The sequence below is a fragment of the Hyla sarda genome, chromosome 7, assembly GCF_029499605.1.
Source record: "Hyla sarda isolate aHylSar1 chromosome 7, aHylSar1.hap1, whole genome shotgun sequence".
NCBI classification, from domain to species: domain Eukaryota; kingdom Metazoa; phylum Chordata; class Amphibia; order Anura; family Hylidae; genus Hyla; species Hyla sarda.
The window spans coordinates 208,406,634-208,517,080 of record NC_079195.1 but is presented as its reverse complement, the minus strand read 5'-3'; the positions used below and the strand labels follow the sequence as shown (position 1 = coordinate 208,517,080).

General features: G+C 43.8%; 3 protein-coding genes across 3 annotated transcripts in view; 1 reads left to right on the top strand and 2 right to left on the bottom strand.

The window, feature by feature from the left end:
- The window catches only part of TAL1 (TAL bHLH transcription factor 1, erythroid differentiation factor), a 20,992-nt gene extending 18,353 nt beyond the window's left edge, over positions 1–2,639 (bottom strand). Inside the window, exon 1 of the mRNA XM_056530145.1 lies at positions 2,537–2,639. The gene's annotated coding sequence lies outside the window, so the exon portion shown is untranslated. The remainder of the gene's footprint in view (positions 1–2,536) is intronic.
- A 31,845-nt stretch (positions 2,640–34,484) lies between these two features.
- STIL (STIL centriolar assembly protein) lies at positions 34,485–71,861 on the bottom strand. The gene is made up of 17 exons (XM_056532486.1): positions 71,502–71,861; positions 67,644–67,729; positions 67,116–67,223; positions 65,455–65,567; positions 63,021–63,205; positions 60,059–60,303; positions 57,959–58,042; positions 54,364–54,450; positions 53,454–53,601; positions 53,266–53,375; positions 52,112–52,226; positions 48,737–49,696; positions 42,063–42,216; positions 39,387–39,612; positions 38,971–39,076; positions 36,731–36,969; positions 34,485–35,315 (listed from the first exon to the last, which is right to left on the bottom strand). The coding sequence occupies exons 2-17, from the start codon at positions 67,724–67,726 to the stop codon at positions 34,508–34,510; spliced, it is 3,771 nt and encodes a 1,256-aa protein (XP_056388461.1). The 5' UTR covers positions 67,727–67,729; positions 71,502–71,861; the 3' UTR covers positions 34,485–34,507.
- Positions 71,862–79,055: 7,194 nt separating this feature from the next.
- CMPK1 (cytidine/uridine monophosphate kinase 1) lies at positions 79,056–101,615 on the top strand. Its single transcript, XM_056530144.1, has 6 exons — positions 79,056–79,276; positions 87,230–87,376; positions 94,711–94,863; positions 97,584–97,660; positions 97,995–98,091; positions 101,329–101,615. The coding sequence occupies exons 1-6, from the start codon at positions 79,058–79,060 to the stop codon at positions 101,368–101,370; spliced, it is 735 nt and encodes a 244-aa protein (XP_056386119.1). The 5' UTR covers positions 79,056–79,057; the 3' UTR covers positions 101,371–101,615.
- The last annotated feature ends 8,832 nt before the right edge of the window (positions 101,616–110,447 follow it).

The following is a 110,447-nucleotide window of genomic DNA, read 5'->3' as shown; positions in this document are numbered from 1 at the left end:
TACCTCAGTACACAGCGCTGTATTGCCAGCTACAACAACCACCTACATATATACAATCACAATGGCTAATAATACTACCTCAGTACACAGCGCTACACTGCCAAATACAACAATCACCTCTATACATACAACACATAACAATGAATAATTATTATAATAATACCTCAGTACACAGCGCTGTACTGCCAGCTACAACCACCACCTCTAGATAGATAGATAGATAGATAGATATATATATATATATATATATATATATATATATATATATATATATAACTGGCTAATAATACTACCTCAGTACACAGCGCTATTCTGCCACATACAACAATCACCTCTATACATACAACACATTGGTTTATACCTCAGTACACAGCACAGTGCATACTACTGCCAGCTACAACAATCACCCCTATAAATATAACACATAACTATGGATATTTATAATAATACTACCTCAGTACACAGCGCTATGCCAGATAGAACCAACACCTCTAGAGATATATATATATATATATATATATATATATATATATATATATATATATATATATATAATACTACCTCAGTACACAGCACTGTGTATACTACCGCCAGCTACAACACTTACCTTTGCAAATATAACACAATAACAATGGATAATATTAATACTACCTCGAAATACAGCGCAGTGCCTTCTGCTGCCAACTACAACAATCATTATAACAATATGTGTAATACTACTAAACCAGTACACAGTCCAATCCCTACTACAACAACCACTTCTATACAGATAACATAGTAACAAAGGATAATAATAATAATAATAATACAGAACACTTCAGCTACAACATTTCATCTCTGCAATAATAACATCATGTACATACTGATATACCAGAACACAGCCCAGGGCTATTACAACAATCTATGGAAATAACATGGGCACAATGTGTAGTAGCAAAAAATAAAAATAAAAAATAATAATAATAACAATACTCTTACTGTTAAATCATTAATAATAACATTATGTGTAAAAGTCCTATACTAGTACACAGTCCAATGCCTACTACAACAATATAATACAATCTCATGTATAAATATAACATCATTATTTTGAAAATACATCAGTACACAGCCGAGTGCCCTCTGCAACAATCATATCTATAAATATAATAAAAATGCAATAATAATAATATTAATAATACATCAGTACAAAGCGCTGTGCCTACTGCTGCCAGCCAGTAACACTGTAATAATAATTAATAACAATAATAATAATACATCAGATTACAGCATGTGCCGCTATAACGCTGCCACAATTCTACAATCCCCATCAATGATAATAATATTAATAACAATATCCCCTCAGTGTACAGCGCTGCGCCTACCGCCACCCGCTATAACACCATCAACAATTACATCGTGATAAGGAATAACGAATAGTAATGTATAGGGAGTAATTATACAACAATAACATAATATTAGCAACGTCAAAATACAACAAAGCATTATATATATCAGGTGGGGCATAAATAATATAACTACATATAAATTAATCGGTTTACTATTTATTTAAAAATCATAGACGACGTATTTTAGCCTTTTTTAACACATATTTATAGTAAATGAAAAGTATTTATTTGTAAATAGAAGTGATACATAAACAATATTATCAGGGATGGGGAAATGATTTTCCTAAAAATGTATCAAAATAAAGTAAATAAAAGAATCCAGTTGTGTAACATAATGTGATACAATGTATCAGTGGTTGGAGCCGACGCCGCTCCGGGTGATGGATCAGGATTTTGTCTGACGATACAATCATTAGATGAATCAACAATTAAATCGTCTCCCGCCCCCAATATTATAGGTGATGAGGGGGGGGGGGGGGGGGGGGGCAATTTACAAAGAACAAGAAGAGCTGTAAATAACGCATAGGACGATGCTGCTGTGTGGGAATTGACACCTACAGCCCAGTACATACATGTAGCTATATACTGTACATACGTGTAGCTATATACTGTACATACGTGTAGCTATATACTGTACATACATGTAGCTTTATACTGTACATACATGTAGCTATATACTGTACATACATGTGGCTATATACTATACATACATGTAGCTATATACTGTACATACATGTAGCTATATACTGTACATACATGTAGCTATATACTGTTCATACATGTAGCTATATACTGTACATACATGTAGCTATATACTGTACATACATGTAGCTATATACTGTACATACGTGTAGCTATATACTGTACATACGTGTAGCTATATACTGTACATACATGTAGCTATATACATACATGTGCGGCAGACAATGCCCCCCCTCCAGATCAGCGCCCTAATATTACCCCCCATACCTGTCAGCCCCCCCATGTTACTCCCTGCACCCCCATCATGTCATTATTCCATTATGGTTTGCAATTAGCAGGATAAGGTGCAATCACCCCCATCATCCAATAAAGAACAATACCCCCCCCCCCTCCCCCAATCTATGGGGTGACCCCTACACCCGCTTGCTCCTCCAGCATGGACTCACCTCCTGCCTTCCAGGAGTAGCAGTGAGTGTGGGCGCCATGTTGTGGCCTGTCCCCGCTGCAGTGTGGGGTGTAGTGAGGGGAGTAGCCGGGTGGTGCTGGCTGTGCAGTCGTTTCCTATTTAGTATGGAGAGAGGAACACTAGAGCAATGTGTCCAGGAGAGATAAGACCTGGCAGCAGCGGCCAGCCTGCCCTGATAAGCCCCCAGCCCATTATTTATCACATCACTCATTATTATTATTATTATTATTAATATTATTATGTGGCCATTTTATCCAGGGAAGGAGGGGAATATACTGAAGGAGGAGATAGATATATATGTATATATAATAAGGGTGTGTGTGTGTGTGTGTGTGTGTATATATATATATATATATATATATATATATATATATATATATATATGTGGAGAGGATTCAGGATAGAGCGATCACTATGCAGCAGGACACACTGCTGATACTTACCTCCATATTATTATTATTATTATTATTAATATTATTATGTGGCCATTTTATCCAGGGAAGGAGGGGAATATACTGAAGGAGGAGATAGATATATATGTATATATAATAAGGGTGTGTGTAAATATATATATATATATATATATATATATATATATGGGGAGGATTCAGGATAGAGTGATCACTATGCAGCAGGACACACTGCTGATACTTACCTCCATATTATTATTATTATTATTAATATTATTATGTGGCCATTTTATCCAGGGAAGTAGGGGAATATACTGAAGGAGGAGATAATTATATATGTATATATAATAAGGGTGTGTGTATTTATATAAATAAAAAAATAAATAAAAAATATATATATATCTATGGGGAGGATTCAGGATAGAGTGATCACTATGCAGCAGGACACACCTCCATATTATTATTATTATTATTATTATTATTATTATTATTATTATTATTATGTGGCCATTTTACCCAGGGAGGGAGGGGAATATACTGAAGGACGATATGTATATGTGTGTGTGTGTATATATATATATATATATATATATATATATATATATATATATATATTTATGTGTGTGCATATATATATATATATATATATATATATATATATATAAATATATATGGAGAGGATTCAGGATAGGGGATCGCTATGCAGAAGGACACACTGCTGATACTAACCTCCGTATAGTAATATTAATAATAATTATTATTACTAATAAAAATATTATTATTATTTTGTTTAGGTTTTTAATATAGAAACACCCAGCCACCCCCCCAAACAGATACCCTATACAGCAACCATATATATGTAGATTTAAATGTGTATGTATATGAGTGTATATATGGCTATAGACCAGTGTTTCCCAAACAGGGTGCATCCAGCTGTTGCAAAACTACAACTCCCAGCATGCCCGGACAGCCTTTGGCTGTCCGGGTATGCTGGGAGTTGGAGTTTTGCAACCATTGGAGGCACACTGGTTGGGAATCACTGATATATGGAGAGGATTTAGGATAGGGGGGGGTCACCATGCTGCAGGACACTGCTGATAGTTACCTCCATATTATTATTATTATTATTATTATGGTTTAGGTATGGTTTATATAGGAACACCCAGCCACCCACAAACATCTACACTATACAGCAACCATATATATGTAGATTTATGTATGTATGTGAGTGTATATATGGCTACAGACTATAACAGGTGGAGGTTCACTCCTCATCTTCTTAATGGAGAGAAAAGAAGAAGAGCTCAGAAAAAAAAATGGCTACAGGTAAAAGATGGTAAATTTACTTCACTGAAACAATAACAACTGCAGTCCTCCTGAAATACTATAGAGGAACTGAGCTAAGCAAAACTGCTCTACAGTACCCAAATAACAGCACAATGCAATACCCAAACAATACCATAATACATTGCCCAAATAACAGGACAATGCAGTACCCAAACAATACCATCATACAGTACCCAAATAACAGCACAATGCAATACCCAAACAATACCATCATACAGTACCCAAATAACAGGACAATGCAATACCCAAACAATACCATCATACAGGATCCAAATAACAGTACAATGCAGTACCCAAACAATACCATCATACAGTGCCCAAATAACAGGACAATGCAGTACCCAAACAATACCATCATACAGGATCCAAATAACAGTACAATGCTGTACCCAAACAATACCATCATACAGTGCCCAAATATCAATATAATACAGTACCCAAACAATACTATAATACAGTATCCAAATAACAGCACAATGCAGTACCCAAACAATACCATCATACAGTACCCAAATAACAGGACAATGCAGTACCCAAACAATACCATCATACAGTACCCAAATAACAGGACAATGCAAAACCCAAACAACACCATCATACAGTGCCCAAATAACAGCACAATGCAATACCCAAACAATACCATCATACAGTACCTAAATAACAGGACAATGCAGTACCCAAACAATACCATCATACAGTACCCAAATAACAGTGCAATGCAGTACCCAAACAATACCATCATACAGTACCCAAATAACAGGACAATGCAATACCCAAACAATACCATCATACAGTACCCAAATAACAGCACAATGCAATACCCAAACAATACCATCATACAGTACCCAAATAACAGGACAATGCAATACCCAAACAATACCATCATACAGTACCCAAATAACAGCACAATGCAATACCCAAACAATACCATCATACAGTACCCAAATAACAGCACAATGCAATACCCAAACAATACCATCATACAGTACCCAAATAACAGGACAATGCAATACCCAAACAATACCATCATACAGTACCCAAATAACAGGACAATGCAATACCCAAACAATACCATCATACAGTACCCAAATAACAGCACAATGCAATACCCAAACAATACCATCATACAGTACCCAAATAACAGCACAATGCAAAACCCAAACAATACCATCATACAGTACCCAAATAACAGGACAATGCAGTACCCAAACAATACCATCATACAGTACCCAAAATAACAAGACAATGCAGTACCCAAACAATACCATCATACAGTACCCAAATAACAGTACAATGCAGTACCCAAACAATACCATCATACAGTATCCAAATAACAGTACAATGCTGTACCCAAACAATACCATCATACAGTGCCCAAATATCAATATAATACAGTACCCAAACAATACTATAATACAGTATCCAAATAACAGCACAATGCAGTACCCAAACAATACCATCATACAGTACCCAAATAACAGGACAATGCAGTACCCAAACAATACCATCATACAGTGCCCAAATAACAGGACAATGCAGTACCCAAACAATACCATCATAAAGTATCCAAATAACAGGACAATGCAGTACCCAAACAATACCATCATACAGTATCCAAATAACAGTATAATGCAGTACCCAAACAATACCATCATACAGTACCCAAAATAACAGGACAATGCAGTACCCTAACAATACCATCATACAGTATCCAAATAACAGGACAATGCAGTACCCAAACAACACCATCATACAGTACCCAAATAACAGGACAATGCAAAACCCAAACAATACCATCATACAGTACCCAAATAACAGGACAATGCAGTAACCAAACAACACCATCATACAGTACCCAAATAACAGGACAATGCAAAACCCAAACAACACCATCATACAGTGCCCAAATAAAAGGACAATGCAGTACCCAAACAATACCATCAAACAGTACCGAAATAACAGGACAATGCAATACCCAAACAATACCATAATACATTGCCCAAATAACAGGACAATGCAGTACCCAAACAATACCATCATACAGCACCCAAATAACAGGACAATGCAATACCCAAACAATACCATAATACATTGCCCAAATAACAGGACAATGCAATACCCAAACAATACCATCATACAGGATCCAAATAACAGTACAATGCAGTACCCAAACAATACCATCATACAGTGCCCAAATAACAGGACAATGCAGTACCCAAACAATACCATCATACAGGATCCAAATAACAGTACAATGCTGTACCCAAACAATACCATCATACAGTGCCCAAATATCAATATAATACAGTACCCAAACAATACTATAATACAGTATCCAAATAACAGCACAATGCAGTACCCAAACAATACCATCATACAGTACCCAAATAACAGGACAATGCAGTACCCAAACAATACCATCATAAAGTATCCAAATAACAGGACAATGCAGTACCCAAACAATACCATCATACAGTATCCAAATAACAGTATAATGCAGTACCCAAACAATACCATCATACAGTACCCAAAATAACAGGACAATGCAGTACCCAAACAATACCATCATACAGTATCCAAATAACAGGATAATGCAGTACCCAAACAATACCATCATACAGTACCCAAATAACAGGACAATGCAAAAACCAAACAATACCATCATACAGTACCCAAATAACAGGACAATGCAGTAACCAAACAACACCATCATACAGTACCCAAATAACAGGACAATGCAAAACCCAAACAACACCATCATACAGTGCCCAAATAAAAGGACAATGCAGTACCCAAACAATACCATCAAACAGTACCGAAATAACAGGACAATGCAATACCCAAACAATACCATAATACATTGCCCAAATAACAGGACAATGCAGTACCCAAACAATACCATCATACAGCACCCAAATAACAGGACAATGCAATACCCAAACAATACCATAATACATTGCCCAAATAACAGGACAATGCAATACCCAAACAATACCATCATACAGGATCCAAATAACAGTACAATGCAGTACCCAAACCATACCATCATACAGTGCCCAAATAACAGGACAATGCAGTACCCAAACAATACCATCATACAGGATCCAAATAACAGTACAATGCTGTACCCAAACAATACCATCATACAGTGCCCAAATATCAATATAATACAGTACCCAAACAATACTATAATACAGTATCCAAATAACAGCACAATGCAGTACCCAAACAATACCATCATACAGTACCCAAATAACAGGACAATGCAGTACCCAAACAATACCATCATAAAGTATCCAAATAACAGGACAATGCAGTACCCAAACAATACCATCATACAGTATCCAAATAACAGTATAATGCAGTACACAAACAATACCATCATACAGTACCCAAAATAACAGGACAATGCAGTACCCAAACAATACCATCATACAGTATCCAAATAACAGGATAATGCAGTACCCAAACAATACCATCATACAGTACCCAAATAACAGGACAATGCAGTACCCAAACAATACCATCATACAGTATCCAAATAACAGGACAATGGAGTACCCAAACAATACCATCATACAGTACCCAAATAACAGTACAATGCAGTACCCAACAATTCCATCATACAGTATCCAAATAACAGGACAATGCAATACCCAAACAATACCATAATACATTGCCCAAATAACAGGACAATGCAGTACCCAAACAATACCATCATACAGTGCCAAAATAACAGTACAATGCAGTACCCAAACAATACCATCATACAGTATCCAAATAACAGGACAATGCAGTACCCAAACAATACCATCATACAGTACCCAAGTAACAAGATAATGCAGTACCCAAACAATACCATCATACAGGATCCAAATAACAGTACAATGCTGTACCCAAACAATACCATCATACAGTGCCCAAATATCAATATAATACAGTACCCAAACAATACTATAATATAGTATCCAAATAACAGCACAATGCTATACTCAAACAATACCATCATACAGTATCCAAATAACAGGACAGTACAGTACCCAAACAATACCATCATAAAGTACCCAAATAACAGGACAATGCTATACTCAAACAATACCATCATTACTCAAACAATACCATCATACAGTATCCAAATAACAGGACAATGCAGTACCCAAACAATACCATCATACAGTGCCCAAATAACAGGACAATGCAGTACCCAAACAATACCATCATACAGTGCCCAAATAACAGGACAATGCAGTACCCAAACAATACCATCATACAGTGCCCAAATAACAGGACAGTGCAGTACCCAAACAATACCATCATACAGTGCCCAAATAACAGGACAATACAGTACCCAAACAATACCATCATACAGTGCCCAAATAACAGCACAATGCTATACCCAAACAATACCATCATACAGTATCCAAATAACAGGACAGTGCAGTACCCAAACATTACCATCATACAGTACCAAAAATAACAGCACAATGCAATACCCTAACAATACCATCATACAGTTTCCAAATAACAGGACAATGCAGTACCCAAACATTACCATCATACAGTACCCAAATAACAGGACAATGCAGTACCCAAACAATACCATCATACAGTACCCAAATAACAGGACAATGCAGTACCCAAACAATACCATCATACAGTATTCAAATAACAGGACAATGCAGTACCCAAACAATACCATCATACAGTACCCAAATAACAGTACAATGCAGTACCCGAACAATACCATCATACAGTGCCCAAATAACAGGACAATGCAGTACCTAAACAATACCATCATACAGCACCCAAATAACAGGACAATGCAATACCCAAACAATACCATCATACAGTACCCAAATAACAGGACAATGCAATACCCAAACAATACCATCATACAGTATCCAAATAACAGGACAATGCAGTACCCCAACAATACCATCATACAGTACCCAAATAACAGGACAATGCAGTACCTAAACAATACCATCATACAGTACCCAAACAATGCATCACATACTATCCAAATAACAGTACAATGGAGTACCCAAACAATACCATCATACAGTACCCAAACATTACCATCTTACAGTACCCAAATAACAGGACAATGAAGTACCCAACAATACCATCATATAGTACCCAAATAACAGGACAATGCTGTACCCAAACAATACATCACATACTATCCAAATAACAGGACAATGCAGTACCCCAACAATACCATCATACACTATCCAAATAACAGGACAATGCAGTACCCAAACAATACCATCATACAGTGCCCAAATAACAGGACAATGCAGTACCCAAACAATACCATCATACAGTATCCAAATAACAGGACAATGCAGTACCCCAACAATACCATCATACACTATCCAAATAAAAGGACAATGCAGTACCCAAACAATGCCATAATAAAGTGCCCAAATAACAGTACAATGCAGTACCCAAACAATGCCATCTTATTGTGCCCAAATAATAGAACCATGCTGTACCTAATTAATAGGGCAATACTGTGTTCATGTAACAGTACTATGCGGCATTCAAACAATACCCCCTATGTGGTCCCCATGTGGCAGAACCATGCAGTTCCTAAAAATACCAGAATACAGTGTCATTGAAAAGAAGCATACAGTACCCAAACTATATAACCATACAGTACCCAAGTAATAGTAACCGCCCTTGTTGGGAAACTCTGCTATAGTTTATGATCCAGGGAAGTCATAATGCAGGATAATGATCATTGTTTGGGCAGGAACTCAACAATGGAGAATACAGGGGATTAACCATGACGTTGCTGGGTATAAGGATCTGGAAATTTAGGAATATAACTTTAGGACAATGCAGAACAGTACTTTGAATATATGGTGATGGCCATCATGTACATACACATACAACTGTGTACAGTCATAATTCAGGGCTACACAGGAGCTGATCTGGTTGATCCTAAGGCTTGGTTCACACATAGTATTTGGTCAGAAATGGGTTTGAAACACAGAAAAAGATGAAAAACTTTCCATTATAGTTTTTTCTCTGTGTCTGTCTGCTAAAAATACTAATCGAAATACTGTGTGTAAATCAAGTTAAAGGTTCCTATACATTGGCAGCTTATAGAGGACTGATTAAAGGAGAATTCAGGTAAAAATAAACGTATTCCCCCATTCCATGTTCCATTGTCCTCAGTGTACAGAGCCCTGCTTGTCCTCGGTGAACAGAGCCCTGCTCGAAATACTGTGTGTAAATCAAGTTAAAGGTTCCTATACATTGGCAGCTTATAGAGGACTGATTAAAGGAGAATTCAGGTAAAAATAAACGTATTCCCCTATTCCATGTTCCATTGTCCTCAGTGTACAGAGCCCTGCTTGTCCTCGGTGAACAGAGCCCTGCTTGTCCTCAGTGTACAGAGCCCTGCTTGTCCTCGGTGTACAGAGTCCTGCTTGTCCTCGGTATACAGAGCCCTGCTTGTCCTCGGTGTAAAGAGCCCTGCTTCTCCTCGGTGTACAGAGCCCTGCTTGTCCTCAGTGTACAGAGCCCTGCTTCTCCTCAGTGTACAGAGCCTCGCTTGTCCTCGGTGTACAGAGCCCTGCTTGTCCTAAGTGTACAGATCCCTGCTTGTCCTCAGTGTACAGAGCCCTGCTTGTCCTCAGTGTACAGAGCCCTGCTTGTCCTCGGTGAACAGAGCCCTGCTTGTCCTCAGTGTACAGAGCCCTGTTTGTCCTCGGTGTACAGAGTCCTGCTTGTCCTCGGTATACAGAGCCCTGCTTGTCCTCAGTGTACAGAGTCCTGCTTGTCCTCGGTATACAGAGCCCTGCTTGTCCTCGGTGTAAAGAGCCCTGCTTCTCCTCGGTGTACAGAGCCCTGCTTGTCCTCAGTGTACAGAGCCCTGCTTCTCCTCAGTGTACAGAGCCTCGCTTGTCCTCGGTGTACAGAGCCCTGCTTGTCCTAAGTGTACAGATCCCTGCTTGTCCTCAGTGTACAGAGCCCTGCTTGTCCTCAGTGTACAGAGCCCTGCTTGTCCTCGGTGAACAGAGCCCTGCTTGTCCTCAGTGTACAGAGCCCTGTTTGTCCTCGGTGTACAGAGTCCTGCTTGTCCTCGGTATACAGAGCCCTGCTTGTCCTCGGTGTAAAGAGCCCTGCTTCTCCTCGGTGTACAGAGCCCTGCTTGTCCTCAGTGTACAGAGCCCTGCTTCTCCTCGGTGTACAGAGCCTTGCTTGTCCTCGGTGTACAGAGCCCTGCTTGTCCTCAGTGTACAGAGCCCTGCTTGTCCTCGGTGTACAGAGCCCTGCTTGCCTCGGTGTACAGAGCCCTGCTTGTCCTCAGTGTACAGAGCCCTGCTTGTCCTCGGTGTACAGAGCCCAGCTTGTCCCCGGTGTACAGAGCCCTGCTTGTCCTCTGTGTACAGAGCCCTGCTTGTCCTCGGTGTACAGAGTCCTGCTTGTCCTCAGTGTACAGAGCCCTGCTTGTCCTCGGTGTACAGAGCCCTGCTCGTCCTCGGTGTACAGAGCCCTGCTTGTCCTCAGTGTACAGAACCCTGCTTATTCTCAGTGTACAGAGCCCTGTTTGTCCCCAGTGTACAGAGCCCTGCTTGTCCTCAGTGTACAGAGCCCTGCTTGTCCTCGGTCTATAGAGCCCTGCTTGCCTCGGTGTACAGAGCCCTGCTTGTCCTCAGTGTACAGAGCCCTGCTTGTCCTCGGTGTACAGAGCCCAGCTTGTCCTCAGTGTACAGAGCCCTGCTTGTCCTCGGTGTACAGAGCCCTGCTTGCCTCGGTGTATAGAGCCCTGCTTGTCCTCGGTGTACAGAGCCCTGCTTGTCCTCGGTGTACAGAGCCCTGCTTGTCCTCAGTGTACAGAGCCCTGCTTGTCCTCAGTGTACAGAGCCCTGCTTGTCCACCCTGACTTACTGTATTTGGTCTCCTTACAGAGACACACAGGCACTAGTTGCAGGGACAAAAATATACACACTGTATATTACAAATATACATATAACTTAAATTTCTAAGGACAGGTACATGACAGGTACACTAATGCTAATGACAGGTACACTTTAACCAGTTGCCGTCTTAGGACAAGCAAGCTAGTCCTGAAATGGCAACCAGTGTAGGGCACGGGCTCCTGACTCGAGCCTGCGTCATACCGGCTATTAATCCTTTAGAACGATGCTCTCAAAGCTAACAGCTGTGTCTAAAGGGACCTTTAAGCACTACCTGGTGGTCCAGTTCGGTAGTCGGAGGGCTTACCTCTCATCCTGTGTTTTCTGCGGAACTGAGATTGATAAAGCCTGGCTGGACCAGGCTTTATCAATCGAGCACAGAGCATACAGATCAATTTAGTTTTATGGAACTACATTGATCTGTTTGAGAAATCTAATGATTCCTCCTAAAAGTCCCCTAAGGGATTAATAAAGTGTAAAAAAAAAAGTTGAATAAAAGTTTAAAAGACACCCATTAACCCCTTCCATATTAAAAGTTTGAATCACCCCCCTTTTCCCAAATTCCATATAAAAAATATGGAAAAACAATAAAAATAAACATATGTGGTATTGCCGAATGCGCAACTGTCCAATCTATAAAAATATATTATTAATTAAACTGCAGTCAATGTCATTTACGTAAAAAAATACCAAAAAGTCCAAAATTACATATTTTGGGTCACTTTGTATACCCTAAAAAATGTTATAAAAAGCGATCATAAAGTCTCATCAAAACATAAATGGTACCAATAAAAACTAAAGATCATGGCGCAAAAAATAGTTATAGGGGTTAGAAGATGACAATTTTAAACATACTTATTTTGGTGCATGTAGTTATCATTTTTTTTTAGGTACAAAATACAACCTATATAAATTAGGTATCTTTGAAACCGTATGGACCTACAGAATAAAGCTATGGTGCCATTTTCACCGAAAAGTGCACTACGTAGAATTGGAAGCCCCCCAAAATTATAAAATGGCGTTTTATTTTTTATTTTTGCCCCACAAATATTCTTTTTCTGGTTTCGTAGTAGATTTTGTGGTGAAATGATTGTTGTCATTACAAAGTAAAAATTGGTGGCGCAAAAACCAAGCCCTCATATGGGTCTGTAGGTGGAAAACTGAAAGCGTTATGATTTTTAGAAGGTGAGGAGGAAAAACGAAAGGCCAAAAATTAAAAAATGGCCAGCTCCTTAACCTGCATACGCCCTGCATCCCCGATCCTTAAGGACTCAGGGCGTACCTGTATGCCCATGCCCAGTTTAACGGGTTTAAACCATTCTCACTGGCGGAGAACGGGTTAAACCCAGTGGGTCCAGGTTGCTGCGGGCAGCCAGGACCCACGGCTAATGCCGGGCATGACCGATTGGGCCGATGCCTAACATTAACACTTAAGACGCTGCGATCAAGGTTGATCACGGCGTCTGAATTGAAAGTTAAAGAATCCTGGCAGCTCAGCGGAGCTGATCGGGACTATTGTGACAAAATCACGATGTCTCGATCAGCTTACCGGATGACGGGAGGGTCCTCACCTGCCTCTCAGTTGTCCAATCGCGATCTACTGCTCCATGCCTGCGCAGCAGGCTAGAGCAGCAGATCGCCGATTACACTGATCAGTGCTTTGCAATGGCATAACACTGATCAGTGTATGCAGTCAGAAGATTGCATGTTTTAGCCCCCTATGGAGGCTAAAAAAAAAGTGCCAATTTATTTATATAAGAGTTCATTAACCCCTTCCCTATTCAAAGTTTAAATCACCCCTCTTTTCCCATTTTTAAAATAAAATAATAAAGAATAAAAATAATCATATGTGGTACGGCCGCGTGCTTAAATGTCCGAACTATTAAAATATTAGGTTAGCTAAACCGCATGGTCGATGGCGTGCACGTAAAAAATAGTGTTGCTTACGAATATTCGCAATGCGAATTTTATTCGCGCATATCGCATATTCGCGGATTCGCGAATATTCGCGAATATTCGCAAATATAGCACTATTCGTAATTACGAATATTCTTTTATTATTATTTTTTTTATTTAATTTTTCTATTTTTATTTTTTCACAGTAAACATCACAGTGATCATCCCTCTCTGCTTCCAGCTTGTGTGGTGTAAAGAAGGTTCTAATACTACTGTGTGAGACTGGCGTGCGAATTTTCGCATATGCTAATTTTGGTTTATGTCCATTTTCGCATACGCGAATGAGATTCATGTTAATTTTCGCAGTTGCTAATTTCCGCACATGCGAATGTTTGTTTAATCTAATCATAGTTTATGCTAATTTTCGCATATACGAAATTAAGTTTATGGTAATTTACGCATTTGCAATGTTTCGCATATAAGAATTTTTGTTCCCGCTTATTTTCGTGTTTGTGAACTTTAACATATGCGCACTTTTGCTAAATTCGCATATTTTTGCTAAATGCGCTAAATTCGCATATTCGTAATATTTGCGTTTCATTTTGGCATATAAAAAAAAATTTGTATTTTACGAAAATTAGCATACATCATAATTAACATAAGCAAACACATTCGCATATGCGAATATAAAAATATAGCAGTAATATTCACATATGCGAACATTAACAAATGCGAAAATGCCATGCACAAAAATACGCATATGCGAAAAAATATTAGTCGTGAATATTACCTAAAACAATATTCGTATATGCGAAAATTGGCATAAACCATAATTAGCGTAAACAAACAATTCGCATACACGAAAATTTACACACAAAAATTAACAGACCAAAATTCGCATATGCGAAAATTAGCAAATGCTGAAAAATTTCCATAAACCAAAATTCGCACACCAGTCCCGCACAGTAGTATTAGAGCCTTCTTTACACCACACAAGCTGGAAGCAGAAAGGGATGATCACTGTGATGTGTACTGTGAAAAAAAATAAAATAAAAATTTGTAATTACGAATAAATAGTACTATATTCGCGAATTCGCGAATATGCGATATTCGCGAATACAATTCGTATTGCAAATATACGCGAGCAACACTAGTTTAGAAGCAAATCCCCGTAGCAAACCTCTTCTACTCTGTGCAGTTCCCGAGACAAGCAGAGATGTCAGCAGAGAGCACTGTTGCCAGACAAAAAACAACAACTCAACTTCAGCAGCTGATATGTATTGAAAGGATTAAGATTTTTTAATAGAAGTAATTTAAAAATCTGTTTGACGTTCTGGAGCCAGTTGATAAAAAAAAAAAAAAAAAGTTTTTTCCTGGAATACTCCTTTAAGTAACTGCTCCGCTGGGATGGCAAACAAGAGCATTCTGCCCCAAAAAAGTGGAACTTTCTCTATTATTGGCTTCCTTATGACAGCGATTCCATCAATACAGACAAGGACATTCCGCAGAGCAATAGAAAGGTGCCACTTGTGGTATGTGCGGAGGATGTAAGCGATGCCATGAGGTGTTAAATGTCTTGTATCTTTGGCTGCAAAGCAGGAAGAAGTCCAGGAAACAGGAAAGACATGAGAGCTTGGGGTTTAGTTGAGTCTGCTGTGAAGGTTCAGGCTCCAAAAACCAGGATCTTCTTTATTTCCTTCTTATGGCTGACCCCTATAATCCTTCTGTAGTGCAAAGGTTCAATGAATGTGGTGGCTAAGATTTCAAAACAGTGTTTCCCAACCAGTGTGCCTCCAGCTGTTGCAACACTACAACTCCCAGCGCGCCCGGACAGCCGAAGGCTGTCCGGGCACGCTGGGAGTTGTAGTTTTGCAACAGCTGGAGGCATTCTGGTTGGGAACCCCTGATGTAGTGCATATTAATTTATTCATTCAAATTGGAACTCCTGTAATACCAAATTTTTCCAGCAGTGGCCGCTGCAGTAGGAATATGTTCCCTGGGTTGCTCTTTAAGCCCATTTGGACCTTAAGAACTCAGACAATTTTATTTTTACGTTTTCGTTTTTTCCTCCTCCCCTTCAAAAAATCATAACTCTTTTATATTTTCATTCACAGACTAGTATGAGGGCTTGTTTTTTGCGTGACCAGTTGTCCGTTGTAATGCCATCACTCACTTTATCATAAAATGTATGGCGCAACCCAAAAAATACTATTTGTGTGGGGAAATGAAAAAGAAAACCGCAATTTAGCATATTTTGGAAGGTTTTGTTTTCATGCCGTACAATTTACGGTAAAAATGACATGTGTATTTTATTCTCTGGGTCAATACGATTAAAATGATACCCATGATAATATACTTTTCTATTACTGTTGCGCTTAAAAAAAATCGCAAACTTTTTAACCAAATTAGTGCGTTTAAAATCCCCCTATTTTGAAGACCTATAACTTTTTCATTTTTCCATATAAGAGGCGTTATGAGGGCTCATTTTTTTGCGCCGTGATCTGTACTTTTTATTAATACCATATTTGCTTACACAAAACTTTTATTACATTTTTTATAAATTTTTTGGGGAATAAAATGGTATAAAAAAAAGCTGCTATTTTGGACTTTTTTAATTTTTTTACGTTCACGCTGTTCACCGTATGGGATCATTTACATTTTATTTTAATAGTTCGGATATTTACGCACGCGGAGATAGCAAATATGTATATAAAATAATTTTTTTTTACACTTTTTGGGGGTAAAATCGGGAAAATAGGACAATTTACGTTTTTATTTGGGGAAGGGGTTTTTCACTTTTTTTTACTTTATTTTTTAACTTTTTTTACTTTTATTTTTACACTTTAATAGTCCCCATAGGGGACTATTTAAAGCAATCATTCGATTGCTAATCCTGTTCAGTGCTATCTATAGGACATAGCACTGATCAGGGTTCTCGGTGATCTTCTGCTCTGGTCTGCGGGAAGGCAGCGGAGCCAGGTGAGGGGACCTCCGTCTGCTGTGCAGGATGATCGGATCGCCGTGGCAGCGCTGCGGGCGATCCGATCATCCTGTTAAGTGACCGTGATCCTGCAGATGCCGTGATCGGTATTGATCACGGCATCTGAGGGGTTAATGGCGGACATCCGCGGGATCACGGGTGTCCGCCATTACCGGCGGGTCCCTGGCTGCGATGCACAGCCGGGACCTGCCGCGCATGATGTCGGCATCGCTCCGATGCCTGCGGTTATGCTCAGGACGTAAATGTACGTCCTGGTGCATTAAGTACCACGTCACCAGTACATTTACGTCCTGCGTCGTTAAGGGTGCGTTCCCACCTGGTGTATACGCAGCGTATTTGGCACCGCGCAAAATTTGTGGCAGCATCGGGAAATACGCTGCGTATTCCTCACTCACTATACACACAGGGCTTTCCGGCGGCAGCCCTAGGTGTGCAGTGAGTTTTTGAGGCGGAGCCGCGCGTCACAGTCACACCGGCACACGGCTCCGCCTCCAAAACTCACTACACGCATAGGGCTGCTGCCGGAAAGCCCTGTGTGTTTAGTGATCGAGGAACATGCAGCGTATTTCCCGCTGCTGCTGCAAATTTTGCACAGCGTGAAATATGCTGCATATACACCAGGTGGGAACGCACCCTAAAGGGGTACTCCGGTAGGAATTTTTTTTTTCTTCAAATCAATTGGTTCCAGAAAGTTATAACGATTTGTAAATTACTTCTATCTAAAAAAAAAATGTAATTCTTCCAGTACTTTTCTGCTGCTGTATACTATGGAGGAAGTTGTGTAGTTCTTTCCATTCTGACCACAGTGCTCTCTGCTGACACCTCTGTCCATGTCAGGAACTGTCCAGAGCAGGAGAGGTTCACTATGGGGATTTGCTCCTACTCTGGACAGTTCCTGACATGGACAGAGGTGTCAGCAGAGAGCACTGTTGTCAGACTGGAAATAACTACACAACTTCCTCTGGGGCATTCAGCAGCTGATAAGTACTGGAAGGACTAAGATTTTTAAATATTTAACAAATCTGTATAACTTTCTGGCGCTGGTTTTCCATTAGAGTACCACTTTAAGGCCATGTTCGCACAGCAGAACTTTTGAGGCATGTCTGCCCAACAAACAGTGAGCACTGGCAGAACATGCCGGTGCTAGGACCGCTGGAAATGTGCCGTCTCCATAGACAGCAATGCCTTTCCAAGCAGATTCCACTGAAAGAATTGACATACAAATGTTTTTGCCACGAAAATCCATCTGCTCTAGGACATGTGTCGTCTCCACTGAATGAACATGTACACAGTGCAGCAGAAACTCATTGAAAACAATGGGCTCGGAAATTCCACTGCAGCAGAGTCCCATTGTCTTCAACGTGATTCTGCTGCACTGTGCACATGTTCATTCAGTGGAGACGACGCATGTCCTAGAGCAGATGGATTTTGTAGGTGCCCGATGCAGAGGGGGGGGGGGGGATTCCATCAAAACCTGTGCAGAGGAAAAGTGGAGTAGTTGCCCATAGCAACCAATCAGATCGCTTCTTTCATTTTTAAGAGGGCTTATTTTGAAAATGAAAGAAGCCATCTGATTGGTTGCTATGGGCAACTGGTCCTCTTTTCCTGTGCACAGGTTTTGATAAATCTCCCCCCATAATGTCCGCCTGCAGATTTTCCACACAGAAATTTCATGTGGAAAATCTTCAGCAAATAGGGAACGTGTGACCCTAAGGGTGATAATAATGCTAGTACAGTATAGATGGAACAAGGGGAAGAAGCCGGATTTTAATATTATTATTATTTATTTATTTATTTTAATGGCGCTCTTAGTTTCAGGGCACTATATGTGGTAGATGGTGTGATGCAAAGGGCAGATGGAATTACCCTAGGTGCAGATGGCATTAACTCCTTGTATTCGTGACGCCAGGGCGTGGTTTATCCTCAATACAGCCCGAAGCTATACCACTACGCTTCTCCTGATCAGGTCAGGATACCTCCTATATAAATCGCCATGAACAAAAGACACTGTACGCCTTGACATTTTTGTACAAACATATTATATACATTTTATTACAGCACGCCATAAACATTATAGTACACTTACACGAATACTCACTTGCACAAAGATGATAGCAGAATATCTTACTCTAACGCTATATACATATATTATTCTTTTGTTCCTAGTACTGATCCACAGTTCTGGTACACTTTAGAGTTCTTAGTAAAGAATCACGGCTAAAAGCCGGGCACATACACTTACGCAAATGGCTACAAATAAACTTCTTGACAAATTCGTCAGGCACTTCTTCTTAAACGTTGCATAACCTGTAACAACAAAAGTACTTCATAAGGAAAGTTAGTGACACATAGCAGAAATATCACTGGTAGGCTTCTTTAACGCGGAAACTTGCTATCCCAGCCTCACCTGTCGGACTGCTTCCGAGGCTGGGACATGTAACAGGGTCCGCGGGACTGTGCCCCCTCTATTGGACTCACTCGGGTGTTCCAATTCAACCGAGACAAGGTATACTCGGTAATGGTGGGGCTGATGGTGACCACCATTTGCACCGCAGCAGCTTGCGCCACTGGGGGAACAGCAGTTGGTGTATGTTGGGCCGGCCAAACCTCTTCTGCCGGAGTAGGCCGAGGCACTTCGGTTGGTGCCCGCTGGTTAGGCCAAACCTCCTCGACCACAGGAGTAGGCCTGGGCACATTCACAGACGACTGTGGTAGATACTTTGGTGCCATGATAGGCACTTTGGACATGTAGATCTCTTCCTTCTGGGCGGTACCTCTGACTTTAGGTGGCAGCAAACCAAAGGGATCTGTGTCCCAGTCGTCCGATGGGAAGTAGGCATATGGAACTTGAGTTGGATTCTTCGGACGGGTCACCGCAGCCGCCCACTCTCCTCTCATTCTCTGTAAAGGAGTATACTCCACGATCTCCCCGCTCTCTAGAGAATGCAGTGGTGGGGGGGAGATAGTCTCTCTGCACTGCCTGACGATTGACCAAGATGGTACCACTATGACGACAGTCCATGAGGGTGCCAAACCCCCACACTTTGTAAAATTTTATGACTTTGACTCTGCCACATTCCAGGGGTGGCTCTCCCTCTCGGGGATGTTCTAGCTTCCTAATGTACAGGGCCTCCAATGCTTTTGTGTCCTACTGCTGTGCTTGTCGCACCTCATATGGCAAAAGCTTCAGCCCATATCTTTCCATTCTCTGTGCCCCCAGCACCTCTACAATCTCGGCCACCTGAGCTTCTCTTCTGGCCCTCTCGTACTGGGCCAGTGGGACTGGGGGATGGGACTTCCCTGGCAGGGGAAGAAGGTGCTCCCTCATATACTGTATTAGTCCAGACTCATCACTAAACAACTACTTTGGTAAAGGTGGGGACCGGGGACGTGCTGCAGACTTCTGGGCCTGGCAGGTTTGCTCTGGGCTAGGGGTAGAGGGAGGGGTAGAGAAAGCGGCCTCAGCCAGAGTACTCACTTCTGACTCCTCGGTGTGAATTTCAGCCCTGGAACACCAGGTCTGGTGGTGAGGGGACAGCTGCACCGGTGATGACGCTCATGGAGATGGTGGCCGGGACTGGTGGCCAGTCTCCTTCGTCCTCGGGCAGCGGGACTTGGTAGCAGGCCTCTTCGGCCCCGATGGAGATCTTCGGGAGACGGTCAGCTAATTGTTGATACAGGTGCTTCGCGGCCACAGTGACTTTCTGGGCCTCCGGCGCCATCTTGGGACTCTCTGCATGTGTGCTTGCCTGTTCCGCCATGTTGCTCCATTTGCTGACTTCTGGCAAACTGGGAGGATCCGGCAGCGCTGCTCTTTTTATGCAGGGCTTTGGAAAAATGGCTGCCGGCCAGAAGTGCGTCAGCGGTGCAGCACTGACTTCCGCTCCCCCAGCAACAAGGGGCGGATCTTCTCTTCGGCATCCATAAAGCAACATGGTTTCCACACCCAGGGGCGGGACTCGGGACATTTTTGCTCGCTTTTCCGGCACATCTTTAACCCTTGCATGTACAGGCAACTATGACCACATAACATAGCTTCTGATCTGATCTTGCACATGGTGGACACAGTACCTAAACATTTCACAATGGCGTACAACAGTCTTTTCTTCACCTCCCCCTCTATTTCACAAGTTCCTCAGTTATAACACTTTTCAATGAAAAAGTCCCGTACACTTTCTGCCGCAAACTTTATTCGCATCGGCATGCGATTTTCACTGACAATACTGTACACAGTACAGACTGGGGGGAGGACTTGTCGCATAAGTCGCACACCCGTATCCTGTTTGTGACGTTAAAAGTTGTGGAGGGTGTGATGCAAAGGGCAGATGGAATTACCCTAAGGGTAGATTACATTAACCCCTTGTATTTGTGATGCCAGGGTGTGGTTTATCATCAATACCACCTGAAGGTATACTGCCGGATCCTGGGCTAGGCACGGGGGCAATAATGACTCCGACGCCAAGTTACGGACAACGGTAGCTTTACTGAGGTTAAACAGGTGATAAAGTCTATACGGTACAGCCTTAAGGGCCTTAAAGGACAACTGCAGCGGAATTACACTTATCCCCTATCCACAGGATAGGGGATAAGTGTTTGATCGCGGGGGGGGGGGTCCGACCGCTGGGACCCCCCTCGATCTCCCTAACGGGGCGCCGCCATTAGCGCCCATGGTGACGTAGCGTCGACCTAGAGGTCGACGGTGATGCCCCGTCTCCTCCCCGTCCCCATACAGTTCTATGGGGGATGCGGGGAGGCACGAATGCTGCCTCCCCGCCTCTCCCATAGAGATGTATGAAGGAGGCGTGTCGGCCGCAACGTCATGCTGCGGCTGGCACGCCCCATGCACGGGAGAGCCGTGGCCCCGTACAGGAGATCGCCGGGGGCCCCAGCGTTAGGACCCCTCGCGATCAAACACTCATCCCCTATCTTGAGGATAGGGGATAAGTGTACTGCTGCAGATGTCCTTTAAGGGCTTGCTGGGACTAGTAGAGGTGGACAATTTAGTGCAGGCCATGTTGACTAAACAGATGACTTGACTGACAAGGCTGTGACTGTGGTTACTTGCAGGTTTTAGCTTGTGGCTGCAGACTTGACTTGAGGCCTCCTATGACTCTGGACACCTAGACTCAACTGCACTGGACCTCAGCAGGAAGCAAGAGAGCTAGGAAAAGAGTGGGCTACCTCCTCCCAGGGCTTTTATAGGGGAGGCTAGTAGGGAGCCCATAGGCCACCCTTGGGTCATCTGGTCACTGATACCTCCTGGGTAACAATCACATGACAGCCTTCTTAAAGTTATAACACCTCTTTACACATTTTATAATACAACAATTGGTGAAACATATGAACATGGGGGAACAAGTGCAAGGGAGATGCAGGGGACACTGAAGGAGGCTGCCTGACAGGGCAACAAGGGTAACATCTCCCGTACTGGGCCACCACATGTACATATGATAAGGGTTACAATACATGACACAAACGCAGGTACAGTGAATGTGACGCTCAGTAAATTGCAGACTGATAGAGAGGGAGAGAGGGCCCTGCCTGTGAGGGTTTACAATCTACGGGTAGGGTCACATAGAATAGATCCGCAGCATATTCTACGCTTCGTATCTGCCGATGATGGACCCTACAGTGTGCCTCCAGCTGTGCCTGCCTGTTCGTGGCAATCCGCCGCTATGAGCAGACACACAGTGGGAGATTGATCAATACCTGTCCAGAGGAAACGTTGCTGAGTTGCCCATAGCAACCAATCAGATCGCTTCTTTCATTTCTGAAAAGGCCTCTGAAAAATGAAAGAAGCGATCTGATTGGTTGCTATGGGCAACTCAGCAACTTTTCCTCTGGACAGGTTTTGATAAATCTTCTCCACAGTGTTCTGCGAGGCACCGCGAGCAAGCGCAGTATACTCGCACATCGCAGCTGCTCTCGGCCTAGCTCCTGGAGCAAGGGGAGCGGCCGCGATGTCCACGCGTACACTGCGCTTGCGCATTGCGACCCACAGAGGCGTAGCTTGTAGCTTCTGGGTCCCGATGCAAAATCTGCAACAGGGCCCCATATGCCAATTATAATATTGGTCTCTTATAGGGAAGATGTGCTCCCCCCCCCCCCCCCCCCCCCGGCCCAGATGTGACTGCTACCTCTGCCACCTTTATAGCTACAACCCTGCTTGTGAGGCTCTGGGATTACATGAGGGACGGTATGGGGACACCAGGTCAGAGATGTTTGTGGGGGGACAGGTTATGGACGGCCTTGTGTATCATGGTGAACAGTTTAAACCAGTGGTCTCAAACGGTGGCCCTCCAGATGTTGCAAAACTTCAACTCCCTGCATGCCCAGACAGCCAACGGCTGTCTGGGCATGCTGGGAGTTGAAGTTTTGCAACATCTGGAGGGCCACAGTTTGAGACCACTGGTATAAAGGAGATCTGCAGCCATAGACACTTATCCCCTATTTGCAGGATAGGGGATAAGTGCCTGATCGCAAGGGGTCCGAATGCTGGGACCACCTGTGATCTCCTGTACGGGTATGACGCCGTGCCCAACACACCCCCTCCATGTGTCGCATTAGCGCATTAGCCATGGCAAAGCCGGATCCCCATAATGGAGATCACGGGGGTCCCAGCGGTCGGACCCCCTGCGATTAGACACTTACTGTTCTCCATTTGATCTCTGAGAGGGTTACTGTAGCAGTAAGTGTGGACTTTCTATAACATACACATGGGATATGACAGGGATATGGCCTCAGCTCCGTACACTGGACTTCCTGTGCCTTATACGCTGCACCTGCCAAAACAGGAAACTATAGGAAAGGTGATGGGTAACTTGGTACTTCCAAATCCACTTAATGCCCAGGAATCTTATCCTGTTTCCTGTTCCATAGAGGACATGGGATACGTTAATCTGCTCTAAATGAGCAACATATTCACGTGTTGGCTGCTATTATCTTTCTGATGGTTTCCACGTGTCAGTAAATTTACTGACTGACAAACACACTAATAAAGTGATTAGTAATGAGAGTCTTCTCTTAGACCTCTGGACGGTACAGGTCCTCTCTTACTCCTCCAGATCATTTCCCAACCAGCTGTTGCAAAACTACAACTCCCAGCATGCCCTAATATGTCCCACCCCCCTCTGGCCAGCCCCATCATGGTATTTCCTTGTCTGTAAGTGGTCCCAATGTTATAGCTGATTGTATAAGGGACTGCAATTTTCTTTTTAATAACTTAAAATAGAATAACTGAGGTGTTGGCTCTTGGATGAAGTTTATTCCGGGGGCCCCCGTCTGCCATTGTGCCATTTATAAAACAAGAGTTTTCTCATGTGGCAGAGGGGTCTTGGGAGTTTTTTGGGAGCCAAAGTCGGATTCTGAGGTCTAATCTAAAGGCCCATCCTCAGGATAGGTCAGTGTTTCCCAACCAAAGTGCCTCCAGCTGTTGCAAAACTAAAACTCCCATCCTTCTGCTGTCCGGGCATGCTGGAAGTTGTATTTTTGCAACAGCTCGAGACACCCTGGTTGGGAAACACTTGGATAGGGCATTAGTATTTGATTATAGAGGTCTGGATGGGCCTTGGCAGTCCTGGAATTAGTGTCTGTTTCACACTTGTTGGAATTCTTGGGATATCTATCTATCTATCTCATACTTATCTATCTTTTTTCTATCAATCAATCTATCTATCTGTGGTGGCCCAGTGTGTTGTTACCATGTACCCTTGCTGCCCTGTCAGGCAGCCTCCCTGCAGTGTCCCCTGCCCCCCCCTCCCCCCCTGCATCTGTTCTACTGTAATTGTATATTATCCCCTATGTTATGTATATAAGAATATTGTATCTTTAAGAAAGGTTAACATGTGATCATCAGTTGTCATGTGATTGTTACCCAGGAGGTATCAGTAACCAGGTGACATAAGAGTGACCAATGGGACCCCACCAGAGTCTCCCCCATAAAAGCCCTGGGAGGAGTCTCTTCTCTCTCTTAGTTCCTGAGTCTTTGCTGAGGTGCAGTCGAGCCTAAGAGTCATAGGAGCCTCAAGTCAAGTCTACAGCCACAGGTCTACAAGTCTACAAGTAATATAAAGTCCCAGCTTAGTCTGTCTCCAGTCAAGTCATGTCAGTCACTGTCATCTATTGTCAAGTCAATGTGGCCTGCACTAAATTGTCCAAAACCACCGCAAGTCCCAGCAAGCCCTTAAGGTCTCTGAAGTCACTGGTCACCTCTGTGGGCCTGGCTAAACTGTGTAGACTGTACTATCTGTCACTCAGTAAAGCTACTGTTGTCCGTAACTTGGCATCAGAGTCATTATTGCCCCCGTGCCTAGCCCAGGATCCAGCGATATACCTTCGGGTGAAATGTGAAATTGAGGATAAACCACACCCTGGTGTCACGAATACAAGGGGTTAATGCCATCTGCGCCTAGGGTAATTCCATCTGCCCTGCATCACACCCCATACCACATATCTATATCATCTATCTATCTACCTATCTTGCTATCTATCTATCGATCTCATACCTACCTATCTCAATCTCATATCTATCTTATATCTATCTATTTATCTTCTATCTATCTATCTATCTATCTCATATCTATCTATCTCATATCTATCTGTCTCATATATCTATCTATCTCATATCTATCTATCTATCTCATACCTATCTATCTATCTATCTCATATCTATCTATCTATCTATCTCATACCTATCTATCCATCAATTTTCCTCATCTCACAGAAAGCTACGTGTGCCGCAACACTGTGCACCATACACTTCCATACTGTGCAGCAGAACAGTTGAAGAAAAGCAGACATCATTGTTCTAAATTGATATAGTAAACGTACACTTGGCAGTAGATAGGTCGGTATTAGCCCCCAGCCATCCTCTCTTCTATCTCCTCCAATGACCAATCTGATATATTCAGTCCGATTGTACTTAGACCGTACATACTGTGCACCGAATGTAACCCCGGGAGCTCTCGGCTACAATTGGAGAAGTTCTTATCTACCATTTTCAGGTCATTTCGCCAAAGTCAGGAGATTAAATATAACTATTTAATGCTGGGACGCCAAAATCTTTCAATTTCTTACTATTCCTTGCTTGGGCAGCAGAGGTAAATTGGAACATGAAAAAGCCTCTTCTTGCAGCCTGACATAGCAGATCTTTCTCCAGAAAGTAATGAATAGTAATGAAGTGTGACACTCAATTATTAGGGTTTTTTTTTTTACCATAAATACTCAAAAACCTTGCAGGGTGGTTCTTGTGTGTCTGGAGCGGGAAGACAGGGAAAGTGGATGGCAGGGGTCTAAGAGGAAGGTGAAAGACATTTAAAGGGGTACTCCGGTGGAAAACTTTTTTTTGTTAAATCAACTGGTGCCAGAAAGTTAAACAGATTTGTAAATTACTTCTATTAAAAACTCTTAACCCCTTAAGGACTCAGCCCATTTGGGCCTTAAGGACGCAGACAATTTTATTTTTGCGTTTTCATTTTTTCCTCCTCGCCTTCAAAAAATCATAACTCTTTTATATTTTCATCCACAGACTAGTATGAGGGCTTGTTTTTTGCGCGACCAGTTGTCCGTTGTAATGGCATCACTCACTTTATCAGAAAATGTATGGCGCAACCAAAAAAACACTATTTGTGTGAGGAAATTAAAAAGAAAACCGCAATTTTGCTAATTTTGGAAGGTTACGTTTTCACGCTGTAAAATTTAGGGTAAAAATGACATGTGTTCTTTATTCTTTGTCAATACGATTAAAATGATGATTGCAAAAAAAAAAAAAATGATTGCAAAAAAAAATCACAAACTTTTTAACCAAATTAGTAAGTTTAAGATCCCCCTATTTTGAAGGCCTATAACTTTTTCATTTTTCTGTATAAGCGGCGGTATGAGGGATCACTTTTTTGCAGGTGATCTGTACTTTTTATTGATACTATATTTGCTTCTGTAAAACTTTTAATAAATTTTGAAAAAAATTTTTGGGGAATAAAATGTTATAAAAAAGCAGCTATTTTGGGCTTTTTTTTAATGTTTACGTTCACGCCGTTCACCGTACAGTATCATTAACATTTTGTTTTAATAGTTCAGATATTTACACACGCGGCAATACCAAATATGTATATAAAATATTTTTTTTTAACACTTTTTGGGGGTGAAATTGGGAAAATGGGACAATTTACATTTTTATTGGGGGAGGGTTTTTTTCAAATTTTTGATACTTTATTTTTTTACACTTTAATAGTCCCCATATAGGGGACTATTTATAGCACTCATTCGATTGCTAATGCTGTTCAGTGTTATGTATAGGACACAGCACTGATCAGGGTTATCGGTCATCTTCTGCTCTGGTCTGCGGGAAGGCAGATCAGAGCAGAAGACGCCGGGAAGGCAGTGGAGGGGACCTCCGTCTGCCGTGCTGGATGATAGGATCGCCGCGGCAGCGCTGCGGGCGATCCGATCCTCCATTTAAGTGACCATACCTGTATTGGTCACGGCATCTGAGGGGTTAATGGCGGACATCCGCGGGATCGCGGATGTCCACCATTACCGGCGGGTCCCTGGCTGCGATCAACAGCCGGGACCTGCCGCGCATGATCCGTGCATCGCTCCGATGCCCGTGGTTATGCTTTGGATGTAAATGTACATCCTGGTGCATTAAGTACCACCTCACCAGGATGTATATTTACGTTCTTCGTCGTTAAGGGGTTAATCCTTCCAGTACTAATTAGCTGCTGAATACTACAGAGGAAATTCTGTACTTTTTGGAACACAGAGCTCTCTGCTGACATCTCTGTCCATTTTAGGGTGCATTCCCACGTGGCGTATTTTGCTGTGTATTTGCTGCGTATTTGGTGCTGCGTATTTTCCTACCCATTGACTTCAACAGAGAAAATAAAATACGCAGCAGCAAATATGCCGTGTGGGAATGTACCCTCAAGAGTAGGAGAAAATCCCCATAGCAAACATATGCTGCTCTGGACAGTTCCTAAAATGGACAGAGGTGTCAGCAGAGAGCACTGTGGTCATCATGTCAGCACAGAGCTCTGTGTTCCAAAAAGAAAAGAATTTCCTATGTAGTATGCAGCAGCTAACAAGTACTGGAAGAATTAAGATTTTTTTAATAGAAGTCATTTACAAAAATTTTTTTTATTATTTTTTTATCAACTGGTGCCAGAACGTTAAAGTTTTCCACCAGAGTACCCCCTTCTTTAAGGGTTTGATTTTGTAGAGATTCCGACCGTACTCAAAGCTGCACGTAACATTCAGACTGTATTACAACAAAATTTAGGACAGACAATATTGACGTCACCGCAACCACATTGGGAACTGTCTTCTCAGCGCAGGGAGTGAAGCACAAGATGACGTGATAAGTGGGTTATCACTAGGATAGGGATCAGAGCCGGTTACCCAATCGCCCACCCTCGCCCCACTCATTCCACCCCTGCTGGTAATCTCTATGGTGTAATACTGTCTGCTTAGTAAGCAAACCATCTGCAAATGCCGAGTCTGTTGTGCAGGGCAGGAAAGGATAAAGCATGGTCCTTCAGCAGGACTCTCTGATGTTTAGGTTACATCCAGGAAACTATATCGGTTCCAGCCCACTTCCTCTGCCCAACAGGAAATGCTAGAGATGGAACAGACCCGGTGAAGTGATTGTTATTTTTAGATTAAAAAGTCTTTATGAGCCGACTTTCACAAGTCACTTTTTTTTTATTTAGGACTTTATTTTTATTTTTTTTCCATGGTCCATCCAGTTGCATTAAACCTCCACGCTGCTTAATGCTTTACAATGATACATGACCTTGTAGCTGACGGTAGGGGAAGTGCCTTATCTGCGCAGGGCTAGGTATTTTTAGAACAGCAAATTTAGGCTTTTTAGCAAATTTATATTTATTTCCGAACAAACTATTTAGTAGGTATTAAATCTTATTTGCATGGAAAAAATAAAAAATGACGGACGATTATAGATTCCGCTTCTTGGCCGGCGATCAAGCGGGTTTTTACGAGGCAATTAGGAACCGGCGTGGCTGCAAAATGAGATATTATAAAGAGGTTTGTGTCACTGCTGTGGATAGGGCCGATAAGGATGAAAGATCTTTACTACATCATCTGAATACACAGGGTCAGGAATAGGGAAACTGCATCTAGTTTGGGATCATGACAAAGCAATTTAGCATTGGTGACACTAAAAGGACAGTGGTATCCAAACTGTGGCCCTCCAGCTGTTGCAAAACTACAACTCCCAGCATGCCCGAACAGCCGCAGTTTTGAAACATCTGGAGGGCCAACGTTTGGAGACCACTGTCGTATAGGACAGTGTTACAAAACTACAACTCCCAGCATGCATAATTACTGGATTGCCGAGGACCATAAAGACCACAATGATCATAATTCTGACGTCCTACTTATCCCAGTGTTTCTCAACTAGGGTGCATCCGCACGGCTACAAAAATACAACTTACAGCATGCTAGGAGTTGTAGTTTTGCAACAGCTGGAGACACCCTGGTTGGGAAACACCGGGGGGGTTTACTAGCCAGCTAACATCCTAGCCCCTAAAGTTTCCCTGGGAGGCGCACTCTCCCAGGGAGATATTTTGCCATCATTAAAGGAGATCTATAGTGCAAAATAACTTACCCCCTATCCGAAGGATAGGGGATAAGTTATAGATCGCGGGGGGGTCCGAGCGCTGGGGCCCCCCGCGATCTTCGGTACAGGGCCGCGGCAATATACAGGAAAGGGGGCATTCCGTCCCCGCATGACGCGGCGGCCGACACGCCCCTCCATGAATCCCAAAGAGATACTTGGAGGGGGGGAGTGTCTGCCACGGCTTTCTGCTGGGGACGAAACTTCACTTCTGGCAGACTGCCGCGGCCCCGTCCAGGAGATCACGGGGGACCCCAGCGCTCGGACCCCCTGCGATCTATAACTTATCCCCTGTCCTTTGGATAGGGGATAAGTTACTTTGCGCTGGAGTACTCCTTTAACTACAGCTGAAGCCTGGCCATCCGTGCATGCTGGGAGTTGAAGTTTTGCAACAGCTGGAGGGCCGCAGGTTGGATACCTAATTTTTCCATTACAAGTAATGTGATCCCTTTAAAAGGGGTTCTCCGGTGCTTACACATCTTATACCCTATCAAAAAGGATAGGGGTTAAGATGCCTGATCGCGGGAGTACCGCCACTGGGGACCCCCGGGATCTTGCAGGCAGCACCCCGTTTGTAATCAGTGTCCGGAGAGTGTTCGCTCCGGGTATGATTACCGGCGACCACAAGGCCGACGGCGTGTGACGTCACGCTCAGCCCCTCAATGCAAGCCTACGGGAGGGGGCGTGATAGCTGTCACGCCCTCTCCCGTAGGCTTGCATTGAGGGGCGGAGCGTGGATAGGGGTTAAGATGTTTAAGCACCGGAGAACCCCTTTAATATGCAACTGCAGGAGACAATATTAACAGCATGCCAACATCTATTAAATAATCCATAACTGTCTTAAACAGGCACTGTCACTTTAAAAACTTTTGACATGTTGAAGGGACATTCAAAAATGTTTTGATCAGTAGGGGGTCAGACAGTGCACTCTTCCAGCTAGTTCTAGCTATTGGTAACGAAGGGAAACAAATTTACAGTGTAAGTCTATGGGACGGTCTCGGTCAGCTTTGCTTTTCTCGTACTAAGAATTAATCAGGGTCTTAACACTCAGACCCTAGCGGAGAAAAACTTTTGACATGTCTCTAGCAAAAGGCGGCAAGTATACTTTACCTCTCCTGAATGGTATGTTCGCATGCAGCGTAGAAATATGCAGTGTGTAACCAGTGTTTTAATATTCAGTTTATTCTTGTTTTAACTAACGGACCTAACAACGCAAGGAAGCTGGCAGATTACACGCTGTGGATTTTACATGTGAACTTTCATTTGCGATACCCATAGCATATACGATACGTATGCAACCTTAAAGGGGTACTCCTGTGGAAACCTTTTTTTTTTAAATCAACTGGTGCCAGAAAGTTAAACAGATTTGTAAATTACTTATATTAAAAAAATCTTAATCCTTCCAGTACTTCTTAGCGGCTGTATACTACAGAGGAAATGCTTTTCTTTTGGGATTTCTCTGATGTCACGACCACAGTGCTCTCTGCTGACCTCTGCTGTCCATTTTTGGAACTGTCCAGAGCAGGAGAAGATCCCCATAGCAAACATATGCTGCTCTGGAAAGTTCCTGAAATGGACAGCAGAGGTCAGCAGAGAGCACTGTGGTCATGACATCAGAGAAATCTAAAAAGAAAACCATTTCCTCTGTAGTATATAGCCCATAAAATGTATTGGAAGGATTAAGAATTTTTAATAGAAGTAATTTACAAATCTGTTTAACTTTCTGGCACCAGTTAATTAAAAAAATAAAAATAAAAATAAAAAAAAAGAAAGAGGTTCCACAGGAGTACCCCTTTAAAAGAGGTATCCAAGAATAGAAAATGTTAAAAAGGGGTGTTCCTGGATTAAATTTTTTTTATTTTTTATTTGACTATACTACAGGGGCTGTAAAGTTAATGTAGTTCATAAAATAGTGGCTGTACCTGTCATGTGGTCTTAATTCTGCAGCAATTTTTGCCCCTACATTTTTAAAGGGGTACTCTGGCCCTTGACATCTTATCACCTATCCATAGGATAGGTGATAAGATGTTTGATCTGCTGGGACCCCCGCAATTTCAGTGCAGCACCTGGTGTTCATTTAGAACACTGGGTGCAGATGGTGGGGGGTCATGACGTCACGACCACACCCCTTGTGACTGCAGTTTGACGTCTGTCACGACCCCTCCAGTAAACTTGCATTGAGAGGGCGTGGTGTGACATCACAAAGGGCGTGGCTGTGATGTTCCGAACGCTGGGGCAGACGAGTACCCCTTTAACAGCATACAAAATGAGGGTCGTCTCAAGTTTTCCCAGGTTGCAGTGTGGCCCAAGACATTACATCACTAGTCAGGTGTTCAGAGGGAGCATGTCTTTGCTTCAATGATTGGAAGATCATTTTACAAGAATTTGCAACACCTGGAGACACCCTGGTCAGAAAACACTGGTCTATTGAATTGAAGACAGCACAGGTGTGTTTCAATGGGTGGGGAGGCTGATGTGTGGGAGGAAGAAAAATGACCTCACACTTTCAAATTACAAATACCATGATTCCTTGTTTGTGAGAAACTCCAAAACAGGAAACTGCCAGTTGACAAAAAGCTAGCCACAGCATTATAGTAATCTAACAACATAGCCATTTAACCCCAAGAGAAGCACGGATCCTCCTAAGCATGTCCATTACTGTCTGCCAGGTACGTACTAAAATCCCCTTATGCTGGAGAACCCCTTTAACTTCTTCCCTGTCCTTAGGTTGTGTGTAGGTATTACAACTTGAATCAAATAACCCCTTTAAATACATTTGGGTAGAATTTCGGATCATAAACACAAACCATAGCATGAAAGACGCAAAGATATGAGTGATGGGTCTGTTGGGGAGATGCAACATCCAGCAAGAGCAAGGGGAAAATGTATGTGCAGATGGTATTTCCCATATATAAACTTTTTTTCTTAATAAAAATGTGCTGACCTTTATTTAAAAAATATAATATAATTTACGTAAAAATACAAAAATCTGACATAAAAAAAACAGGATTTAAATTAAAAGGATGTACATAAAAACATTGCCATTTGGATAGTTCCTCAAATTGCACACAAAAAAAAAAAAAAAAAAACAACAAAGATAAGAATAAGGCACACCAAATACAAGTGCAATACATGAGCTTGGCTCGGTAATAGCGTCACACCGTTCATAGATAACTGGAAATATTACGAGTCTGAGCGAAAGACGTAATCTGAGGGACAGGGTTTGGGGGGGGGGGGGGGGGGGGGGGTGTAGCGTTCAGCACACAGATGGAACAACCGTATCATAAAAGGACTGTGGCTTCTGTGAATTTGTTTCCACGATTCATCATTGTCTGGAGCGGTCACATATTCCGATCTATTCACAAAAACTCAACGCCTTTTAGGTGAATATCTCTGTATCCAATGACCCACAGATTTTCTGCGGGCAGAGGAATCTCCTTTTAAAGGGTTTACTCACGTACAGCACACAGGATTTGAAGCTAAAGATTTCTATTGACTGAACACAGCATGAAATCTGCAGCTTCAAATCCTGTGCATCAAGTATGTGCAGGATACCGTACATGTAAAAAAACTGGTTTCTTCCAGCAAAACCTGTCCTCAGGGTGCGTGTGGTATTGCAGCTCAGTTCCACTGAAGTGAATAGAACCAAGCTGCAATACCACACACTACCTGAAGACAGGTGTGATGCAGTTTTTTTTTTGGAAGAAATTAGCTCTGTTTTCCCATTACTGTACAACCCTTTTAAAAGGGGTTATCTAGTATTCGAAAAAACGCTGTGTTTTAATTATTGGGTTTTTCTTAATTTTTTTGCAAAAACAGCGCCACTTCTCTCCACAAGTTATGTGTAGTTCCACAGCTCAGTCCCATTCACTTAAATGAAGCCAAGCTGCAATACCAGTCACAACCCGAGGACAGGAGTGGTGCAGTTTTTTTTGCAAAAAAAAAAAAATATATATTTTTATTTAAAAAAAAAAAAAAAAAAATTATATATTATATATAATATATATATATATATATATATATATATATATATATATATATATATATATATATATATATATATATATATAAAAAAATTTCTTTTTTAATAAAATATAATATTACATCATTTTTTGTTGCAAAAACAGCACCACACCTGGTTGTGTCTGGTATTGCAGCTTGGCCCCTTGTAATGAATGGGACTTAGCTGCAGTATTACGCACAACCTGTAGACAGAAGTGACGCTGTTTTTGCAAGAAAATAAAGTTTTTTTTATATAAACACTGGACTAACCCCTTTAATGTGCTAAACCCTATCACACACCAATGTACACCCCCAAGATTAGGTTCCAGTGAAGTACTACCAACTCCTCAGACTTAGGAAACCGATGTCATACATTAGTATTCCCCAAAGAGTGGTTATCCAGCTGTTGCAAAACTACAACCCCCAGCATGCCTAGACAGCCGTAGGCTGTCAGGGCATGCTGGGGGTTGTAGTTTTGCAACAGCTGGAGAGCCACAGGATGGGACCACCATTCCCTAACCTCCATTTTTCTTCATGCCAGTCGTATTATTGAGGGAATCTGTCTTAATACACTGCAGACAAGAAAGCGTTAAAGCCACCAAATCCAAGTAAAATTATCTGGTGCAATAAAGCCGCAATGAAGAAGTGCGCTCCGGTCCTACAGGTGCTGTACTTCCATAGGAAGGAATAGTCGCAGTAACTAGTCATTCAATAGATCCAGTTTAATGGCTCAGAATAATTTCGGGAGCTGACGGAGTCTGTTGACATCCAAGATGTCTCCTGCGGAGCCGCCAGGGCCCGAGACCTTCCTAGCGGACTCCCTGGGGTTCAACAGCGGGGAAAGTCTTCCATTTTCCTTCTCTGGGTGCGCGGTGAAGTGGCCCTTTCCGGGGTTCAGCTTGGCCCTGGGGTTAATATCTTTTAAGACCTGCAGAGACGTCTCCTCAGAAGTTTGCACCCCAGGGGTGGCGACCCTCCCGGTGATCTCATTAGTTACGTTCCTTAAGGTATTCGCCTCCGCGTTGCGAGAAAATTCCCGAATGGCTCTGTCCGGGATTCTCAAGTTGGGTTTGGGGTCGGAAACAAATTCAAAACTTTCTTTCCTTAAAGACGGATCGGGGGATGCTCCCCGGCTTCTTTCCGCGAGGTCGTCGTTGCTGCCGATGCGGTCGGCCTCGTCATAATCATAGTCATCGTCGCTGCTGTCGTTGCTCTCGATCAGGTTATAACGTTTCAAGTACTTCTTAGTGGCGAAGGACATGTTGTTGAGAGAGATTACACTCAGGCCGACGAGGCTCTTCTCCGTGCTCCCTGGGAAAAGACTGTGGAGGGGAGAGGGATCCAGGGATTTGTTTTTGCCGGCGCGATTCAGGGACAGCTGCGTCAGCTGAGACTCGCTCAGATACTTCAAGGCGATGGCGTTCGCTTCCATGCTCAAGTCCACTCCGTTGGGGATGAAACCGCTTAAGCCGATATTGGTAAATGACATGTAGTTTAGTCTTGGGATGACAGCTCCTGGGTTGATGGAGGCAAGAACGCTGCAGGAAAAAAAAATAAAAAAATAAAGAAAAGAGAGCAAGGACTAGATACAATTGTTGTAAGGGGGAGTGTTCCAAACAATGAGCCTCCAGCTGTTGCAATTAGAGATGAGCGAACTTACAGTAAATTCGATTAGTCACAAACTTCTCGGCTCGGCAGTTGATGAATTATCCTGCATAAATTAGTTCAGCTTTTCGGTGGGCTGGAAAAGGTGGATACAGTCCTAGGAGACTCTTTCCTAGGAATGTATCCACCTTTTCCAGCCCACTGGAGCACCTGAAGGCTGAACTAATTTACGCAGGAAAAGTCATCAACTGCCGAGCCGAGAAGTTCGTGCCGAATCGAATTTACTGTAAGTTCGCTCATCTCTAGTTGCAATATTACAACTCCCAGCATGCCCGGACAGCCTTCAGCTGTCCGGGCATGCTGGGAGTTGTAATATTGCAACAGCTGGAGGAACACTAGAAATGTGAACATATATAATTTCTATAAAGCAATGTTTTACATCTTGAGAAATTTCTGGCACCAATTTTGAGGTGGCGTCTAGGCTTGTGCCAACCTTTTCCAATAGGGAATATAGAGATAATATCAATTAATAAAGATAGATAAGATAATATACTGTAATATAAATATAGAAAAAACAAAAACACTGTTTTACTTCCCTCCGCCTCCGTTCCTGCCCCGTTTCCCCATTCTGGCTGTGGTTGGGGCTGCGATGTTGAATAAGCAGTGGATATCAGGTGACTGCCGCAGCCAAGCAGCCGCCTAAAACAGTCAGGCTCCATACTCAGGAGAACGGAGCGCGACCACAGAGGCTGCGGCGGTCACAGGACAGCCGCTGCTCATGTAAAACCAGATCGCTGACCGTAAAAAAAAAAGGAAATAAAATCTGCTGTTGAAAAGGAGTACTGCAGTCTTAGACACTTATCCCCTTATACTCTCTCCCATAAAGGGACCCGGCATTGCAGCGGCTTTGCGTGGCTAATGCACGTGTCGTCGACCTCCATAAAGCTCTATGGGAGAAGCAGGGATGCACGAACGCAACATGGAGGGGGCTTGTCTGCCGTCGAGTCATGCTGCGGCCGAGAACCACAGCAGAGCCAGGGCCCCGTACAGGAGATCACCGGGGCCACACAAAGGGGAAAAAATAAAATAAAATTGTGTTTTTTGTAATAAGGGGACATTAAGGACTGTGGCACAAAGGGGAGATCGGGGATAGTAATGACTGACAAGGGGGGTGGGGTAATGAAAGATGAGAGGACAGTAATGACTGATCACATGACATTACTTTGACATAACGTTACATGCAGCATCCTGGCTCCTAGATTCATAAAACTTTGTCAATCACTTTTACATGAACTAGAGACTGGGACTTTCACAAACTACACACATACAGACTAAATGACGACATTACCAGGCGTTATCTGAAGAGTCCGACCTTCTCGTCTTCACGTCTGCCGTTTCTCGTTCAATGTTCACTCCTAGTGACTTGAGCTGCTTCAGCGTAGCCTTCAGTACACCGTCCTGGTCATTCTCACTGTTCCTGGGGGGCAAATACTCGCTAGACTTCTCAGAGGGAGGATCACAGGTTCTGGACTCATTTTCACCCCGATCCTCACTTGTAGAGCTCTTCAGTAAATGGTTCACCTGACTCTAGAGAGAAAACCAAGAGAGGAGGTTACAGTGATGAAATACATAGGATTAACCCCAGACTGACTTGGTTTACAATTAGACCAACACAACTTACTACATTATTGCTGGGTTTGCACATACTATTTCAGTCGGTATTTTAAAGTGAAAAATAAAAAATAAATCAGGAGTGGAACAGACAGAACAATAATGGAAAGACTTTTTTCCTTTCTATGTATTTTGAGCCCACCTCTAGCTTTGGCTATAATACTGAGCAAAGTACTACTTGTGGAGTTAACTCCTGTATTACCCATTACAAATGGATGTACATTTAAACGCCAACACCTATTTTACGGATAATAAATAAATCTATATAATATTCTATCTGTAATGGGTAATACATGGGTGTAACGGTTTATTATAAAAAAAAAATATATATAAAGTTCTATCTAGTGTGTATTCTATATAAACAGATACAAAGCAACAACAGAGTGCACTGCCATCTAGGCTCATAACACCTTGCTGTCTGCCTATGCACCCTTAACATCACCAGGAAACATATGATGTAATAGCAGAGGTTTTAGTGTTTAAATAGAGCAGTATTACACTCAAAATAAACATGTGCCTAACCACATTCAAATTGTACGGGAGGTGTTACCCCGTGCTCCTGCTGTCCTGTCAGCAGCCTCCTTCAGTGTCCCCAAGGCCGCCTGCACTTGTTTCCCCATTGTAAATATGTTTTACCATGTAAAGTGTTATAAAATGTCTTGTTGCTTTAAGAGTTATACCATGTGATGTGTCATGTGATTGTTACCCAGGAGATACCAATGACCAGGTCACCCCAAGAGTGACCTATGGGCTCCCTGCTAGTCTCCCCCATATAAGCCCTGGGTGGAGCTTCTCTCTCTTCTGCTGAGGTCCAGTGCAGTCTTGTCTAGTGTGTGTATCCAGAGTGTTGGAGACCTCAAAGTCCAGTCCTGCAGCCGCCATCAAGTCAAGTAAGATAAAGTCACAGCTTTATGAGTCCAGTCAGTCCCTGTCATCTGTCAAGTCAGCGTGGTCTACATTCAATTGTCCAGTCCTACTACAAGTCCCAGCAATCCCTTAAGGTCTCTGCATCACTGGTCACCTCCTTGGGCCCTGGCTGAACTGTATAGACTTTACCATCTGTCTACCCTCAGTAAAGCTACCGTTGTCCGTAATTTGGCGTTTGAGTCTTTATTGCCCCCGTCCCTAGCCCAGGATCCTTCAGGTGGTATCGAGGATAAACCACGCCATGGGTTAATGCCATCTGCCCTCAGGGTAACAACATCAGTCTTGCACCACACACCCAGCCACCACAAAATGTTGCCAGAGCTATATGTTACAGAATGGCAGTGGTTAAAATGTATTTATAAAAAAAAAAAAAAAAAAAAGCTCATTTATAGAAAATAAAGTTCAAAATGTTATAATATTAATGAAGTTTTATACTACTACATCAATACAAAAAAAATACCAAATAATAAATATTACATAATATTAATATGATTCCCCCCATTTGTAAATGAAAACAGATTTATTTATTTTTAAGTCTAAAGTAGTAAATGTTTGTGCGACGGAATAAAAAGAGATGGCTTAGCTTTTTGGTGTGTAAGTAGAAAAGGTCCAAAATTTGGAGCAAATAAACCATAGAAAATGGTGTACTGGCTGTCTGGGTGTAGTTTTTGCAACAGCTGTATTATAAAACATTATTGGATTATAGGGAGAGCAGAACCTATTATATTCTGCCATCCGCATCCAGGCAATTTTACTCATTAAAAGCATCTTTTTCTTTTTATTGTTATTTTTCTTTGTATACACATTCCTTTGCCATGTCTTATTTTCTTATCTGTTTTATTGTTTCTTCACTGGAACATTGTTAAAAAAAATAAAATAATAAATAAATAAATTATAAAATAATAAAAATATAAAAAAAAAGAAAATAAAAATAATTAACATAAAATATATTTTTTAAATACATTAATAGACAATAGGAGTAAAACTTACAAGTAAGTCCTTGTAAAACTTTTCTGGGGGAAGAGCAGGCAGGTCGGAATTCCCAGACGATCTGCGGTCGTATTCAGGCTGAGGGGAGACCAATTCATTCCTCGTGCTGCAGACGAAAAAAAAAAAAAAAAGAAAAAAATAAAGAAAAAAAAAAAGGGGGGGGGGGGGGAAATTACATATTTAATTAATATTAGGGTTAAAGGTGCTTGGATACAAGCGTTAAGTCAGTCGATCATACATTAGAGCAGTGTTTCTCAACCAGGCTGCCTCCAGCTGTTGCCAAACTACAACTCCCAGCATGCCCGGACAGCCTTCGGCTGTCCGGGCATGCTGGGAGTTGTAGTTTTGCAACAGCTGGAGGCACCCTGGTTGAGAAGCACTGTATTATAGAGTCTTGGAGGAGTTGAAATACTCACGGCGCTGGTGCAAGGGCAGAGTAGTCGCCGCAGTCCGTCAGCTGACTGCTTTCTGCGAAGCTATACATGTCTACAGCGTGTAAGGAGGAAGCGACGGTGGTGCGGCTCGCATCTTGCTCATTGTTCACAGTGGCGCTCAGTTCATTACAGAGGTCAAACTCATCCTGTTTGTCCATAGTCTCCTCTTCCTCAGGACATGGAGGGGTGTTCCAGAACAAGCTTGCACCTAGAAGTGTAGATGTAACACACATTGAGTAAAGTGCAATCTAAGAATTTACACTATTACGAGGCTGGTATTTTGTGTTCTACACGCCTTCTATATACTGCCATTTAAAATAGGATGAAAAAAAAAAAAATTCAAGGCTCAAAACTGGTTGCAAACAAAGTCGCAATAGGGCAAACCATGCAATTTGTTTGTGTTTTTTTATTTATTATTTTTTTTAATCAAAACAGAATGGCAAACCCACTACATGTAGACTTTGTATTAAATGGGAGAACACTTGGGCTGACTGATGTGGAAAAGGACTTGGGAATTATCAGAATTAGGGTTATTTAGTTTAGAAAAAAAGAAGGCTTAGGGGCGATAATAACTTAGTATAAATATATCAGGGGACAGTACAGAGATCTCTCCCATGATCTATTTATATCCAGGACTGTATCTATAACAAGAGGACATCCTCTACGTCTAGAGGAAAGAAGGTTTCTACACCAGCACAGATGGGGGTTCTTTACTGTAAGAGCAGTGAGACTGTGGAATTCTCTGCCTGAGGAGGTGGTCATGGTGAACGCTGTAAAAGAATTTAGAAGGGGTCTGGATGCATTTTTTGGAGAACAACAACATCGCTGGTTATGGATTCTAGATTTATAGATACAGAACGTTGATCCAGGGATTTATTCTGATGCCATATTTGGAGTCGGGAAGGAATTTTTACCTCTAGTGTGAGGGTTTTTTGCCTTCCTCTGGATCAACTCAGTAGGGACTCATTAGGAATATAGGTTGAACTTTATGGACTCTGGTCTTTTTTCAACCTTATGAACTATGTTACTAGCTAGCCTTATGCTGCCCTCTGCTGGTCACTTCACATTAATGTTTTTTTTAAAGTAGATATAGATATATATATTGCATCCCAAAGCATTTAGCAAAAATATATTCAGGAATCTGATTTGTTGTTCTGTTACGCAGAATATAGAGAGAATAGCATGTGTTTTAAGCAATAAGTATAATTTGTTCAGTCTTTGAATAATCCTTTAAGCCGTCTATGAGCCGTGTATTACACCCTATAACGCCTTCTAGGATTGGTCCACCATGCATCTCTACAGGAAAAGGAAGAGTGAGAAAACTCCCTGTATGACATGCCGTTAAGCCAGTGTTTCCCAAACAGTGTGCCTTCAGCTGTTGCAAAACTACAACTTCCAGCATGCCCAGAAAGCTAAAGGCTCTCCAGGCATGCTGGGAGTTGTAGTTTTGCAACAGCTGAAGGTACACTGGTTGAGAAACACTACTTTATACAAATTTAGTATTAGCATATCTGGACCTTACTAAAGCAGTGATTCATTCTGGTATAAAGCAGAAACCATTAATATGACCTTATTTGTGGAATCTATTGCCTCGTCTGATGTATGCACCAAAGCTGAGAGGGCACAGTGCCCTAGAAATGTATAACCCCCTGCTCAATGATATGGCAAAGTATATGGCGAGCTCCTAAACACCAAATACAAGAAAATGGAGTCACTTGCTGAAAACAAATTTATCAAAAGTAATGAAACACATTATGCTAGATTTCCTCCTTGTATATGTAGTTTATTCTACCTTTATGCTATTTAAATAAAAGTTTTTCGTTACTTTTGATATATTTATTTTTTTACAGCAAGTGACTCCATTTTCTTGTTGTATTTATTGTTTTGACAGAAGCCAAAATTGTGTCCTTATGAGTCAGTATACCAAATAATTATGTATTTAAAAGGAAATCTGTCATCAGTGTCACCTGCACTACCTGTTGGTACCGACAGGTTTGTGCAGATGACAGATTTCCTTTAAAACTGTCTAGGAAAGTGCAAAATATTTCTCTTTTCTATACAGTGGGATGCTGCTACATATGGTGTTAAAGGGGATGTCCAGGATAGGATTTTTTTTTTTTTCAAAAACTGCATCACTCCTGTCCACAGGTTGTGTGTAGTACTGCAGCTCAGTCACATTTACTTTAAAGGGGTATTCCACCCACAGACATCTTATCCCCTATCCAAATGATAGGGGATAAGATGTCTAGTTGCCGGGGTCCCGCAGTTGGGACCCCTGCAATGTCCGTGCAGAACCTGTGCCGCACATGGCATTCTAAACAGTAGAATGCTGGGTTTGGGTGGCCGGAGACATGATGCCCCACCCCCGCCGTATACATTGAGGGGGTGTGACTTCACATTTCCTGCCGCCCAAACCCAGTGTTCTAAACATACCGTTTAGAATGGCAGGTGCTGCACGGAGATCGTGGGGGTCCCAGCGATCAGACATCTTATTTCCTATCCTTTCTGTGGGCAGAGTACCCCTTTAATGGAGCTGAGCTGAAATACCAGACACAGCCTGTGGACAGGAGTTTTCTTAGATTCATATGTAATATAAATGTGACAGGCTGGTGCTGTACAAATAATGTGAATATTTGGAGACATGAATGACTTTAGTACCTGTACCAACGGCTATGCTGACGCTGTTTTTTTTGGCGGGCTCAGCTTCTTCTGTTTCAGTGGCCACCGATTCTGCCACTTTCTGTGTAGAAGACGAGGTCTGTGAGGTACTGGACTCCTTAGAATTATTCTGGGCTTCTAGAAGGCGCTGAATCTACAAAGCAAACAAGTATACCAATTTATACACATTAAAAAAACACCAGAGTCAAGTTATCAGGGTTCAATATAAAAGGAACACGAGAACTAGAAATTAATACAGTAGTCTTAACCCCCAGTCAGAAATTTAGATAATTCTCCATATTGCTGCAGGGAATTGTCCCAGGAGAGCTTCAATGGGTGGGTTGGCTGATATGAGGGAGGGAACACTTACAAACAAGGGATCCTGGGACTTGTAGTTGAAGGGAGGGAACGCCAACAGGAAATAGCCATTTCACTAAAAGAAAGCAGCAGCTTCTGGCAGGCAAGTACTGTAGTCACCTTATGGTGGATAACCCCTTAACCCATTAAGGACCCAGCCAATTTTCACTGTAGGACACGGCCATTTTTTGCACATCTGACCACTGTCACTTTAAACATTAATAACTCTGGAATGCTTTTACCTTTCATTCTGATTCAGAGATCATTTTTTTCGTGACATATTCTACTTTGTTAGTGGTAAAATTTTGTCGATGCTTGCATCATTTCTTGGTGAAAAATTCCAAAATTTGATGAAAAAAAATTGAAAATTTTGCTTTTTTTTTTTTACTTTGAAGCTCTCTGCTTATAAGGAAAATGAATATTCCAAATAAATTATATATTGATTCACATATACAATATGTCTATTTTATGTTTGCATCATAACGTTGACATATTTTTAGTTTTGGAAGACATCAGAGGGCTTCAAAGTATAGCAGCAATTTTCAAATTTTTCGCAAAATTTTCAAAATCAAAATTTTTCAGGGACCAGTTCTGTTTTGAAGTGGATTTAAAGGGCCTTCTTATTAGAAATACCCCACAAATGACCCCATTATAAAAACTGCACCCCTCAAAGTATTCAAAATGACATTCAAAAGGTTTGTTAACCCTTTATGTTTCACAGGAATAGCAGCAAATTGAAGGAGAAAATTCAAAATCTTCATTTTTTTACACTTGCATGTTCTTGTAGACCCAGTTATTGCATTTTTACAAGGGGTAAAAGGAGAGAAATCTCCCTAAAGTGTATAACCCAATTTCTCTCGAGTAAGAAAATACCTCATATGTGTATGTCAAGTGTTCGGCGGGCACAGTAGAGGGCTCAGAAGGGAAGGAGAGACAGTGGGATTTCGGAGAGTGAGTTTTTCTGAAATGGTTTTTGGGGGGGCATGTCACATTTCGGAAGCCCCTATGGTGCCAGAACAGCACAAAACAAAAAAAAAAACAAAAAACACATGGCATACTGTTTTGGAAACTACTCCCCTCAAGGCACGTAACAAGGGGTCCAGTGAGCCTTAACACCCCACAGGTGTTTGACGACTTTTCGTTAAAGTTGGATGTGAAAATTATTATAATTTTTTCACTAAAATGCTAGTTTTCCCTCAAATTTTTAATTTTTTACAAGGGGTAATAGGACAAAATGCCCCCCAAAATTTGAAACCCCATCTCTTCTGAGGATGGAAATACCCCATGTGTGGACGTCAAGTGCTCTGCTGGTGCACTACAATGCTCAGAAGAGAAGGAGCGCCATTGAGCTTTTGGGAAAAAAAATAGTTTGGAATGGAAGTCAGGGACCATGTGCGTTTACAAAGCCCCCCATGGTGCCAGAACAGTGGACCCCCCCCACGTGACCCTATTTTGGAAACTACACCCCTCACAGAATTTAATAAGGGGTGCAGTGAGTATTTACACCCCACTGGCGTTTGACAGATCTTTGGAACAGTGGGCTGTGCAAATGAAAAATTACATTTTTCATTTTCACGGAGCATTGTTCCAAAAATCTGCCAGAACCCTGTGGGGCGTAAATGCTCACTGCACCCCTTATTACATTATGTGAGGGGTGTAGTTTCCAAAATGGGGTCACATGTGGGTATTTATTTTTTAGCATTTATGTCAGAACCGCTGTAAAATCGGCCACCCCTGTGCAAATCACCAAATGCACATAGTGCGCTCTCACTCCTGAGCCTTGTTGTGCGCCCGCAGAGCATTTTACGCCCACATCTGGGGTATTTCTGTACTCAGTAGAAATTGCGTTACAAATTTTGGGGGTCTTTTTTTTTCCTTTTAACGCTTGTGAAAATAAAAAGTATGGGGCAACACCAGCATGTTAGTGTAAAAAAAAAAAAAAAAAAAAAAAAAAAATTACACTAACAAGCTGGTGTAGCCCCCAACTTTTCCTTTTCATAAGGGGTAAAAGGTGAAAAAGCCCCCCAAAATTTGTTGTGCAATTTCTCCCGTGTACGGAGATACCCCATATGTGGCCCTAAACTGTTCCCCTGAAATCCGAAGTGAGAGAGCGCCATGCGCATTTGAGAACTAAATTAGGGATTGCATAGGGGTGGACATAAGGGTATTCTACACCAGTGATTCCCAAACAGGGTGCCTCCAGGTGTTGCTAAATTCCCAGCATGCCTGGACAGTCAGTGGCTGTCCGGAAATGCTGGGAGTTGTTTTGCAACAGCTGGAGGCTCCGTTTTGGAAACACTGCCATACAATAAGTTTTCATTTTTATTGGGGGGGGGGGGGGCGTATATGTAGTGTTTTACTCTTTATTATGTGTTAGTGTAGTGTAGTGTTTTTCGGGTACATTCGCACTGGTGTGTTATGGCGAGTTTCCCGCTAGGAGTTTGCGATGCGGTCAAAAATTTGCCGCAGCCCAAACTTGAAGCAGGAAACTTACTGTAAACCTGCCCATGTGAATGTACCCTGTATGTTCACATGGGGGAGTAAACCTCCAGCTGTTTCAAAACTACAACTCCCAGTATGTACTGACAGACCGTGCATGCTGGGAGTTGTACTTTTGCAACAGCTGGAGACACACTGGTTGGAAAACCTTCAGTTAGGCTCTATTACCTAACTCAGTATTTTCCAGTCTGCCTCCAGCTGTTGCAAAACTACAACTCCAAGCATCTACTGATCAGCGAAGGGCATGCTGGGAGATGTAGTTATGCAATAGCTGAAGGTACGCAACTACAACTCCCAGCATGCCGAGACAGCTGATTGCTGGACATGCTGGGATTTGCAGTTTTGCAACATCTGGAGGGCTACAGTTTTAGAGAACACTGCAAGGTGATCTCCAAACTGTGGTCCTCCAGCTGTTGCAAAACTACTAATTCCAGCATGTCCAGACAGCAAACAGTTGTTTGGGCATGCTAGGAGTTGCAGTTTTGCAAGATCTGGAGGGCTAACGTTTAGGGACCACTATATAGTGGTCTCAAACTGTAGCCCACCAGCTGTTGCAAAACTACAACTCCCAGCATGCCCAAACAGCTCTCTGGGCATGCTGGGAGTTCTAGTTTTGCAACACCTGGAGACCACTGTATAATGGTCTCAAACTGTACCCTCCAGATGTTGCTAGGCAACTCACCGGCTTCCGTCGGATCCAGCCGCACGTCATCGCCGCCCACCGATCTCCGTCGCCTGCCCGGATCGGTAAGTGGATCTTCGGCACCGGTCCCCGTCGTTTCCCCGTCCTGCCCCGCCTATTGTGGGTGGGCAGGACGGAGAAAACAAAAGTTAACCCCCCCGCCCCCGATCTGCTATTGGTGGTCGCGTCTAGACCACCAATAGCAGGGATAGGAGGGGTGGCAACTCTGCCACCTCACTCCTATGCCTTCAGGGGGATCGTGGGTGTCTTAGACAACAGCGATCCCCCTTATATTCCGGGTCACAGGGTCCCTATAGACCCGTAATGACCCGGAATCGCGCAAATCGCAAGTGTGAATTCACTTGCGATTTGCCGCGATCGCCGATATGGGGGGGGGGGGGGGGGTCTGATGACCCCCCCTGGGCGTTTGCATGGGATGCCTACTGAATGATTTCAGCAGCCATCCCGCTCCGATCCCCGCCAGGTGTGCGGCGGGGGCCCGGAATTCTCCATGACGTACGAGTACGTCATGGGTCCTTAAGGGGTTAAACAAGGAAGAGGGGAAAGGCTCCTGCTGCAGTCAGTAATAGAACATCCAGACACAGGACAGCGAGTGTGTGAGATAAAATAGGATCACAGGAAACAAGGAGACTAAGGAAGTCTATATGGCCTGGATGCCTTTTATTTGTTATGCATTATTTATGTTTATTATTCTACAAACTGAAGCTCTTCTGATTCAGGCAATTTACTAGGGATGTCCCGATACAGATACTAGTATTGGGGCAGATACTAGCCATTTCCCTGGTATCGGGGACTTGTTCAATGTCCCCGATACCAAATCGGATACCCGCTGCCCCGTTCTCCCATCCGCATCATGGCGTTCCATGGAGGAGCATGGGACACACGTCACTCCACCTCCTCCACTGCGCCCAGCGTAACGCTACTAAAGGAGGCAGTGACGTGTATGTCACATGCTCCTCCATAGAACGCCTTGATGCAGACAGGAAAACGGGGCAGCAGCACCTGTCAGAGGACAGCCGCAGGTGAGCTGTCTACAAGGGTGGGGGCTGCGGTCTACAGGGGGCCGGCAACTAATGTAAAGGGGGGGGCCCTGCTGTTTACAAGGGGGGGCTTCTACTAGAGTCTCCAGGGGGGGGATGCTGTCTACAAGGGGGGCTACTAATGTCTGCAAGGGGATACTACCTAATATTAAAGACAATCTTACAGCAGAGTCACCTGCACTAACTTGAATTTATATGTAGATAGGTCAAGTGACCTGGTTTCGCTGCCAATGCAAATTCCCTGTTCTGTCCAATGGAGAAGAGAGAAATCTTGGCTCATACTACAGCAGCCGCCTCCATTGCGCACAACAAGGAACCTACACATCAGCACAGTAAGCAGCGCCAGAAACCGGGTCACCCTGGGTGTCAGATTCCCTTTAAAATAAAAGTACTCGTACTTGGTATTGGCGAGTACTAGAATTAAAGTATCGTACTCGTACTGTCCAAAAAAATAAAAAATAAATTATTTTCCCGGGACATCCCTACAATTTAAATATCTACTCAAAATTGTTATCCCAATCACCTATCTACAGTACAGGTGTTAAAGTATCTGAAGGTTGGGGGTTCCAACTGCAGGGACCCCCACCAATCAAAAGAACAGGGGGGTCCCTTGTACCAAGTAAGCGGAGCAGTAGCTGAGCATGTGTGATGTCATTTTATTTGCCATAGACAGCAAAGCTCAGCCAACTTCCCGAGTTTCAAAACTGCATGCAACTGTGCACATGCTCAACCGCAACTCCAATCACGTCAGGGGACAAGAGACCCCCCCCCCCCCTTAACCATTGTCTTGGCTTGTGCAAGACCCAGCAGCCAGTCTCTCAATAACCCAGTGTTTCCCAACCAGGGTGCCTCCAGCTGTTGCAAAACTACAACTCCCAGAATGCCCGGACAGCCAACGGCTGTCCGGGCATTCTGGGAGTTGTAGTTTTGCAACAGCTGGAGGCACCCTGGTTGGGAAACACTGCACTAATCAGATACTTATCACTGATCCTGTTGATAGATGATAACCTTGATATAACTTAACCTTGATATGGCCCCGTTTAACAAAAGCAAGTTGTGCATAAGTTTGCAGAGCCCTATGGGATACTCCAGGAGTCTCCGGGTAGAGCAGAGCACATCACATTTCCATAGCCCGGCACCCACTTTCTCCTCTACGGCATCATTTTCAACACAGTGCATTGCAAAACTACAACTCCCAGCATGCCCCAACGCTGCTCTACAAGGCTGCCGGACTTTGCCGAGTACTTCACTACGCGAGTCCAACAGCCCCATAGAGAACGAATGGAGCCCTGGTCACACACGCATGGTGGGCTTAGTTCATTCTGAGGACAATTTAGTCCCCATTCTTAGGATCGGTGGGAGTCCCAGTGGTCAGACTCTCTCTACCAGCTATTTAGCCCCTATGATGTAGATAGAGGATAACCCTTTAAAAGGAATGCCCCTTTAAAGGGGTACTCCGGCGCTTAGACATCTTATCCACTACCCAGAGGATAGGGGGGATAAGATGCCTGATCGCGGGGGTCTTGCCGCTGGGGACCCCCGTTATCTTGCACGCGGCACCCAGTTTAAAATCAGTCCCGGGAGAGTGTTCGCCCCATGTGTCACGCCCACTCCCATAGGCTTGCATTGAGGGGGGGGGGGCGGAGTGTGACGTCACACAGGGCGGAGCCTTAATGTCAACGCTCCGGCCCCGTGATCGACAGTTATCAGACCCGGAGCGAACACGTTTCGGGGGACTGATTTTAAACGGGGTGCTGTGTGCAAGATCACGGCGGTCCCCATAGGGGATAAGATGTCTAAGCGCCGGAGTACCCCTTTAAAGTGTTCCTGTCAAAAGTTTTGACAGGTATAAGACCTCCAGCGATCAGGAGAATGTGCTTGGAGAAGTACGCAGTAGTACGATTCACTTCCCCGCTCATAGCAATCTTTGTAACTTTTTTGATTGGTGGGGGTCTCAGCCCCGAGAACCTGACCAAGCAAAAAACTTTTGACACATCTGACCATATAAATGGCAATATTTAAAACCCCATCAAGAAAGAAAGTAAAAACAAATGGATAGATCAAGGTCAACTAACCTGAATTTGAAGAAGTTTCAGCTGTCTGTCCTGTTCGGCTAGGAGCTGGAAAGCTTCTGTAGACAATCCCAACATCCCATTAGCTGTAGACATTGCCGGTGGTGCACCATGCTGGCATGACCGAGGACTGCACACGTTCATCGGTAAAGAATCTCTCCTGCCCGGCGACATGACGCTCTCTACTGGTGACGAGCAACTCCCAGCTCTCGAAGTTCCACTTTGGCAACTGCTCGGATACATGGCATTGCAGCACATAGTTGGATACGGGGAAACAATATTTCCAGAAGGGTCAGATGGGCCCTCCGGGCCACAATGGTTGCCATAACCGCTCATCACTGGCCAAGAACTTGCAGAATGACATTGATGTGGGCCAATATTGTGGCAACAGACATTGGCTTGATGGCAAGGGGAATAGTTAGGAGCTTGTTTGGGCATTTCCGGAAGCTTCCTTGGTGGAAGAGGAAAAGTTACATTGGGAGTCGGAGACTGCAATAGGGGGGATTGTCTGGACAAGTGAGTGGATGGAATCATTGGCTGCTCATGGCAGCTCAGATCGAGCTCGGCTGAACCCCGGACCTGGTGAACCGACGTGTCCGGTGAACAGCCCGTGCGCGGTGTGGACAGAGAAGACGAGGACGCAGATGAAGATGTGGAATTCCTTCTAGTTTGCCCCTTTGGATTCTGATGAATATATGGTTTATCGGCTGATCTGACTTTAGACGATTTCATAGCTTGGCTCTTGGTATTTTTAAACGGCATAAGCGAAGGTTTTGCAGAAGTTTCTTTCACAAGTGGTTCATTATTATGACACGATGGGTTCAGGACCTGATTGGTGGTTTTCGGTGTTGAGGATAATGGTGGCATCTTCTTACCGCTATTATACTGGGCTCCAGGTCTTTGTTCTACGTGGCTTCCAAATACTAGAGACAGCTCCGGCACACATGGGTGGATTTTAGTAGCCTGTATTAATTATAGACACTTAGTTTTAGGTTTTTAATAGAACTTTGTACACTATGCTTACAGGTTTATAATTCAATGGCAAGATATATTTGTAAGTATAAATGTTACTCTTAAGGCAGACATAATCTGTGCCTTCATGTGTATAAAAAGGGATATAATGTGTACACTAGTGCCACCTACTGGCAAGACGATATTTCAGGACGTTAGGTCACGTTAAAAGGTTTTATCGTATTTCTTTACATTCATTTATTAAATTGCCTTAAGGTAGAGTAACAAACAGCGCATCCGCATGTGTACAATGTATGAACGTAATCAGCAACTCCATAATGGGGGCATTGGTGAGGCAGCTGCCTGGATTGGCTGAACAGAAATTTTTTATATAAAAATGTTGTGGTCAGCCAATCTATCCGCAGCACACAGGTTAATGAAAAAAAAATTATGCAAAAGTGTCTCAACAGCAACATTTTAACCAGTTCGCTTGGTTTTTCTCAAGCAAGGTGAGCTGGTTGAAATATTGCTGTTGAAAGACTTCTTTTTGCAAGGAACACCCCCCCCCCCCCCCCCTTTTGGTATTCAGATCTGGCGCAGCAGTTTCTCTTTTAATGAGCCAGACAGTCAGTCAGTGACTCCGGTCGGGTCATTCTCCAACTGTATCAGACTTTTGGCCAGGACTGAAAACTGCAGCAGACCAAAAGCCGGATAATGCAGGAAAAGGACTTGACCACAATAACTAGCTTACTGTTTGGCTCATTAAATTGAACGGGGTACGGCAGAGATAAGGCGGAAGCAACTTTTGAAATTCTCCTGCGGAATCTGACAAGCAGTGGCCGGAAACATGGTGTGTATGCACCCTTATATTGTTTTAAAGGGGGTACTCCGGTGAAAACTTTCTTTTAAATCAACTGGTGGCAGAAAGTTTAACATATTTGTAAATTACTTCTATTAAAAAAATCTTAATCCTTCCAGTACTTATTAGCTGCTGAATGCTACAGAGGAAATTCCTTTCTTTTTGGAACACTGATGACATCACGAGCACAGTGCTCTCTGCTGACATCTCTGTCCATTTTAGCAACCATGCATAGCAGATGTATGCTAAGGGAAGCATGGTGGCTCAGTGGTTAGCACTGCTGCCTTGCAGTTCTGGGAACTTTGGTTCAAATCCCACTAAGGACAACAATAAATAAAGAGTTATTATTATTATGATTATGACAACCGCAAGGTATAGACAGCCATCAAAAATTACTCCAATGCGAAACAAAATGGATTATAAGATTAAAAGCTTTAGGACCACTAGGTCTTTAGAAAAACGATTTTAGCTCCTTTTTATGAATACAACAAGATATAGTTTTCATTAATTCTATTGGTTTTATCCCTCTGTCTATTTTAAGTCATGTTTTTTCATACACTGGTGATTGGGTCACTCCTCCCCTTCCTCTTTTCACCTGTATTCACCTGACTGAGGACTCCAAAGAATCAGGAACCGGATGATGCGTCTGTGACGCGAAACCGCTCAGTCGTTCTGTTTATACGCTCCTGCTCTGGCTACCGGCTGGTAGCCGCATTCCCTCCATGCCCGGGTGTTTTTGTACATGGACTCTTCATTTTATTGTGCCATGAATAAAGCATGAATTGCATCTGAACATCTTGGTGAGTGCAGACATATCTTTCTTTCTACATTTTTTGTTATTATTATTATGAGAGAACTGTGGTCGTGATGTCATCAGAGAGCATTCCAAAAAGAAAAAAATGTTCTCTGTAGTATTCAGCAGCTAATAAGTACAGGAAGGATTAAGATTTTTTTTAATAGAAGTAATTTACAAATCTGTTTAACTTTCTGCCACCAGTTGATTTAAAAGAAAAAAAGGTTTTCACCGGAGTATCCCTTTAATGTCCAAGTTCAGTGTCTTCCAACAGAACCTATGATACAGTGACATACATTGCTTATGTTGCGCACACACAAAAATAAAAAAAAATTATTTTATCGTTTACCACACTTTCCTCTAAATATAGAAATAAAGGTATGCCAACACAATACGACAGACAGATGGGACACTTTTTTAGTCTCGGGAGGGTGCACATGTGCCTATGGCTGTGTGTTCAGCATGGGTCTCAAACTGTGGCCCTTGAGATGTTGCGAAACTTCAACTCCCAGCATGCCCGGACAGCCGTTGGCTGTCCGGGCATGCTGGGAGTTGAAGTTTTGCAACATCTGGAGGGCCACAGTTTGAGACCACTACTATACCAGCACTGAACAAGTTAACGGATGATGTGAGCAGCGCCCAACATTACTATCGTGCTCACTTTCTTCAAGAGGATAAATTGAAGTAATCAAGGTCATGAACAACCATTTCTTCTGTTTGCAAAATCTGGTATAAGCTTTTAAGATATAAATTACCGGGACATCACGATTTTTACCTGCTGTAATGATGGATGAGGACGAGGAGAAGGTCTAGGAGAAAAATCCTCATCTTCCACTCCAGAATCATGGTCACTCACGGATAATTTACAAGGAGACATATTTGGTTTGAATCTGGAATATTAGAAATAAGAATAAGAGGAGCCAGCAAATTCATTCCATGATGCAACACCTAGACACACTACTAATACTACTACTAATGATGGGTTCACACTGCAGAATTTCTGCCGGCAGCGCTAGGACAGAGCAGACTGCATTGCTGCCCCCATAGACTGCAATACATTTGTGTGGATCTTTTGGGAGATCTGCTCAGAAATACATTGCAATCTATGGGGACGGCAATGTAGTCCGCGCGGTCCTAGTGCCGCCGGCCCGATCTCGGGCAGAAATTCTGGCCAGAAATAATAATACCAAAACCACCACCACCACCACCACCAATACCACCACCACCACCACCACCACCAATACCACCACCACCACCAATACCACCACCACCACCACCAATACCACCACCACCACCAATACCACCACCACCACCAATACCACCACCACCACCAATACCACCACCACCACCACCACCAATACCACCAATACCACCAATACCACCAATACCACCACCACCACCAATACCACCACCACCACCAATACCACCAATACCACCAATACCACCAATACCACCACCACCACCAATACCACCACCACCACCAATACCACCACCACCACCAATACCACCACCACCAATACCACCACCACCACCACCACCACCAATACCACCACCACCACCACCACCACCAATACCACCACCAATACCACCACCAATACCACCACCAATACCACCACCAATACCACCACCAATACCACCACCAATACCACCACCAATACCACCACCAATACCACCACCAATACCACCACCAATACCACCACCAATACCACCACCAATACCACCACCAATACCACCACCACCACCAATACCACCACCACCACCAATACCACCACCACCACCAATACCACCACCACCAATACCACCACCACCAATACCACCACCACCACCACCACCACCAATACCACCACCAATACCACCACCAATACCACCACCACTTCTACTACTATTTCCACCACCACAAAATTAACTAATGCAAGTTAGGAAACTTACACAGTAGCTGAAATAGTCTTGGAAACTTCATTAAACAGATACGCTTCTGAATTCTGGCTCTCAGTGGAAAGCTCAAACTGGAGATGAGATTGCTTCGAAGATTCCACATTCTAAAATAGACAATTTAAAAAATAAATAAATACATGAAGACCTCTAACAGAGCTAACTCACCACATGCAGCAACTTACCTTAAAGAGATGTAATGCATCCTCACATGTCAACAACTGAAAGCCAAGGGGATCATGGCCAATGCAAGGAAGACATTCATAGAACTCCGGCTCCTTGTGGGTGAGGGAATACAGGACTATGAGGAAACTGCCAGACTCCGAAAGCACCCTACGGGGGGAAAAATATACATAAAAGATGTGTTGTGTGTATATTATGGTCCGGTACAGAATGTATAGATCATAAGATACAGAGAAAGGGATCCTGCTTCCCAGGACAGATTTCAAATACTTGGCTATTTGGTTTTATCTACCCTTCTTTTTAAGGGTGCCTGCATCCAGGACAGTACCACACTGTACTTTCCACAGTGGAAAATCCACACCAAATTGTGCAAATTGGTTGAAAATTTTAGAGCATGACATGCAAATGTTTATTAAAAAACTCCCCTAAAATAACAGACACCGAATAGGCCCCCATTCAAGTCAATGGAATCCATTAGGGCAGCATCCGTTGTACAAAGGGTCCATCTATCTCCTTTGTGTGGCCCTGAACATGACGGAGCTCAGCGGTGATGTAAACTTACACCAATGATACAGCTGAGTGTGAGCTGTATCACTAAAGGGGTACTCCGCTGCTCAGCGTTTGGATCAAACTGTTCCGAACGGTGGAGCCTGAAGCTCATGACATAGCCCCGCCCCCTCGTGACGTCACACCCCACCCCTCAAATGCAAGTCTATGGGAGGGGGCGTGACATCAGTCACGCCCCCTCCCATAGACTTGCATTGAGGGGGTGGGGCGTGATGTCACGAGGAGGCGGGGCTATGAAGTCGAGCTCCCAGCTCCAGCGTTTGGAACAGTTTGATCCAAACGCTGAGCAGCGGAGTACCCCTTTTAAGCCAAGAACAATAACTAGACTAAAGAGACATTACTCACCTTTCTTTAATAGAAGAACTGTACATATACCGCAGACAGCTGGCCCACACCTGAGGACTGTGGACGTGTGTGATGCCACTCAACCAACTGTGTAGAGAAATTATAGGAAACATTTCTTGGCAATGAGGACTGTCCAACATTCTAAAGAGCTCTTCCACAAATCATTAAAGGGGTACTCCGATTGAATTTTATTTTTTTTAAATCAACTGGTGCCAGATAGTTAAACAGATTTGTAAATTACTGCTATTTAAAAAATCTTAATCCTTCCAGTACTTATTAGCTGCTGAATACTACAGAGGAAATGGTTTTCTTTTTGGAACACAGAGCTCTCTGCTGACATCTCTGTCCATTTTAAGAACTGTCCAGAGTAGGAGAAAATCCCCATAGAAAACATAGGCTGCTCTGGAAAGTTCCTAAAATGGACAGATGTCAGCAGAGAGCACTGTGTTCCAAAAAGAAAAGAATTTCCTCTGTAGTATTCAGCAGCTAAGTAGTGCTGGAAGGATTAACATTTTTTTTTAATAGAAGTAATTTACAAATCTGTTTAACTTTCTGGCACCGGAGTACCCCTTTAACCATTGTAGCATTTCTATATTCTGGTCATGATAAAGTTGCGAATATTGTTTTATCAGATAGATTAGGAGGACCAAAATATATCAGCGAGTCACAAAACACGTCATGAACAGTTACCATAAATCTTTGGTCACTTTAATGTTTTCTTATACAAAAGAACGTTGAAAGTTATTTATCGGCGTATAACACGCACTTTTAAAACTTAAATTTAAGGCAAAAAGCCTGCCTGTGTGTTATACACCGATAAATCTTCTGGTCACTGATTTAAAGCGGCCGCAGCAGCAGTTGCTTGTTAAGTATTAGCAGCACGGCCGCAGCCACTTTAAATCAGTGACCAGCAGCGTCTCCTACCCGCTCTGGAAAACTGTCACTTGTTTTCTCCAGCACTATCCACAGGTACAGGTGGATAGTGCAGGAGACGCTGATTAAAACGAGTCCTACCTTGTCCGGATCTGCCCTACCTTTTAATCAGCGTCTCCCGCACTATCCACCAGTACCTGTGTACAGTGCGGGAGAACCTTCCCCTCCCTCATCACAGGGGTGAGGAAATTTTATAAAAAAAACTACTTGTCCACGGGACTAAAATGGAGCAAAATCTACTTGTCCCTCATGACGATCCACTTGTCCCGGCCAATTTTCGCTTTTACGTTCTAATTTTATCCTCCTCGCCCTATAATAGCCATAACTACCTACTATAAGGACACCTTTTAATTTTTCAATAACATATTCTCTGAACCAAAAAAAAAAAAAAAAAATTATAAAATAAATATAAAATATAAATTAACCCCCCGACCTACGATGGCCCCGACATATGATAAAATCGACATACGATGGCCTCTGAGGCCATCGCATGTCGATGTCAGCATAGACATACGATGCTTTTATATGTCGGGGCCATCGCATTAACTGCTATCCGACAGCGCAAAATGCTTAAGCTGCTGTCGGATAGCAGTTTAAGCATCCCTGGCAGGTTCGCTTACCTATTCCCGCTGCTCCGGGTCCACTTCGCGATCCTCCGGTGTCTTGCGCATCTTCTCCAGGGTCCAGGCCTTGCTTTACGGCGTAGTTATTACGTCACTACGCACCCCGCGCCGGCGCAGCAGCGTAATAACGACACCAGAAAGAGAGGCCCGGACCCTGCGGAAGATGCCGGAGGATCGCAAAGACGACACCGGAGCAGCGGGACAGCATCGGGAGCGTTGAGGACCTGGTCTGGAGCGGCGGGGACAGGCGAGTACAGCTTCCTATACTTTACATTGCACGGATCCCCCAACATACGATGGATTCGACAAACGATGGGTCGTTTGGAACGAATTACCATCGTATGTTGAGGGACCACTGTATATTATTTTTATATATATATATATATATATATATATATATATATATATATATATATATATATATATATATATATATATATATATATATATATATATATATATATATATATATTTTTTTTTTTTTTTTTTTTTTTTTTTTTTTTTTTGCAGATTTGGTTGTTTTCTTTTCTGCGCCATTTACCTTGTGGTCAGATAACGTTAGTTTTATACTTTAGGCGCCTGATTACAGCGATACCAGATTTGTATCGTTTACATCATGTTTTACTAATTTTGAACGTTTTCAAATTTTTTTAATTGCCATTTTTTAACCCCTGTAGCTTTTTTCCCCGCATACCAGGCTGTATGAGGGCTCATGTTTTGCGCCATAATCTGTTTTTTGTATCGGTACCATTTTGGTATTAATCTGACTTTTTAATCGCTTTTTAACTTTTTTTTTCTGGGATATTATAAAAATTGCAAATCTGTGGTTTGGTATTTTTTTTTACATTTACCGTATGGGATACATAATGTTATATTTTAATAGGTTGTACAATTACGCACAAAGCGATACCAAATATGTTTATTTTTATTATGTTTGCATGTTTTTATATAGGAAAAGGGGTTGATTTGAACTTTTCACATGGAAGGGGTTAATGCAGCGGTCTTCAAACTTTGGCCCTCCAGATGTTGCAAAAGCAGATGAGTGACATCCTCTGCCAGCTTCTCTGCTCTGCATTAGTGACGTCACTTTTCATTTCCTGTAGTCGCCGCTGAAAAGTGACATCCCTGATGCCGCGCAAGGAGCCGGGAGAGGACGTCACTCATCTGCTTCACTGACCGCAGCCCACAAGACAGCCGAAGTGCAGCCAGGTTAGGAAAGGGGAAGAGTGGTCTTCAACCTGCGGACCTCCAGATGTTGCAAAACTACAACTCCCAGCATGCCCGGACAGCAGTTGGCTGTCCGGGCATGCTGGGAGTTGTAGTTTTGCAACATCTGGAGGTCCACAGGTTGAAGACCACTCATAGGAGGAACATGATGGGGGGGGAATAAATGATGGGGGTATGATGAGACAGGGTGGGGAAAGGCACTAAATGCTTAATGTCTGTATGGCTAGTGAAGGTCTGTGCCCGTATCCGTCGCTCTGTTGAGGAAATATCTTTATTTTTAGAATATGCAAATGAGCAGTATGGGGCATGGCCGGGGCTACAATCCCAGCCTCGGGCACAGTGACGTCACTCTTCAGTGCTTAGCCCGGTTACTTAATATTCACTTCATTCCCCGCTCTTAGTGCCTACTGCACAAAACAAAAACTACAACTCCCAGCATGCCCGGGCATGCTGGGAGTTGTAACTTTGCTTTGTGCAGTAGACACTAAGACAGAGCGGGGAATGAAGTGAATATTAACAAGTCGAGCGCAGTGATTGGTTTCAATGTACAATAGTTTAAATTCTTATATATTTATGAAACTGTTTTAACTAGTGTTTCTTAAGTGTGCCTCCAGCTGTTACAAAATCACAACTCCCAGCATGCCCGGACAGCCTTTGGCTGTCTGGGCATGCTGAGAGCTGTAGTTTTGCAACATCTGGAAGCACACTGGTTGGGGGAAAAAAAATGGTCTTTAAGAAAAACAGAGTTATTCTAAAGAATTTGCCAAAAGAGCGACCCACTTGTATCAGACACATACACACTGGGAACTTACATTCCGACAAGAGGCAAGGTGTAAGCCTTGGGATCGGATTCAAGTACAAGGAGCAACTTCCTGGTTTGATCCATTGTCAAATACCTAATGAAGCGAAGACAGTAAAAGTATTACTGCAGCTTAAAAAAAAAAAAAATAATAATATATATATATATATATATATATATATATATATATATATATATATATATAATAATAATAATAATATGTACATTTATATAAAAAAAATAATATGCTCTAATCAGGCCTTCTACCCTAAAAAAAAAAAAAAATAATTATTTAATAATAATCTAATTATAAAACAACATTAAAAAATATAGAATATAAATTATAATTAAAAATATAATATAAATTATAAAATAAATAAAAATTATTTATCCACATACACACAAAAAAAAACCTCAATATCGCGTACTGCATCAAAAACTGCACCTAACTGCGCTGTGTGTAAATGGCCCTGTGAATAAATACAATTCAAGAGGTCCTCTGAAAGCGCTCACACACCCTGCATTCAATATTGTGTGACCAAGAACGTCTGGAGGAGGACAGGGGTCTGGATGGGCAGCAGAGGGGGCGCTCAGTCTGTATGCGGGCTCTTACAATGAAGCTCCTTACTTTGAATTCCAGAGAACCCGGGCCCTTTCTTTGCCTCTTGTCTAAGCCATTTCTGTACGGCTGCTCTCATCTGCATTGTTATTGTAATATTTGAGCCCTTTATGCATCCCAATTTCTTACCCAATATGACTATTGAAAGGCTTTCAATTCCGCTTCTGCCTTTGGCTAATGAGAACTCTATGTAAAAACTACATCACAACGCAACGCATGAAACCGTGATTCTACCAATCCATAAAATGTAGGGTTTGGGTTCTCGCACACAGCCTCTTATTCACAGGATCGTTAATTTTAAACGTTAATTTAAAAAGGAGAACTCCTGCGAAAATTTACTTATCCCCTAGCCACAGGATAAGGGAAAAAAGTAGCTGATCGCAGGGGATCTGACCGGTGGGACCCCTGCAAACTCCAGAAGCCCAGCTTTCTCAGTGAGGAGTGCATGTCGTATACTGGTAGACAGCAGGCGCTCCGTTCACTTCTATAGGAGCGCCGATGATGCCTGGGTCTTTTCGGTGCTCCCATAGAAGTGAATAGAATGAAAAAAAAAGAAAAAAACGGAAAAAAAAAACGAAAAAAAATACATTTGTGGACATGTTTAGTGATACCGTGGGCTGAGTGTGAGACAATTTAAGATTGATTTGTGTTCTAAAACCTGGCATATTAAATAGGCACTGTGGGGAAGATCAAAACCTGTGCAGAGGAAAAGTGGCCCATAACCAATCAGATCGCTTCTTTCATTTTTAACAAGGCCTTTGCAAATGAAATAAGAAATCCGATTGGTTGCTATGGGCAATGTTACCTTTGCACAGGTTTTGATAAATCTCCGTCTGTCTTTTGAACAAACTTTGCATAGTACAAGCAAATATAAATAACTTGGCAGTATATCAGACAAAAAAAGCTTCTTTCCCCTGTTATCAAGCTTCTTCCCCCTCCAGCTCAAATCATCTTCTCTGAAAAATCATCTCAGCTTTGTCCTGTGTCTGCAAAACAAGCAAAACCAGCCTATGGAGGGGAGGAGCTCAACCCATAAGCCCTGAGAAAACTGCAAATTAAAAATGAAGCCTCCAGAGCAGAAATCTGCTAAAATGCAATTGTTCTATAATGGCCAGAAATAGCGCTGCCCCTCGTGTACACGCACAGGGCAGCTTATCCTGAAATGTCACCGGAAATGACTATTCTCCTACAAAATGCATCTAACTTTTGTATATTCCCACCAAATATGATGATTGCTACCACCATAACTAGAGGAAACCATAACTCCCCCGCACCCACTTCTCAAAACTTTGTTTGCAAAAAAACACTTTGGTGCAGATGTTCTCAATATAAGTCACATCTTTGTTATACAAAAAAAGTGTTCGGTAAATAGAAACAAACAAGTGTTTTAAAAACACTTCACATCGGCGGTCAGGAGGACAAGTATTTGTCGAGGCACGGTGGTATCATTTGGATTTTTATTAAAGAACACTCAAAATAAAAAAAGAAGCTTACCCGCATTTGTGTGTTCCTTGAAGCTGGGCAATATTGTGACTGCTCAGGTTCCTGGCGAGGGCCGTGGGTATAATTGGGACAGGCTTTATGGGAGTACTTTCAAATGTATTCGCTACAGTGACAGCCGCCCAGCGAAGATCAAAGTGAAGATTGTCCATGTTCTCCGAGTAAGTGATATGAGCTCTCACAGTGAGCAATTTGGAGAGATCCAAGGCTTCTTTGCTGTGAAGATGACTCTGCAGACCCTTAAAACAAAAAAAATACAAGAATTCCTTTTTCATCTGCAAAACAATACAATTAAAGCCTGACGGCAGTAAATTTCCAGCTCCTTCCTCCTGCTTGACATTCAGAAAGGACTAGATCAGACTTGTACGTGAAACAGCGGAGGAAGAAGAAGAGAGGGAATCTAATGACCCTCCAGAAGACAAACAGTAGATCACAGCCATAATAAAAGAGCAAATATCACCTCAGATGTATTCAAGAGAATATTTATTGCAGTATCGGCTTATACTCCGGAACTAATCCAATGTATCAGTCCACAGGAGAGCAACAAGCGAATAAAGACTCTCAGATGAGGGATGTGTATGGGAGATACAGAAATTATGCAGAGTAGTAGTAAACGGAAGGAGGAGGACAACTTGTAGACAAACTTGTGGACAAATTGTGATTTAAGAAATGCAACATAAAAAAAATAAATAAAATAAAAAAGGAGGTATTAGGACTATTTTTTTGGACTACCGTTGAAATAGTGAAGTGATCTAGTTTGACGTTTTTTGATACAAATTAGAGATGAGCGAACTTACAGTAAATTCGATTCGTCACGAACTTTTCGGCTCGGCAGTTGATGACTTTTCCTGCGTAAAATTAGTTCAGCTTTTCGGTGCTCCCGTGGGCTGGAAAAGGTGGATACAATCCTAGGAAAGAGTCTCCTAGGACTGTATCCACCTTTTCCAGCTCACGGGAGCACCGGAAAGCTGAACTAATTTATGCAGGAAAAGTCATCAACTGCCGAGCCGAGAAGTTCGTGACGAATCGAATTTACTGTAAGTTCGCTCATCTCTAGTACAAAATGACAGGACCAAGCATCTGGTCTCCAAGGATCTTATGATTACACAGAGTAAAACAGAGGCTTTATTTAAAAGACCCATGTTTACCCTTAAAAGGGGTACTCCGCTGCTCAGCATTTGGAACACACTGTTCCGATCGTTGGAGCCGGGAGCTTGTGATATCATAGCCCTGCCCCCTCATGTCACGCCCCGCCCCCTCAATGCAAGTCTATGGGAGGGGGTGTGGCGGATGCCACGCCCCCTCCCATAGACTTGCATTGAGGGGCGGGGCATGACATCATGAGGGGGCAGGGCTATGACATCATGAGGGGGCAGGGTATGACATCACGAGCTCCTGGTGCAGAGCAGCAGAGTACCCCTTTAAAAAGGAGTATTACGGTAATTTTTTTTATTTGACTATGCTACAGAGGCTCTAAAGTTAATGTAGTTCATAATATAGTGTCCAACTGTGTTTCATGGTGGTCTCGCAATGATTTTTGCCCCAAGGTTTATTTTTTAACAGCAGACAAAATGACTGTTGCCTCAGGTTTTCCCAGGTTGCAGTGCGGCCGGAGACATTACATCACTAGTCAGGTGTTCAGGGGGAGCCTGTCTTTGCTTCAATGGGTGGGAGGAAGATCATTCTGCAAGACTGTAGTTTTGCAACAGCTGGAGATATCCTGGTCAGAAAACACTGGTCTATTGTATTAAAGGGATCACAGGTGTGTTTCAATGAGCGGGGTGGCCGATGTGTGGGAGGGAGAAAAGTGACCTCACACTTACAAACAAGGAATAATGGGATTTGTAGTGTAAGGGAACAAACAACAACCAGAAATGGCCAGTTCAAAGAAAGATAGCCTCAGCTTTATGGTAATCTCACAACATGGCCATTTAGCCCCAAGACAAGCATGGATCCTTTCTAAGCATTTCCATTACTGTCTGGCAGGTACATACTAAAGTCACCTTATGGTGGAGAACCGCTTTTATAGCAGAACAGTTCAACCAGAGTTGCAGAGTAATCAGCGGCACTAAAAAGATCCAAGAATACAACACCCAATAAGTGTATGTAGCGTTCTTCCTTACATAGCATTCTGATGTTTTGAATTACATTCTATGGTGCTCAGCTGGACAGTGTTTCAAGTATATCGAAAACATTTTAACCAGAGTTTGAGAGAAATCAGCAGCACTCACCAGCGTGTAAAAAGTTCAATATTCTTTATTCAAACCCAGTTGGAATACATAACAAGCAGTTTAAAGAGAACAGTCTGTATACAGAGGCTGTAGGTTCTCTGTATAGTGCTCGATATGTATTCCGACTGGGTTTGAATAAAGGAGCACAGGAAAAAGGAGGAGCCAGTGCTATGAGTCTTCAGGTTTATTCGAGGTATAAACAAGGAACAGGATAGTAACACATACCGAGAAGATATTGATGCGTTTCAGGTCACATAACCTTTCGTCAGACTAGCGACTAGTCTGACGAGGGTCACGTGACCTGAAACGCGTCACTATCTACCTGGTGTGCCGGTATGTGTTGCTATCCTGTTCCTTGTTTTTACCTCGAATAAACCTGAAGACTCATAGCACTGGCTCCTCCTTTTTCCTGCATTCCTCTTGTTGTCTTTGAATAAAGGAGATTGAACTTTTTACACGCTGGTGAGTGCTGCTGATTTCTCTGCAAAGCTGGTTAAAATGTTTTTGATATACTGAACACACTGTCCAGCTGAGTACCATAGAATGTAATTGAAATAATCAGTATGGGATGTAAGGCAGAACGCTACATACACTTATCGGGTGTTGTATTCTTGGATGTTGCTAATCTTTTCTTATCTATTCAATTCTCTTAAAGGCTGAACTATTCTAACCAGAACCAAACTGGCTTATAAGATGTCTACAATTTATCGACACAGCCGGCCTACCTTGAAGGAAGCTGTGAAGTCCTCAGGAGTGTGCAGCACAACGTCTCCTGTAGTTTCCTTTGGACACAAAGTGCACGGAACAGCAAAATCTCCAGGTAAGAGGGCAGATGGAACTTTTCCTAAATTGCCTGCCTTCTCGCGGCCTGGATCAAAACGATCCATCGCTAGGGTTAAGCCTTCTTCATCTAGTAGAGACAGAACAAATATTAAAAAAAGGTACAGTTATGATGAGACCCAAATGTGGACTCCATAACAGTTCTCTGCTATTCCCCGCAAATCAGTGTCTCCCAACCAGGGTGCCTTTAGCTGCGAGTTGCTGGTCGTTGTAGTTTAGCAACAGATGGGGGAACCCTGGTTGGGAAAGACTGCTTTAAATGAACACAGCCTTATTCTTGCAACTAAATAGGTCTCAAGCTGTTCAGTCGTATAAATAAAGCATACAGACTGACTTTACCATAAGCAAGCATACTCAGATCACCCAGGATAAAGTTTTAGACCTATAAGAATAATGCAGAGATCTTTGCACGTTCATTTCTTTACCCTTCCACTTTTCTTGACAATATTTGCCCTTATAACATATATTTCCCTCCCCTCCCTCTGATGCTCCCTGTGTTATACCCCCCCCCCACCCCCGATGCCCCTCGTGTCATTATATTTCTGCCCAACCCTCTCCTGTACCACATTATTTACCAAACCTCAACTCCTCTCCGATCCCCTGCTACCTGTCCTCCGGTCCCATGTGTGCTCCAGCAGGCTATGGGGCTCGGCGGCCACTGTTGTTACCGAGCCGCATCCTCGGTCCAGACAGAAGGGAGCGCGATGAGCGACGTCATTGCACGTGTCTACGCCGGGACGCTATCGTCCTGCACGGCTCGCTATAGGCTGCAGAACACAGCTGCAGCCTATAGTTTAGTTACAGGGCACTGCCCGAAACTAAATGCCCGAAGAATTCACCTGCCTGGCGCCCGGAACTGCTTGTCCCGTGCGTCGGGGGGGGGGGGGGGAATGATACAATTTCCACATCCCTGATATATTAAAATTTAAAAAAATAAAAAAAGGTTGCCTATGTGGATTATGCATAATGTGCATAAATGTCAGACACACACAGATACCGAACAAAGTCACACGTTTCAGGTGTTGCCACACCCAAAACGCATGTTGTCTATGTTCTCTATCCGTGTCTCTGGTTTTTATGCACATTATGAGATTTTTTTGCATTTTCCACACAGGCAACCTCCATCACCTATCGTGCTGTTGATATCAGGTTGGGTTGAGCTGATTTACATTTCTTGCCTATTAATTGAATACCGGTTGAGCAGTGAAATATACATGTATATGGTTTATTTACCTATGGACAACATATGCAATGAACATAAAAGCGAAGTTTTGCAAGGTGATTTAACAACTTGCCGACTGCCTGTAGACTTTAAAACATCTTTAACTATGCACAGCCATTCTAAAACTGCCTTGTAAAGGATGAAAGTGGCACAGAGATTATGCAGCTGCTAGAGCAGGCAGCAGACGGTCAGTGACAGCCGGGCTCTCTAGAGCAGCGTTTCCCAACCAGGGTGCCTCCAGCTGTTGCCAAACTACAACTCCCAGCATGCCCAGACAGCATTTGGCTCCAAACATGAAATAAAATATATAGAAATATGTAAAAACCAAAATTTTACTGCATGCTTTAAATAGGCACTGTCACCAACTTTATTTTTTGATATGTTGTAGTACTTATGTACTACAACATATCTCTAATATACTTTTATTATTTTTTTTTTTTTTTTTTTTTTTTTAATTAAAATAGTTTAATTTACATTTGAAAACCGGCCACTAGGGGTCTCCCTCCTAGTGGCCGGCTGCAGCCTGGCGTGACGTCACGCCTGAAAAAGGACCGATGCAGCCAGGCATCGGTCCTTTTTCATTCAGCCTGCGCTCGCTCCCTGGCCACTGGCTGGGAGGCCACTCCTCCCGCACATCGCCGCCGCTGTCCCTGCACGTCCGCTGCCGGACTCTGCAGTAAGTGTCAGGGCAAGCTGGGGGTTGTAGTGATGGAGGCACCCTGTGTAGATGAACTAAGGGCGGAAGTCCCCCCCAGCAGGCATCAGTGACGTGGTGCCTGCTGGGGAAGTCTGCCTGGTAGTGAGCACACTGCCAGGCAGACAAAAGGCATTTTAAATATAGTAAAAAAAAATAAAAGCAGGGAGGGGGTTAGGGATAGATTGGCAATAGGCAGGGACAGAGAAAAAAAAAAAAAATAGGATGGTGGGAGCTACCCTTTAAATGAAAAAAAATTGAATAAAAAATGGACACTAAAATTTTTTACATTTTCTCCCAATAAAAAAAAAAAAAAAAATTAAAAATAAAGGCTGATGCGTTTGTCAGGAAGGTGTATAACAAGTGGTTAAATAAAAAAAATGAATATAAAGTGCACACAAACCATCATCCACAGAAAAAGAGCCAAGTAGGATACAGGAGAACAATTTCCTCTCTGTTTTGGCATGACGATAAGACAGCCGCAAAGCTTTTTCAGACAGCAGCAGGCGAGGATTTCTAGAATATCAAAGAGAAGGTAAATAACTTTACTGCACAGAATAGAAAAGTGCTGGGAGCATATTGCTGACTCTCAGAAAGGCAGGCACTTTCAATTCAGCCATATTTAGGGTCCGTTCACATGTGAGTATTTTGCTGCAGATTTTCCGCATCAGATTTGGTGAACCACTGAGTTCAACAGGTAGCAAAACAAGCTGCAGAAAAAAATCTGCAAGGGAAGAACATTTACGTCCTGCGTCATTAAGGGGGTTAATTTATATTATTTATAGCAATCATTTGATTGCTAATACCGTTCTGTACTATGTATAGCGCATAGCACTGATCAGTATTATCGGTCATCTTCTGCTCGATCTCAAACCAGAGCAGAAGACCCCTGGAGACGGACAGAGGCAGGTGAAAGGACCCCCATCCGCCATTACGGATGATCGGATCCCCCGTGGCAGCGCTGCGGGCGATCCGATCATCCATTTAAAGTTCCGTACTGCCCCAGATGCTGTGATCTGTACTGATCACGGTATCTGAGGGGGTTAATGGCGGACATCTGCGCGATCGCAAATGTCCGCCATGATAGCAGCCGGGACCTGCCACGCATGATGCGAACACTGGTCCGGAGCGTAAATGTCTGTCATGATGCGTTAAGTACCACAGCACCATGACGTACATTTACATCCATTGTCGCTAAGGGGTTAAAGGGATATGGCTGGGGCTGCAATGGGAAAAAAAAACAACATATACTTCCCTACCTTACCGTCTCGGGGATCCCCATGACATCTTCCCCGCTGAATGCTCTGGCTGCTACATCAAAAACAGTTGTGTCTTGACAGTGACAACCGGCTCAGCCAATCACAGCTGCTGGGCGGTTCCACCTCAGACGGCGACTGTGAGTGGACCTCCACTGCTAAAACAAGTAGAAGCCAAAACGTTCAGGGGGAGTAATCGGAAAAATTACAGGGGGACCCCCGAGGTAATCAGTATGTTTTTTTTCCCTACTTTGTAGTCCCAGCAAAATACATGAAATTCTAGTATCCACAATACCCCTTTAAATATAGCTGCTTTTATAGCCTTAAAAGGGGTACTCCGCTGCCTCAGTGTTCTGAACATTTTGTTCCCAACGCTGGGTGTTGTGACATCACGGCCACGCCCCTCGTGATGTCACACCACACACCCTCAATGCAAGTCTACGGGAGGGGGCGTGGCGTATGCCACGCCCCCTCCCATAGACATGCATTGAGAGGGCAAGGTCACAACCCCCGCCACCTGCACGTAGCCCACTGCTGGGACCCCCGCGATCAGACATTTATACCCTAATCTTGATAGGGGATAAGATGTCTAGGGGCGGAGTACCTCAAAGTGATAAATCTGGCAAGAAAGGCAGCAATATGAAGGTGGATTCAGGATACTGAACTTCAGGAAAGCTGTTATGGCAGCCATATTTCGGGAAAACCAAGTCAAAGCTATAACAAGTCAGCATTAAAATAATACAGAAAACACACATCGTGAGAATAACCCCCACTGCAGCTTTAATTGGAAATATGATAACATAACTACCTGTAATAGCTGAAATGTAATCCTATGGGATCTCCCATGGGGGTGGAATCCCAAAGCACAGTTTTAGATGGAGGGAAATGAATTGGGAGCATCCGAGCAGACATATTCCTAAAGACAAAGAGATTAAAAGTAAAAAGCAAGACCATCCCAAAAGACAGGTCCGGATTCACTTTGCCATACTAACAAAAAATGTGCAAATAGGGGGAAAAAAAATAAATAAAATAAAGCTGAATGTGCTGCAGTGCTCAAACACCTGAACAGATGTGGGGGAGGGACAACAAGTAACTGGATCTGTCTGTGTCTTGCACATACAATAATATATATAGATAGATAATCTATCTATCTCGCAGTGTTCCCCAACCAAGGTGCCTCCAGCAGTTGCAAAACTACAACCCCCAGCAAGCCCAGACAGCCTTTGGCTGTCTGGGCATGCTGGGAGTTGTAGTTTTGCAACTGCTGGAGGCACCCTGGTTGGGGAACACTACTACGAATGGTAGAGACTGGTCAAAAGAGGATAAGAAGTTTTACCTTATATTAATCTGATTCTCACAGGCCATGGGTTTTGCATCCTTATGGTACTGCACGCTCTTCAGACTCATTTTTGTGCTCATATCCTAGGAACAGAATCAAGTTATTATTAACATAGCAGCGCAGATCCAAGCAAGTTTCAAAGGGTGTTCCTGGCTTGAGTTAAACTGCGCTAAAATTTATTTATAAAAAAAAAATAAAAATAAAAATAAAATAAAAAAAAGCGCTACCACTGTAATAGTAAATACTTTTGATGACTTTTCATCTGAAGGAGTTTTGCTAAAATAAATTTACATTTTTTGAGCAAAACAAAAAAAAATAAATAAATAAACCATGTGTGACAAAGCAATGATAAATTCCCCTAATTACTTCGAACAGGGTTCTGTGCCGCTGGAGGGAAATTACTCAACATACGCCAAATATACGTTTGATGAGTGTCCCTCTACGTCTCTAACTGTATTGAAAAATGTACTCGGCTCAGCACAAGCATATTGTAAAAACACATATAGGGTGCAGTAAACATTTCTATTCACACAATACTCAGCGACACGAGCAATACCGTGGCACACAGACGTCAGGACGTGGTCTCATTTGCGCTAGAAGGAAAAAAAAAAACGTAGGTGTGAACCGAGCCCAAGTCTGTCGTGTGCTGCATGTGCTCATTAGTCCTCTGTGCATATAGGTAATAAACCTCCTCTGTTCCATACAAAACAAGATTATGGGGCGTTAACTCTATGATGACCCACGGTGATGGCGGGACCACGGGGTGTAGGTGGATGGGGCAGATAGCATTAACCCCCGGGGCAAGGTGGTATTAACCCCTAATGTTCGTGACGCCAGAGTGGTTTTTGGGTACCGGAACCACCCAAACGGTATCTCCGCTATCCCAATAGCTAGGTAGTGAAAGGAAAATCCACAACCAGGTTATGGTTTAACGGAGGCTTTATTGAGGTCAGATAGGTGTTATTATCTTCACAGCTCAGCCAGAATCCCAGAGAGGTGGCCAGGAACACAGAATGACCTCGCAGCTTGCTGGGACCAATTATACTTGTAATAGAATTGACATGAGGCTTGACTGGACTGTAGATAGTCGGGATCGACCGATTGTCGGTTTGGCCGATATTATCGGCCAAGATTCACGATTTTGGACATTATTGGTATCGGCAATTACCTTGCCGATATGCCGATAATGCCCCGCCTCCCATTGCCTCCCCCATCCCCGTTTTTTTTAAATTACCTGTTCCCAGGGTCCCCACTACTTCTGGCTCCTGCGACGTCCTGAGCGCTGCGCAATGACGAGTGACGTCCTCAACGCGCCGTCAACGTCAGTGCGCACAGTGACAGCTCAGGACGCCGCCGGAGCCAGAAGTAGCGCGGACCCCGAGAACAGGTCATTATAAAATCGGGGATGGGGGAGGCAATGGGGCAGCGGCGGCGGTCTCTGGCCCCGCAAAAGCCGCTGCAGTTTATTGATTTAAAGCGCCCGATTAAATAATTGATCTGCGGGGCCGGGGGGGGGGGGGGGGGGAATAGATAATTTATAGTGATATTCCGGTATAAGTTATCGGTTATCGGACTGAAAGGTCGCAGATTATCCTTATCGGCCCTAAAAAAATTTAATAAATCGATATCGGTCGATCCCTAGTAGATAGTGACAGCAGACATAGACTTGACTTACTGGAAGTGACTGTAGATTTGAGGCCTTCCAGGTGCTGGACACTAGCACTGAGATCTCTGGTCTCCACTGTTCCTCAGCAAGAGTGATAGTACAATTGCCAAAAGAGCCAATAAAGGGGGGCTGTACTAGAAGCCCATAGGTCAAGCTGCGGGTCATGTGTTAACCTGGTGCCCCCTGAATAACATGTGATAACAAACATAACATGTGACATTTCACAGGTCCTTTAGACATTTACTGGAGTCCTCCAAAGGTCCTTTATACTGACTATAATCCTATTACATTAAATAACAGTATAATATCAACAGGGGAGACACTGCAGGAGAGCCCCAGGTCACCGAGGGACACAACCTGACAGGGCCTAAGTGTAGTGAAGGACTTTATACTGTACTGGGACATTACAACTCCTTTGCAAACCACGACTGTTCTAGTCCGTCAGGGTGCATTCTGCTTCATACTGGCTGACCCCCAGTGGATTTCAGTAGAAGGGGGTCTTAGCCAATAACTGCGGTGCTACTGGAGATTATTATTATTAACCATTTAGATCCTACTGTCAAAGTTGACAGTGAGATCTAAATGCATGTTACAGTCATGGTGGGTGGTGCAGAGGTTGTGGCTGGAACTTTTAGACAATGTTCACACGATGGCATTTCCATGTGGAATTCCACACGAATATTCCTTTGCAGCAGAGTCCCATTGTTTTTAAGGGGATTCTAATGCACTGTGCACACAGTGGAATTATCGGGAAAATCCGATTCCTATTCTTTCTGCAAAGTCCACACGGAAATACATTGCTCTCTACAAAAAGGCACATTTCCAATAAGTCCCAGCATATTCTGCCATCGCTCGGCTGTCGGGGAAACATCCGCACAGAAATTTTCTGTGCAGACATTCGCTTGTATGTACATAGCCTTACGTGAGCCTCTTCTATTGATAGATCCTGTCTGTGGCAGACTACGAATAGAGCACAGATTTCATGGATCAATACAGTACATAGATCACTGATACAGATTAATGCAGGACCTAACGATGGCTTATATATTTGCCCTACAAGGACTAATAAAGAAGGGTTAAAAAAAAAAAAAATTATACATATATTTATATATTATCCCCTTGCATCATCCAATTTTACCCATTTTTTAAATGAAGTTTAAAACATAAAGCATGTTTAATATTGCGGTAATGTCCGAACTACTAAAATATTACATTTACAAAACTGCACGATGAACAGTTTAAAAACTTGAAAAAAAATTATAATAGCAATTAAAAAAAATTTATTTAAAACTTTTTAAGCCGTTTTGGAGCATGATATGGAAAAATGAAGGAGGTCATTACAAAAGTACAAATGGTCCTGCAAAGAAACACAAACAAACCCTCATATAGGTCTGTAGATTGAAAACTGAACACTACGGAATAAATAGGAGCAAAAAAATGCAAAAACATCAATTATCTTCATCATTAAGGGATTTATTGGCTGAAAATAATCTACCAAATATATTGGGTCCATGGTAAAATAAGATTCATTTTTATTTTTTTCCCTTTAAACAATGGGAGTTAAATGGCCCCCATATGTTTATACGATGACATTTCGGAGGTATGATGGGAACTCCTCACTCAACATACGCCAAATTTAAGTGTGCGGTGTCCATATACGTTTCTAACTATTGAAGACAGTACACAACTCCACTTTCCATAAAAAAAATAAAAATTAAAAATAAAATTTTTAAACACACACACACACACACACACACACCACATACACAGTGCAGTGAACTACAGTACAGGGGACACAGCCGCAGACATCTGGACTTATTCTGCTCGCTGCATTCACCTGAGCGTACATGTAACGAACCCCTTCGGTTGCACGCAAACAAAATTACAGCACAAAATATAAAAATAAATGGACCAATACATTTGTTGGGGTCGAAGTATATCATGATCACATGGTCCCCTATATTTTCAGTAAGCATTGGTACAGCCCAGTAACCTAAATCAGTTATAGTAGGGAGAAGACCACTGTATGTTTTTCTATGGGGGTGCTCTAGAAAACACAAACCTGTACAATACACATAAAACTGAGTATTTTATAATTATAGTGATATATACATAGAAAACCCTCAACATTTTCTATCCGGTCGGAATAAAACCTTCATTCCCACTAGTAAATGGCCGAGCGGACTCACCTGGGGCACAGCATTGATGCAGTCACCTGTCTGCCCGTTGTTCCGCTCATTCACCACACCTCGGTGCAGACCTGGGCGGCAGGAGTGGCGGCAGCTCCCCAGGGAGGAGTTTTCCGTGATAAACAATGACAGTTACCGGCCCCTCACACCGCACACATACCAGCCGCAACTACGAAGATGGCGCCAGGCAGTCCCCAGGGCCCGGGACACCGCTCCTTCCTCTAAACCAATCAGAAGCGAGACGTGAAGCTATCTCAGCCAATCAGCGCCGCCGCCGAGCGAGCGTTCAGCCAATCCCAGAGATCTAATTCAAACAAGCAAACGGCACCAAAGAGGAAGGGATGATTCTGCGCATGCGTCTTAGTAAAACTTGTCGTTGCGCGTTGACAGTGGAGTCTGGTTACCTAGCAACGGGAAGACGCTTGATACAATGTATTTGCTATTCTGTCAATCAAAAGTTACAAGCGATCGTGGGCATTGCAGAACATTCCATCGCGTTCTGCGCTCATTTGTTCCGTTCTATTAATGCAGAGAGACTATTAGTGAATGATGGGCCCATTGTGACTTCTATAAATGCCGATAATCATAAAATTGGCTATATTGCTATCGTGGGGGGTCAACTGCTCACTGTATGACAGTGTTTCCCAACCAGCCTTCAGCTGTTGCAAAACTACAACTCCCAGCATGCCCAGACAGCCAAAGGCTGGGATATCAAATATGTTTTCTTTATTTATTTAAAAAAATAAATAAATGATGTTTATATATATATATATATATACACACACACATACAGTGGTCCCTCAATATATGATATTAATTGGTTCCAGGAGAACCATCATATGTTGAAACCATCATATGTCGAGTACATATGTCTATGTAAAAATAGTAATTGGTTCTGGGGCCTCGGAACTATTGTATGTTGAATACATATCTCTATGGGAAACTGCTAATTGGTTCTGGGATGACCATTGTATGTGGAGTGTATGGGGAGTGTTTAACAAACCAGGGTGCCTCCAGCTGTTGCACAACTTCAACTCCCAGCATGCATGTACAGCCATTGACTGTCTGGGCATGCTGGGAGTTATAGTTTTGCAACAGCTGGAGGCACACTGATAGGGACACATTGATGTATGGGGTGTATAGTGTGTATATGTATTGTATGTGATGTGTGACATCGCATACAGTACTGTACAGTTCTTTAAGTACATTCAGGGGGGGACAGAATGTCCTCCATTACCATCCTGCCGACTACAGCTCTATAGGAAAGGAAGGGGAGGGCAGCCAGCAGCTCATTGGATGCCTGCAGCAAGATGCTGCAGGCTATTGGCTATGGCTGCTCTAGGGGGGGGAGGGCAGGGCTTACACGGAGCTCACAGTGGAAGCCTGTATGAGTTAGCAGGACAGCATGTGAGTAACAGGAGGCAGAGCGGGGCACACGGGGCACATTATACAACTATCTGTCATTTGCTGAAGTTGTCATCAGCGCTGTCAGATAGCTGTTTGTACGATGGCCCCGACACAAAGCAGCATCATATGTCGAGGCTGCCTTCAACATACGATGGGCTCTGAGAAGCCATCATATGTTGAAATGATCATATGTCGGGGCCATCATAAGTCGAGGGATCACTGTGTATATATATATATATATATATATATATATAATAATAATTATTATAATTTTTTTTTTTTGCTAAATGGCAAAAGGGAGGGATTTCAATTTTTATTAGTGAAGGGGCTTTTATAAAAATTTTTTTTACACTTTTTAAGTTCCCATAGAGGAATATTATATGTAATCAGTGGATTGTATTTACTGTACAATGCCATGCTACTGCATAGCATTGTACAGTGAAATCAGCGCTCTCCTGATACATTCTTCCTCCAGCAGACCGTATTAGGGGAGCGACAATCAGGCGGGATGGAGGTGAGGAGGTGAGTAGGAGACCCCCCAACTGACATTTTAGCTTATCCGATCCCTGCAATCGTGCTGAAGGAGTATGAAGAGTACCACATATTCACAGGCACCTGTCTTTTCTTCCTTATGATGATGTGATCGGCATTGATCACAGCATCTAAAAGGTTAATGGTGGACATAGTTATCTGTCACTGAGAGCAGCTCTCTCTCACATCACTGGTAGCAGCCGTCATTACGCAGGTTGCGTAGGAAGATTGGGGGAGATTTATCAATACCTGTGCAGAGTAAAGGTTGCCCAGTTGTCCATAGCAACCAATCAGATTGCTTCTTTCATTTTTCAAAGGCCTTGTTAAAAATGAAAGAAGAAATCTGATTGTTTGCTATGGGCAACTGCACCACTCTTCCTCTACACTGGTTTTGATGAATCTCCCCCATTGTGTTTCTTGCTCTACACTTCCAGTTGGTGAGCAAGAGTTGTCACTTGGGTGCAGTCTGCACCACCATAACAACGCCACTGGGCATTGGGAAGTGGGTCACATTACTGCTTCTTATGGGAGCCCTCTGGTTCTGTATGTGGCAATATTTAATGGTAATATGCAAAGGATTTCCTTGGCGTAAACCATAAATACCCCATAATCTGTTGACAGCTATTGGGGAAACAGTGGTGGAGATGTCCATTACCCTATTACAGGTCTCCACTTTTACCCAAATTACTTCTGCTCATGTGAACATCCAAGACATTTACTGTTCTTACAAAGAATATTCAGAAATTGTATACACGGTAATACATTTATATACTCTCATCACTCATATCACTCCCTTTATGAGCAGAAGTAATTTGGGTATACTGAAGAAGTGTCATGGGTGCCTTTCCTCATTACAACACCACCGCATGGGACTGGTACTAGCATTAGTCTACTTTCAGCATTCTACTACCATGCCAGAGGTAAACAGAACTGGTTTGCTGGGTATATTTAAACAAATTATTTGTTTTTATCTGTGTCAATAATTCTCCATTCCTCTGGGGTTCTTCGGTTAAGACAAAGGTGCTTCTTCAGGTATATAAAATGTTAAACTCTGGTATGTGATGGAGACGTATGACGGAATAAAGTTTGTACGGGTCCAGACACGGATCCCCTCACTGATACAAGAGGGGGCAGTACTTTTGCACCACCATGATCCTCTAGGCAGAAAAACCTGAAAAATGACTCACGCAGAAGAGTTGGAAAAAGCAGGGAGGACGTCTGAGTCATCACTTGTCATACGCCCTGATGATGAACCGTCTATAAATAGTTGTCTGTCACTTTTTCTGACCATTTTGCACCTAAGAGACGACTCAGTGAATGTTTTAGTATTTGTATTTTAACTGTATATAAAAGTGTATATTTTTGTATGATATTTTGTGGTGCTGTGTGGTTGTTTTGCCCTGCTGTATTAGGCTATGTTCACACTGCGGAATTCTCGCGGAATTCCACGAGCGGAACTCCGCGAGCAGAATTCCGCGCTGTGAACTTAACATTAGTGTGAATGGGTCTCCGCGAGACCCGTTCACACTACGGAATTTCCGCGGCGGACAATTCCGCCGCTGAAACTGTTCCGCACAAAGAAAGAACATGTTCATTCTTTGCGCGGATTCCGCGAGCACTGCATAGCCGTCAATGGTGACGGCTCAGTGCCCCGCGGCCCTAGTGCCGAAGTCACTACGGCGGCGGCTGCCAGGCGGAATCTCCGCAAACGGGGCCGCTGCATTTACACCTCGTTTTTTACATACGGGTGCCGGATCCGGCTGGGGGAGGGGAAAACCGGGCGCTTCCGTACCCCGGCCGAATCAGCCCGTGACTCCATTTACTTTAATGAGCCGACCGGAGTTAAACAGTGACTCCGGTCGGCTCAGTTTTGACCCGTATCCAGTTTTGGACCGGACCTAAAACCGTAGTATGCCGTAGAAACCACATACAGGTCAAAACTGAGCTGACTGGAGTCACCGTTTAACTCCGGTCGGCTCATTAAAGTAAATGGAGTCACGGGCTGATCCGACTGGGCTACGGTAGCGCCCGGTTTTCCCCTCCCCCAGCCGGATCGGGCACCCGTATGTAAAAAACGTGGTGTGAATGCAGCCTAACAGGTACTGGATACCATGGGCCACAGTACCCAGCAGCACCACCACCATGTTGTAATGTGGCATTTGGCAACTGGCATGAATGCCTCCTGGGCTGCCAACTACAGGGAAGATACGGCTATGGACATATGTTCTGGAGACTTCAAGTACTGGCAGAGGAACTTGAGGGAAGATGTTGTTCTGCTCCACAATCAAGCCAGGGGAAGAAGCATTGTGATTTGTTATAAGGCAGGGATCTTGGTGGTAATGGCATATGGAATGGTCCCAAACATTTCTCAGCCCCTATGTCTCTTCTGCAGGGGGCAAGCTGAGAAGGCGCTGGTGTGCTATAGACTGGGAGATTTAGTGAAGTCCTGTGTGAAGCAGATCAGGAGAGTGACCTATGCAGTCAGGGCGACCGTTCGCAGGAGAAGTAGTGCTGCTTTGATGGGCAGGGCCTGGACATGACAGTGTGACCTGCCACTAAAGCAGTGTAGGCAGAAAATGTGTGTACCTAGCTCTAGAGAGTCTGCTGGAGCTTTGTAACAAGGTCTATAAAAGAGAAGAAAAAAAGATACTCAACTGCCCTGATCTTTCATCAAATTCGTCTCAATTGTCCTTGTTCCCGGCTAAGCAATGCAGGAAGTTTCTGAGAAGGATCACTTTTTGTGTATACAAAACCAGGGACTGTGGACCTTTGAGACAGAAGTGGCGGGGGATCAAGGCAGATGAGTATCAACCCTGTCCCTGCTTGATTGACTGTCACCTGAAAGCCATACCCTGTTTCTAAATCTCATTCCTGCACTTTTTTAACATATAAATTGTGTGCAGGTTGAGAAATTTGAGAACAGGGCTTGGCTTCCTGTTGACTCTGTCATTCTTGATGGTGCAGGGATGGAAAAGAGAGCGAGGAGTTGTTCCAGCCCTCAGCACTTTAAAGGGGTTGTGCACTGCCCTGCAGTTCGGAGCTCCGCTCACAGCGTCCGGAAGTTCATTACTCCGAACGCTGTGTGCGGGCTTCCGTGTTCGCAGCCGCCGGGCGTGACGTTACGCCCGCCCCCTTGTGACGTCACGCCCGCCCCCTCAACGAAAGTCTATAGGAAGGGGAGTCGCGACCGATGTCACGCCCCCTTCCCATAGACTTTGGTAGAGGGGGCGGGCATGACGTCACGAGGGGGCGGGCGAGATATCACGAAGGGGCGGTTGCGAACACGGAAGCCCGCACACAGAGTTCAGAGTAATGAACTTCCGGACGCTGTGAGCGGAGCTCCGAAAGGCAGGGCAGCGCACAACCCCTTTAAGGTATTGCGAGTGCCTCTCTGACACTTCGCATCAGAGAATAAAAGCATTTCCTATCTTATGTAACACAAATATATGGCTGAGCATTCTTCTTTTCCATACATCTACAAGAGGCTATACGTAAGACTGGGATTAAAAAAAATAATAATTTGTGGGATTTTTTTCACCTGAAAAACTGCAGTTTTTGCGTCTTTTTTCTGGTGTTCTCATTTGTGTGAAAATGCCAATTTTTTTTAATGCAGGGCGCCCAACCCATGGAATGTAAGAAGGTAAGTAATGATGCTCTGCATCTGGCTGTATAGAATAGCTCAGCAGCACTAGTTAACTCTTTCCTTGCTGGGCCGGCACATAGCACTCAGCCCAGTAAAGGGTTACAGTAAAGCAGTGACCAATACGGATCACAGTTTTTTTGTATATTCTTGCTGGCCAGGAGATATACGGTGTATACCTCCTGCCCAGCGTGAGCTGTATAGATGCTAGTAGCTGGGACAGTATACAGCGCTGTGCTATGCAGCGCTGGCCACTGTACGGCCAGAGGAGGTAAGTAGTCATGCTATGCATCATTACTTACGTCTGTACAAGCTGAAACTATGGCTACGATTTTGGAAAACTGCCACTGAGCCCAAGATCACAGAAAAACAGAAAAGGCGGGAAAAACACCAAACCTAAAAAAAACGCCAAGTGGGTCTGATGCTTGTTAAAGGGGTATCAACTGGTGCCAGAAAGTTAAACAGATTTGTAAATTACTTCTATTAAAAAATCTTAATCCTTCCAGTATATATCAGCTTCTGTATCTTCCACAGGAAGTTCTTTTCTATTTGAATTTCCTTTCTGTTGGACCACAGTGCTCTCTGGTGACACCTCTGTCCATTTTAGGAACTGTCCGGAGCAGGATAGGTTTACTATGGGGATTTGCTCTTACTCTGGACAGTTGTCAAAATGGACAGAGGTGTCAGCAGAGAACAGTGTGGTCAGACAGAAAAGAAATTCAAAAAGGAAAGAACTTCCTCTGGAACATACAGCAGCTGATAAGTACTGAAAGGGTTGAGATTTTTTTTTTTTAAATAGAAGTAAATTACAAATCTATTTAACTTCCTGGAACCAGTTGATTTAACAATTTTTTTTTTTCCAGTGGAGTACCTCTTTAAAGGTCCAGTCCTGAAAAACTTATCCCCTATCCTAAGGATAGGGGATAAGTTTCAGATCGCGGTGAATCCGACCTCTGGGGCCCCGGCAGCCCGCGGGAAGGGGGTGTGTTGACCACTGTGCACAAAGCGGGGGCCGATACACCCCCTCAATACAGTGCTCCGGCTTTGCCATAGAGTTGTATTGTAGGGGTGTTTCAGCTGCTGCTTTCTGCGGTGGTCAACACTCCCCCTTCCAGCAGGCTGCCGGGGCCCCGTACAAGAGATCGTGGGGGGCTCCAGTGGTCGGACTCCCCGCGATCTGAAACTTATCCCCTATCTTTAGGATAGGGGATACGTTTTTCAGGACTGGACTACTCCTTTAAAGGGGTACTCCCGTGGAAAACTTATTTTTTAAATCAACTGGTGCCAGAAAGTTAAACAGATTTGTAAATTACTTCTATTAAAAAAAATCTTGATCATTCCAGTACTTTTTAGGGTCTGTATGCTACAGAGGAAATGGTTTTCTTATTGAAACACAGAGCTCTCTGCTGACATCATGACCACAGTGCCGACATCTCTGTACATTTTAGGAACTGTCCAGAGCAGTATATGTTCGCTATGGGGATTTTCTCCTGCTCTGGACACTTCCTAAAATGGACAGAGATGTCAGCAGAGAGCACTGTGCTCATGATGTCAGCAGAGAGCTCTTTGTTCCAAAAAGAAAAACATTTCCTCTGTAGTATTCAGCAGCTAATAAGTACTGGAAGGATTAAGATTTTTTAATAGAAGTAATTTACAAATCTGTTTAACTTTCTGGCACCAGTTGATTAAAAAAAAAAAAAAAAAAAAAAGCTTTCCACGCGAGTACCCCTTTAATTCCCTATTGACTCCCTGCCAACATTTGGCTACGGCATTTTTGCTGTGCAGCAGTTTGCGGTACTTTTTTTTTCCCTAAGAAAAAAACTAGTGGAGACTTAGTCCTATAGAGAAAATGTAACAATAGGTGGACCACACTACTGGCAAATGCCCATAGTTATGATGGTAGGGCCGTTTCAAATAACTGACAGAGGACTCAGCCAATCAACATCCGCCTTTGTGACAGGAAAGTAGGTGGGCTCCGATGACGTCATTTCCCGTGAGTGACACCTCAGCAGCTGCCGCCGGCTCTGTGCCCCGCCCCCTCTACTTCTGTATGCTCTTCCGCGCACTGGGCGCTGTGTCCCGTCTCCCTCCGGTGTCCGCCCGCTCTCTGCTCAGCCTCGTCATGAAGCCGCTCGTAGTGTTCGTCCTCGGAGGACCGGGGGCCGGGAAGGGGACCCAGTGTGAGAGGATCGTGGAGGTGAGTCCTGGAGGGACGAGGCCGGTGACACCGGTCCTTCACATTGATTTACATCCATTCCTATCGGGGGGCGCCTGCCATGTTGTAGAACTACAAGTCACAGCATGCTCATAATAGCCGTGTGGCTAACCACGCGTTATTGCAAATTAATAAAATAATTAAAAAAAATATATAACGGCCGCAGCTGTAGATACAAACTGAAACATTTGAAATTAAGCGGTTATACAGTGGTCCCTCAACATACGATGGTAATCCGTTCCAAACGGACCATCGTTTGTTGAAACCATCGTATGTTGAGGGATCCGTGCAATGTAAAGTATAGGACAGTGGTCTACAACCTGCGGACCTCCAGATGTTGCAAAACTACAACACCCAGCATGCCCGGACAGCCGTTGGCTGTCCGGGCATGCTGGGAGTTGTAGTTTTGCAACATCTGGAGGTCCCCAGGTTGAAGACCACTGGTATTGGAGGTTATACTCGCGTGTCCCCGCCGCTCCGGACCGTCACCACTGCCCGGGATGTCGCCTTCCATCGCTGTCGCCGCGTCCCCGGGGTGTCCCTGACGCTCCAGCAAGGCCTCTGCTTCCCCGGCATCCGCGCTCTCCGTCGCCGCCATCACCTCGCTACGCACGCCGCTCCTATTGGCTGACGGGACGGAGCGTGCGCAGCGACGTGAAGACGACGATGGAGAGCGCCGTCGATGCAGGAGATCCCGAAGAGGACGCGCCGGAGCCCCGAGGACAGGTAAGTGATCCTCAGCGGACAACACGGGGCACCGTAAACGGCTATCTAGTGGCAGCTGAAGCAGTCTGCGCTGCAGGATAGCCATTTATGCGATGGCCCCGACATACAAAAGCATCGTATGTTGATGCTGCCTCTGAGAGGCCATCGTATGTTGAAATGATGGTATGTCGGGGTCATCGTAGGTCGGGGGGGGGGGGGGGTCACTGTATTTGTAAACACAGAATCTGATCTGAGTGACGGTTGGAACCGGTTTGTGTGAATTATCGAATTGGATGCAACAATTTTTTTTGAAAATTTTCATTGACTTATGTGTCAAGTTCCCTAAAAATTCTATAATTTAAAAAAAAATTTTTTTTTGTATAAAGCAGTGCTTCTCAACCAAGGTTCCTCCAGCTGTTGCAAAACTACAACTCTCAGCATGCCCGGACAGCCTTTGGCTGTCCGGGCATGCTGGGAGTTGTAGTTTTGCAACAGCTGGAGGCACAGTAGTTGGAAAAACGTTGGTATTAGGGAAAGCTGGGTGATAGACACTACGGGTGCGTTCACACTGAGTAATTCATACTCCAGTAATTCCTCTTGAATTCTCCGTTTAGGAATAATTAAAGGAGTACTCCGGTGCGGTTTATTTTATTTTTTTTAACCCTCTGTGCCCGGGCTGCCAAGCGAAACAAAACAAACTTTAACTCCCCTTCCTACCTTCCCCCGTTGCGCTGATATCGATGTCCCGTTCTCCGGTCCCCGACTTCTTCTGCTTCCTGTAAGTCAAAGAGTCACATGAGGCTCAGCGTATCACCAGCCTCAGGAGGACACTTAATCCTTCCAGTACTTATCAGCTGCTATTTGCTCCACAGGAAGTTCTTTTCTTTTTGAATTTCCTTTCTGTCTGACCACAATGCTCTCTGCTGACACCTCTGTCCATTTTAGGAACTGTCCAGAGTAGGAGCAAATCCCCATAGCAAACCTCTCCTGCTCTGGACAGTTCCTAAAATGGACAGAGGTGTCAGCAGAGAGCACTGTGGTCAGACTGGAAAGAAATTCAAAAAGAAAAGAACTTCCTGTGGAGCAAATAGCAGCTGATAAGTACTGGAAATATTAAGATTTTGAAATAGAAGTAATTTACAAATCTGTTTAACTTTCTGGCACCAGTTGATAAAAAAAAAAAAAAAAATTTTATAAATAAATTGTATTGCAGTGGAGTGCCCCTTTAACTTGCAAACTTTGATTATTTCCGTGAAAGCGGACAGCGGCCTCCGGCAGCGGCACCTCCCAGTGATCAGTTGTCATTGGAAACAGTTTGTTTGGGGAAAACACAGATCTTGCCTGAGGGCAATTCCTAATTCTATAGGCGAGTTGTCTGTATAATTTGGTTTTCGTTGCCTTTTAAAGTGCCCTACCCCCCTTTGGAAAAATAAAAATGCTTATAGGAAAGGTGCATTTTTACCTATATTTGGATGTGATTGCTAATCTGGGTGTATTGCTGCATGTACCATTCAGGGGGATGAGAAAGCTGAGTGATAAGTTTTTTTTTTTTTGTTTGGTTGTAGTTCTAGTAATACGTCTGGGTCCGTGACATACCGTACGTACCCTGTGTGTTGTGTAAGGATATGTACAAATTTTTATTTTGGTGGCGTATCAAGGGCGTTGCGAAAATCAGGTCAACGCTCCTCTCTTTTCACACTGGATCCAGTGCACTTAGAAATTCGCTGCCGAAACCGAACGTTTTAGGTTTTCTCTGTTTCCTATGGAAATGGAACATGGTTTTTTATAGCCCAGGTGTCCAACCAGCGTGCATCCAGCTGTTGGAAAACTACAACTCCCAGCATGCCCGGACAGCCTTCGGCTGTCCGGGCATGCTGGGAGTTGTAGTTTTGAAACAGCTGGAGAGCAGCAAGTTGGTCATCTAGGTTCTAGAGTAATGATCAAACTGTGGCTATTCTAACTTTTTTTTTTTTTTTTTTAAATCAACTGGTGCCAGAAAGTTAAACAGATTTGTAAATTACTTCTATTAAAAAATCTTAATCCTTCCAGTACTTTTTAGGGGCTGTATACTAAAGAGAAATCCAAAAAAGAAATGCATTTCCTCTGATGTCATCATGACCACAGTGCTCTCTGCTGACCTCTGCTGTCCGTTTTAGGAACTGTCCAGAGCAGGAGAAAATCCCCATAGCAAACATATGCTGCTCTGGACAGTTCTTAAAATGGACAGCAGAGGTCAGCAGAGAGCACTGTGGTCATGACAGAAGAGGAAATGCATTTCTTTTTCGGATTTCTCTTTAGTATACAGCCCCTAAAAAGTACTGGAAGGATTAAGATTTTTTAATAGAAGTTATTTACAAATCTGTTTAACTTTCTGACATTTAAAAAAAAGTTTTCCACGGGAGTACCCCTTTAACCTCTAAAGGACCCAGGACGTACGGGGACATCCCCGCACCCTGGGCTTTAAGGACCCAGGACGTCCCCGTACTTCCTGGAGGTTTCCGGTCCCTGCCGCGCGCCGGGCAGAGATCGGAAGCGGATGCCTGCTGAAATGTTTCAGCAGGCATCCAGGGCAAACGTCGAGGGGGGCCATGTATGCCCCCCCCATGTCGGCGATCGTCGCAAATCGCGAGGGAAATCGCCCTTGCGATCTGCGGCGATACCGGGCTGATTGGGTCTCTGGGACCCGACCGCCCGGTAATTTTGCATGATCCTGGCTGTCACAGACAGCCAGGACCATGCTGGAGTATAGGAGCGAGGTGGCAAGCCGGACACCTCCTCCTATCCCCTGCGATTCCTTGTTTAGCTAACCGACCAATCACGGGGGGGGGGGGCGGTTACTTCCTCCCGCCCTTCCCGGCCCCTGGACGTCCGGAGAGGACGGGAGGAAAACCTGAGGACGCGGCGGGGGACGGGGGAGTGCTAGGGCCCGGCCCCGGTACTTACCTCGTCCCTGAAGACCCGGATCCCGGCGGCGGTGGCGACAGGTGAGTTGATCTTCGGCGGCGTCGCGGGACCTTTGCAGCAGTCCAGACCGCCGTAAAGCGATCTGGACTGCTCCATCTGGTCCCCTTACACTACAACTCCCAGCATGCCCAGACAGCCCTTGGCGTCTGGGCATGCTGGGAGTTGCAGTTTTGCAACATCTGGAGGTCCACAGTTTGGAGACCACTGTGCCCTTCCAGATGTTGCAAAACTACACATCCTCAGCATGCCCTTACTGTCCAGGCATGCTGGGAGTTGTAGTTCTGTAACATCTGGCCCTTCAGATGTTGCAGAACTACAACTCCCAACATGCCTGGACAGTTTTGACATACTGAGAGTTGTAGTTTTGCAACATCTGGAAGGGCACAGATTGGGAACCACTGTATTAGTGGTCTGCAAACTGTAGTCCTCCAGATGTTGCAAAACTACAACTCCAAGCATGCTGGGAGTTGTAGCTCGGCAACATCTGACTCTACTACTAATCAACAACAGGAGGCACACTGGTTGGGAAACATTGTCTGTTTCCTAACTCAGTGTTTCCCAACCCGTGTGCCTCCAGCTGTTGCAAAACTATAACTACCAGCATGCACTGATAGACTGTGCATGCTGGGAGTTGTAGTTTTGCAACAGCTGGAGGTCCCCCCCTGTGAATGTACAGGGTACATTCACATGGGCAGGGGGCTTACAGTGAGTATCAGGCTGCAAGTTTGCGATGCAGTAAATTTTGCGCGGCAGCTCAAACTCGCAGCGGGAAACTCGCTGTAATCCCCCGCCCGTGTGACTGTACCCTAAAAACACTACACTACACTACACTAACACAAAATAAAAAGTAAAAAACACTACATATACACATACCCCTACACAGCCCCTCTCCCCTCCCCAATAAAAATGAAAGCGTCTGATACGCCACTCTTTCCAAAATGGAGCCTCCAACTGTTGCAAAACAACAACTCCCAGTATTGCCGGACAGCCATTGACTGTCCAAGCATGCTGGGAGTTTTGCAACAGCTGGAGGCACCCTGTTTGGGAATCACTGGTGTAGAATACCCCTATGTCCACCCCTATGCAAATCCCTAGTTCAGGCCTCAAATGCGCATGGCGCTCTCTCACTTCGGAGCCCTGTCGTATTTCAGGGCAACAGTTTTGGGACACATATGGGGTATCGCCGTACTCGGGAGAAAGTGCCTAACAAATTTTGGGGGGCTTTTTCTCCTTTCACCCCTTATGAAAAGGTTATGTTGGGGTCTACACCAGCATGTTAGTGTAAAAAAATCAATTTTTTACACTAACATGCTGATGTTGCCCTATACTTTTCATTTTGACAAGAGGTAAAAGGGGAATAAAGCCCCCGAAAATTTGTAAAGCAATTTCTCCCGACTACGGAGATACCCCATATGTGGGCGTAAAGTCCTCTGGGTGCGCACAGCAAGGCCCAGAAGGGAGAGTGCACAATGTACATTTGAGGTGATTTGCACAGGGGTGGCTGATTGTTACAGCGGTTTTGACAAACGCAAAAAAAACAAAACCCCACATGTGACACCATTTCGGAAACGACACCCCTCACGCAATGTTTCCCAACCAGTGTGCCTCCAGTTGTTGCAAAACCACAACTCCCAAACATTCTCAGGCATGCTGGAAGTAGTAGTTCGGCAACATCTTTAGAGCCAGATGTTGCCGAGCTACAACTCCCAGCATGCTTGGAGTTGTAGTTTTGCAACATCTGAAGGACTACAGTTTGCAGACCACTAATACAGTGGTTCCCAATCTGTGCCCTTCCAGATGTTGCAAAACTACAACTCCCAGTATGCCAAAACTTATCCTGTACTGATCCTGAGTTATATCCTGTATTATACCCCAGAGCTGTACTCACTATTCTGCTGGTGAGATAACTGTGTACATACATTACATTACTTATCCTGTACTGATCCTGAGTTATATCCTGTATTATACCCCAGAGCTGTACTCACTATTCTGCTGGTGAGGTCACTGTGTACATACATTACATTACATATCCTGTATTATACTCCAGAGCTGTACTCACTATTCTGCTGGTGAGGTCACTGTGTACATACATTACATTACTTATCCTGTACTGATCCTGAGTTATATCCTGTATTATACTCCAGAGCTGTACTCACTATTCTGCTGGTGAGGTCACTGTGTACATACATTACATTACTTATCCTGTACTGATCCTGAGTTATAGCCTGTATTATACCCCAGTGCTGCACTCACTATTCTGCTGGTGGCAAGCTTGTTGACTGTTCCCAGTAACCATCAGCAGTGGGTAGTCTGGGTGGCAGGTCCTACAGGAGCTAATGTGTCGTCCTAGTCCCAGTTGGAGGACTCCAGTAGGTTCTGGGGCCCTCTATAAAGCGCGGTGATCTTCCACTTTTAATGCTCTGGCTCTTTCTTCAGTATTATTGCCTTATATGGGTGTGAGGACTGAGGAGCGTATTTTTGGGGTTTTGGGCTGGTTTCAGACGGTGTAATGACAGGTTTGCCGGGCTGTGGATATAGAAGGCTCAGGAAAGTTTGTGGATTATCAAATTACAACGAGAAGCCACATTTTCTCAAAGCAGACAAGCTTAGATGATAGCGGCTGTCTGTACACTCACCAACATGTAGTTTGAAATTAAAGATTTATGTGTTTTATATCGGGACGGAACAAAACCACGTCGCCACGGTATGTGGAAAATCAGCCCTGGCAACCAGGTTTTGTATTCGGTGGCTGGGTTGGGTACACATGGTGGGAGGGGAGGAGAGGCCCTGCTGTGACTACTGGGATAGAGGAGTTCAGCTGTGAGCGGCTGAGTGAGGCTACTCTAAGACTACTGGGATGGAGGAGTGCTGCGGTGGCTACTGGGATGGGGGAGTGCTGCGGTGGCTACTGGGATGGGGGAGTGCTGCGGTGGCTACTGGGATGGGGGAGTGCTGCGGTGGCTACTGGGATGGGGGAGTGCTGCGGTGGCTACTGGGATGGGGGAGTGCTGCGGTGGCTACTGGGATGGGGGAGTGCTGCGGTGGCTACTGGGATGGGGGAGTGCTGCGGTGGCTACTGGGATGGGGGAGTGCTGCGGTGGCTACTGGGATGGGGGAGTGCTGCGGTGGCTACTGGGATGGGGGAGTGCTGCGGTGGCTACTGGGATGGGGGAGTGCTGCGGTGGCTACTGGGATGGGGGAGTGCTGCGGTGGCTACTGGGATGGGGGAGTGCTGCGGTGGCTACTGGGATGGGGGAGTGCTGCGGTGGCTACTGGGATGGGGGAGTGCTGCGGTGGCTACTGGGATGGGGGAGTGCTGCGGTGGCTACTGGGATGGGGGAGTGCTGCGGTGGCTACTGGGATGGGGGAGTGCTGCGGTGGCTACTGGGATGGGGGAGTGCTGCGGTGGCTACTGGGATGGGGGAGTGCTGCGGTGGCTACTGGGATGGGGGAGTGCTGCGGTGGCTACTGGGATGGGGGAGTGCTGCGGTGGCTACTGGGATGGGGGAGTGCTGCGGTGGCTACTGGGATGGGGGAGTGCTGCGGTGGCTACTGGGATGGGGGAGTGCTGCGGTGGCTACTGGGATGGGGGAGTGCTGCGGTGGCTACTGGGATGGGGGAGTGCTGCGGTGGCTACTGGGATGGGGGAGTGCTGCGGTGGCTACTGGGATGGGGGAGTGCTGCGGTGGCTACTGGGATGGGGGAGTGCTGCGGTGGCTACTGGGATGGGGGAGTGCTGCGGTGGCTACTGGGATGGAGGAGTGCTGCGGTGGCTACTGGGATGGAGGAGTGCTGCGGTGAAAACAGGTGGCTGAGTGAGTATGTTCTGTGATTACTGAAGTGGAGCAAGTTGTAGAAGGGATTTATCATAGTTTATTTTTTTAAATCTATTTTTGTTGCAATTGTTTGGTACAGTCAATTTCTGTGTCCAAAGAAGGGGTTGGAGGGGAAACCATGCTGTGACTACTGGGAGGAAAGAAGGTGCGAGGGCAATCCATGCTGTGACTACTGAGGGGAAAAGAAGGGGTTAAGGGAAAGCCCTACTGGGAGTGGCTAGAAACCTTTATATTTCTGAATAACTTATATATGGACGGACACAATACTGTTTACTTTGGGAGCCACTTTCTCTCTCGTAGTAACCAGGTGGGAATGTGAACTGTTGCCGCTGTCTACTAACCAAGGAAGCGTTTCTCATCGACAACTTGTATGTCCTATAAGATTTTATAACCTTTTGTGGCTGACACAAATTGTCCTATTTATTTCCAGAAATATGGCTACACCCATCTGTCTGCTGGAGACTTGCTTCGTGATGAGAGGAAGAGGCCCGGGTCTCAGTACGGGGAGCTCATAGAGTCCTACATCAGGGACGGGAAGATAGTGCCGGTGGAGATCACCATAAGCCTGCTGCAGAGGGTAAGAAGCTGATTCCAATAGGGATGAGCGGACAGATACTGGCAGGGACCTGTTCACTCTGTTTTTTTTTTTTTTTCCCTTACTATCAGATCCAAATGTAGTGATGGACCTCATTGTGTTTTAATGGGAACCGGTCCTCTCTTTCGTTCTGTTGGCACCAGTCATCTGCTTGTTGACAGAATAGTCCCTTTGTCCTGGTGGCGTTCTTGGCACTCAGACCCAGACTGATCAAAACTTTTGACATGTCCCTACGACTTGTCTAATGTATGGGACACCAGTAGAGATATTTAAAGGCCACCCACATGACTGCTACCATGCTACTTTTATTTTGTGGCGTGCCATGCTATCAGCACAGCAGATTAGTGTGTGTGCCTACTGGAACATGAACTGTCTTTCAAGGACTTCCCTGCTCCTGGACAGTAGTAAGAAACTTAAAGTAGTTATCCAGGAAAAAACATTTTTTTAAATATCAACTGGCTCCAGAAAGTTAAACAGATTTGTAAATTACTTCTATTAAAAAATCTTAATCCTTTCAGTACTTATGAGCTTCTGAAGTTGAGTTGTTCTTTTCTGTCTAAGTGCTCTTTGATGACATGTGTCTCGGGGACCGCCGAGTTTAGAAGCAAATCCCCATAGCAAACCTCTTCTAAACTGGGCGGTTCCCGAGACACGTGTCATTAGAGAGCACTTAGACAGAAAAGAACAACTCAACTTCAGAAGCTCATAAGTACTGAAAGGATTAAGATTTTTTAATAGAAGTAATTTTTTAACTTTCTGGAGCCAGTTGATGTATAAAATGTTTTTTTTCCCTGGATAACCCCATACACTGTATGCATTGCTACTTTATTTGCCAGTTTTAGCTAGGGGGCGCCGTATCCCTCCTATATCACTTAAAGGGGTACTCCGGTGGAAAACATTTTTTTTTTTCATATTAACTGGCTGTGGAAAGTTACACAGATTTGTAAATTGCTTCTATTAAAAAAAAATGTTAATCCTTCCACTACTTATCAGCTGCTGTTGCTCCAGAGGAAGTTGTGTAGTTCTTTCCAGTCTGACCACAGTGCTATCTGCTGACACCTCTGTCCATGTCAGGAACTGTCCCGAGCAGGAGCCAATCCCCATAGCAAACCTCTCCTTCTCCGGACAGTTCCTGACATGGACAGAGGTGTCGGCAGAGAGCACTGTGGTCAGACTCGAAAGAACTACACAACTTCCTCTATAGTATACAGCAGCTGATAAGTGCTGGAAGGATTAAGATTTTTAAATAAAAGTAATTTACAAATCTGTATAGCTTTCTGGCACAAGATGATTTAAAAAAAAATTTTTTCCCACCGGAGTACCCCTTTAACGTGGCTGCCATCCAGGCTCTTTATATAATAGCTGAAGGGTTATTAGGCTTATTACAATTATATAATCCTCTTCTGCTTAAATCCTGTTCCTGATAGTTCGCAACAATGTACCTAGGCGTCCCACACTCTGTAGCTCATAGAGCATTGACCGGGCCTGATACAACTACAACGAACTGTCAGCTGTGAAAAGTATTAAAGGGGCGCTCCGGGGGAAATTTTTTTTATTTAACTTTTTTTATTTATTACATTTTATTTTTTTTAAATCAACTGGTGCCCCAGAAAGTTAAACAGATTTGTAAATCACTTCTATTAAAAAATCTTTATCCTCCAGTACTTTTTAGCAGCTGTATGCTACAGAGGAAATTATTTTCTTTTGAATTTCTTGTTTGTCTTGTCCACGGTTCTCTCTGCTGACACCTGATGCCTGTAACAGGAACTGCCCAGAGCAGGAGAAAATCCCCATAGCAAACCTATGCTGCTCTGGACAGTTCCTGACACGGACAGAGGTGTCAGCAGAGAGCACTGTGAACAAGACAAAAAAGAAATGCAAAAATCAAAGCATTTGCTCTGTAGTATACAGCTGCTAATAAGTACTGGAAGGATAAAGATTTTTTTTAATAGAAGTAATTTACAAATCTGTAACTTTCTGGTAACAGTTCATTTAAAAAAGGGGTACTCCGGTGAAAACCTTTTTTCTTTTAAATCAACTGGTGGCAGAAAGTTTAACATATTTGTAAATTACTTCTATTAAAAAATCTTAATCCTTCCTGTACTTATTAGCTGCTGAATACTACAGAGGAAATTCTTTTCTTTTTGGAATGCTCTCTGATGACATCACGACCACAGTTCTCTCTGCTAACCACTGAGCCACCATGCTGCACTTAGAATACATCTGCTATGCATGGTTGCTAAAATGGACAGAGATGTCAGCAGAGAGCACTGTGCTCGTGATGTCATCAGTGTTCCAAAAAGAAAGGAATTTCCTCTGTAGCATTCAGCAGCTAATAAGTACTGGAAGGATTAAGATTTTTTAATAGAAGTATTTTACAAATGTGTTTAACTTTCTGCCACCAGTTGATTTAAAAGAAAAAAGGTTTTCACCGGAGTACCCCTTTAACTGCAGAGTTGCCCAACCAGGGTGCCTCCAGCTGCAGCAAAACTACAACTCCCAGCATGCCCGGACAGCCAAAGGCTGTCCGGGCATGCTGGAAGTTGTAGTTTTGCAACAGCTGGAGGCACCCTGGTTGGAAAACACTGATATGCTGGGACAGTGAAGAATCGACCTGAAGCAGGAGCCCTGTAGAATGTTGCAGAACTTTATTGCGTTACAATGATTAATCTTTATTCAAATCTCCTTTAATGACCTTTATGGGACAGCGAAGACTGGTGAGTCACAGGTTAATGTTGGTTACTGCCCTTTGTATCTCCTCTATCCACAGTACGTTACGACACTACAGGCAGGTGACTGGTTGTGTTGCATTAGTACATGTGAATTATCTTACAACAGTGTTAAAGGGGGATTCCAGGATTTATTTTTTATTATATTATTATTTAATATTGTGTAACTTGCTTCTATTACCTCCGTGCGCCACTTTGGCCCTGTTTTATGAACAGAACCCACAGCCGAAAGTCCTGGAGTGTGTGTTTTTATTTTACTGTTGTCTTTGACCTTTCCCAGCATTCCATGCGGCCAGAGATAATATGTCACAAGTCACATGGTCTCCAGGTGGCGCGGCTATGCTACATGTTGGAAGGGATTTACGGATGTAATGCTATCCATCCACCCAGTGCAGCATAGCCATGCCCCCTGGAGACCATGTGACTTATGACACATTATCTTGGCTACATGGAATGCTGGGAGAGGTCAGGGACAATGGTAAAATAAGGACTTGCACTTCAGCACTTCCGCGTGTGGGTCCTGTACATGCGAACGGGACTGAGTGGCGCAGGGAGGTAATAGAAGCAAATTACACAGTATTATAACTTGGGATCATGGGCTGAAGAAGAAAAAATCCTGGAATACCCCTTTAGGGTACGTTCACAAGTACAGGATCTGCTGCATATTTTCTGCAGCCGAATTTGCTGCCTATTAAAGTTAATGGAAAGCAAAATTAGCTGCACAAAATAATGCAGCCGATCCTGGGCGTGTGAACGTACCCTTAGAGGAGAAGTCTCATTATTATAAACTTAATCTCCCCCCCGCGATCTCCTGAACAGGCCCTCTGCTGTCCCCTGGAACTGGCCATCACAACCCCTGCGGGGGACGCTGATCAGTATGATGCCTACCATGCCCGGATCTGTGCAGCCGTTTGCCCGTTATCTTAATTTTTTAAATATATGCAAATCATCTTCTAACTGGCTCAGTTCTATGACCGACATATTGTTTTAGCATTCCGTGGCGGGCACGGTGCAGCACAATCCCACTGTAGACAATGGGAGGCTGCTGCCTGGAATCTCGATCCAGAATTTCTCCAGACAGAAATTCTTTGTTTGTGGACCCTTAGTTTACATGGAAACCGCCACCAGTGCACGCCCCTTTAAATTCGGAGCTAAAGGGGTACTCCGGCCAAATTTTAAAAATGTCTCCTATATGTCTAGGCGGCAGACATTAAAATAATAAAACTTTAAAAGGAAAGTTGTCACTAAACTCCCCTCTGCACTAACCAGAGGTACTGGCTGGGAGAGTGGGGGACGCTGATCAATATGCTGCCTACCATGCCTGGATCCGTCCAGCCGTTCGCCCGTTATCTTCATTATTCCTAATATGCAAATTATCTAACTGGCATGGGCGGGGTTACATGCCTCCAACTGGGACTGACACATCAGCACCGCTCGTCCGCAGCACCGCCCCCAGCTTATGAATATTCATCCCCTCCCGGTGCCTCTCCCTCTCCCCGCTCTGTTCTGACTCCACTGCACATGTGTTTCCTCCTGCGTACACCCGGAACCTCAGCGCAGTGGAGTCCTGTACAGAGAGGAGAGGCAGAGGCGCCGGGAGGGGATGAATATTCATAAGTCAGGCGGGGCTGCAGACGAGCGGCGCTGACGTCACAGTGCCAGATGGAGCCTTTTGTAACCCCGCCCCTGCCAGTTAGATAATTTGCATATCGGGATTAATGAAGATAACGGGCGAACGGCTGGACGGATCCGGGTATGGTAGGCAGCATATTGATCAGCGTCCCCCGCACGACCAGCCAGTACCTCTGGTTAGTGTGGGGGGAGTTTAGTGACAGTTTTCCTTTTTAAAGTTTTATTGTTTTAATATCTGCAGCCTATATAGGAGAAATTTTAAAAATTTGTCCGGAGTACTCCTTTAGGTCCGAATTTAAAGGGGCGTGCACTGATGGTGGTTTCCATGTAAACTAAGGGTCCACGCACAATAAATAATTTCTGTCTGGAGAAATTCTGGGTCTAGATTCCAGGCAGCAGCCTCCCATTGTCTACAGTGGGATTGTGCTGCCCGCCACGGAATGCTAAAACAATATGTTGATTCTTTCGACCGCGTGGAACTGCATTGCTGTCACTGCATTGCCGTCACTGGAGATTGCGCATGTCCACGCGGTCATAGTACCGATTTATTACAGCGACATCTGCTGCTGCTGCACACAGAATTTCTCCAGGCAGAAGCTCTGTAGTGTGAATGGGGCCCTAAGGCTCTGTGGCTGCTGTTCTTCATCACACAACATCCTGCTGTAGGTTGTGACTTATCCTGGGACCTCTCCCTATTCCATGAGATCACAGGCCAATCGCTTCCAGGATGCTAATATCCTGTTTTCTTAGCTGTCTTTGTGGCTTGTTATTGCAGCCAAGAGTAGAGATGAGCGAACTTACAGTAAATTCGATTCGTCACGAACTTCTCGGCTCGGCAGTTGATGACTTTTCCTGCATAAATTAGCTCAGCTTTCAGGTGCTCCGGTGGGCTGGAAAAGGTGGATACAGTCCTAGGAGACTCTTTCCTAGGACTGTATCCACCTTTTCCAGCCCACCGGAGCACCTGAAGGCTGAACTAATTTATGCAGGATAAGTCATCAACTGCCGAGCCGAGAAGTTCGTGACGAATCGAATTTACTGTAAGTTCACTCATCTCTAACCAAGAGTCCTTAGTACAGTAGTCCCTCAAGTTACAATATTAATTGGTTCCAGGACGACCATTGTATGTTGAGACCAGAACTCTATGGAAACCTGGTAATTGGTTCTGAAGCCCCAAAATGTCATCCAAAAATAGGAAAAAGTGAGGATTAAAGAAAAATAAGTAGATAACTAATGCAGATAAAGCAAATCCTTACATATAAAAGTAAGAAAGATCTGCTGGGAGCTGTAATCACTGTCTATGTCAGTGTTTTCCAAGCAGGGAGCCTCCAGCTGTTGCAAAACTACAACTCCCAGCATGCCCGGACAGCCGTTGGCTGTCCGGGCATGCTGGGAGTTGTAGTTTTGCGACAGCTGGAGGCAACCTGGTTGGGAAACAATGGTTTATGTAGAGGACAGGAGCTTCTTCAGGGTCCTATACAGTACACACAGTGTCCCAAATGGAGCCGCCCTTACTTGGTGTCCAAAAGGAGCAGCTAACCCTGGCACAGGTAAGGAGTAGTACAAAACTTGTAGTTCCTCCCTGTACTGTAGGGGGCGCTACCAGACACCAGTCAGTGCAGGCACTTCAGTAATACAGGTGATTTACCAGTGAATACCCATTCTGATTGGTCAGTTCCTCCAGTTGTGACAAGTGTCACAGATCTGGACTGTCTGTACATTGTATGTTGAGTCTGGTTTCAAGTTACGATGGTCCAGAAAAGACTATTGTATGTTGAAACTATTGTACGTTGAGGCCATTGTAAGTTGAGGGATCACTATACAGTATATAGAATAGTTCTCTCCATCTTTCTGACGCCCATCTACTGTAATTCAGTCTGTGAAAATAATTAATGTTGCATAATTGATAGCTCTCCCATCATGCCTCAGCAACGATATATGGGTGCACATACTTTTTCTAGTCTATTTTAAAGAACTCAAGATAAAGGGGTAGCACCAGTTGGTTTTTCTAATCAACTGGTGCTAGAAAGTTAAACAGATTTGTAAATTACTTCTATTTAAAAATCTTTATCCTTCCACTACTTATCAGCTGCTGTATGCTCCAGAGGAAGTTGTGTAGTTCTTTCTAGTTTGACCACAGTGCTCTCTGCTGACACCTCTGTCCGTGTCAGGAACTGTCCGGAGCAGGAACATACCTCCATAGCAAACCTATCCTGCTCTGGACAGTTCCTGACACGGACAGAGGTGTCAGCAGAGAGCGGTGTGGTCAGACTGGAAAGACATACACAACTTCCTCTGGAGCATACAGCAGCTGATAAGTACTGGAAGGATCAAGATTTTTAAATAGAAGTAATTGACAAATCTGTTTAACTTTCTATCACCAGTTGATTTAAAAAAAATGTTTTCCACCGGAGTACCCCTTTAACACTAACTTCTGTGGATAGGGGATAAGTAGCTGATTGCAGGGGGTCTGACTTCTAGGACCCCACGCAATCTCCTGAATGGGACCCGGATTTCAGTGAGGATTGCGTACGATAGAAGGCACGGGCTCCATTCATTTCTATGGGAGCGCCGAAAAGACCCGAGTACAGCACCTGGTATCACCGACGCTCTCATAGAAATAGAGCGCGTGGTGTCTACCGGTAGACAACACGCACTCCTTCACGGACAGCCGGGGTCCCATTCCGGAGATCGTGGGGGGGTTCATTCACTTTCTAGATCAGTAGTCTCCAAACTGCAGCCCTACAGATGTTGCAAAACTACAACTCCCAGCATGTCCGGACAGCCGTTGGCTGTCCGGGCATACTGAGAGTTGTAGTTTTGCAATCTACAGTTAGAGATTACATGCGCTCCTTTTCCTGTAAGAGAGTGTGGTCCTCAGGGACCCTATGGATGCCTTCAGCATGTGGTTTAACCTGAGATTCCGCTAACACTTTGTCTTTCTTTACGGTCCAGGCAATGGAACAAACCATGGCGGCCAATGCGGAGAAGAATAAATTCCTTATCGACGGTTTTCCCAGAAATGAGGACAATCTGCAGGGCTGGGACAGGACCATGAACGGCAAAGCCGATGTGTCCTTCGTACTTTTCTTCGACTGCGACAATGAGGTAGGAATACGTCAGTGGTCACCCATACATTTGTAGACTGTCGGGTCCGTCCAGCAGACATTTAGATATAAACTCCACACCCCTTTACTGTTACAGCAACCTGGGATCAGTCCTAGAACCGTTACACACTGAAAAGTTGTGCACAATTAGAGTATACTTTGTCAGTATGTCTGCTTTCTGTCAGTGAATGTGGACAGTCTCGAGCCATAGAGACCTAATACTTTACATGGCTGAATAAATAATCAGCACAAAGGACTCTCCTGCCCCGATAGTTTGTTACAATGTATCGCTGCAGGTCAGGATGCAGTGCACCAAGGGTGGGTTGACACTACGTTTTGGCAATACGGTCACCAGATCCGGCTGGGGGTAGTGAAATCTGGGTGCTCCCGTATCCCAGCCGGACCCAGCCCATATCTCATTCACTTAAATGAGCCGACCGGAGTCACATAGGGACTCGGGTCGGCTCATTTTTGCCCCTTATCCAGTTTTGTGACCGGACCTAAAACCGCAGCATACCACGCTTTTAGGTCCGGTCACAAAACTGGATATGGAGCAAAAATGAGCCGACCGGAGTCACTATATGATATGGGCCTGGTGACCGTGTCGTCAAAACGTAGTGTGAACCCAGCCTTACAAAGGTTTGCCTAGACTGGATACAACTGTAGCAAGGTCTCTGCTGTAAGAAGTATGAAAGGGTGGAGGGTCACAATCTCAATTCGAAGTTCACCTTTCAATATGATTTGGAGTAGGGATCGACCGATATCGATTTTTTTAGGGCCGATACCGATAATCTGTGATCTTTCAGGGCGATAATTTATACCGATATTCCGGTATAAGTTATCGGCTATTTACCCCCCCAACCCGGCCCCGCAGAAGCCGCTGCAGATCAATGATTTAAAGCTGGCACTTTAAATCAATGAACTGCAGCGGCTTTTGCGGGGCCAGAGACTGCCGCCGCCCGCTTCTCTCCCCCTGCCTGTCCTGGGGTCCTTCCTAGTCCCACCACCACCGCCGCTGCTGCACCATTGCCTCCCCCATCCCCGGTTTTATAATTACCTGTTCCTGGGGTTCGCGCTACTTCTGGCTCTGGCGGCGTCCTGAGCTGTCACTGTGCGCACTGACGGTGACGTCGCGTTGGGGACGTCACTCGTCAATGCGCTGCGCAGCGCGCAGGACGCTGCAGGAGCCAGTCGTAGCGCGGACCCCGGGAACAGGTAATTATAAAACCGGGGATGGGGGAGGCAATGGGGCGGCGGCTGTCTCTGGCCGGGGGAGCGGGACATTATCGGCAAGGTAATTGCCGATACCGATAATGTCCAAAATCGTGAATATCGGCCGATAATATCGGCCAAACCGATAATCGGTCGGTCCCTAATTTGGAGTGTGTGACAGAAATTACCGAATTACCCAGAGAAAACCCATGCTAAACATAGGAAGAACATACAAACTCCTTGCAGAAGCGGGATTTGAACCTAGGATTTCAGAGATTCAAGGGAACAGTGTGAACCAGTAAGTTGCAGAGCATATAGCTAGGATATCCCATCTATTTTTGATCGGTTAGTGGCCACAGTGTTTGTGATCAGTGGGAATCTCAGCAAATCAGACCCCCACGATCAATTACTGTATTGATGCCCAATCTTGTTAAAAACCAATAGCCTACTATATTAAGAGAACCCCTTTTATGAAGCACACGTTGCTGCACTACTAGTTTAAAGTGTAACTTTGTTTATGCTTCAACTTCGTAGCCCGAGACTTGCCGTAGACTACAGCGATCAGGATACGAATTTGTGTGAAGTCCCATGCAAGTCTATGGTTCTGATTGCTGTAGTGTTGGGAGAGTTAGGCTAGTGTACACACAAGGGAATTCCGCACGGAGATTCTGCATCGGCAGAGTCCTATCGATTTCAATGGATTTCACATAGTAGAATTTCCACGCCGGAAGCATCTGGCTCGGAAATTCAAATTCCATTGTCCGCAGAAAGAATAGACATGTCTAGTTTTTCTGCAGACATCACACGGAACATATTGCCTTCTATAAGATACATTCCACAGCGGTCCTAGGGCCGGCATGTTATGCCAGCACTCCTCATTCAGCGGAATGTCTGCACAGAGATTCTCTGTGTGGACATTCCAACCCGTGTGAACATGGCCTAAGGGTATAAACTGCTGCAAGTTTTGTTACATTTCATTTCACTAGTTCCGCAGAAAATGCGTGTATGGTATGGTAAGTGTATGGTAATTTATCCCCCTATCCACAGATCAGGGGATCCTTCTTCACAGGACAAGGGATAAGTGTCCCCTAAAATCTCCTGCCTGGGGCCCTGGCTCTCCTCATGCACAGAGTGGTGTCGACACGTCCCCTCCATGCATCTCTATGGGAGAGCTGGAGATAAAGCGCTCATGTATCTCCAGCTCTCCCATAGAGATGCATGGAGGGGACGCGTTGCTCCGTGGGGGTCTACGCGTTGCTCCGTGGGGGTCTACACATTGCTCCTGCGATCAGATACTTCTCGTCTATCCTGTGCACACATAAACAGATCTTGCTGCTGGGACATGATTAGAGTTGTGCTTTAAGTATTTTTTTACAAATGGTGCATAAAGGATTATAGAAAAGTAGTGAGATTTATTTTTTGCATCCCTACATCACGTTTCATCTGCTTTTTTTGTGGATATGTCATTAACATGAATGGACCTGTTTCTTATTCTATCCATTATGTTAGACTTGTATTGCACGTTGCCTGGAGAGAGGGAAGAGTAGTGGAAGAAGTGACGATAACAGAGAGAGCCTGGAAAAGAGGTATGTGCGAAGCTTACCATTACTAGGCCCTGCAAACCAGATGTTTAACCCCTTAACGACAATGGACGTAAATGTACCTCATGTTGCGGTGTTACTTAATGCACCATGAAGTACATTTACGTTCTGCCATGACCACGAGCACCTGTCTGGTGCTTGCGGCAGGTCCAGGCTGCTATCAGGTAATGGCGGGAGTTGTAGTTTGGCAACATCTGGAGGGCCACAGTTTGGAGGCCTGTGGATATCACGGAACCATAAATGCTGTACACAGAGGGGAGGACTGACTTGCACATTCAGAGCGAAGCATTTTATCTTTTTATTCTTCTTTGTGTTCCAGGATTCAGACGTACTCTCAGTCCACTAGGCCCATCATTGACCTGTATGAGAAAAGGGGAAAGGTCCGAAAAGTTGACGCCTCACAATCTGTAGATCAGGTATGCTACGTCTTGCACTTGACAAAATAAGATTGTGTAAAAAAAAATAATAATAATAATAATTTTGTCCCCCCTTTATATACGTCCGCCGTCAGTTTTCTTTTCCATCTGGCGCTGCAAAAAAAGGCCGGAGGGAGAATGAAGCCAGAACTGATCCCATTCCTTTGAATAGGACCATTCACAATCATCTGACGACCCAGTTTAGATGCCGGATGATTGGATTCGCCGGCACAGACAGGGGAATGCATCTTGCTGCGTTCCCCCGTCCGGTGATCACAAACAATGGATGCCAGATGATGCACAACTGATGCACTTATGGCATCAGTTGCTGCATAAGTTGTGGCAATTTTCACCCAGTTTCGCCGGACGCCGGATATATGTAAATCTAGCCTTAGTCGTAACTCAAGAATTGTTGCCGAAATTTGTCACATTGTTTAATCCCTTAAATAGTACTTCTCATGACCTTGATACATTTTATAATCCTCCCAGATCACTGCCCCCATCATGATAAACCACTCCCTGCCTTTATTTTTATTATTCGTTAGTTTTCTACCTTGATATTGCAATGTATCTACTGCTCAGTCTCAGTGAGCTCCACAGACTGGGAAGGGGCGTTCCCCAGCGGGCGTGACATCATCTGAAGCCATACAGGGGAGACCTTCCTCCCTCACCCTGATACACACAGCCCAGAGCAGTTCAGTGTGAGATGAGCTATGATTGGCTGCGACCACACCCCCCCCCCCCCCCCTTAGCTCTCTGAACTCTACTGTACACTCTATACATTGTACTTTTAGGGCTTATTTTGAAGGAGTACCCCGGCAAAAATTACCTTATCCCCTATCCATAGGATGGGAGAAAAGTATCTGATTGCTGGGTGTCAGACCGCTGGAGCCCCCCCTTAATCTCCAGAATGGGAGCGCATGATGTCTACCGGTAGACTGCACATGCTCCATTAATTTCTATGGGAGCGCAGATGATGCCAGAGTGCTGTAAAATTTTGCGCTGTAACTTTCTGATCTGTAGTTTTCTTATCAGTACCATTTTGAATTGATGGGACTTTTTGACAGCTTTAAAAAAAAAAATAAAAAAAAAAAAAAAATAAATCTTATAAATGAAGTGACCGAAAAACAGCATTTCTGGACAACTTTTTTTAACCCCTTAAGGACTTAGCCTATTTTGGCCTTAAGGACTCAGACAATTTAATTTTTACGTTTTCATTTTTTCCTCCTCGCCTTCTAAAAATCATAACTCTTTTTTATATTTTCATCCACAGACTAGTATGAGGGCTTGTTTTTTGCGCGACCAGTTGTCCTTTGTAATGACATCACTCATTATATCATAAAATGTATGGCGCAACCAAAAAACACTATTTTTGTGGGGAAATGAAAACGAAAAACGCAATTTTGCTAATTTTGGAAGGTTTCGTTTTCACGCCGTACAATTTATGGTAAAAATGACATGTGTTCTTTATTCTGAGGGTCAATACGATTAAAATGATACCCATTATTACATACTTTTATATTATTGCTGCGCTTAAAAAAAATCACAAACTTTTTAACCAAATTAGTACGTTTATAATCCCTTTATTTTGATGACCTATAACTTTTTTATTTTTCCGTATAAGCGGCGGTATGGGGGCTCATTTTTTGCTCCATGATCTGTACTTTTTTTTGATACCACATTTGCATATAAAAAACTTTTAATACATTTTTTATAATTTTTTTTAAATAAAATGTATTAAAAAAGTAGGAATTTTGGACTTATTATTTTTTTTTTTGTTCACGCCGTTAACCGTACGGGATCATTAACATTTTATTTTAATAGTTCGGACATTTACGCACGCGGCGATACCAAATATGTCTATAAAAAAAATTTATTGCTCTTTTTTGGGGTAAAATAGGAAAAAACGGACGTTTTACTTTTTTATTGGGGGAGGGGATTTTTCACTTTTTTTTTACTTTTACTTTTACATTTTTTTACATTTTTTTTTACACTTGAATAGTCCCCATAGGGGACTATTCATAGCAATACCATGATTGCTAATACTGATCTGTTCTATGTATAGGACATAGAACAGATCAGTATTATCGGTCATCTTCTGCTCTGGTCTGCTCGATCACAGACCAGAGCAGGAGACGCCGGGAGCCGCACGGAGGAAGGAGAGGGGACCTCCGTGTGGCGTTATGAATGATCGGATCCCCGCAGCAGCGCTGCGGGCGATCCGATCATTCATTCAAATCGCGCACTGCCGCAGATGCCGGGATCTGTATTGATCCCGGCACCTGAGGGGTTAATGGCGGACGCCCGCGAGATCGCGGGCGTCGGCCATTGCCGGCGGGTCCCTGGCTGCGATCAGCAGCCGGGATCAGCCGCTCATGACACTGGCATCGCTCCGATGCCCGCGGTTATGCTTAGGACGTAAATGTACGTCCTGGTGCGTTAAGTACCACCGCACCAGGACATACATTTACGTCCTGCGTCCTTAAGGGGTTAAATAAATTTTTTTTTTATTATAATTTTTTTGTTTTTCACGTTTACACCATTCACCAGATGATTTCATTAACATTATATGTTTTCAGTTCGGGCATTTACGCACAGGTTAAAGGGTTACTCCGATCCCCATCGTCCGGAACATTGATTCCATGTTCACGCCCGCCCCCTCGTGACGTCATGCCCCGCCCCGTGACATCATGCACGCGCCGCGTTCCCATAGACTTTAATTGAGGGGTCAGGGCATGATGTCACGAGGGGGCGTGCGTGAACATGAATCAATCAATGTTCCGGACGCTTTGGAGTGGAGTAACCCTTTAATACAAAATTGGTTTATGTTTTTTTATTTTTTTTTTTATTTGAAAACCGGTAAAAGGGGGTCATTTAAACTTTTTTTTTATTAGGGGAGGGGCTTATTCTCATTTATTAAAACTAAAAAAAAAAAAAAAATGTACGGTATTCCCCGTAGGAGGCTATTACATACAGTCTTTAGATTACAAACATTATTCAGTGCTATGCCATAGAATATGCTCAGTCAAGGAGGCGGAGCCAAGCTGCTCAAGTGCCACAGCCTGGCACGCCTCCCCCGCTTGCCCTCACATTCCAGACACTCCCTGATTGATGTAAGGCTTTCCGGGAATGCTGGGAGTTGTAGTTTTGCAAAAGCACCCTGGTTGGGAAACACTGTTTTTTAGACTATTTACAAACCGATTTGCTAAACCAAAGTCTTCTTCTTTTCTATTTCAGGTCTTCAGCAAAGTCCAAGAAGTCTTTGAACGTGAAGGATAACAAGGCTTTCTCCGAAAACTTATATCATAAACTTTATTCATTGCCTAGTTGATATCTATTTTTTTTCTTATATTCTTTTTATATGTACGCACTGTAATACTCAGTTTAATTGTATTGCACTGTCTCCATTTTTATTTCTGTCTCCTTCCCTTCTCATCCTGCAGGTTTTTTCACTACCACCCAAGTGGTAACGTCTCTATTAGAGATGAGCGAACGTACAGTAAATTCGATTCATCACGAACTTCTCGACTCGGCAGTTGATGACTTATCCTGCGTAAATTAGTTCAGCTTTCAGGTGCTCCGGTGGGCTGGAAAAGGTGGATACAGTCCTAGGAGACTCTTACCTAGGAATGTATCCACCTTTTCCAGCCCACCGGAGCACCTGAAAGCTGAACTAATTTACGCAGGATAAGTCATCAACTGCCGAGCCGAGAAGTTCGTGACGAATCGAATTTACTGTAAGTTCGCTCATCTCTAGTCTCTACCATTACGGGAGCTCCGTCCCTCCATCTTGACATTCAGAGCACACTTATTGGGGGTGTAGGGGTTAATTTTCCCCCTCGAGTGAACCCTTTTTTTTATATCTATATTTATTCAGGAAACGGGCAAAAAAAATATATGTATTTTATTATAAACCATAGGATGCGGTTCTCTTCCTTGACACAGAGGGGCAGGTGTAGATGGGAGTACGGTCTGTCCTTTAGGGCCAGTGCGCCTCCAGCTGTTGCAAAACTACAACTCCCAGCATGCCCGGACAGCCTTTGGCTGTCCTGGCATGCTGGGAGTTGTAGTTTTGCTACCGGTTGGGGAAACACTGGTTCAGACCGTGGCATCGCTGGGGTCACTGGTTTCCTATGGCTTTATTCGTCTAGTGCAGTGGTCTCCAAACAGTGGCCCTCCAGATGTTGCAAAGCCACTACTCTCAGCATGCTCAAACAACCTTCAATCTGGTAGCCCATGTTGAAGGTTGTCTGGGCATGCTGGAACTTGTAGTTTTGCAACATCTTGAGGGGGGAAGCGGGGCACAGTTTGAAGACCCCTGATCCAGTAGATTAGTTGTCATACAACTTGTCTGCCCTCGATGTAGCTTCACTTTTATATTAAACAGTAGTACCGTAGCAGCGGAGTGTGTTAAAGGGGTACTCCAGTGTAAAACATTTATTTTATTTTTTTTTTAAATCAACTGGTGCCAGAAAGTTAAACAGATTTGTAAATGATATAAAAGAGTTGGAGAGGCTCTTGTCTGACTACCCACCAAATAAACCCGGGCTACCTAATTAGACACTTATACCCAAGGTGTCAGATTGTAGTTTGTCTGTAGAAATATATATATTAGGGCTCAGGGTTTGAGACAACTGGACAGGTTGTGTTTAAAGTAATATTTCAATTTATTGATTGTATATAATGTGACAATTGAATATTAGATAAAATGTAAATAGCAGCAACTGCGTCTCACAGGGCCCTTGTGTAGGCGCAGCACCAACTATTAAGAACTATAGCATATGTATAGTACAGTATATAAAATATAAAAATATACTTGTAAAAAATTATAAAAGATATAAAATAAGAATATAGAGACCACCATAAATATATATATAGAGAGGGATCTGGATGGGAGAGTCTTAGTCCATCCTCTATGGTAAATAATCTCCTCTCATAAAAAAGTCCTGCTCATATAGACCGATTCTGGTATTGTGGTAACCAATGGCAACCATAAGGTTAGTAACCCGTAGCAACCGTTCTGATGAGTCCGGCTATTTAAGCACTTCAACGTTTAAGTAGAAGATAAACTTGATATTTGTAGACAATATTCAACATGAACAGCTAGTGTGCAGTCACTGTTAATATGCATGCATATTTGTATGGTACTTTGTATCTCACCGCTCCTGGACACTGATGCGCTGGACTTCACGGGGATGCTGCGATCTCCTCCTGATGAGCTGTGTAATCCTGCAGTGTATTAGCACTGAGTAGCTGTCTTGGTAAGCGGCAGCATCACTGGAGACTCGGCAGTCTCCCACAGTGGTGATGTTGGTAGATGGTGGGTTGCGGGTGGTGTTGTCGCAGCGGTTCTGCGGATGCGCACGTACATGTGCCGGAGGCGTCCTCGTGGCAGCGAGGCGCGGATGTCTCCTTCACCGGGTGTCGGGTGATTGACAGTTTATTGTCCGGTATCGGACTGCTATTGACTTAAGCAGGGCAAATATACTGGTGGTCTCAATAGGTATTGAGGGGACGCTGGACGCGTTTCAGAACTCTCTCAGTCCTTTCTTCAGCAGCAAAGAATAAGTGTGACACTTATTCTTTGCTGCTGAAGAAAGGACTGAGAGAGTTCTGAAACGCCTCCAGCGTCCCCTCAATACCTATTGAGACCACCAGTATATTTGCCCTGCTTAAGTCAATAGCAGTCCGATACCGGACAATAAACTGTCAATCACCCGACACCCGGTGAAGGAGACATCCGCGCCTCGCTGCCACGAGGACGCCTCCGGCACATGTACGTGCGCATCCGCAGAACCGCTGCGACAACACCACCCGCAACCCACCATCTACCAACATCACCACTGTGGGAGACTGCCGAGTCTCCAGTGATGCTGCCGCTTACCAAGACAGCTACTCAGTGCTAATACACTGCAGGATTACACAGCTCATCAGGAGGAGATCGCAGCATCCCCGTGAAGTCCAGCGCATCAGTGTCCGGGAGCGGTGAGATACAAAGTACCATACAAATATGCATGCATATTAACAGTGACTGCACACTAGCTGTTCATGTTGAATATTGTCTACAAATATCAAGTTTATCTTCTACTTAAACATTGAAGTGCTTAAATAGCCGGACTCATCAGAACGGTTGCTACGGGTTACTAACCTTATGGTTGCCATTGGTTACCACAATACCAGAATCGGTCTATATGAGCAGGACTTTTTTATGAGAGGAGATTATTTACCATAGAGGATGGACTAAGACTCTCCCATCCAGATCCCTCTCTATATATATGTTTATGGTGGTCTCTATATTCTTATTTTATATCTTTTATAATTTTTTACAAGTATATTTTTATATTTTATATACTGTACTATACATATGCTATAGTTCTTAATAGTTGGTGCTGCGCCTACACAAGGGCCCTGTGAGACGCAGTTGCTGCTATTTACATTTTATCTAATATTCAATTGTCACATTATATACAATCAATAAATTGAAATATTACTTTAAACACAACCTGTCCAGTTGTCTCAAACCCTGAGCCCTAATATATATATTTCTACAGATTTGTAAATGACTTCTATTAAAAAATCTTAATCCTTCCAGTACTTATCAGCTACTGTATGCTCCACAGGAAGTTCTTTTCTATTTGAATTTCCTTTCTGTCACGACCACAATGCTCTCTGCTGACACCTCTGTCCATTTTAGGAACTGTCTGGAGCAGGAGAGGTTTCCTATGGGGATTTGCTAGTACTCAGTTTATAAAATGGACAGAGGTGTCAGCAGAGAGCACTGTGGTCAGACAGAAAATAAATTCAAAAAGAAAAGAACTTCCTGTGGAGAATACAACAGATAAGTACTGGAAGGATTAAGATTTTTTAATCAGTCATTTACATATCTGTTTAACTTTCTGGGACCAGTTGATTTAAAAATAAAAATGAATGTTTTTCAGTGGAGTATCCCTTTAAACTTTTCCCAGAGCCATGCTGTTGTGATCTGTAGCGCTCTTGCAATCTGTAGCGCTCTCCATAGACCTTATTGCAGTGCACAAAAGCAATAACAAATTCAGCTCTGCTACATCTCCATTTAAACAAAGGCAGGAAAATCAGTGTTGTACCTCATCCTCCCCTCCTTTGCTTTCCATTTTAATATATTTCGAATGTATTTACATCACTTGACTTTTTGGGTTCATTCACATGGCGGAATTTCCAAGTGAAATCCAGTGGGGGGGAAAAAAAAAATCAGTTCAGAAATTCCAGTGCAGCGGCCTCCCATTGTTTTTAATGGAATTCTTCTGCACAGTACACACAGTAGAATTTCTGTTCTCCGCTGACAGAATGGACCTGTAAATTCTTTTAGCGCAATCAGCTTGGACATCCGTCCTGAGTCGTCCTATCGCAGACAGCTTCAGTCTATGCCTGCCGCCCACAGAATATCTACCCGCAACTTTTCTTGGTGGAGTGGATATTCTGCCATGTGAATGGACCCTTAAAGGGGTACTCCGGTGGAAAACTTTTTTTTTTTTATCAACTGGTGCCAGAAAGTTAAACAGATTTGTAAATTACTTCTATAAAAAATTCTTAATACTTCCAGTACTAATTAGCGGCTGTATACTCCAGAGTAAATTTATTTTCTCTTTGGATTTTTTTTTTCCAGTCACGACCACAGTGCTCTCTGCTGACACCTCTGTCCATTTTAGAAACTGTCCAGAGCAGCATAGGTTTGCTATGGGGATTTTCTCCTGCTCTGGACATTTCCTGACATGGACAGAGGTGTCAGCAGAGAGCACTGTGGTCATAACAGAAAAGAAATCCAAAAAGAAAAGAATTTCCTCTGTAGTATACAGCCGCTAATAAGTACTGAAAGGATTAAGATTTTTTTTTAATAGAAGTCATTTACAAATCTGTTTAACTTTCTGGCATCAGTTGATTAAAAAAAATAAATACGTTTTCCTCCGGAGTACCCCTTTAAAGAGAATGTATCGCCTGTTTTTTGTTTGTTTTCTTCTGATCAGAACCAAATACTGAAACATTTTTTTTTCTTTATAATTGGTGTCTGATTGTAATAAAAAAAAATATTTTTTTTTATACATTGTAGGGGCAGCCATTTTGCCTGTTTTTTAACTGCATTTAGAGCTATGCTTTACAGAGCAAGCCCTGTGGATCTAGACAGAAACTGCCCTATTCACATGAATTTGGAAAGGTGTCTGGGTATGCTCTGTGACCTTTTGAAGAGATCCTTCCTTTAACTGTTATACTGTACTGATCACTTTCCAGCAGCTTCTGATAAACAGGAAATCTTAAAGGAATACTCCGCTGCTCAGCGTTTAGAACAAACTGTTCCGAACTCTGGAGCCGATGCCAGGAGCTTGTGATGTCATAGCCCCGCCCCCTCATGACATCACACCCCACCCCCTCAATGCAAGTCTATGGGAGGGGGCGTGACAGCCAAACGGTGAGCAGCGTAGTACCCCTTTAAATAGGTGTAGTCATTTGAACAAAATTCCCATAGATCAGGCTTTGCAATAGATCAAAAATGCTTCATTCTGTTATCAACCTTTTTCCTTCTCCCCACCTCCTTTTTCTCCCCAAAAAATGTTCCCCCCTGAAAATCAGCTCATTCTTGTACTTTGTCTCCATTACATGCAATGCAAGTCTATGGAGGAGGGAGTTTTTCCCATTAACTCTGGGAGAACTGCAAATTATAGATGAAGCCTGCAGAGCAGAAATCTGTTGATAAATACCATATGCAAGTTCTATAATGGCCAGACGTAGCGCTGCTCCTCATGTACACACACAGGGCAGGTTATCCTACACAGTCACCTGAAATGACAGCTACGCTTTAAGATTAAAGCCTAGTGGGCAGAATGAAAATTGCACATTTTAGAATTAAAATGATTATAAAAATGGAAAATTTGAGAAAAATAAAAATGTGGTAATTTTCGAACACGTTCCCTGCGGATATCAATATAACTATGATTGAACACAGCCAAAAAATCTGCAGCAAATTCTGTACGTGTGAATGTACCCTAAGTGCATCTTTACTGATCCCCGATTTGATTTGTGCTCAGCCATAAGTGGGTTACAAAGGGTTAATCCCTGTAGGCAGCTCTGTATACAATGCCATCTACTCCGGTCCACCTGCATGAAGACATTCTTCCAGGTTCCTCTGTAACCCTGATGCAGTGTTTCCCAACCAGGGTGCCTCCAGCTGTTGCTAAACTACAACTCCCAGCATGCCTGGACAGCCTTCGGCTGTCCAGGCATGCAGGGGGTTGTAGTTTTGCAACAGCTGCAGGCACCCTGGTTGGGAAACATTGCCCTGATGGGGGAGTGGCAGAGAAGACTGGAGGTAAAATTGATGTGGCTCCAGATTATGCCACCATACGTCTGTCTTGCTCCAGTAGGAGGCTGCAAACTAGTCATAGTATTCTATGGTTACTTGTAGAGATGAGCGAACTTACAGTAAATTCGATTCATCACGAACTTCTCGGCTCGGCGGTTGCTGACTTTTCCTGCATAAATTTAGTTCAGCTTTCCGGTGCTCCGGTGGGCTGGAAAAGGTGGATACATTCCTAGGAAAGAGTCTCCTAGGACTGTATCCACCTTTTCCAGCCCACGGAAGCGCCTGAAAGCTGAACTAATTTATGCAGGAAAAGTCATCAACTGCCGAGCCGAGAAGTTTGTGATGAATTGAATTTACTGTAAATTCGCTCATCTCTAGTTACTTGTTTGGTCTGCAGTAATGCCTGTATTCAGTTTGACCTAACTTGTATAGAATTTTTATAGATCTAGGACAGTGTTTCCCAACCAGGGTGCCTCCAGCTGTTACAAAACTACAACTCAGAGAGCTTTAGAGGGGTACTCCGGTATTTTTTGTCAACTGGTGCCAGAAAGTTAAACAGATTTGTCAATTACTTCTATTAAAAAATGTTAATCCTTCCAGTACTTATTAATGGCTGTAATCTACAGAGTAAATTATTTTCTTTTTATATTTCTATTCTGTCTGACTACAGTGCTCTCTGCTGACACCTCTGTCCATTTTAGGAACTGTCCAGAGCAGCATATGTTTGCTATGGGGATTTTCTCCTGCTTTGGCCAGTTCCTGACATGGACAGAGGTGTCAGCAGAGAGCTCTGTGGTCCTGACAGAAGAGAAATCCAACAAGAAAATAATTTTCCTCTGTAGTATACAGCCACTAATAAGTACTGGAAGGATTAAGTTTTTTTTTTTTTTTAATAGAAGACATTTACAAATCTGTTTAACTTCATGGCATCAGTTGATTTATAAAAAAAAAGTTTTCCACCGGAGTACCCCTTTAAGGCACTTATCATTCACAAACATAATTTAGCATACAAATGCTATGGATATGTTTTCAGGTGCTTTACTTTTATTGTACTGACCTGAATTATTTGATGTATGACGATTGATAGAGTCAGGTATCACTGGTGAGTGACAATCTCCTGTGCTGAGCCCTTTCTGCAGGCATCACTGGTGACAGGCAATCTCCTGTGCTGCTGTGCTGAGCCCTTTCTGCAGGCATCACTGGTGACAGGCAATCTCCTGTGCTGCTGTGCTGAGCCCTTTCTGCAGGCATCACTGGTGACTGGCAGTCTCCTCTGCTGCTGTGCTGAGCCCTTTCTGCAGGCATCACTGGTGACAGGCAATCTCCTGTGCTGCTGTGCTTGAGCCCTTTCTGCAGGCATCACTGGTGACAGTCAATCTCCTGTGCTGAGCCCTTTCTGCAGGCATCACTGGTGACTGGCAGTCTCCTGTGCTGAGCCCTTTCTGCAGGCATCACTGGTGACTGGCAGTCTCCTGTGCTGAGCCCTTTCTGCAGGCATCACTGGTGACTGGCAGTCTCCTGTGCTGCTGAGCCCTTTCTGCAGGCATCACTGGTGACAGGCAATCTCCTGTGCTGCTGAGCCGAGCCCTTTCTGCAGGCATCACTGGTAACAGGCAATCTCCTGTGCTGTTGTGCTGAGCCCTTTCTGCAGGCATCACTGGTGACAGGCAATCTCCTGTGCTGCTGAGCCGAGCCCTTTCTGCAGGCATCACTGGTGACTGACCATCTCCTGTGCTGCTGTGCTGAGCCCTTTCTGCATCTGATCACTGTTGCTATGCCTCCCTGCTGTGTACAGAGCAGTAAGTTGTCATTTTATGCTGGACTCACTTGTACCCTAGGTTTAGATGCCCCATAAATAAGACAATCTACCTCCGATTTAGGAATACTTCTTCTCTCCCTTTGGGCACCTCATTTCATAGAACTACTGCCAGGTCTGGTGGTGATGAAATGCCCTTCAGGTACTGGGTTTGTCTGTAATAAAATGTTTGCAAGCTGCTATATCCGGGCCTCATTTGTTAACGTATCTTTTGCTTTCTGTTTTAAATAGTGGTGCTCACCTAGGTAAGGGGAAAAACATATTAAAAGGGATTCACCTCAATACTTTGTATAGTGTGTGTGTATTGATGGTCTGTATCACCCTTTCTAGTCAAATTTAAAGGGGCACTCTACTGCTCAGCGTTTGGAACAAAATGTTCCGAATGCTTAGAGCCGGCGCTGGGAGCTCGTGACGCCATAGCCTCACCCCTCATGACGTCACGCCCCGCCACTTCAATGCAAGTCTATGGGAGGGGGCGTGACAGCGTCACGCCCCCTCCCATAGACTTGCATTGAAGTGGCAGGGCACGACGTCATGAGGGGCGGGGCTATGGCGTCACGAGATCCCGGCACCGGCTCTAAGCATTCGGTACGTTTTGTTCCAAACACTGAGCAGTAGAGTACTCCTTTTTAAATCGCATGAGAAGGTTTATCAAGGAATAGAAAAAACAGCGCCATCCCTGTCTTGAGGTTGTGAGTGGTATTACAATTTGGCTCCATTCACTTCAGTGGAAGTAAGCTGCAGAACCACACACAACCGGAGGACAAGTATGCTGTTTTTTTGTTTTTTTTTATTCTAGTTATTTATAACTAGAATAAAAAAATAAAAATAAAAAACAGCTTATAAATAGTTATAAATAACCCTTTTAACCCAGTTACTGTGATACCTTGGTGGAGCCACAGGTTGGAGTTCACTGGGTTGGCCTATGTGCACATGACACATATATTTGGTGACAAAAACTTGAACACGAAGGGGAGGAGGGGGGGGGGGGGGGTTGGTTCTGCTTTGTTATGATTAGGTAAAATCCGTACGTTGTGGTTGATGGAATGTCATACTCTGTGTCTCCTGTAGGGGCACTGCAGGAGAAAAAATTGGCAAAAAGAAACAAAACAAAAAGAAATAATCTTATCAGGTATGGTAGAGGAGCTCCATCATTTTGGAATTCCATTGGTTAGTGGTGACCGTGACAAATTGTTAGGTTGTTTTGTG

Bases quoted from the DNA above. Each gene is read 5' to 3' on its own strand.
- STIL (XM_056532486.1), bottom strand. From the start codon at position 67,726: ATGAGCACAAAAATGAGTCTGAAGAGCGTGCAGTACCATAAGGATGCA. The intron at 53,376-53,453 runs GTAAGTTGCTGC...TGTCTATTTTAG, and splicing joins ATGCATTACATCTCTTTAAG to AATGTGGAATCTTCGAAGCA. The intron at 35,316-36,730 runs GTAATGTCGTCA...TTTTTCCTGCAG, and splicing joins GACTCTTCAGATAACGCCTG to CGTTCTTGCCTCCATCAACC.
- CMPK1 (XM_056530144.1), top strand. From the start codon at position 79,058: ATGACGTCATTTCCCGTGAGTGACACCTCAGCAGCTGCCGCCGGCTCT. The intron at 79,277-87,229 runs GTGAGTCCTGGA...ATTTATTTCCAG, and splicing joins AGTGTGAGAGGATCGTGGAG to AAATATGGCTACACCCATCT. The intron at 94,864-97,583 runs GTAGGAATACGT...CCATTATGTTAG, and splicing joins TCTTCGACTGCGACAATGAG to ACTTGTATTGCACGTTGCCT.